The 119419-nt window shown below is 40.8% G+C and overlaps 2 protein-coding genes and 1 pseudogene across 2 annotated transcripts; 2 read left to right on the top strand and 1 right to left on the bottom strand.

The window, feature by feature from the left end:
• Positions 1-29186: 29186 nt before the first annotated feature.
• TMEM35A (transmembrane protein 35A) lies at positions 29187-39129 on the top strand. The gene is made up of 2 exons (XM_056124154.1): positions 29187-29467; positions 38257-39129. Exons 1-2 carry the CDS (start codon positions 29348-29350, stop codon positions 38647-38649), a joined length of 513 nt encoding a protein of 170 aa, XP_055980129.1. The 5' UTR covers positions 29187-29347; the 3' UTR covers positions 38650-39129.
• A 5012-nt stretch (positions 39130-44141) lies between these two features.
• On the top strand, positions 44142-119050 carry CENPI (centromere protein I). Its single transcript, XM_056124196.1, has 14 exons — positions 44142-44355; positions 45647-45784; positions 55955-56073; positions 56462-56569; positions 70447-70495; positions 70778-70824; positions 76826-76915; positions 77228-77356; positions 77605-77772; positions 77917-78037; positions 107342-107433; positions 109037-109154; positions 109240-109304; positions 118955-119050. The coding sequence occupies exons 1-14, from the start codon at positions 44142-44144 to the stop codon at positions 119048-119050; spliced, it is 1554 nt and encodes a 517-aa protein (XP_055980171.1).
• On the bottom strand, positions 117830-118310 carry LOC130032671 (ubiquitin-like; annotated as a pseudogene).
• Positions 119051-119419: the final 369 nt, after the last annotated feature.

The raw sequence follows: 119419 nt of genomic DNA, 5'->3' as shown, positions 1-119419 counted from the left end.
AGGGGAGATGCATGTCGAAAGTAGACTATGGACTGAACATGTTTGCCACTCAATGCCTCTTTTGCAGACCACAACACCCAAAAGGAGAGAGAGAACACAGGGGATTGCCCTGCCACAGAGACGGGGGGATGGGGGGATGGGGGTGGGAGGGATATTATCCATGGTGGTGGAAAATGGGCACTGGTGGAGGGATGGGTATCTGATCATTGTATAATTGAAACCAAAGCACAAAAAATTGTAAATCTACAACTTTAAAAAAAATAAAATATAATAAAGGGGAAAAAAAAAAAAAAAAAAAAAAAAAAAAAAAAAAGTCCCCAAATAGCCAAAAAAAAAAAAAAAAAAAAAAAAAAAAAAAAAAAAAAAAAAAAATCAATGAAACCAAGAGCTGGTTCTTTGAGAAAATTAACAAGATCGATAAGCCTCTAGCAAAACTCACAAAGGAAGGGAGAGAGAAAACCATAATAAACCGAATCAGAAATGAAAAGGGGGTCATTACAACAGAAACTACAGAAATTCAGAGGATCCTCAGGGAGTACTTTGAGAAGCTTTATGCCACGGAACATCAAAACCTCGAGGAAATGGATAAATTCCTAAACTCCTACAGACTCCCAAGGCTGAACCAAGAAGACCTGGAATACCTGAACAGACCTATCATCATCAAGGAAATTGAAATGGTAATAAAAAGTCTCCCCAAGCACAAAAGTCCTGGCCCGGATAGATTCACTAGTGAATTCTTCCAAATCTTTAAAGAGGACTTACTCCCAATGCTCTTTAAGCTTTTCCACGAAATTGAAATATCAAAAACACTTCCGAACAGTTTCTACGAAGCAAATATCACACTGATACAAAAAGCAGACAGAGATACCACAAAGAAAGAGAATTACAGGCCGATATCCCTGATGAACACAGATGCAAAGATCCTCAACAAACTACTAGCAAATAGAATCCAACTACTCATCAAAAAGATCATACACCATGACCAAGTAGGATTCATCCCAGGGATGCAAGGATGGTTTAACATTCAAAACTGAATCAACATAATCCATCATATCAACAAAAGAAAAGATAAAAAGCATATGATAATATCAATAGATGCAGAGAAAGCATTTGACAAGATCCAGCACCCCTTTATGATGAAAACTCTAGCCAAAATGGGTATAGAGGGGACCTTCCTCAACATAATTAAAGCCATCTACCACAAGCCTACAGCAAGCATCATCCTCAATGGGGAAAAACTGAGAGTCTTCCCTCTAAGATCAGGGACGAGACAGGGATGCCCACTCTCTCCACTGCTGTTCAATATAGTACTGGAAGTACTTGCAATAGCGATTAGGCAAGAAAAAGATATTAAGGGCATTCAGGTAGGAAAGGAAGAAATCAAGCTCTCACTATTCGCAGATATTATGATACTCTACTTAGAGAACCCAATAACCTCCACCAAAAAACTCCTAGAAACAATAGACTCGTATAGTAAAGTTGCAGGTTATAAAATCAATACCCAAAAGTCCATGGCTTTCCTATACGCAAACAGTGAGAGAGAAGAAAGCAACATGAAAAAAGCAATCCCGTTCACAATTGTGCACCAGAAAATCAAGTACCTAGGAATCAGCTTAACTAAGGAAGTAAAGGACCTGTACAAAGAAAACTACAAAACGCTACTTCAGGAAATAAAAGAGGACATGAGGAAATGGAAAGATATCCCCTGCTCATGGGTCGGGAGACTTAACATTGTCAAAATGGCAATACTACCGAAAGCATTGTATAAATTCAATGCAATCCCTATAAGGATACCCATGACATTCTTCAAAGAAATGAAGCAAACACTCCTGAAATTTATATGGAACAATAAGCCCCCACGAATAGCTAAAGCAATTCTTGGGGAAAAAAATGGAAGTAATCAACCTCCCTAACTTTAAACTGTACTAAAAAGCAGTAATAATAAAAACAGCATGGTACTGGAACAAAGGCAGAACTGCAGACCAATGGAACAGGGTTGAATACACTGACATCTCCCCTCAATCATATGATCATCTAATCTTTGATAAAGGTGCAAGTAATGTGAAGTGGAGTAAGGAAAGCCTCTTTAATAAATTGTGTTGGCATCACTGGACGGCTACATGCAAAAAAATAGGCTCAGAACTCTGCCTAACACCATGTACAAAAGTAAGATCAAAATGGATTAAAGACCTCAACATCAGACCAGAAACCATAAGGTACATTGAAGATAAAGTTGGCAAAACCCTCCATGACATTGAAGTTAATGGTATCTTCAAAGATGCCACGCCACTGGCTGAGCAAGTGAAAACAGAGATAGATAAATGGGACTATCTTAAACTAAGAAGCTTCTGCACCTCCAAAGAAACAGTGACCAAAATACAAAGACAGTCTACAGAATGGGAAAGGATATTCACCGAATACACATCTGACAAGGGGTTGATATCCAGGATATACAAAATATTGGTTAAACTCCACAAGAAGAAAACATCCAACCCCATCCAAAAATGGGGCAATGAAATGAACAGAAACTTTCTCAAAGAAGAAATCCGAATGGCAAAAAAGCACATGAGAAAATGCTCTACATCATTAATCATCAGGGAGATGCAGATCAAAACCACAATGAGATACCATCTCACACCTCAGAGACTGGCCCACATTCAAAAGAACAAAAGCAACCGATGGTGGCACGAATGTGGCGAGAAAGGGACACTCCTTCACTGTTGGTGGGAATGTCGACTGGTTCAGCCCTTCTGGAAAACAGTATGGACGATTCTCAAAAAATTAGAAATTGAGCTCCCATTTGACCCAGCAATACCACTCCTGGGAATATATCCCAGAGAGGCAAAAATATATAGTCGAGGTGACATCTGCACTTGTTTGTTCATTGCAGCACTCTTTACAATAGCCAGAAACTGGAAGAAAGCTGAATGCCCAAGAACAGATGACTGGTTAAAGAAACTTTGGTACATCTACACAATGGAGTACTATGTAGCTCTTAGAAAAGATGAAGTCATGAAATTTACATACAAGTGATACATCATGGAAAGTATCATGCTAAGCGAAATGAGTCAGAAAGAGAGGGATAGACATAGAAAGATTGCATTCATCTGGGGGATATAAAGTAATAAAATATGAGAATAATACCCAAGAATAGCTGAGATCAGCACCAGGAGGATTACTCCATAGCTTAGTGGCCAGTCGGGCATTCTAGAGGAAAGGGCAGCTCAGATATAGAAGGGAACACCAAATAAAGGGTGTTTGGAGGATCCTCCCAGGAGGGGAGATGCATGTCGAAAGTGGACTATGGACTGAACATGTTTGCCACTCAATGCCTCTTTTGCAGACCACAACACCCAAAAGGAGAGAGAAAACACAGGGGATTGCCCTGCCACAGAGGCAGGGGGGGATGGGGGGATGGGGGTGGGGGGGATACTATCCATGGTGGTGGAAAATGGGCACTGGTGGAGGATGGGTATCTGATCATTGTATAATCAAACCCAAGCACAAAAAATTGTAAATCTACAACTGTACCTCATGGTGTTTCACTAATAAAAAAAATAAATAAGGATATTGTATACAGCATAAAAAAAAGAATCAAAATAATGCCTGACATTTCCATACTCTCAATATTGTTCTACCTCTCAGTAATTTTTACAGTAACTCTCCTAACTCATTTACATTTGCAAGAGGGGGTAAATATGCCATATAGAAAAGGTTAGACTCTGATAGAAAAGTTAATAAATGGACAAGTCATAGGTGATAAGTAATATCAAATTCTTTAAAATCACTTCTAATAACCACGTTCTTCATGTGTGATTTCCTTGCATCCAGATAAATACGCAAATTATGATCTTGAGATTGTGACATCTGACAGAAGGACAAGAATCACAATTTCACAACGCACAATAAAGAGTGTTGCTAGTTCCAGGAAAGTAGCCTTGGGGGCAAAAGAAGAAAGAAAATGTGAGAAAACTAAATGGATGCATAGATTTGAATGTTTGTAAAGGAGATGGGGGCTGTAGCATGAAAATTTGAATGAGCTTATAAATACGTTTAAGACTCAAAAGGAGGCAGGCCTGACTAGATGAGAGAATGGTGCAGAAGTTATTGAAGATCTGGGCGATTAGGTTAATAGGTCCCAGGAAAATAATGAAGGGCCTGAAGTGCTAGGATGAGGAATTTGAGCTAGTTCCCTTAACAATAGGCAGTTAATGAGTTTTTTATGAGACATTTCTAGAAGCATACTCTCAGGGCAGTAAGTAGGATATATCTGAGTGTAATGATCTGGATGCTGAGGGAGCCTGCCACGGTTCTAAACTTCTGTACTAATGCAGGTTACACTGAGTTCTTCAAGTGTTTCTCAAGATGTGATCAGGAACTGTAATGATAATCAGCTGTAATGATAATCAGCTGGGAGATTGTAACAAATTCAGGCTCAAAACCACAGTTATTTGGTTGAATTCTCAAAAGGCTAGGGCTCAGAAATATCTGGGTTTTTAACAAGCAATCTAGGTGATGCCCATTAAAATTTGAGTCCTACTATATACGTTATCTAAAATTCCAAATTAGGGGCTGGAGCAATAGCACAGCGAGTAGGGCGTTTGCCTTGCATGCAGCCGACCCAGGTTTGATTCCCAGCATCCCATATGGTCCCCCGAGCACCACCAGGAGTGATTCCTGAGTGCAAAGCCAGGAGTAACCCCTGAGCATCGCCGGGTGTGACCCATAAAGCAAAAATAAAATAAAATAAAATTCCAAATTAATTAATTGAAGGTTAAAAAGAATCAAGTCATAGGGCCAGGGATAGGACTCAGATGTAGAGCATCTGAGCCTGCCTTGCATGTGTGATGCCCAGAAATTCAAAAAAATAACAAGTCAATAAAGACCTTCAATAAACCATATGGTTAATTTGGCATAGAAAGACATTCTAAAGTGAAAAACAAAAGGAAAAAACAACCTTTATATTTACTTTTCTACATAAAACCTTAATAATGCCTTAAAAAGTTAATAATTTATGTGGAAAATTTTAATTAGTTAAATATTATAAAATACAGAAAAACACACAACTATGGCAAGAGTCGTTATATTTTTTGTACAAAAAGCTTGTACAGATGAATAAGAAAAAAACACAATCACCTCAACAAAGACCTTGACAAAACAAAAGAGTGGAGAGATAAATTCACAGGAAAGGAAATATAGTTGATCCAAACATGTTCGGGGGGTCAGAGAGATTCTATAGCAGGTAAAGCATTTGCCTTACACAAAACCAACCCAAGTTCAACCTCCAGCATGTAGTATAGTCCTCAGAGCCTTGCCAGGATGATCACTGAGTAAAGCTGTATATGACCCCGAAACCAAAAACAAACATGTTTTGTTCTACCTCACTACTAATGGAAGAATATGCAAAATACACCAACTAGATAATTTACTGTTGACAGTGGCAGGCAGAGGACACAATGGGGCTTCTGAAGTATTGATAATATTTTATTTCTTCATCATGGTGCTTGTTATAAAGGTGTTTTTACTTTGTTAAAGTTTAGCAATCTCTACACTCTTTTTTAATTAATTTTTAGTGAGTCACCATGAGATAGTTACAAAGATTTTATGATCTGGTTTCAGTCATACAATGTTCCAAAGCCCATCCCTTCACCAGTGTACATTTCCCACCATTAGTATCCCCAGTATCCCTCCTGTCAACACCCCATCCCAGACTGCTTGTATTTTTATATTAATTTAAAATTTTATTGAATCACCGTGAGATAGAGCATTCCAAAGCTGTTGATGATTGAGTTTTAGTCATACAGTGTTCCAACACCCATCCCTCCACCAGTGTAATTTCACAGCAATAATTTCCCCACTTTCCCTCCCACACCCCTAACCCACCCCCAACCCACCCTATCTTTATGGCAGGCAACTCTCTTCTCTCTCACTTTCTTTCTCTCTCATTTTAGGCATTATGATTTGCAATTTAGATGCTGAAGGGTTATCATGTATATACTTTTACTTACTTTCAACACTCAGTTCTTTTCCATAATGATAATTTCCAACTAATTTTGTCATAATGGACCCTCCTCTATGTTAACTATCCTCCACCCTCCAAACCCTTGTTATAATTTCCAACCATTGACCAGTCCTCCTGGCTTGTTTTCCCTGACCTTGGAGAATTAGTTTTATACTATTTTTATATCCCACAAATCAGTGCAGTCATTCTATATCTATTTCTCTCATTCTGACTCATTTCACTCAGCATGATATTCTCCAAGTCTATTAATTTATAGGCAAATTTCATGAACAATTTTTCCCAACAGCTGTGTGGTATCCCATTGTGTAGATGTACCATAGTTTCTTTATCCAGTTGTCTTTCCTAGGACACTCAGGTTGTTTTCAGATTCTGGCTATTGTTAATAGTCTCAACTTTTATTTCTCTTTTTCTGTCTACTTTTGGGCATTATGGTTTACAATACAGACACTGAGAGACAATCATGTTTGGTCCTTTACCAACTTTCAGCACACATCTCTCATCCAGAGAAATCCCTTCCAACCATCATTGTCATAATGGTCCCTTTTTTATCCCAACTGCCCTCTCTTAGAGCCCTTAAGGCAGGCTTCCAACCATGAACCAATCCTTCTGGCCCTTGTTTTTACTGTCCTTGGGTGTTAGTCTCATACTATGTTTTTTATATTCCACAGATAAGTGCAGTCATTCTAGGTATGTCCCTTTCCTGACGTATTTCACTCAGCATGATACTCTCCAAGTTCATCCTTTTATAAGTGAACTTCATAACTTTAGTTTTTTTCTAGCAGCTGTATAGTATTCCATTGTGTAGATGTACCATAGTTTCTTTAACCAGTCCTCTGTTCTCCTTCACTGGGGTTGTTTCCAGATTCTGGCTATTGTGAACAGTGTTGAATGAATATACAAATGCAGATGTCATTTCTGCTGTGTGTTTTTGCACCTTGCAGGTATATTCCCAGAAGTTTTATACCCTGCAGGTATATTCCAAGAAGTAGTATTGGTAGGTCACATGGAAGCTCAATTTTTAGTTTTTTGAGGAATTCAAGTTCTACACTCTTGCTTTTTTTCATTTTTCTTATACTTTTTATACACTTAAATAAAAATACAACTTAAAAATCATCTCTGAAAGGTTTCAATGATGTGAAAATGTATGTAGAAGTCACTTAAGAGAGAGGGCTGGAGAAATATTAGTGTGTAGGAAGCTCACCTGGCATGCAGCCAACTAAGCTTTGCTCTCCAGCACCACATATTGTCCCTCAAGCATACCCAGGACTGATTCCTGAGCACCACCAGAAGTGTCCTAAAAGTCAAAATAATTTAAAAATTAAAACCAAAAGAATCACTCAAGAAAAAGTGAAGGCAAGATAAATAACCATGTATGCCAAGGTGTCAAAAATCAGATGGGCTGGTCACGTAATGAGATTTAGAGACAACCGCTGGACTAGAGCCGTTACCAACTGGATTCTACGGGATGTCAAAAGGCCGCGTGGCCACCCACCTACCAGATGGTCAGACTTCTTCATCAAGATCATGAACGATCGGTTTGAGGCTCTTTGTGTTCCTAGAACAAACAGACGCCATTGGGCTACACTAGCACGCGAGAGGGACAAATGGAGACGTTACTGGCGCCCGCTCGATTAACGGGAAGTCAAGTGATCAAGTGATCAAGTATGCACCTTAGATGTGTATGTATCTTAGATGTGTAAAAATAAGTGCACTGGATAAAATATACTGTTATCAGTGGTACCTTTATTTAGTGGACTCGGGGTGATTCGTTTGCTTCTTTTCCTTTTTAAAAAACTGCCTAACTCCATGTACAAAAGTAAGATCTAAGTGGATTAAAGACCTCAACATCAGACCGGAATCTATAAGATACATTGAGGAAAATTTTGGCAAAACCCTTCATGACATAGAAGCTAATAGTGTCTTCAAAGATGTCACACCGCTGGCCAAGCAAGTGAAAACAGAGATAGATAAATGGGACTATCTTAAAGTAAGAAGCTTCTGCACCTCAAAAGAAACAGTGACCAAAATACAAAGACAGTCAACTGAATGGGAAAGGATATTCGCCAACTACACATCTGATAAGGGGTTAATTTCAAGGATATACAAAATACTGGTTCAACTCCACAAAAAGAAAACATTCAACCCCATCAAAAAATGGGGAGATGAAATGAATAGAAACTTTGACAAAGAAGAAATCCGAATGGCTAAAAGACACATGAGAAAATGTTCCACGTCATTAATCATCAGGGAGATGCAGATCAAAACCACAATGAGGTATCACCTCACACCACAGAGACTGGCCCAATCCACAAGAACAAAAGCAACCGGTGCTGGCGCGGATGTGGTGAGAAAGGGACATTCCTTCACTGTTGGTGGGAATGCCGACTGGTTCAGCCCTTCTGGAAAACAGTATGGATGATTCTCAAAAAACTAGAAATTGAGCTCCCATTTGACCCAGCAATACCACTCCTGGGAATATATCCCAGAGAGGCAAAAAAGTATAGCCGAAGTGACATCTGCAATTGTCTGTTTATTGCAGCACTCTTTACAATAGCCAGAATCTGGAAAAACCCTGAGTGCCCGAGAACAGATGACTGGTTGAAGAAACTCTGGCACATTTACACAATGGAGTACTATGTAGCTGTTAGAAAAGATGAAGTCATGAAGTTTACATACAAGTGGTACTACATGGAAAGTATCATGTTAAGCGAAATGATTCAGAAAGAAAGGGATAGACATAGAAAGATTGCATTCATCTGGGGAACATAAAGTAACAAAATAGGAAACTAACACCCAAGTATGGCAGAGATTAGTACCAGGAATTTTACTCAATAACCCGGAGGACAACCACACATGTTAGGGGAAGGGGAAGCTCAGAAAGAGAAGGGAACACCAAATAAAGGGTGTTGGGAGGATCCGCCCATGATGGGAGAGCATGCTGAGGGTAGACTGTCGACCAAGCATGATTGCCACTCAATGCCTCTTTTGCCGACCATGGCACTCAAAAGGAGAGAGAGGGAAATGCCCTGCCACAGAGGCAGGGTGGGATAGGGGCTGGGGGGGGAAGGGGATGCTGGGATCTGTGGTGGTGGGAAATGCGCACTGGTGGAGGGATGGGTGTTTGATCATTGTATAATCGAAATCCAAGCACAAAAATGTGTATGTCTACAACTGTACCTCATGGTGCCTCACTATTAAAAAATAAATAAATATAAAAAAACTGAATGTACATTAAATTAATAAAGGAAAAATAAAATATTAGAGTTAAAAAGTGAATGTATGAATCTTGGTGAATTCCCCATTATTCAGACTATGAAACTGAGGACAAGATTTTATCAGTTCTGGTGGAAGACTCTTAAGAACTAATACAATGTGCATTTATGAGACTGATTTACAAACTAAATGCCAATGAGAAATACATGACTGTTTTTCTTGCTTCCTACCTATGGTCATACAGACCAACTATTAATGCACACAGGAAGCCAAACTAGTTTTCACAAGAATGTCATTTGCAACATGAACGCATGGGTTTTTAGACATGCTTTTTTGTTGGGTGGTTTGTATCAAGTCACCAGACCATCATTCCTGTTATTAGAATAGTGTTTCTTAAACACTGACTCGCCAATGATTTTTTTCCATTATCTTGCTAACTAGTTACCAGAATCGCCTGCCATTACAACATTACCTGAATACTATCCTTTCTACATGTCACTGTTTCCAAGGTAACAGCTCATCTCACATAAATTACATTCTAGGTTGGTAGGTCCCAGGTGAGATACTGGGAAGCATCTAATCTCATCTGCAGTATATCTACAAATTATATTTACAAGAACTCACTTCAGGGAAGAGTTACAGATGTCTAGTTTCATCTACTGTGAGACTTTTTTGAAAAATATTTTTCAGTTGAAGAATCTACATTTGCTTGATTTATGCATCTAATTTTTTCAAAATAGATCTCAGGTTTGGAAATAGACATTACTTAGGGTCCTTCAGTTTTTTGATAAACATCAAAGATTTTTGAGCAAAATACTTAAGAAAATAACATTCCCACTGTAGAAATAGGAGAGTAAGAAAGGTATTCTGTAGAGAAAGAGTTAACATAAGAGGAAAGGTTTTTATGTTGTATGTGGGAGGAATTGCCCTGGAAACTGTCACCAAACTACCTAGCTATCTTTATGTTCTTGTTTCTAGGGTAACATAGATATTTACTACCTTACATTAACATAGATAATGGTGATGTTCATTTTTTTATTTAATAAAGTTTCAAATCTGGTTTTCTTATAGTGTTGAAATGTGAAATTCCATGTTGATATCATTTCAACACTGGTACCTCATCAAGCAGAGTTAGATATCTGGAGAAACAGCAAAGAGACATTTATACCAGGTCCTGCTCCACTTTGGAACTCCATCAATATGTGAATCTTGGTTTCATATATGGAGCTCAACACCAGGACACAAGTGCCACAACTACCTACAGGCTATACTTTCAAACCTCTACAAAGCACCACCCTCAGAAAATCCTCAATAAAGACACTGTTTTCTACTTTATCTTATGATTAATTTTTCTTAAGAATCATTATTGGGATGAATTGAATGGTAACATCGGAGTGTTTTAAAGATATACCATAAAATATGATTTTATGTTCTATGATTCTGTGATGATACTGATAGATGAAATACTTTCTGTCCTATCCCTACTGTGTCAAGATATATCTTTTAGGTTTATAATCCTATAATCAGGACTTTTCCTAAAGGAATCTAGTGACATAGTAAACAAGTGATTATTCGGATTTTATGATAATTACTATATTATTATGGTATGCAGCATTTAGTGAACCATTAATCTTTCTTTGCACTGTGCTCAGTGTTTTATGTGAATTGTTCCATGTAGTTACTTATTTAACAGATAAGAAAATAGGTAACTATATTTTTACAGATGAAGCAATTGAGACTCACAGAGGGAACAAAAACTTGCCCACTGTCATATAGTGAATAAGTGGGTGGAAACAGTTTGTTGTACTCACTTCTCTGGGGTTTTTTTGTCTTTTAACTAGATCTCAAAGTTAAGGTAACACCAAAGTTCTCTGCAGTGTTCAGTAGAACACAGATCACAGGGTACCATCTACAGAATATATGACTCAGTATGTCTAGGAATACTTGGAATTTGCATTTATAGCAAGTTCCCAAGTGAAGTTGATGTTACTAGAGCATAAGATCTGTCTCAGATCAAGGATATAAGAGTCCAAGGTTGCAATGAAACACAATGGATTTCTGCTCTCCTTATTAACTCAGTGCTTAAGGATTCAAGGATTGTTCTGATCTATGGAATCTGCACTCTACATTCACCTTCACAAGAGGACTAAAGACTAAGAGTGTGTATCTGTGTGTGTGTCTGTGTGTGTCTGTGTGTGCTGGGTCAGGTTTGAGGTGGGGAGCACTATATGCTATGCTCAATAAACACTATTTCTAGAAAGACTTGGATGTATCCTGAACAAAGCTCAATTTCTAAGTTACTCCTGAGAGCTACAACAAAACAATTTCATATAATGTATGGTCTTGGTTCAGTTTTGAAAGTAACTCAGAAAGATAAAGTAGAAGAGCAGTATTTGCTACCTTGTTGGTTGGAATTTTGATATAAGTGACAGTCATTCCATTGCTGTGGAGGGTCCCCATTAGCAATACCTGTGAAGCAGAGGAAAGAGCCATTACGATACAAGCTTTCTTCAAGGCTTTTCACACCTACCTTATATTATAAAGAATATCTGTTGCTGATGATAGAAGCACAGGTTGAATATACCACTCGCCCCACCATAACCTTGTTTCTATTTTCACTTTTCATTCTTTCCCCACCCAGTAGCTTGTATTTTCCTGAGAGACAGCTGAGGTAGTTGAGTTTTGAGACAACAAAGCAGAATGCAGTGTTCATGAATGTGGCAGCCACATATTAGAATCACTTGAAAAAAATTTTTTAACTTAAAACCAGAGCCAGGATCCAGCTCCTCAGATCAATTAAATTATAATAATTGCAGATGGGCCCTACTTAATGCAATAAAAACTAATTTCTAGAAACAAATTAGAATTTCTGATTCTAGCCAATGCTAAGAATCAATCTATAATGACCAAAGCGTAGTCTCTTCCATTTGAGGGGTCATATATCCAGTTCTATTAATTTTGAGATGGTCTAACTTCTTTGAGGCTTAACTTCCCCCATCTGTAAATAATAATAGATCCCAGTAGACTTGTTTCAAACCATTGAACATTGAAAAGATTTCTGTACACAATGCTCTGAAATTATACAATTCCTATCCCAGAATGATAGCTAGCTAGGTGATGAAAAGTGATAAAATTTAGGAATCCCTCTTCAAGCTATTGAGCAAGTCAAGAGAGTATAACCTTGTTGTACGGATGTGGCGAGAAAGGGACCCTCCTTCACTGCTCATGGGAATGCCGACTGGTTCAGCCCTTTTGGAAAACAGTATGGTCGATTCTCAAAAAATTAGAAATTGAGCTCATTTGACCCAGCAATACCACTCCTGGGAATATATCCCAGACAGGCAAAAAAAGTATAGTTGAAGTGACATCTGCACTTGTTTGTTCATTGCAGCACTCTTTACAATAGCCAGAATCTGGAAAAAAACCTGAGTGCCCGAGAACAGATGACTGGTTAAAGAAACTTTGGTACATCTACACAATGGAGTACTATGTAGCTGTTAGAAAAGATGAAGTCATGAAATTTACATACAAGTGCTACTACATGGAAAGTATCATGTTAAGCGAAATGAGTCCGAAAAAGAGGGAAAGAAATAGAAAGATTGCATTCATCTGGGGAACATAGGTAACAAAATAGGAGACTAACACCCAAGAATAGCCAAGATAAGTACCAGGAGGTTCACTCTGTGGCTTGGAGGCCAGTCGCACATGCTAGGGGAAAAGGCAGCTCAGGTAGAAAAGGGAGCACCAAATAAAGGTGTTGGGAGGATCCTCTCAGGATGGGAGATGCATGCTGAAAGTAGACTATAGACCGAACATGATTGCCACTCAATGCAAATCACAGCACCCAAAAGGAGAGAAAGAACAAAATGGAATTTCCTTCCACAGAGGCAGAGTGGGATGGGGGGATGAGGGGTTGGGAGGAATACTGGGATCAGTGGTGGTGGAAAATGGGCACTGGTGGAGGGATGGGTCATTGTATAATTGAAACCCAAGCACAAAAATTTGTAACTCTACAACTGTACCACATGGTGTTTCACTAATAAAAATTTTTAAAAAGAGAGTATAACCTTACAGGCAATATAGGTGTTATACCACTCTGCCTTAGTTTTAATGATCTTCCTTTCAAGATCTCTTGATAAGGCAAACAAACACACTGAACAACCACATCTTCCCAGTATATGAAACAGTAAACCTCTACCATAACAAATGGGATAAAGTATGTTTTATTGGATAAGACACAAACAACAAACTATAAACAAAGCAATACTATAAGGCACCAGTTCACTACAGCCAGACACAGCTCCTGAGTACTGCCAGATGTGGCCCAAGCAATCCCCTTCTGAAAAAAGAAGACTATTTCACAAAATACCTGAAGAAAATTAATATACCATTTGGAATTCTAAGGTCACACTTTAAGAACAACCAAATGACAGATTGCACTCTAACACATGGCCTCATTAATATTTACCCTTAAATTTTTGGAGTATTAAGGGATTACAATACAAAAAATAATCTGAAACTTCATGTTTCTAACTTTATACACTTATGTTAATTCTTCACAGCCAGTTAGTCTGTGATCTCTGGCAAAGCCATCACTCAAAGTTACCACCTCTTATGCAGTTAAGGCATAACCTAGAAAATATCCTAATAGTAGGATATAAAAAATGAAACAGATCAAGGACAGATTTCTGGCACCAGAAAGATAGTGCAGAGGACTGGAGCACTTGCTTTGCATGCAGAAAATCTGGGTTCAATCTTCAGCACCACAGGGTCTCCTGAGGACACAAGCACCTCTGGGAGTGACCTGAAAGCACTGCAAAGTGTGACCCCAAAAATAAAAACAGCATAATTTCTTATACCCTAAATTATAGAAATAGACCCACCTTTTCTTAGGACCCAGGTATTTTTGCAAGTTCAAGTACAAGTTAAAGTTTAAAAATTCAGGGGCCCAAGAAGTGGTTTAGTGGTAGAATACATGTCTTGTGGACAGTTTGAGCCAGCAACACAACCTCACATCCTCAAGCATGGTGCTCAGTGCACACAATACAAGTGTGTGATCTTCAGACACCAAAGCAAGTATGACCTCCAACCTTGCAACAACAATAAAAAATTTAAAATCCAGTAGTCAACTTCATTTCCAGAGTTTAAAAGATCTTTCTCAAACCAACAGCTAACTTTATGATAAGTTATAATATAGAGGTTAGTAAAACATAGTAGTTAAATGGAATTTTAAAATTTCAGAGCAACCTGGTTTTCAAATTAACTCCAGCTCAGGAAAGTACAAGCATAACACTTTGAGCAAGTTACTTAATTGAAGTCTAATAATACTAATACCTACATTACAATTGTTGTAAGAAGTAAATGCGAGAGGCTGGAGCGATAGGACAGAGGGTAGGGCATTTGCCATGCACATGGCTAACCTGGGTTCAATTCCCAATATCCCATATGGTCCCCCGGGTACCGCCAGGAGTGATTCCTGAGTGCAGAGCCAGGAGTAATCCCTGTGAATCACTGGGTGTAATCCAAAAAGCAAAAAAAGAGAAGTAAATGAGGTGTTTTATATATGTGTCTATATTTATGTATGTATAAAACACTATAACACTTCCCATGACAGATGACAGCTTGATACTTGGTAATCCCTCAATAGATGATAGATCTCTTCTAACTAAAAGCATTCTTACAATGGTAGAAGACAAGGTTAAGCTTTTCTATATAAAACTACTTAAAAAATAACCAACCACCAAACTTATACATGGAGACGAGAGGCGCCTACTCTACAATTTATGATGAAAACATTCCTCATATTTTAAATATAAAACATAAATTAATTAAAGAAGACATGAGCACTTATTTTATTCTATATCCATGCTCAGTGAGGTACAGCACATAACCTTAAACATGTTTTGTTTTACTTTTTAAAAAATTTGTCGCACACAGTGCACACAGGCTAACTCTCTGGTCTTATGACTAATGTCATTCAAAGGTAAGCAGAACACTTCATATGTTTTGTCCTGTGTATGGAATAAAAGTAAAATACATCTAAAGAATATGAATGTTATGCTAATAATTATGCAATGAGAACTTGAGCAGCAGAATTGCTAAGTAAAAGACAAATTAACTTGTCAAGCCTTTCCTCTCTCAATAGCAATAGTTTCTTCCATAACAGTGATTGTTTCCCAGTAGCAATAAGCATTGGTTTTCTTGCTTCTCTTTGTGTTCCAATTCATGGTTCTTTGACATATGCTAAGTGGGCCACTATTTATACTCTTGCTCTAAGCCTGTTAGAAGCTAACTTTTAGTTAACATAGTAAGTTGTGAAAAACAAACGAAGTATAACTATTGAAAGGAAGAAAAAATCATTATTATTTTCAATTGATTCTGCACTCTATTCAGAGAACCCCCAAAGGAATTCATTGAAACACTTAAAGGTTTAACAAGAGATTTTAGAGAGTTCCACAAGGTGGCTGATACCAATAAACTGTTTTCCTATAAGCCAGCAACAATCACTTAAAACATAAAATAGAGAGGACATTCATTCATGATTACAAAAATAGCATAAAATCTCCAGGAATATCTTTTTAAACTTTCATTTAAAAATAAAAATAAAATTGTGTATCTCTTAGCAGTTATGATTTGAAGGAATGGATATTGATGCCACGTTTCAGTATGACAAAGTTGTTTTGTAGACTATCTACTTTGAAAATTAATTAATATTAAATGCTATACAATCAAAACTCAAAGGAACTTTACTTTAATCATTGATTATAAATTGCACCTGGAAAGTATAAATAGGACCAGGGATGTGGTTAATAGTAAGACATATACCTTGCGTGCTTGCGGCTATGCGGGGTGAGGATTAGGAGAAAGAGGAGGAAGAAGAGGAGTAAGGAGGAGGAAGAGAAGAAGCAGAAGCAGAAGCAGAAGAGAAGCAGAAGCAGAAGAAGAAGAAGAAGAAGAAGAAGAAGAAGAAGAAGAAGAAGAAGAAGAAGAAAAGAAGTAGAGGAAGAAGAGAAAGAAGGAAAAGAAGGAGAAAAAGAAGACAGCAAAAACAAAAAGAAAAAGAAGAAGAACAACAACAACGAAGACGATGACAACAACAACAACAACAAGAACAAGAACCAGAAGAAGACAAGAATGTCACAAACAAGAAGAACAAGAAGATATGAAGAAGAAGAAGAAGAAGAAGAAGAAGAAGAAGGAGAAGGAGAAGGAGAAGGAGAAGGAGAAGGAGAAGGAGAAGGAGAAGGAGAAGGAGGAGAAAAAGAAGACAACAAAAAGAAGATGAACAACAAGAAGCAGAAGACAAGAATGACAAAAACAAGAACAAGAAGAGAAGAAGAAGAAGAAGAAGAAGAAGAAGAAGAAGAAGAAGAAGAAGAAGAAGAAGAAGAAGAAGACAAGAAGAATGGGGAAGAAGAGGAAGAAGAAGGAAAAGAAGGAGAAAAAGAAGACAGCAAAAACAAGAAGAAGAAGAAGAAGAACAACAACAACAACAACAACAACAAGAACCAGAAGAAGACAAGAACGACAAAAACAAGAACAAGAGAGATTAACAAGAAGAAGAAGAAGAGGAAGAAAAGGAAGGAGAAGGAGGAGGAGGAGGAGAATAAGAATAAGAAAACAAAAACAAGAAGAGGAACAACCGGAAGAAGAGGAACAACAAGAAGATGAGGAACAAGAAGAAACAAAAGAAGACAAGAACGACAAAAACAAGAACGAGAAGAAGAAGAAGAAGAAGAAGAAGAAGAAGAAGAAGAAGAAGAAGAAGAAGAAGAAGAAGAAGAAGAAGAAGAGGAGGAGGAGGAGGAGGAGGAGGAGGAGGAGGAGGAAGAGGAAGAGGAAGAAGAAGAGGAAGAAGAAGAACAGGAAGAAGAAGAAAGACGTCTTCAGAAATGATTAATAATGATGGTTGGCTTAACTTATGGTAAGTGGGCTATTATTTATACTCTTGCCCTAGTCCAGTAAGAAGCTGACCTATAGTTAACATAGTAAGTTGTGAAAAACAAATGGAGTATAACTATTGTAGAGAAGACTTACAAGATGTTAAGATCTATGTGTGTAATACTCTAACCTGTACACTATAGCGATATCATAAGAATAAATAAAAAAAGGGGGAAGAAAGACGATACAAGGAGTAGGGTGCTTGCGGTGTATGTGGCTCACTCCTCAGTACAGCAAATGTTACCCTGATCAACTCTAGGATTTATTTCTTAGCAGGGACAGAAGTAAGCCCTGACCATAGTCAGATGTAATCCCCAAATTAAACAGATTAAACAAACAAATGCTATAGAACAAAAGAGCCTAAAACTGACCTAGTAAAGATAACCTCTAATTTAGGACTGGGTTGTAGCTAAGCACATACTTTGCATGTGTGAGGCCCCGGATTTAGTCCCTGGATCCACTAAATAAGTAAAGAAGCAAATAACAGAACCTGATATGCAATAAAGGATCATGAACCAATGAGAACAGAATTAGTCAGCAGTACTTAATGTAAAAGAAAAAGTAAAAGCATGAAACTACTTAAAGAAATGCCTGGAGGAGGCTAGATGCATTCACTACTGAATTCTTTTAAATCTTTAAAGAGGACCTAAAGAGAACCCAGTCCTTTTCAAACATTTCCAGGAAATTGAAGAAGCAGAAGCACTCCCAAACAGTTCTAAGAGACAAATATCACCCTAACCAAAGAAGACACAGACTCCACACAAAATAAAATTACAGACATATATTCCTGATGAACACAGACACAAAGATCCTCAATAAAATACTAGCAAATAGAATCCAACAACTCATCAAAAGATCATACACCATGACCAAGTAGGACTCATCCCGGGTATAAAAGGATGGTTTAATATTCGCCAGTCAATCAACATAATACATCATATCATTAAAAGAAAAAATAAAAGCAACAGATGCACAAAACCTTTTGACAAGATCCAGGACCCATTCATGATAAAAACCCTCAACAGAACTGGAGTCAATGGAACTTTCCTCAATATAGCCAAGTCACCAACCACAGGCCTACAGGAAGCATTATGATCAATGGGGGAAAACTAAAAGCCTTCTCTTTAAGATCAGGGACAAGAGAAGGCTGCCCACTCTAGCCACTTCTATTCAGTTTAGTACTGGAAGTACTTGCCATAACAGTGAGAAAAAAAGATATTAAGCGCATCCAGATAGGAAAGGAAGAAACCAAGCTCTCACTATTTGCAGATGGCATGATACTATACTCAGAGAACCCTACAGTCTCTACCAAAAAGATCCTAGAAACAACAGATTTGTAGAGGAGAGTAGCAGGTTACAAAATCAATACCCAGAAGTCCATGCCTTTCCTATACGCAAATTATGAAAGAGAAGAAAGTGATATTTAAAAAACAATCCCGTTCACAATTGTACCTCAGAAAATCAAGTGCCCCAGAATGACCATAGCTAAGGAGGTGTAAAAGACCTGTACAAAGCAAACTATAAAACACCACTTTAAGAAATAAAATAGGACACAAGTAGATGGAAACACACCTCCTGCTCATGGATTGGGAGAATTAACCTTTTCAAAATGGTAATACTCCCCAAAGCGTAATATAGATACAATACAGTCCCTATAAGGATACCCATGATATTTTTCAAAGAAATAGATCAAACATTCCTTAAATTTATATGGAACAATAAACCCCATGAATAACTAAACCAATTCTTGGGAGAAAGAAGATGGGAGGCATCGTCTTCCCAAACTTCAAACTCTACAACAAAGAAGTAGTAATTAAAACAGCATGGTATTGAAATAAAGACAGACACACAGACGAATGAAATAGAGTTGAACATCCTGGCACAGACCCTCAAATATATGATCACTTAATCTTTGATAAGGGAGCAAGATGTATGAAGTGGAGCAAGGAAAGCCTCTTTAACAAGAGGTAAAGGGAAAACTGGACAGCTACATGTAAAAATATGAACTCTGACGTCTGTCTAACACCACGCACAAAAGTCAGATCAAAATGGGTTAGGGACCTCAACATCAGACCTGAATCTATAAGGTACACCGAAGAAAATGTTGGCAAATCCCTTCATGACATTGAAGCCAAAGGTATCTTCAAAGCTGAAACACCATTGACCAAGCAAGTGGAAGCAGAGACAAACAAATGAAGCAAATGGAACTATCTTAAACTAAGAGGCTTCTGCACTTTAAAAGAAACAGTGATCATGATACAAAGACAGCCTGTGGAATGGGAAAAACTATTCACCCAATAATCTCATAAGAAGTTATTATCAAAGATATACAAGGCACTGGTCGAACTTTAAAAGAAGAAAAAAATATCCAACCCCATCAAAAAATTGGGAGAAGAAATAAACAGAAATTTCCTTAAAGAAGAAATTTGAATGGCTAAAAAACACATGAAAAAACGCTCTACATCACTAATCATCGGGGAGATTTAAATCAAAATAACAATGAGATACCATCTCACACCACAGAGACTGGCACACATCCAAATGAACAAGAACAACCAGTGCTGGCATGGATACAAGGAGACATGGACTCTCATTCATTGCTGGTAGGTATGCTGACTGATCTAGCCTTTTTGGGAAACAATATGGACATTCTTCAAAATACTAGGAATTAAGCTCCCATTTGACCCAGCAATACCACTTTGGGAATATGACCTCGGGTTCGAAAAACACATGGCAGAAATACCATCTGCACTCCTATCTATGTTCATTGCAGCACTGTTCACAGTAGACAGAATCTGAAAACAACCTGAATGCTCAAGAACAGACAACTGGATAAAGAAACTATGGTACAGGGCTGGAGCGATAGCATAACAGGTAGGGGATTTGCCTTGCACGAGGTCAACCAGGGTTCAATTCCCAGTATTCCATGTGATCCCCGTGCAGTTCCAAAGAATTCCTGAGTGCATGAACCAGGAGTAACACCTGTTTATCCCTGGGTGTAACTCAAAAAGAAAAAAAAAAGAAACTATGGTACATCTACACAATGGAATACTACACAGCTGTTAGGAAAAATTAGGTCATGAAATTGGCCTATAAATGGGTGGACATGTAAGGATGGGAGATGTGTGCTGAAAATGGGTAAAGGACCAAACATGATTGTCTCTCAGTATCTGTCTCTCTCTCTCTGTGTGTCTACTTTTGGCCATTATTGTTTGCAATACAGGTACTGAGAGAAAAAAAAGGCCAGGAGGACTTATCAATGGTTAGAATCACAACAAGAGTGTGGGGGGTGGAGGGTAGTTAAAATAGAGGAGGGTCCATTATAACAACATTAATTGAAAATGATCACTCTGGACAAGAACTGAGTGTTGAAAGTAGGTAAAGGGATATACATGATAACCCTTCAGCATCTGTGTTGCAAGCCATAGTGCCTAAAATGAGAGAGAAAGAGAATGAGAGAGAGAGGAGAGTTGCCTGCTATAGAGACAGGGAGGTTTGGGAGGTAGTTTGGGGGAGGAGGGAAAGTGGGGAAACTGTTGCTGGGAAATTACACTGGTGGAGGGATGGGTGTTGGTACATTGTATGACTAAAACCCAATCATGAACAGTTTTGGAATGCTCTATCTCACGGTGATTCAATACAATTTAAAATCTGAAGGAAAGAAGAAATGCCTGGAGGAATAATAATGCTGTGGCTTACAACTTTGCAAGCTTGTGATCATGAATTCAGAAGCTGGTGTTCCATATGCCAGGTGTGATCCTGGCAACTCTGCTGTTTGAGTGCGCGTGAGCATGCATGAACGCGCTCACACACATACACAAACAAACACAACTTTAAGGAAATATAGGCAACTCTTTAATCTTGAGATTGAGAAGTGCTTTTTAAGAACAACAGCAGGGGGTGATGGGAGGGAACCTAGGGATTCCGGTGCTGGGATAATGTACACTGTTGGAGTGATGGGCATTGGAATATTGTTTGACTGAAATTCAATCATGAATGGTTTTGTAATGCTCTAAAAATAATTTAAAAAATTTAAAAGGAATTACAGCAATAGAAAAATCATAGAAATATTGTTATATTTGATTCCATAAAATTTACTGGCAAACAAAATGTTGGAAAAATAATTAAAATGTGACCAATACCAGCATGATATAAAGTGCTCTTGCCAATTCATCAAAAAAGAAAAATATACAAAGTAACAATGGAAAATGAAGATAAACTGGATATATATCTGACCAATAAATACATGAAAAATTGTTCTAATACACTGATAATGAAATATGAAATTTGTCCTTTCCCTTTGTTGCTATTACTGATGTATTGGGAAATGAGCTTGTGCTGTCTGGGAGTTACAGACTTGATTGCATTGTATTAGGCTTGCATATACTTAATCGTGGCACTCATACATTCTGTTGTAGTGTGTGTGTGTGTGTGTGTGTGTGTGTGTGCGCGCGCGCGCGCACGCCGCGGGGGAGGGGGAAGAATCTTCACACTTGTGGTGGCCCCAGGGATCCTACAGTCTAGACATGTGGGAGAGTATTGTGGGAGGCATCAAAGCATGGTCTCAGGAATGCAGCTCTACCCCTGAGTCACTTCTGTAGATCCTGCAGGAAAATTTTTTGATGAACAAAATTTTTGAAGATGAAAAATTCTGAAATTCTCAAAGCAGATATAATGAGATGACTATAATTGCCTATGTTACTAATGGAAGGATAAATTTGGAAGGATAACAATAACTAATGGAAGGATAACAACATGCTTCTCAGAAAGCATGTTTTCTGAGAAGCATGTTGTTATTGTGGATTAAGACTACATAAGTATTCATATTTTTAAATGAATTAAAGACTGGAGTGATACTACAATGAATAGAGTGTTTGCCTTGCACGCGCCAGACTGGGTTTATTCCCTGGTATCCTGTATGGTACCCTGAGCCCTGCCAAAAGTGATTCCTGGGGTCAAAACCAGGAGCAAGCAGTGAGCACATCTGGGTGTAGCCCCAAAGCAAACAAAAAACAAATTAAAGAAGCAGCAGCTAAGCAAACTAAGAAACAATATAGATTTTATATAGGATGCTTAAATAGGCAAGGATACTAGTCTTGATTTGGGCAACTTTTTCACTCCTGGCTCAGTTTAATTACAGATGCTTATATAGGACATATTAATAGGCAAGAATACTGGTCTTAATTTGGGCAACTTCTTCACTCTTTGCTGTTTCTTTATTCATAAAATATAAATATAAATTGGGGGGTCAAGGAGTTGTGCTACACACCTGTGGCTCATGGATGACTCGTCTGGCACTCAGTGGATGGTATGCTATTCCAGAGTTAGAATTAGTGTTGCCCACAAGGAAGGCGAGCACCTAGTGCCTGTACTATTTCTATACCTTTGAAATGGAGAAAAAATTGCGGTGCAGAAGCTTCTTAGTTTAATATAGTCCCATTTGTTTATCTGTTTCCACTTAGTTGGTCAGTGGTATGTCATCTTTGAAGATACCTTTAGCCTCAGTATTGTGGAGGGTTTTGCCGACCTTGTATTCAATGTACCTTATGGATTCTGGTCTGATGTTGAGGTCTTTAATCCATTTTTAGCTGACTTTTGTGCATGGTGTTAAGTCGAGGTCTAAGCCCTTTTTTTTTGCATGTGGTTTTCCAATTATGCCAGCACCATTTGTTAAAGATACTTTCTTTGCTTCACTTCATATTTCTTGCTCCCGTATCAAAGATTAGATGTTCATATATTTGGGATTGTATATAGGATAGTTCACCCTGTTCCATTGGTCTGAAGCTCTGCTTTTTCCAGTAACATGCTGTTTTAATTGTTACCGCTTTGTAGTAGAATTTGAGGTTGGGGAGGGGTGATGACTCCCATCGTCTTTTTTCCAGTAATTGCTTTAGCTATTCGTGGGCTTTAGTTGTTCCATATGAATTTCAGGAGTGCTTGATCCATTTCTTTGAAGAATTTCACGGGTATCCTTATAAGGATCACATTGAATCTGTATAGTGCTTTGGGGAGTATTGCCATTTTGACGATGTTAATTCTTCCTATTCATGAGCAGGGGATATGTTTCCATTTCCTCGTGTCCTCCTTTATTTCATGGAGTAGCATTTTATAGTTTCTTTGTAGAGGTACTTTACCTCCTTAGTTAGTCTGATTCCAAGGTACTTGATTTTCTGGGGCACGATTGTGAACGGGATTGCCTTTTTCATATCTCTTTCCTCTGTCTCATTATTTGCATATAAGATACAGTGAACAAAATACAAAGATAATCTACAGAATGGGAAAGAATATTCACCCAATACCCATCTGATAAGGGGTTGATATCAAGGATATACAAGGCACTGGTTGAACTCTGCAAGAAGAAAACATCCAACCCCATCAAAAAATGGGGGAATGAAATGAAGAGAAACTTTCTCAAGGAAGAAATGTGAATGGCAAAAAGGCACATGAAAAAATGCTCTTCATGACTAACCATCAGGGAGATGCAGATCAAAACAACTATGAGATACCACCTCACACCACAGAGACTGGCACACATCCAAAAGAACAAAAGCAACTAGTGTTGGCGTGAATGTGGGGAGAAAGGGACCCTACTACACTGCTGGTTGGAAAGCCAACTGGTTCAGTCCTTTGGAAAACAGTATGGACAATTCTCAAAAAATTAGAAATTGAGCTCCCATTTGACCCAGCAATACCATTCCTGGGAATATATACCGAGAGGCAAAAAGTATAGTCGAAATGACATCTGCACTTGTATGTTCATTGCAGCACTGTTTACAATAGCCAGAATATGGAAAAAACCCGAGGGCCCAAGAACAGATGACTAGTTAAAGAAACTTTGGTACATCTACACAATGGAATACTATGCAGCTGTTAGAAAAGATAAATCATGACCCTTGCATAATAAGTCGATCAACATGAAAAGTATCATACTAAGTGATATGAGTCAAAAAGAGAGAGACAGACATAGAAAGATTGCACTCATCTGTGGAATATAAAGTAACAGAATGGTAGACTAGCACCCAAGTATAACAGAGATAAGTACCAGGAGGTTTGCTCCATGGTTTGGAAGCTGGCCTCACATGCTAGAGGAAAAGGCAGCTCAGATAGAGAAGGGAACACCAGGTAAAATGTATTTGGAGGCCTGCTTGGGATGGGAGATGTGCGCTGAAAGTAGACTATAGATTAAAAACATGGCCACTTGATACCTCTATTGCAAACCACAATAACCAAAAGGAGAGAGAGAACAAAAGGGAATGCTCTGCCACAGAGGTGGGATGGGGCGTGGGAGGTTGGGGTAGTGGGGTGGGAGGGATACAGGGATCACCGGTGGTGGAGAATGGGCATTGGTGGAGGGATGGGTACTCGATCATTGTATGACTGAAACACAAGCAAAAAAGTTTGTAAGTCTGTAACTGTACCTCATGTTGTTTCACCAATAAAATTTTTTTAAATAGAGAAAATTAATAGTAATGATCTCCCAACACACGCAAGTCCCTTGGAATGTCTTCTGGCCTCATCTAACTGATAAGCAAATTTTAGCAATTACAATTATAATACATATAAAAGTTCATAATGTTGACTCATTAACCTTCTAGAAATTTCTATTAAAGAAAAAACATAAGAGCATTAATATCTAGCATTAAGAAACAAGTTAAATAAATTATAGCATTTTCAAATGATGCTAAATTATTACATAATCATTTTAAAATCTTTGAAGATAATAACATGGTAAATGTTATTATCATGGTAACAGGTTGTGCTATAACTGACTTTATAGTGTGATCAAATTTTGAAAAGTAAATTTATATTTTGGCATTTAAAATTTAAATTTGGGGGCTAGGGAGAGATAGTACAGCAGGAAAGGTGCTTACCTTGCATGTAGCTGACCTGGGTTGGATCTCAGCATCTCATATGGCCTCCTGAGCACCATGAGGAGTAATTCCTGAGTGCAAATCCAGGAATAGCCCCTGAGCATTGCCAGCTGTGGCCAAAACCAGAAAAGAATTTTATTTATATGTACTTTGAAGTTGTAGTTTCACAGATCACACAGATCACAGATCATCCTGTTATTTGTCGATTGCCTCGAGCAGGCCCCAGTAACGTCTCCTTCATCCTAGCCCTGAGATTATATTCAAGGCTCTTTAGGAGAATGAGACCCATCATTGTTACTGGTATTTGGCATATTGGGTACGCCACGGGGAGTTTGCCAGACTCTGCCGTGTGGGCAGGCTACATTCGGTAGCCTGCCAGTTTGTCAAAGTAGAAATGAGATGTCATAATAAGATGTCGCGCGGCCGCAAATGCAGCCGCGCGGTTCCGGGAGCTGGTTTTTATAGTCTCTGAGTCTTGGCCGCTGATGGGATTACACGGCGCCAGGGGGCCAGGCGTTGTAGTTTATTTACCAAATACTTTTTAGAGCTTCGATTCTCCTTTGAACAAATTATAGTCACTTGAAATGATCAACATCTATTTCTATATTGCAATGGAATATGTTAATGTGTGCAATATTTTCTCAATTATTAGAATACTAATTTAAACACATTCTTTGTACACAGAAGAATTTATGAAAATTCTAATTTTAATTAACTCTAATCTAATATTTTTTAATCAAAATATTAATGAAAATAACACATGGCTATTTTTCCTAATATGATTAACTAACAAGTCTCACAATGGAGATGTTACTGGGCCCGCTTGAGAAAATCGATGAACAATGGGAGGACAGTGAGAGTGACAGTGATTCATTACTTTATATTACATATTTTTAATGATTATACACTCTTCATTATCATGTATTTTGGAAGGAACATAGTATATATATCGTTAATGTCATATATATTTATATATGTGTGTTTATAAATATATTATGATCAATTGCTTAACTATTTTACCTATCTTCCATATACGCTCATTTTACTGCTATATTCAATGTAGAAATTTGGAAAACACATTTTAGAATTAACCACTTCATTTTGGTTTACTATTTACATTCTATTTTATGTATAAGGAAAATTCGCCCCCCACCCCGCAACAAGTCCTGCTGTGCTTACAGCAAGCCCACTGGAAGCAGGGTCTATGCTTCATTTGTATATTCCTACAGTACTTAATTTACTTTTAGTATATTGTAGACTACTCAGCAATTTACTAGTTGAATTGTAAAAAAAAAGTAAAGGCCCTCCTGTTGATCATCGATTTGCTCGAGTGGGCCCAGTAACGTCTCCATTGGAGACTTTGTTGTTACTGTGTCTGGCATATCGAATACATCACAGGGAGCTTGCCAGGCTCTGCCGTACAGGCGAGATACTCTCGGTAGCTTGCCGGGCTCTCCGAGAGGGGCGGAGGAATCGAACTCGGGTCGGCCATGTTGGCTGCATGCATGAAATAATCCAAATTCTTCCATCATAAGTTGCAAATTATATCTACTACTTAAGATAATAGATATCTACTCCCATGGTAATTTGCACGAAAACTCATCAATTATTCTCCCAACAGATATATTTTTAAAAATTTTTTATTAATGAATCACCGTGGGGTACAGTTACAAACTTACGAACTTTCATGTTTGCATTACAGTCATACAATGATCGTATACCCATCCGTCCACTAGTGCCTATTCTCCCCCACCAATTTTCCCAGCATCCCTCCCACCACCCCCACCCCGCCTCAGGGGCAGGGCATTCCCTTTTATTCTCTCTCCTTTTGGGTGCTGTGGTTTGCAGTAGAGGTACTGAGCAGCCATCGTGTTTGGTCTATAGTCTACTTTTGGCATGCATCTTTCAAGCCGGATGGGTCCTCCCAACATCCTTTACTTGGTGTTCCCTTCTCTCTCTGAGCTACCTTTTCCCACAGCATGTGAGGCCGGTTTCCAAGCCATGGAGCAGACCTCCTGTCCTTATCTCTGCTACTCATGGGTGTTAGTCTGCCATTCTGTTACTTTAAATTCCACAGATGAGTGCAATCTTTCTATGCCTGTCCCTCTCTTTCTGACTCATTTCACTTAACATGATACTTTCCATGTTGATCCACCTATATGCAAAGGTCATGACTTGATCTTTTCTAACAGCTGCATAGTATTCCATTGTGTAGTTGTACCAAAGTTCCTTTAGCCTGTCATCTTTTCTGGGGCCCTCGGGTTTTTTTCCCCAGATTTTGCCTATTGTAAACAATGCAGCAGTGAACAGACCAGTGCAGATGTCATTTCGACTATACTTTTTTGCCTCTCTGGTGGTATTGCTGGATCAAATGGGAGCTCAATTTCTAATTTTTTGAGAAGCGTCCATACTGTTTTCCAAAAGAGCTGAACCAGTTGGCATTCCCACCAGCAGTGAAGGAGAGTCCCTTTCTCCCCACATTCATGCCAACACTGGTTGCTTTTGTTCTTTCGGATGTGGGCCAGTATCTTGTTTTAGGTACTTCAAATGATATATAAAAGTTGTTCCTATTTCTAAGTGTTTGTAATCTAAGGGAATTCTGGCGTGGATTAAGAAGGTTTTTAAAAAGTGAGATGATAACTGTATCCACTGAAGCATGACTTTAAGTAGATACAATATTGGGTAATCTACTTATATGGAATTATTTTTTGTTTTGTTTTGGGAACACATCTACCTGTTCTCACGGATTACTCCTGGTGGTTCTCAGGGGACCATGTGTAGTGCCTGGGTTCAAACCTGGGTTGGCCGCATGCAAGGCAAGTGCTTTACTCTTTGTACCATCTGCTCTGGTCCCACACAAATTCCTTCCTTCTTCTCTCTCTCTCTCTCTCTCTCTCTTTCTCTCTCTCTCATCACCTTTAGATACACAATTACAAAGTTGTTTATGACTGGGTTTTAGAAATACAATATTCCAGCACCTGTCCCTTCACCAGTGTACATTTTCAACTACCAATTTCCCCAGTTCCCTCTTTTCACTCCCCCAGCCTGCCTCTATATCAGACATCTTTCTCCCTCACCCTCTCACTCTCACTCTCCTCCCTTTGACTAGCTCTCGCTCTCTTTTTCCTTTTGAGAACTGTGGTTAGCAATACAGGTACTGAAAGGTTTCATGAATTCTTATAACACAACTTTGAGTGAGATTTTCAACTGCATTATTCAAGTGTGGAGATGAAAGTTTAGATAAATTATCCAGTGTTTCAAAGTTCACAGATTTAGTGGCAGAGCTGGGATTTAAAACCTGGAACTTCTGGGGCTCACCCCAAAGATTGTTTTCACTCCCAAAATAAACAGTTCCCCAAAAAAGTGTGTCCACTATACTATCTTTCAATTTATTTATTTAAATCACCTTGAAATTACAATTACCATGCTTTTTTCTTCATCTTCCTCCTCCTCTTCTCTTTCTCTTCTTCCTCCTCTTCCTCTTCCCCATCCTCCTCTTCTTCCTCTCTCTTCCTCCTCCTCCTCATTACCTCTTCCTCTTCCTCCTCCTCCATCTCTTCTTCTTATTATTATTTTTCTTTCTCCTCCTTCTCCTCTTCCACCTTCTCCTCCTCCTCCTTCTCCTCCTCCTACTCCTACTCCTCCTCCTCCTCCTCCTCCTCCTCCTCCTCCTCCTCCTCTTCTGTCTCCTCCGCCTCCTCCTCTCTTTTTAGACATTATGGTTTGCAATGCAGCATACCATCTCAATTGCCCATAAAGTTTTAGTTTTTCCTTGAATGTTACCAACTACTTAAACCAGCAACTATAGAGTACAAAGGTTTTTATGGAGGGAAAGAAAAGAGGAGAGACTGAAGTGGAGAGCAGGGAGTTCATACTAAACTAAAGGATTTTGGAGATGGAAAGTGCACCTGCTAAGAATTTTTGAAAAAAAGGTCTTCCCTCATTTCTCACTTTAGAGCTGTTCAGAAACAGAACTCTAAACGCCGTCTACATTCTCCCACTGTCCCACAATTAAAACAACTTTTCCTGCTCATTTAACTTAGATACTGGGTTTGGGGCCAGTGAGGAGCAAGGGTAGGGCATTAGGACCCAGCGATTGTTGTAGTGAGAGAGGTTGAATCTCGATCTCTCAATTTTTCTCTCTAGCTCCCTCCTCTCCCTTTGTCATTCTAGCTGCTGGCTGCCTCCGCAGCGTCCTTCTCCCTTCTCTTATCCCTCTTTCTTCTTCTGCACTATTTGCTTGCGACTCAGACAGAGTGCGCAAAGCAGAAGGATTACTTGGGACCTGCCTTGGTGACCCATGGCATCCCCCAGAACCGTAACTGTCGTGGTCCTCTCTGTGGCCCTGGGACTCTTCTTTGTTTTCATGGGAACTATCAAGTTGACCCCCAGACTCAGCAAGGATGCCTACACTGAGATGGTAAGTGAATCCGTCGAGTGATGAGGAGCGCATCCCGCAAGGGACTGCAAGTACCTCTCCCCTTCTTTCCTCTCAGCCCACAGTCCCGTACCTTTAACCCTTACCCCACCCGGACTTTCCCTTCGCACCAACAACTTTGCGGCTCTGAAGGAGCAGCTGGGCAAGAAAAATTTTGTTTGTGGTTTATGCCGGGAATAACTGTTTGGGAGCGCAAAATGCCAGTTGGGGGAGGGGTTACTAGTGAGTACCCCAAGGGCCATCCGCCAGGTAACCCAGAAGGCTGATACCTGCGCGACACCTGTCATTGGCAGGAACCCTTTCCACTTGCTTATGAGCACAAGGAAAGTCTGGGCAACCAGTCCGAAAGTCTGATTGTTTCCCATGGAGCTAAGAGTTTAGCAAACTGGAGAGTTTATTTTGGGGAGAACAAAGACGAAAAGAGCTGAGGGAGGTCGGACCTCTACAATGAGCAGTTTTAAAGGGTGGGAAAGATATTCCTCATCTCAGGTAGAGACTTCCCCCAGAAGACTGAGGCTTGCTCAGTCTCCTTGGGACAAAGCAGTACTTGCCCAAATAAAGGTCACCTAGCGCTTGCTATCTCCTCCTAATGGAGAGCTGGGTGTTTTGTTTTGTTTTATTTATTTTGTAGGCTAATCTGCCATAACAGCAAGGTCTCCCTTTTCTCTCTCAAGAAATTGTCTGTAATCCCCACCTTCCCTCCTGTTGATGCTAGAGCCAAGCCCTCTGCAGGTTTTTTCCTCTGCAGAATTGGAATCAATGAAGGTGACTGGCCAAAATATCTCTGCAACCTGGGGGCTGGGCTGCTCTTCCCATGGGTGTGAAGAGGATTTGCTCTTATGCTGTAGAGTACTAGATGTCTGGATGTTTCTAGCACTTTCTGTCTCTTGTCTCCTCTCCTCTCTTTACCTTTTCACACCTCCCCCCTCTACCCCAGCTGAAGGAACCTACTTCTCACCACCTTTGCCAGACGCTAGTTATAGGAGGTAGCACATTTCTGGGCTTTCAAGGTCAAGAAGGAAAGGAGCTTAGGGAAATATGAAGAAGGGAGAGAGGAAATAGACAAGAGAGACTCCAAGTAGGGCTGAGGCAAGGAGAAATTAATTTATACATGTTGACAAGAATCGATAGCTCTTCTGAGGGCACTGCAGACCCTTCCAGAGTACCTCAAAATGAGTTGTAAATGGATGGAGATGGCAAATTTTAGTTGCTTAGAAAATGTTTTTGGAAGCTCTGATTACTGTTTCAGGGTTTGAGCTGGTGTTTTCCATGTCTCTCACACCACAGAATAACCCTGGGGTGGAGGAGGGTGGCTGGGCTTCAAGGACCAGGTTCAGTGATAAATCCTAACATGTTTCTCCTTGTCCCATTCCTCTTCCCAGACTATATGATCAGATAGAATTAAAATCGGGTCAAAATGAGTATATGAGGCAGCTTGCATTAAGGATGGGAGAGGAGGTGGGGTAGCAAAAACCACCAAAGGGTTTGAAAAGGTTAGAGGCAGAGGAACTAGATGGAGGGAAAATCCTACCAAATTTTTGTCTTGGTGACAACAGTTTTGTGTTAGATTATAAATTAATGAATGCATTTTTGCTTTTATTTTTGCATACAAAAATTTGTACATATATACATATTAAATTTTTAGATTTCTCTTTCCTTAAGGACATAGTACCTTTTTTAAAATATGTTCCCACCCCTAGAGCCTGTGCAGTTGCATTAGAAGCCCCCAAGCTACACCCTAAGTAGTGTTAGACTCTGCAGGCAATCCAACTAAGATGGAGTCACTGGGAAGCTTCCTACCAGCTAGGTCGCAGAATATAGGAAGGACTAGCCAAAGTGGGATTATAGTAGGCTTCTTCCTAGGGAATAAACTGTCTACTGCAGTCCAGTTAAAGACAGATGAAACAAATAGAAATATTTCATGTCATACAAAGGGACATATTTAAATAGTGAAATCTGGATAGCAGCCCAGTCCCCACTCTGTGTGTGTGTGTGTGTGTGTGTGTGTGTGTGTGTGTAGCACAATTTTATGCTTCTGTGGTCAGGGGTAGCAAGAAGAAATGGAAGAACTCTTATCTAGCTAGGAGGCAGACTACGCAGTAGTATGTAGCTTCAGAAGAATTTCAGACTGCCCTTTTCCTGGGTCTTCTCTATTTAGCACTGGAATAATGCTGGAGATCTGGCAGGGACCACTGCCAAGGGCCTAGGCTGGTCCAGCTTAATTTTTAAACTCAGCAAATGGGGAAAATTTAATTCTAGTACAAATAATGGATGGGTGAATGAATGAGTCATTATAGAATTGTCTTGTCTGGTTACCACTCTTCAGATTTTTCTGATGAGCTCATGCTTATACAGTTCAGCAGCCATTTCTTGTGTCTCAGAAGGGGATTACGGCCTTTCAGGACCCCTACCTCAGTTGGGATGACTAATTGCCTGGGATTTTCTTTTCCATTTAGAAACGATTTCTTTGCATTGATAGTGTTTGTCACGTATTGACTACAGAGGTTTTCCTTATATGATACCAAAGTGCTGTTGCTATCATTGTTTTAAGATAATTTGTTCTTTAAAGCATCTGTGAAGTTGATTCATTTCAGTTTTGTTCTTATTTTGCAATGGATAAACTGAAGCAGTGCAAGTTTATTAAAAACTTAACCAAAATTGTAGAATGAGTTTTTGTTGGAACAGAGATTTTAAAAAACCAAGTCCGTGACTCAATACTTTTAGCAGAGGAGATAATATTATTACAATTGCTTTGGGGATGGTGTCAGAACAACTGAATCTTGATAAAATCTAGTATATTCTTGTGCTTTCTTAGTTGTATAAGTTAAACTGCTTCTATTCAGTTTGTGAGATTTCATTTTACTTTGAAACCAATATTTCAAACTTAGATTTCTTTTTTTACTTTTCTATCAATTATTTTTTCTAAAACCAATATTTTTATACACAGAAACTTTCCCTTCCATGGGAAATCCCTATGGTTTATACCAAAAAAGCAAACAAATAATTATGAAATTCTTTCTTCTCTCTACTAGAGAATCCAGGAAAGGTTAACAGAAAGACTACAGGCTTTGAGTCATGTGTTGATTTGGGTTAGAGTTTGCCATTTTCAGTGTCTCAGTTTTTTCCAACTGTAAAGTGTAGATAACAGCACCTGCCTTATAGGTTGCTGTAAATATTAACACATAAAAGTTGTAGGTACAATGTTTGTGTAGTGTCAGTGAGGTGATGACAATTGATTCTGTTTTACACAATGATTCCATGACTCATTTGAATGGTAATTTGAAGGCATTGAAATCAGGCATTTCAACAGTGCAGTGCTATTTTCATGTGCCCTGGTGAAGAGACACAAAAACCTCCACACTTGTGCTGGGTAATGCCTAGTGGATCCCATGCAGGAACAGAATTTTGGTCACAATGTTGTTATAGAGTACTCTAGATCCCCACGTGAATTTAACATGATGTCCTACTCTCTTGCCTAAATGTATTCATTAACTCACTAGAAATTTGGAGACAGCACTAATATATTCTGTTCAGCAGTTTCCTATGCAGTGACAGGGAACATATGTATGGTTGATTTGCATACTTCTGGTATCCAGTTCATGTAAGCAGTGACTCCAGCCTGTAAGCACAAGCAGCACATAGGCAATTCATTATAATAGCTAACCAAGGAATTTTGGCCCTGCATATGATAGGGACGGTATTTCTTTGCATTACTTCATAGAATATGTCAATTTGACTGATTTATTTATCTATATTAAATAGCCTCCTTTTTTGTGTAACCCTCAGAAAGCACTCCAGATATTGGGTAGTTTACTCACTGTCCACAGGTCATTTTAATGTTTCAAAATCACTGCTATTAATTACTTACCAGCACATGCTAAGTAATTCATTGATGTTTAGACTGCCCTCTAAGGTAACTGCAGAGAGAAAACTGATTTATCCCAGAGAGGAAACTGATACAAAAGCATAATTGGTTAGCTCACATAGCTAGTCATCTCAACTTAACATACATTGGAGCTTATACAAGAAAGCTTGTAATTTCTCAGTGGTCAACATTTGTATTTGTTTCAGAGGGGCATTTCCTTGACAGAAATCAGTGTAATAATGGTATAGGTGTCCAATTTGGTAAGTGGAACCAGGTTTTCCAGCTTTCTCTTTAGGTAAGCAGTGGAATGAAGAAATGCTTAAAGGGTGTTTATTCGGGTGGGTATTTGAAAATGAACATCTGATTGTGGTTTTTTTATTCAAGAAATGATCTATGATTGATATGTAATTTTAATGTACAAAATTAAGAAAATTATACACGATTTAGTAAATTTTGCAACAATTATGTATGCTTTATCAACAAGAACAACAATCAGGTGAAACTTTCAGCCGAAATATTTTTTATTGGTGCCTCTTCTGCTTTCATGTAATTTTTCTCTATGTTTTTATTGAACAGTCATAACTATAACATACACATTGACACAGGTACATGGGGAATTTTCAGGACACTATTGTGAAATCAGCACCCATGTTTTATAAAACAGAACGTGGTCATCACTCCAGAAACTGTCCTCATGAGTTCTTCCAATTACTATCTCCCCAAATATAATTCTTTTTTAAAAAGTGCACAGGGATAATGGGATTTATTTATTTATTTATTTATTTATTTGCTTTTTGGGGTCACACCCGGCAATGCACAGGGGTTACTCCTGGCTCTGCGTTCAGGAATTACCCCCTGGCGGTGCTCAGGGGACCATATGGGATGCTGGGAATCAAACCCAGGTCGGCCGCGTGCCAGGCAAACGCCATACCCGCTGTGCTATTGCTCCAGCCCCCCAAATATAATTCTTATTTTGTTGTAGTTTTCCCCCCACACCAAGGTGCTCAGGGTTTACTCCAAGCTCTGCTGTCTGACAGGGTTTGGGATTCCATATGCAATGCCAGGGATCGAACCACATTTAGCCATGTGCAAGGCAAGCACCCTACCCCCTGTACTATCACTCTGGCACTCCAAGAATATTTTTTCCTTGACTTCTCACAATGTAAGTTAGCTTTCCCTGGTTTTGTATTTTATATAAATTAAATTATATATTAACCAAATAATTTTTGGATCAAATTGGCATAAATACAGAATTCATACATGAAACGAACTACTTTCCATCCATTTCCAGATTGTGTTTGTACCTGGCTTAGGTCAGTTATTTATTGTAATGAAATTAGTATTATTAGACAGTCTTGAGCTGCTTTAGTTTAAAATAATATTCTATGAGATCATGGGCCCTGAGGTGTTGTGAAGAAAGAAATGACAAGAAATAAAACGTTATATGACTAAAGAAAACTCCCTATGCTTTTGACTCATTTATGAATCATATCTCCTTATACTGTAAGATAGAACCTGTTTGAATCATTGTTACTACCATTAAAACAATTATTGAGGCTTGCTAATTAACTTGTAATTGTGTGGTTTATTAATGATAAAATGTATTTGGTGATATGATTCTTTGACTAAATATTCAAAGAGTTCATTTAGTTTACAAGAGAGGAAACTGAGGAACAATAAAATGCTTAGTAATTTTCTCCACGCAATTTAGAGGTAAAGCTAAAATTGAAATTTTGCTTTAGAACCACAGCCTAGGGGCTAGAGGGATACCCAAAGGGCTGAACACATACTTTGCCTGTGGGAGAACAGAGCTAGGCATGGTCACAGATGTCCAGATGTGCACCCCCCATTCTGCCACACACACACACACACACACACAAACACACACAAAATAGAAGTACAGCCTAAGAGTATTGCTGGATAATTGACTCTGCTGAAGGAATTTTAAATATTTGACTAGCCTTCTCTTCCATGCTTTCATCCCTGTGTGGAAATTATGGTTATAGTGCCTGGGTCACTGAAATGGAAAAGAAGCATCAACATGAATTATAAGTGTCTTTTTTGAGAGTGTGTCAGTCAACTCTCTTTATTATTACTATCAGCACAATTAGTCTTTAGAGATCTAGTTATCATAGATTCAATGTTTTTAAAAATGAGGCCAAACATTAATGTAGTGGCAATAGCAGGATTTAAAATTTTTTTGATGTCTTACCTTATTCTATAGGGAAAAGAATAAAAGGCATCCTATTAATGACAAACCCCATCCAAGCTTAATCCCATCTCTAACAAATGAAACATTACCTGTATTGGATCCTAAAGAAAAGAATGCTGTTTGTACCTACTCAGCTTTGAACTAAGGATTTGATGAAAAGTTTAATTCATAATCCAAGTTCCTCTTGAGAAAAGGAAGAGGTAACAGCTATACAAAATTATTTACATCTGTAGTTTAAGAGGTTAGGTAAAAAATGAAAACAGTGTGGGGCTGAAGAGATACCCCAGCAGGTAAGGCACTTGCCTTGCACTCAGACCATGCATGTGAGTTTGATCCCCAGCACTGCCAGGTGTGGTCCTAAAACAAACAAACAAACAAACAAAAAGTAATATGGAATTACACCAAATGGAGAGAAAAAGAAGATTCACAATTTTAAAATTTTAATTGCGGTAACCTGTTTCCAATAGTGTTACCATTTATGTTTTTGTTGTACAAACCTATTATATCTCCATCACCACTGAAATGCCGAAGATCTGTCAATACTGTCCTTATGGCACTTCTAGTCTTCCCCCGGTGTTTTTTTCTCTCATTGCCTGTTAATCTCAGTTCTGTAGTCAAAGTCCAAGGATTTGTTATTATTTAATACTTTCCATTAATTTTCTTGACTTATTTCTTTGCACACCATATCACTTTGACTTATTTTACTGAACAAGATACCCCCTAGTTCTGTTCACATTACAACAAATGACAAGATTTTGTCTTTTCTTGCAGCGGAATGGTACTTCATTGTGTATACAACATTCCACTGTGTATACAACTTACTTATCCTCTAATCTGTCACTGGGCATTTGACTTGCTTCTATATATTGGCTATTGTAACTAGTGATACGATGAACACAGGTGTGCACATATATTTTAGAATTAATGTTTTCTGTTGTTTGGATAGGTGACAAGGAGTGAAATTTCTGGACACGTGGACACTCTGTTGTTAATTTGTTGAGTGATCTCAATACTGTTTTCCACAGAAGCTGAACCAGAGGAAAGTTATGCCAACAATAAATGAGGATACCCTTTTCAGCACATCCCTGCCAACACTGGTTGTTTCCAGTTTGTTTTTATTTTTCAATGGATGCCATTTCCACTGATGTGAAGGGATAATGCATTGTCTTTTATTAGCAATTTCCTGTTGCTCAGTTATAATAAACACTTCATACACTTATTGGCCATTTGTACATACCTTTGTGATTCTTAATTCATAGGATACTCAATTCTTAGAGCCTCTTGGGAGACTTCGTATTACTAATTAGAGAGTATTTACTTGAAAAGGTTAAAGAATCCTCTTGGGTCTAGATTTTATTTTACTACTGTCACCCTGCTACCTTCATCAGAGCACAGAGAAAAACAGTACATGTGGTACCTAAATTAATGTGAGGGGAAACAGGCAGGATTCTCCCCAACCACCAAGGGTGCCCTGACCCATGGACATGTTCTGTTCCAGGTGGATCTGTTCAGTTTAGCCCAGGATTTTATTCTGTGTACTGTTTAACCTCTCCCTTAATTTTCTCTTGGAAAATCTCCGAATAACACAAGAGAAGAAGAACAGCAAATACTAATATTTTCTTATGTACCTAGGATCAGGGCAATGACTAGGGTGAAGTAATTTTTAATAAAGGCAGGATTTAATGGGGCAAGGATGAGAAATAGGTGACTAAGGCAGAGTCATGCACACGCAGAGTCAGACACAGCCTTTACTTAAATTTTTGCTATCGTATTGGTCACAGATATTACAGTCCTTGACCAATGCGTGTTTTGGATGCCCTTTAAAATTTTTTATCCTTGGGCTAGAGAGATTGCTCAACAGATTGGAGTGTTTTCATATGAAACTCTGCACACAGGAGGCACAGGTTTGATCCTCAGCACCTCATGGTCCCCCAAGCACTGCTATAAGCCTCCAAGTAACCATCTAACACCAGACTAGGAATAGCCTCTGAACACATCAAGTTATAGCCCACCCCCACCCCACCTCCCACCCCCTGCCAAAAAATTTCCTACCAAAAGTGAACCACTACTTAAACTTTGTGACCAAGGCAAATAGCACCACTCACTTCATCTTAGTCTTTGTTTTGCTCAGGAAAATGAGGGAAAGAGATATCAAATAATTTTCCCATAAGTGCCCAGATAGAAAGTGTCAGAGATGGAAATTGGAGTCGTCTGTTTGAATCCAGACCCAACATTTTTTCACAAAACTTCTGTCTCTTAACTGTTCTTTTAATTACTTGTTGTTTTTAAAACTGTTCTAAAAGAGAATTATCTCCTGTTAATCTGTGAAATAAAGGTGCATTCATTTCTCCAGAAGTCATAGAAATGACCTAATATATGTTCTAAACTTACATAGAGCATATGAAGACTATTCTAAGTACCAGATATTTCAAGAAGTCAAGTTGATTTGCTGCCTAGTTCGTTTTTGTTTCTTTGCTTGCTTTTGAAAATGCATTGCAGTACTCAGGGCTTACTCTTGGCTCTGTGTTCAGGAGTGACTCCTGGTAGTGCCTGGAGAACACAGTAAAAAAATGGGACATCCTTGCCTAGTTTGATAAGACAATAGTGGAAAAGCAGAACCTCGCTTTTGTTTTGTTCATTCTCATGCAAAAGTCATGGTTAATTATATGATTTCCTTATATTATTTCACTCTAGAAACGTGCTTACAAGAGCTATGTTAGAGCTCTTCCTGTGCTAAGGAAGATGGGAATCAACTCCATTCTCCTCCGCAAAACCTTCGGTACCCTTGAAGTGGCCTGTGGCATCGTCATGACCCTTGTGCCTGGGCGTCCCAAAGACGTGGCCAACTTCATCCTACTCTTGCTGGTGTTGGCTATGCTCTTCTTCCATCAGCTGGTCGGTGATCCTTTCAAGCGCTATGCCCATGCCCTGGTGTTTGGAATCCTGCTTACCTGTCGCCTGATGATTGCTCGTAAACCTGAAGAACCACCTTCGGAGAGGAAGCCCCCACAGGGGAAAGCTGGCAAAGCTGAGGATCAGCCCGACTTGTATGAGAAGGCCCCCCAGGGAAAAATGAAGTTGTCATAGTAATGCAGAAGTGCAAAGAAAGTGCGAAAAGTGGACCCTCCAGACAGTTGCCTCTATGATATCCAGGAAGATGTCAGTGTGTATTTTTCAATTGATGTATTTATCTTGGGGGAAAAGGGAAAATGTAACTTGCAAGTTAATGGCACTTTGGCTTGTGTATACCTATACTCTGAAATGACCATCTCACTTACACCTACACATGCACCAACTTTAATCACTTTGGAGCAACTCGCATCTTGCTGCATGTACATGTATATGGCTAACTATTGAAGTGTTTTTGTAAGATGGACTCCAGCAAGGATGTGATTCTGAGATTATACATGGGAAAATGTATTTATTGTATGTGTGTTTGTGCCCATGTTCACATAACACACATGCACATGTGGAGTGAAAGGCTCTGATTTGAACTAATTCTGCATAGATATCCTTCCCTTCCTTAGCAAAGGCAGAATAAAATAAATGTTCTGTAAAGAGAATCTTCTTCCTTCTGGAATAAAGCAAGTAATATATTCATGTAGGGTGAAGAAGTCATTCAACAGATTAGGCTGAAAACTAAAACATACCACTTTAGAAAACAGTTCCTTCAGTTGATATCCTAAATTACATATAAAATGGATTAGACTCAAATTTAACAGTTGTTTGAATTTTAAAAATTTTACAGTGAATTAAAAAAACAAACAATAGCTATTATAATTACCTATTGATTGCATAGATGATCTAGATGATCTGTGTAATCAATAGATGACATAATTTTTCAAGTGGTGAAATGGGAAGTTTCACTTTGCCTTTGTCCAAACCCAACCTACTAAGATTTGGCAATTGTTTCACTTTTGAGGTTGAGGGAGTAGGTATTAATCTGATAGAAATCTGTGAATCAAACTCTATTTCTCTTAAATTATCTAAAATTTGGCAGAGGAGTTATAGTCAGTGTTTTCTTCACAAACAGATTCACTACTCCTAATTTACTGTTACTGAACTTTATTAATCTAAGCAAAGAAACAAGATACCCCCAGGGTTGTCTCCTCTACACTTATTTTTTTCTTGTGGATGGAGTTTAAGTGAGGGAAGGACATTTGAGATGGGTCCGTTGGATTGAGCAGTATGGAAATTGCTTTCTTCATTGCATACTGCTTTTTCTTCTTGTTAGATATGCTTTACCGGTTTTAACGTTATTGTGTCAGGGATGGGGAAAAGGGTGGGGGGGTTAAATGTGTGTGGGGAGTACAAATTATTGTATTTTCTTCAATGTCATTGTTGTTAACTGATATTTGCTGTGTTATTTATGTCATTCTTTCAAAATAAAGATTTTTGAAATTTGGAGGAAACCACACAAATAATGAAAATTTGGAAGCAAGAGGACATATTGAGGGATTCAGACTCTTTCTGAGTAGCTAAAAGGGAAGAAAGACAAGGAAGGGATATGACCACTTAATGTAGTAATGAGGCTACTGATTTCTAGCATTACTAAAGTTCACTCACACTTCTGGGATGCCAACACATATGACAGAAAAAAGCCATGGAATTAGGATCTCAGTGCAATTTCCAGAGTTTGGGAGCTCTTCATTAGGTAATACCAAAGGAAGGTGGGAAAATAACTTCAGAAAACATTGCAGGCATATTAAGCAAAGGTGAAGCTTAATCTCAGTACATAGATCTATCTCCAAAGTGGTGCAAGTTCCATGTCACACAATTTGTCACATTAGGCAAGTCACTTCACCACTAATTACAGTTTCATCATTTATCAAAAAGGGTGCTATATAGGAAGCTCAATAGCCAATACGGCGCTATTGGGAAGGACGAGTAAGGAGAGGCTGCTAAAATCTCAGGGCTGGGAGAAACGAAGGCATTACTGGAGCCTGCGTGAGCAAATTGATGAACAACAGGATGACAGTGATAGTGATCAAAAAGGGTAGATGAAGATTAAAAATCCTCTGCAATGTACATTTGAATTCATGAAATAATTAAAAGTACAAAAAGACATTTTGATTTTAATAAAGAGCAGTTATCATAGAAAGTATGCAGCACTCAATTATCAAGTTAAAGTAATCTAAAAATCACATAGGATATAGGATATAACATTCTGCTGGAATATTTCCCAATGGCATTAACTTAGATTGTCCATTTATCCTTCACATTGCAAAGCTTTCACCTACAGTTTTGCCATTTTCATATTTTAAAGTTATAACCTCGAAAAATTAGTGAGAGCTGTTAAGTTTGTATCTTTTCTCTCTGATCTCTGTTCTAGTAATTGATTAAAGTAGGAACTAAGTAAAGCTCAGATCTCAGACTAAGCCCTTGCCAATGTTTTAGCATACTGAACTTACTTGCCTTTTCAAAAAATAATCACTCAGCAACCCCCTGGAAATGGACTTTCTTTGTTTAAGCAAACAAATAGAAAGCTCCCCTCCCCCTATTGCACTGTGGGCTCCTATCTCCTCCTCCACCAATATTTCCTGCGGGCTCCCTCCATCTTTGAGAAACACTGTTACAGCCACCAAGTTAAGGTCCGTGGATTCCTTCAAAGTTAGGCATCTAAACATAATGCTTGGTCGGCTATCTGCAAGCCATCACATCTGTCTGAGGACGCGTTTCTAGGAAAGTGCAAGTTCTGAGGGGCGCTTCTCGATAAAAAATAGGGCTGAGCCCAGTACTCAGAGCTGTCGCTTCCTTATCTGCGCTGGGAGAAAGTGAAAGCTTCAGACTGCGTCAGTCTTTGGCCCCTCTTGGGAGAGGCAGCTATCACCGAGAAGTTTGCAGTTCACCATTTTTCTACGAAGTCCTGACACGTGGAACCAATCCGCGTCCAAGGATCGCTGTAACTGATTCAATCCAAAAATCGAGACGCTAATTGTCCCGCTTTCTGCACTCCGACGGAAGGGAGCCCTGGTAGAGTCAGAGGAAGCCTGCCCAATCAGAAGGTTCCAACAACAATGGTCCACGGGGCGGGGCGGTGGAGCCCGGCGGCTCCCGGGGTTTAGCGTCAGCGCGCGCGCGCTCCCGGCGCCCGTAGGTGTAACCCAACCAATTAGGCGTCAGCAGAACTCGTCGTTCCGTTAAGCCGACGGCTGGGCCTTCTGGAGGCGCATGCGCGGGGCGGAGCCCGCGTATTTGAATCGGGAAGCGCCGTTCAGACTTCGGAAACTTCGGAAACTTCGGGACCGAACCCCCTTTTTTTCGGTGAGGTACTTTTAAATACCGCGCGAAAGGTGGGGGGACCCGATGTTACAGCGGAATCACTTTTATTTCCGAGCAGGTTTGTTCTCAAGTTCTGATTGGGATCGGGTTTTTCCCCCAAGTCCGGGGATCCGCCTAACCTTCACGGCCGCCTTTGCTCGCGAGGGCTTTTTTAGAAAGGGGGATCTTGGAAAGGGTCTGGTGGTTCTGTCCGATAGGCTTAAACGCCCCTAAAGTGCCTTTCTTTTGTAGAACTACTTGAAACTTGGAACTTCGCCCTGGATTGAACGTATATTCTGATTTCCTTCTCTGACCCCAAGCCGTTACAGGCAGTTGGGATTGGGCATAACAGTCACTCTGACCGTTCTCTTAGTTTTCTCCCATTTAAAGCCAAAAACGTGAAAATTGTGCCGGGTCCTCCTATTTCCTTTTCCCTACATAAGATTTTTTTTTTCTGGGCGGGCCACTTACCTAAGGTGCTTGTTGGGGAAACCACCAGTGGAGAAATTCTGGACCCCCGAAAACAAAGGATTCCCTTCAGCCAGTTTTTTTTTTCTCACGGCCTTACGTAATTTAATTCCAAAACGTATTTCACGAAAGCAGTCATTTTCTATTTCTACAGTTGTACCTTAGGTCAAGGTTAGACTATAGTCGTTTCACTTTCAGACTTCAGCAAGACATTTTTCTCCGGTTTGTTTACATTATCTGAGCCCGTTTCCATTTCCCACACGACAGCAAAAAAGGCCTTGAAACATAAATGATGCTATTTCACCTTACTCTGGTCTGCATGTTTCCAAAGAATCTAGTTCAAGGGCTCCTGTCTGATAACATTTCCCACTATCATCTCCCTCTTCCATACCACTGTTCCATCACATTGGTGATGTTGTCGTTTCTCTGCAAGTCTTGCTCTTCCCTCTCCATTAACAATTCTTTCACAGATCTTCAAGTACTGGATTCCTTCGTGGCATTCATACACACACATCTTAGTTGAAAGGTTCCCAGAGAGGTTTTTAAGCCAGTGTGGCTTGTCATCCCCATCTCATTTCTGTCACATCCTTGTGTATTAAATTCATTGTTTATTATTTGCTTTATTTTTGTTTGGGGACCACACCCTTCAGTGCTCAGTGGTACTTCTGGCTCTGTGCTGAGGGATCACTCCTGCCAGGCTCTGGGGACCACATGGAATACTGTGGATTGAACCCAGGTGGGCCGTGTGCAAGGCAAATGCCCTACCCTCTTTACCATCGATTTGTCCCCTATTTATGTTTTTATTGACTCCCAAATTCCATCCCTATGAGCTTTATGAGAGCAGAAGGTTTGGCTGCTCTTATTTTATCCCTGGTAACTAGAACTGTGGTTGGCATATAGATGATCGCTAGGAATTATTTACTGAACATATATAATTTTATTAATAGGTGTTGTTTATGTCCTGATAATCCGTAGTGTGGCCACTTTTTTCACTTTTGAACAAAGCAGCTTAACTTAGTACTAATAGCAAAAGAGTGTACAAACAAAATAAAAGAGCTGTAAAGAAAAAATAGTAGTGGAGAAACTAATATGGAGTTCATGAGCTCAATTTGGTTTTGGAATTGTTTATATGGCAGGCATTTTAAGAAAATTTGCTATCTTGTTTTTACTGTTTTTTTTTTCTCACAAGAAAGAGAGTTCAGCTGGCGAATGTGATCTTGGATAACTTTCTCAATTCCAATTTAGGTAAAGGGTATCTGAGAAATTTTTTTCCAATAGGTTTTGTTTCCTGTTTGTTTTTTTTTATTTGTTTTGGGGGGGCCACACCTGGCAGTGCTCAGGGCTTACTCCTGGCTCTGTACCCAGGGTTCACTGGGGTGCCAGGGATCAAACCCAGGTCAGCTGCATGCAAGTTAAGCACCTTATATCTCTGTCCCTTTTTTTTAAAAAAAAATTATTAGTGAAACACCATGAGGTACAGTTGTAGACTTACAATTTTTTGTACTTGGGTTTCAGTTATACAATGATCGAGTACCCATCCCTCCACTAGTGCCCATTCTCCACCACTGATGATCCCAGTATCCCTCCCACCTCCCAATCCCCCCATCCCACCCCTCCTCTGTGGCAGGGCATTCCCTTTTGTTATTTCTCTCCTTTTGGGTGTTGTGGTTTGCAAAAGAGGCATTGTATCTCTGGGCCTTTTTAATTGAGTGTTTGTTATATGCTAGATAGTGAGTACTGAATGTTGGGAATATAGGTAAGTATGCTACCTGTCTTTGTGGAGTGAAAAGAAACTAGTTGGCTGATTAATGGTACCTTGATACTTGTTTCTGTATAGAACATATGCAGTAATGTCATTACAAAGGAAAATTAAGACGACTCGGGCACGAGACAGGACTTCACAATTTTGTTATCAGAATAATCTCTTGACCTCTAAAGTAAAAGAAGAACAAAATGACTCAAAGGACATTTCAGAACATGAACAAAGCGGATCAGATGATTCTGAACAAACTGAGGAGCAAATAGAAGAGGACTTTCAAATAGCAGTGAAATACTTTGAGAAAGGTAAGACATGATTATCTTTATGAGACTTCTGTTTCTATAAACATTCTAGATGTTTTTTTCTTAACATTTTCAAGGGAAAACATTTTTGTTCATTTACACATTTGTTTCATAGACTTTGGGTGGGGGCTTCCAACTGGTTCTCAGGATGTCTGGGGTTCACCTGGTGATTTCTTAGTCAGCCAGACCAGGGTTCAATGCAAGGGCTCGAGGAGATGCTGCTGCTCTGAGCCCTGTTGTGTGTGAGGTACCTGGACCACCCCAGTGGTGCTGAGGGTCTCCAGGGCCATACTCAGCAGTGCCTCCAGGACCTGCACTCACTGATGCTTGGGGGACCATTCCCCATCTGACCTGGAGAATTGAACCCAGGTCAGATGCATTCTAGGTATGCACTATTGAAATATTTCCTTGGCTCCTATTTAACAGGCATTTATTAAGCAGTTATTACATATTAGGATGATAGCTATTAGGTATATAACAAAGCAGAGTGTTTTTCAAACTATTGTGTATTGGTAGTACCCGAGAATCTTTTAAAAATGATGCCTGGAATCAACTCTTGGACGTTCAGATTTTATTTCCACTTGAACATCTGGATTTTTAATGGCTCTTTTGGTAATCCCAGCGTGTGGTAAAATTTGGGACTTACGGCTCTAGTACTTTTTTCCCCTATTTTTTAAATGGAAATTTCCTTGATTTCTTAACAGAGAGGCATAGGGCCCCTCTGTGGGTCCTCAGGATATTCCAAGGGCGTCACAGGTGATAAAATTGCATAAATGGGAGGCCGAGACGTGTTTAGAAGGGGAGTTAGAGATTGGCAGAATGTTGAGAAACACTGATTTATAGTGTATCAGTTGCAATTGCACAGTGTTTTACTCCCATATCTATGTAGATAGCATTGTCATGACCACCAAAAGTTTAGCTTGTGTCCACCATCATACAGTTAATTCCCTTTATCTGTTTTATCCACTCCCTCTATTCCCTTTCCTTTATAACTACCATTCTGTAGTCAGACTCTAAGATCTATTGCCCTAATATTTAAACAGTTTATGTGAAGTCCAAGTTAAGTGCTTTTAGTTAGTTTAGGGAAGAAATGCTGGGGCATTGGTTCACTTTTAATCATGATTGAGGTGCTATTAAATATTTTAGAATTCTGAAGACATTTAAGAACTTTTAGGAAGACTTTTTTACATATTTGTGTGCAAAAATATGTAAAATGTTTTAAGTATGGCAACTTGCAGTTGCCTTACTTAAGATTGAATGAATTTTGAAAACTCGTTTAATTGTGTCTTTTTAGACCCCATGGAGAATAAATGGAACAGAGACAGAATTTTGGGAAAACACTTGAAATCTCTGGAAAATATGGCTCAGAAGAATGGTTTGCCTCCAGAAGAAATGGGCATTCTATTAAATGTGGTACTCAGTGGCAAATTTGGTATGTCAAGGGTGTACATTTATCATCAATTTGTTATTAGATTTGTCTTCCTCTTACTGAATTAGATTGTTCATCGGAATTAGTCACAGTTCTTTATTTTTACGTTCTCATTAAATCAACCTAGTACGAAGATAAAAATGGACATTTCTTATGTTCAAACTGCCTTTTTGGTCAAAAGTTTCCCTGAGCACCAGAGATATAATATGGAGTTAAACTTGATTTATACACGGCCAACCCCAGTTCAATTCCTGGCACCAGATATAATTCCCTGAGCACTGCCAGGAGTGGTTTCTGAGCTCAGAACCAGGAGTAAACTCTGAGCATAGCTGGGTGTGGCCCAAAAAAACAAAAAATGACCTGTGAATATGCTTAAAATGGGTAGTTACTATATATTTTTATAAATGAAATGTGTAGACTCTTGACAACAAGTACATGAAAGTTATTTTCAGTGTTCCTCTTAAACACTGTAGATAAGTATGTAAGTGATAGGCACCTAAAGCAATCACTTGACTTATTTCATTGCCTTTAGACTCACTCTTCTATGACAAGTCCATATATATGCTGTCTCCATTCCAGTGTCCTTAAAAGAGAAGATGCCTCTTTCCATTTTCTTTTGTAAAATGTCATTATTTTTTGATAGGGGTTACACGCTGTGGTGTTGGGGAAGGGTCCCGGTGTAGGCCTAATGATTTGGTTCTGGAGTCACCAGGAATGATGACAACACTGCATGTAGCCTATGGTACTGAGAGGCTGTGCTGTACAAGGAACTGGGCTCACCTCACCTGCTAGTCATATACTATTACTTGAGCTATCTCTCCAGCCCAAGTTTCCCTTCCTTTCCTGTTCTGAGGTTATGTAGAATAGGACTCCTTAGGCTTTTTCCACTCTTGACCCCTTTTCTCTTGAGAATTCATTTTGGATTCATTTCACTGTTTATTTTATCTTACTGTTTGGTTTGGGGGCCACACCTGGTGATTCTCAGGGGTTACTCCTGGCATTGCATTCAGGAATTACTGAGGAGACCATATGGGATGCCAGGGATCAAACCTAGGTCAGCCGTCAAGTCAAGTGCTGCACCCACTGTATTATGTCTTCTTCCCCTCACAGTTGATTTTAAATTAATTTTTGTCATAGCATGCTCAGAGACCTTTGTTGCCAAATTTTTGTGACCCTTACATTCAGTTACATGACCCATGGGTAAACAACCCACACATGGTTTAAGAAGGTAGAATTAGAGAGAGAGGGAGAGAAAGAGTGAGTGAGTGAGTGAGAGAGTGAGAGAGAGAGAGAAAGAGAGAAAGAACACGTGTGTATGTATGTGTGTGTAGGGGAAAGTGAATTTTTTAAATTATCATTTTTTAAATTTTATTTTGTTTTCCCCTTACACATTATATAAACACTGCGGTATACAAAATTGTTCATAATGATTTGCTACAGGCATTCAATATTCCAACACCAATCCTATCATCGTTATACCTTCCCTCCACCATTCTCTCCAATTTTCCCAATCAACCCTAAGCCTGCCCTCATAGCAAGCCTGGTGAACTGTTTAGAAAAAGCATGTGACCAGTATTCTTTTTCACTTCAGAATAATCTTTTAGTCTCATTCAGATTCATACATGGAAGGAGTTTTGTTTTTCATTTTGATTTTGGAACAAACATGGCTGTGTTCAGGGCTTGCTCCTGTCTCTGTGCTCAGGGATCACTCCTGGTATGGCCAGAAGACCATATGGAGTGCTGGGGATGGTGCACAAGGCAAGTGCCGTGCCTGCTGTACTATCAGGCTGCACATACTTGAAGGGGATTTTAGATTTCCGAAATCTTTATAGAAGTGAGGAAAACTGAAACTCAGAATGGGCACAGAGACTTGTTGAATGTCAAATCTAAAACTAGGGAACTCAGATTTCCTAACTCTACTTTCAGTGTTTGTACTGTACACTGCTACCGAGTTTTCTACTTTTTAATAGGAAAGTTTTGAACAGCTGTTTTGTTAAAATATTTTTCTTTTCCCTTTCTTCGTTGCTATTATTGCAGTGACTGGGGTTGAACTTATGCCCAATTGTGGTGCTTGTACCCTTTGTTGTTGTGCTTGCTGATAGTAACACATCTGGTCATCACACATTTTACCACAATGGTACCAGGGACCACCTGCATAGTGCTTGCTCACAAGCTTGATGGGTGTAGCACTGTTAAGCTGAAGTGCTGGGGTGCATTCTTGTTGTAGTGCTCACTGGGATTGATATACTAGTTCATGTGCTTGCCAGGCATCATACTGCTGTCCATGTTACTCATATATTTTGTTATGGGATTCACAATCATTAGTTATGGCGGTTATACACACCTGGTTGTGGTAGTTTGAAGATTGTGAATTCATTTTTCATTGTTTTGTTTTATTTAGTGCTGGAGTGATAGCACACAGGTAGGGCGTTTGCCTTGCATGCGGCCGACATGGCCAACCCGAGTTTGATTCCTCCACCCCTCTCAGAGAGCCCACCAAGCTACTGAGAGTATGTTACCTATATGGCAAAGCCTAGCAAGCTACCCATGATGCCAAACACAGTAACAACAAGTCTCATAATGGAGACGTTACTGGGCCCGCTCGAGCAAATCAATGAACAACGGGAGGAACAGTGCTACAGTGCTACAGTGTTTTATTTAATTATTATGTTTTGGCCTTGGAACCACACCTGGTGGTGTTCACAGGACCATGTTGGATGCCAGAGATTGAATCTGGGTTGCCACATGCAAGGCCCTCCCTACTCTTCAAGACCTGAAGGTTATTTTTGCTGGTTTTTGTTTCGGTTATATTTTTTGCTTTTTGGGTCACACCTGGTGGTGTTCCAGGGTTACTCCTGGCTCTGCACTCAGGAATTACTCCTGGTGGTGCTCAGGGGACCATATTGGATGCCAGGGATTGAACCCTGGTCATCCAGGTGTAAAGCAAATGCCCTACCCACTGTACTATCACCTGGCCCCTATTTTTGCTGCTTTTTGCCAGTTCGTTTGCTTTGGTTATTTATATTCCATATATTTCCCAACTTTACTTAACGGCCACGTCAAGTTTTGTCCATGTTGTTGGAAAAGCACAATTTCATTTTTTAATGGCAGAGTAGTAATCGATTGAGCATATTTACCACAGCTTAGTTTGACTCCAAGTTTTGACTGATGTAATAGTGCTACTACAGAGGACAAATATCTTTTCAAATAGTGTTTTTGTATCCTTCAGATAATTGTCTAGGCATGATATTGCTGTATCATATTTTTTTTCATTTTAATAATTTTTTGGTTTGGTTTAGATTTGGGGACTATAACTACAATGCTTGGGGATCACTCCCTGAAGTGCTTAGGTGACCATGGTGATAGGAATAAAATCTGGGCCTTCCTTATACAAAGCATGTGCTCTAACCCTTTGAATTATCAATGTGACCTTCATTTTTTTAATTTTTAGAGAATCTTCATACTGTTTTCCATATAGGCTGTGCTAATTTAGATACTACCAACAGTGTACAAGTCTTTTCCTCCACAACCCTGCTAACACTTTTTGTTTCCAGTCTTATATTGTAGTTTTGAGGTGGTATCTCATTGTAGTTTTGGTTTGCATTTCCCTAATAATAAGTGCTATTGAGCATATTTTCATGATTCTGTCTTCAGAGAAGTGTCCATTCAGGTCTTTTGCCCATGTTTTGATTGGGCTATTTTTCCTTTGTTGTTAAGTTTGTATGCATTCTTTGTATATTTGAGATGTCAAATCCTTCTCAGGTATCACGATCACGACCATCCTGTTCATCGATTGCCTCGAGCAGGCCCCAGTAACGTCTCCTTCATCCTAGCCCTGAGATTTTAAAAAGTGCCATATTCAAGGCTCTTTCAGGATTAGGAGAATGAGACCCATCATTGTTACTGGTATTTGGCATGTTGGGTACGCCACGGGTAGTTTGCCAGACTCTGCCGTGTGGGCAGGTTACATTCAGTAGCCTGCCAGATTGTCCAAAGTAAGAATGAGATAATAAGATGTCTTCTGGGAGCTGAGTTTTATAGTCTCTGGGTCTTGGCCATTGATAGGATTACATGGCGCCAGGGGGCCAGTTGGTGGGTGTGATCCCGCCTACTGGAAGATGGAGGATCTGGGTGGAGGATGCTCAGCCCCGATCTGAGTAGGCTTGGAGATCTCAGCCCCGGGACCTGCATGCCTTTGTTCCTCTGTCAGTACCTTCATGCGTGTGGAGAGTGGTCTCAGCATGGTTGTGGCTGGTTCTGGAGGTTTTCGGCTGCCGGAACTCTGCTCGGGGCAGGGAGGGAAACTCAACCCGCCCCCCTCCACGGGGCCCCAGCGAGGACAGCCAGGCATGGGGGCAGGAGACTCTGCCTTCTCAGGTATATATCTGCAGATACCTCTTCCCAACCTGTCGTTTTTTGTTTGGTTTTGTGCACTCTTGTGGTAGATGCCCAAGACATGGAATTGCTGAATTTTATAGAACTTTAATTCTTATTTTTTTGACATCTCCAGCGATGTTTTTTATTTTATTTAATTAATTTATTTATTGCTTTTTGGGTACCACCTGGCGATACACAGAGGTTACTCCTGACTTTGCACTCAGGAATTTCTCCTGGTGGTGCTTGGGGGACCACATGGGATGCAGGGAGTTGAACCTGGGTTGGCTGTGTGCAAGGCAAACATCCTACCCTCTGTACTATTGTTCTGGTCTCACCCCTCATGCTGTTTTTAGGAAACTCCAATACTGTTTTCCACTGAAGCTGAACTAGACAATATTCCCACCAATAGTGGATGTGGGTTTCTTCCCTCCCTCACTGCCCAGCACTGATTTTTTCTGTTCAGTTTGGTGTGCCTGTCTCACTGGTGTGAGGTGATTACCTCATTGGTATTGTTGTGTTTGGTTTTGGTTTTCGGACCACACACAGCAGTGTTCAGTGATTACTCCTAGCTTTACATTCATGGATCACTCCTGGTATTTTCAGGAGTCCATATGGGGTGCCACGGCTTGAACCTGGGATGGCCACATGCAGAGCAAGCGCCTTATCTGCTATATGATTTTTCTTCCCCCTTCGCTGTTTATATAAATATCGACTATCTGTATATCTTCTTTGAAGTTGTATCTGTTCAGTTTTCCCATTTCTGCTTGGATTTGTTTGTGTTTTCATTGTTGAACTTGACAAGTGCTTGTATATCTTGGAGGTTAGCCCTTTGTCAGATGTTTGGTCAATGAATATTTTCTCCCAGTCCATAGGATCCTTTTCTTTTTGTTGTTGTTGTTTGTTTTAGTGGAACCATATCCCTGCTCCAGTGTTCAGGGCTGACTCCTGGCTGTGATCCCAGGAATTGCTCCTGGTGGTTCTCGGGGACCACATGGGATGCGTGATATGAATGCTGGAACCCAGGTTTGTTGTGTGCAAGGCAGGTACCCTACTCTGTATTCTCTCTCTAGGCTCAGTATTTTTTGGGGGGGCGGCAATACCATTGGTGTTTAGGGCTCACTCCTGGCTCTGTCCTCAGGGATCACTCCTGTGGACTTGGGGGAAGATATGGGGTGCTGGGGATCGAACCTGGGACAGCCTTGTGAAAGACAAGTGCCCTACCCTCTGTACTATCACTCTAGTCCCCAATCCTTTTATTCTAGTCATTGTTTATTTTGCAGTGCAGACTTCTTAATTTTGTACAATCCTGTTTGTTTATTTTTGTTTCTGTTTGTTTAACCAGTGGCACTGAGTTATTGAGCATGCCTTTAATGGTTCATAGCATATAGAGTTATACCTATATTTTCCTCTATATCGTTTATAGATTCTGGTATAATATCACTGTAGCACTGTCCTCCCGTTGTACATCGATTTGCTCAAGCTGGCACCAGTAACGTTTCCATTGTGAAATGTGTTATTGTTTTCTTTAGCATATCTAATATGTCATGAGTAACTTGCTAGACTTTGCCGTGCGGGTGGAATACTCTCAGTATCTTGCCGGGCTCTCCAAGAGGGGCGGAGGAATTGAACCCAGGTCGGCTGCGTGCAAGGCAAATAATATCAAGATCTTTAATCCACTTTTCGTTTTTCTTGTCTCTCATTTTTTTATGCCACATCTCGCTATGCTTAGGGCTTACTCCTGGCTCTGAGCTGAGGAATCACTATTGGCTATCTTGGGGAGGGGGGAATAGAGTGCCAGGGATTGAACCTGGGTCAAATGCATGCAAGGCAAGCATCTTACTTCCTATACTATCTTTCTGGTCCCCCCGTAATCCATTTTTTTTCTTTTTTGGGGTCATACCCAGTGATGCTCAGTGGTTACTCCTGGATCTACACTCAGGAATTACTCCTGGCAGTGCTGGGGAGACCATATGTACTGGGGATTGAAACCGGGTCAGCCACGTGCAAGGCAAATGCTCTACACTCTGTACTATCGCTCTGGGCCCCTGTAATCCATTTTGAAGTAATTTGTGTGTATTGTGTGAGACAGGTATCTGAATTCATTTATTTGCCTGTGACTAACCAGTTTTTCAAATGTCATATTTTGAAGAGTTTTTTTCTTATTCCTTTTCATGCTTCTAGATCCTTTATCGAAGGTTAGCTGATCATCCATATACCTAAGGGTCTGTCTCTGGGTCCTCAATTCTAATTCATTGATCTGCGTCTTCCTTTATTCCTATAGCACACACTTTTTTTTCAGTAGCTTTGTAGTATAATCAAAGTTGGGCTACGAAAAGCCTCCCATCTTCATGTTTCCCAGAATTGTGTTGGCTATTTGTGGAGTTTTAAATTTTAACTGCATTTGGTTCATTTATGTCCTTTAAAAATGTCATGGGTGGGGGTTGGAGAGATAGTACAGTAGCTAAGGTGGCTGCTTTCAACTCAGCCAACCTGGGTTTGATTCATGGCACTGCATATGGTTGACCCCCGTGCCCTGCCAGGAGTGATCCCTTAGTGCAGAGCCAGGAATAAGCGCCAAACATAGCCAGATATTGCCCAAAACAAAAACCAGAAATAAAAACAAAATGTTATGGGGATACTGAAGATAATATAGGAGTTAAGACATTTGCCTTGCATGCCACCAATCCTGTTTTCCGATCACTGGCACCACCTATGGTCCTCTGAGCATCACCAGGAGTGACTCCTGAGCACAGAGTCAGGAATAGCCCCTAAGCACTGCTAGATGTGCACCCCTCCCAAATAGAAAGTCATGGGAATTTGTGGGGAGGGACATCAAATTTGTGCTCAGGAGATCCAGGAGTCTTGTCAGAGTTTCTCAGCCAACTAGGTCAGTGGGTCAATACAAGGGCCTAAGGATGCTGTGCTGCTTTCACCTTGTGGTGATGGGGATAGCCATGCTGCCGTGGCAGTGCTAGGGGCCTCCAGGGCTGCACCAGCAGTGCTGGGGGCATTGCATTGAATCTATATAGTATTTTGCATAGTGTGGTCCTTTTTAGTAATGCTAATCCTTCTAAACCATGAATAGTGGATGTGTTTCTTTTTTCTTTTTTTTGTGCTTTTTGGGTCACACCTGGCGATGCTCAGGAGTTACTCCTGGCTATGCACTCAGGAATTACTCCTGGGGGTGCTCGGGGGACCGTATGGGATGCTAGGAATTGAACACAGGTTGGCCGTGTGCAAGGCAAATGCCCTACCTGCTGTGCTATTGCTCCAGCCCCAGATGTGTTTCTTTTTCATTGCATCTTCTGTTTCTTTAATTGCTACCATTTTTTGGAGTTTGGGTCACACCCAGCTGTGCTGTGACTTACTCCTAGCTCTGCTCTCAGGCATCATGCCTGGTGGACTCAGGGAACCATATGGGGTGCTGGGACTTATACCTGAATCAGCTGTGTGCAAGGCAAGTGCCTTACACTATCCTATCCCTACGACCCCTTCTTTTCAAGTAACCTGCCTTTTTCTTTATATAGTCTTTTTCTTTGTTTTTTGATTTTTCAGCCATATCCAGTGATGCTCATGGGTTGTTCCTGGTTCTGCACTCAGGAATTACTCCTGGAGGTGCTAGATGCCTCCAGTTGATAACATTGTATTGAATACTGGAAAATTGCCCAAAGGCTAGATTTTAGGTGCATGTCAAAGAAAAAATGAAAATTATGTGAAGTGAAAATTTGTTAATTAGCTTGAAAGTAATCACTTTAAGATATATCAAATGATTATTTTATGTATCTTTAGATATTTAAAAATTTGGATTTTTTTTGGTTTTTGGGCCATACCAGTAGTGCTCAGGGCTTACTCCTGGTTCTGCGCTCAGGAATCACTCTTTTTTTTTTTTAAATTTTTTTATTTTTTTATTTTTTTCCCCTTTATTTTATTTTACAGTTGTAGATTTACAATTTTTTGTGCTTTGGTTTCAATTATACAATGATCAGATACCCATCCCTCCACCAGTGCCCATTTTCCACCACCATGGATAATATCCCTCCCACCCCCATCCCCCCATCCCCCCTGTCTCTGTGGCAGGGCAATCCCCTGTGTTCTCTCTCTCCTTTTGGGTGTTGTGGTCTGCAAAAGAGGCATTGAGTGGCAAACATGTTCAGTCCATAGTCTACTTTCGACATGCATCTCCCCTCCTGGGAGGATCCTCCAAACATCCTTTATTTGGTGCTCCCTTCTCTATCTGAACTGCCCTTTCCTCTAGGATACCCGGCTGGCCTCTAAGTTATGGAGTAATCCTTCAGGAATCACTCTTGGCAGGGCCTGGCAGACCATACGGGGTGCCTTGGATTGAAACCGGTTTGGCAACATGCAAGGCAAGAGCCACTGTACTCTCTCTCCAGCCCTACAATTTTTGTTTTAGGAATAAGGAAAACAGAAATCCTCAAAATACATGTAAATAAGATGTTTCTGAGAATGTTTCTTTTAGAAGTTGAGAATAGTGTTATTTCAGTGAATGAATATGATCACTGTGCTATAATTCATATAAAACAGTATTTAAAGATATGTATAAAATGTTTTTAAAAATGCTACTTTCAAGAGACATTGACAACTGTTATTATAGTAAATGAATATCATTGCCACTCTGTAACTCATGTAAAATAGTCCTTAAATATACGTGTATCAAAGGTGTTTCTCAGAATTCTGCTTTGTGACTTCTAAGTGAATGATTAAGATCACACTGTAATGCCAATAAAATACTGTGTAAATACAGCAAAAGGAAATCAATGAGATACATATTTAATTCTTGAAGTATAAATAAGCAGGGGTTGATACAGGGTATATGTAAAAGCTGTTCTTTGCGACATCACTTCTACAACCAGATGAAAGAGTGTCATGAGAATGGGAATATGAGAAAAAGATTAGACTAGTATAGAATATTACTGCCAGCTAATTCCTGGAAGAACTGTTCCATCTTCCACCCTCTTTTTTGGAGTGGGGGAATGGAATATATAAATGTTTATCCTTACTTATGGAGTCTATGCAAGTTGTCTGTAAATAGCTATAAATAAATTACAATCTGTTCTGCCATTGAAAATAATAACAGGGCCAGGGAGGTAGCGCAAAGAGTTGGAGCACATGTCTTGTATTCTCAGGGTCCCAAGTTTGATTCACGGCCTTACATGCTCACCCTCCTGGGATTGTCATGTTTGGCCATTTTGCTCTTGAGCACTGCTGGGGAGTTCCCCATAAAATAATAAAAAGTAATACTAATAACAAAATAAACAATTCCTGAAATGTCCAGTGAAAGATTTATGCATATAAGGCATGTGCTTTACTATTGAGACACATTTATAGCCCAAACGGTCTTTTTGGGGGGGAGGGACAGTTCATATACCATATTATTTACCCTTTCAAAGCATATGTATTAGGATTTTTCATAGCACGTTCATTATGTGTAAGTATCACAGCTACTTCCCAAATTATTTTTATCTCTTGTATTAAAATTATTGTAGCAATGAACTTGCTTTGTAGTCTATATTTGAAATTAAAGGTACATTTCTGACTTTTTTTTCTTGCAGTGTGGGATCAAGCTGTGGGGTTCACACAGGCAAGGCATGTATGTCCTCTGCCGCTGTGCCACATCCCTAGTTGTTGAACTATATTTTATAATGATAGTGTTACTGCTCATTGCTTTCCTTTTTACTTTTAGTAGAAGGTGAGGTATCTAAGGCCCAAGAGTAAATAATAGGGGACCACTGAGATATTAAAATGTAGTTTACTTTAGTGTTTATCTTGTTTCAGGGACTTCCACAAATACTCGGATATTTAAGTGCTTGATTCCTGCAACCCTAATATCAGAAGATTCTGTGGTTAAGGCTGTCTCCTGGCTTTGTGTTGGGAAATGTTCTGGTAGCACCAAGGTAATCTTTTAAAACATTTTGATGATGAGTCCTTTAGAACCACTTAAGGGCTGGCAAAGAAGAGCCACTTAGGAAATAATGGCAGTGGCCTTTTTTGCAAAGCCTGTAGTTTTGGAACAATACAGCTTGATGCAAGGACCGTGGAACAGACGTATTTTTACCAAGAAATAAAATCTATTATGCTATTTTGTGCTAGAGTCTTCTAAAGCAGCCTTGAGAGAGACAGAGAGAGACAGAGAGAGAGACAGAGAGAGAGAGAGAGTTTGTGGTTTGTGTATGTGTGTGTGTGTGTGTGTGTGTGTGTGTGTGTGTGTGTGGTGAGGGGCAGGGAGGATTAAGCTCTCCTACACCAGTTATATTTCTCTAAAGATTTTTTTTCTCTTGTTAGGTACTTTTTTATCGTTGGTTGGTTACAATGTTTGACTTCATTGATCACAAGGAGCAAATTAACTTGCTCTATGGCTTCTTTTTTGCTTCATTGCAGGATGATAAACTAGTAAGTAAAAATTGAACATCACTATGGATTGGTCAAATGATATGTTCTTGTATATGATGTGCAATAATGTGTTTTAAAGTTCCACATAACATATCTGTACATATTTCTATTAAAATATATATCAAATACAGAAAAAAGTAAGAAAGATGAGATAATATCCTGGCACCTGTCTCTCAGGTTGACAAAAAACTAATAGCAAAAACCAAATAGCACATTTGGTTTTATATCTCTTAAGGAAATGAAATATAGTTTCCTTAAAATTTGAGTTTTTGCTTATCTAGAGCAATGATTGCCTTCTTTTTCCTTTAAGTTTTAAAAATTATACTTCAGTATGTTCTCAAGTTTTGTTAATTTTTATTCCTTCTTAATTTTCCACCTTTCACTGTTTATTGTGATGCTGATGAGGGGAGTGTCACACACTTGGTTGTGCTTGATAGGGGTTGTATACGTTAATTGGTGTGCTTGCCAGGAGATGCACACTTTGTCGTAGTACTTACCAGTTGTTGCACACTTCAGTTGTGGCACTCATACACATCTGGTGCCCAGAGATCATACACTTTGTTGTTGTGCTAGAGATTACACTTGGTATGTGGAGATCAAATCTTTAGGGCAGGCACTCTACCACTGAGATATCCTTGGGCCCCATATTTTCTGTTTTAAGCCACGTCAGCAGGGTCCTTTGGGTACCTTGCTCTACATGTTCTTAATTAACAGCAAAAAAAGTTTCATCAGAATTATTAAAGAGAGGATTGCTCTTCAGAAGAGGACAGTGAACTGACTTTGATTAAATAAAATAATTACTCATATTAAAAGCATTAATAATCCTGAGAAATCAATCTATTACCCATTTGGAAGATATACATGAACCATCAGTCATTTCCAGATTATTCATGTAACCAAATTCCTTTTGCCTTTGGGAGAGGAATTCATCTGTTTTAATTTTATTTTAAGAGTTAATACTTCTAGGGCACAGGGGAGAGTATAGCAGTTAGGGCATATGCCTAGCATGCATCTAGTCTGGATTTGATTTCTGGTGCAACATGGTCCCCTGAACATCACTGGCTATATCCCTGTAGACCCCTGAGCACTGCTGGATATGGTCCTGCAGGCATCCAGCACTACCAATATGGCCTGGATATCCCTGGCACTACAGCGCCTGAGTAATACTGCATCCTTGGCCTTGCTTTAGGTGCTGGCCTGGTTGGCTGAGAATCTGTGGTGGGGTCCCTGGGACACAAAATTGGAGCACTGAGCACAAAAGGGGAACCCTTGTATTGATACTTTTACTTTATTCATTGCATCCTTTTTATAGTACATGGTAGATATTCTGAAAAATTTAAAGGTTAGCAAAACATCTCTGTGTTTCGGGGATTTATAATCCAGTCGGGGCTTTAAGGAAAGCACATACAGTTATATAACAAGTCAGCAATTAAAATAATTGGACTGGGGTATTAAAATGATGGAACTCAGTGGTAGAGCATTTGCCTTGAATGTGTATGACCCTAGGTTTGATTGCTGGCATTCTGAGAAAAAGAATGATCAAAAGCGGTGTGTAATCATACTGTGATACTTCTAGGAAGGAAGAGAACACTGTAATCACTCTAATCACAGAGTGATTGGAAAAAGCATCATAAAGCCTGAGGTTGTTGAGCTAAGCCTTGAAATTGAATAGGATTTGAGATTTGATGGGAGAAAATGATGTTCGATAGAACAAAAGTTATGAGATGCGTAAATTATATTAAAGTAGACCTTGAGTAGAACAGACTTCCTTATTTAGAACTGTTTGAGTAGTGGTGGGTGGTAAAACTATAAAATCTGGATGAGGAAGGATTGTCGAGATTTTTAAATATGATGCTGAAGAGTTGATCCCGTATTCAGTGGGGGAGATTCACTGAAAATTTGGGGCAGGCATTTTTAAGTAGCACTGTAGGAAATCTGATTCCTGCAGATGATAGATTTAGAAGAGAAGCAAGCTAGCGCCAGCAAGACTCATTAAACTGATGTGCTAATCTGTATGTAACATGAGGTTCTAGACTATCAGTTCTCAGATATGTTTTTTAGACCCTAGGGACCTTCCAGAGATGCTTTAGTAGATGAGGGGAAGCAAATTAATTTTCCTTTTTGGTGTGTGTGTGTGTCAGCGTGGGGGGCGTTTGAGCCACAGCTGGCAGTGCTTGGGCTTACTCTCAGCTCTGCACTTAGGGATCAGTCCTGTCAGGCTTTGGAGACCATATGGGGTGCCAGATATTGAACCTGGATCACCCGCTTATAAGGCACATGTCCCCCATTATAGTATCACCCCGGCCCCCTCAAATTAATTTTCATAGAAATATCAAGGTATTATCTGCTCTCTGCACTGTATTGATATATGCACGTTGGAGAGCAATGGTGGAAAAAACTGCTGGCACCTGTATTCAGCTTAGGTCAGTGGCACCAAATTGTACTAGTGGCTCTTGCATTGTCACGGCAGCAGTTAAAACCCCAAAATACGAGTTTCACGTAAGAATGTCTCAGGGGCCGGAGAGATAGGACAGTAGGTAGGGCATTTGCCTTGCATGTGGTTGACTTGGGTTCAGTCCCCAGTACCCCATATGGTCCCTCAAGCCCCACCAGGAGTGATCCCTGATTGCTGAGCCAGGAGTAAGCCCTGAGCACTGTCAGGTGTGGACCAACAGCAGCAAAAAGTGTTTCAGAGGAAGTGATAAAATGTAATTGGTTAACTTGATTAAATTTTGGACTGTGAGATAATCCTTAATATTTTGTGTGATGAAATGGAAAGTACAAACAAAACCCTGCTCCATATTTAAAGTTCAGTTGCTGATCCGAGGAAAAGCTGAGGAAAAGCACTGTGTGGTTCAGCTGTGAGCTAAACTAGTTGCCTTCGTTTTTTAAATATAGAAAATCAATTTTACTGGAAAGATTAACTGCTGCAATTAACTGTGGTTATTCACATTTGGGTAATTGGCAGTTTTCTCAAAAATGAGGAAAGCAGATCTGTCATTTCAGACTGGCTGTGTTTGTTGTCAGTGATGAATTTTTAACTGTTAAGCAAAAAAGTACAAGTTCAAAAATTTGTATCTGCCACTGTGACCTGGACAAGTTCCCAGTATGTAAATAATTTTCTGATGAGATTTGTAATAGTATTTATGGATATGAGTTTTAGATATTATATGTTGAAAAATAACAGTATTTGGAAACGTGTATAATTAGGCAAACCAATATTTTCCAGATGACCAAGCATGATGTTATAAAATCATGCATGGGTAAAAGGTTCTTTCAAAGTACAAGATGTATTAATGAATTTTAATGGAGCAGATTACAAAGAGAGTTCATGAATAAGGTTTCAGATTCCATATTGCAGCTAAGATAGCACAGCTTACCGAGTTTTTCTATAGTATCAAAAGCTAAATTGTGGTTCTTTTCTTTTCTTCTCGTTTCTTTTTAATAACAACATTTCCTGAAAGAGTTATTAAAAAATTCCTCTTTTCAACCACATATCTGTGAGGCCAGATTTTTCTTGTGTACTTCAGTGAAGACTATGTCTCTAACAAATTTAATGCATAAGTAATTCTCTATCCTATTAAGCCGGAAACATTTAAGACATTTGTAGAAAGAAAAGGCTGTGTCACTCTAGTCATTCTTAATTGAGGATATATAGTTATTTTCTTTTTTTTTTCTTTTGCTTTGCTTTTTGGGTCACACCCGGGAATGCACAGGGGTTACTCCTGGCTCTGTGCTTAGGAATTACCCCTGGTGGTGCTCAGGGGGCCATATGGGATGCTGGGAATCGAACCCGGGTTGGCCGCGTGCAAGGCAAACGCCCTACCCGCTGTGCTATTGCTCCAGCCCCTATATAGTTATATTCTAATGAAATATGTCATTTTTGTGTTGCCAGGGATCAAACCCAGAGTTAGTTTTAAACATGAAAAGCAAGTGCTCTACTGCTGAGCTATATCCTTGGCCACCTATAACACATATCCCAACTTGCCATGGATTTATTATTTTCTAATGAATTAGAAGTATTTTTAAAGTTCTCCATTTTAATTCCTCATTACAGTGACTATCGATAGATAATATTGTAGACCACTGTTTCTCAACCACCATAATCTTCCACCCCACCTTGGGGCCCAGGATATTAAAAGGGGGGCACAGGTGAAAATTACATTAATCAGGATACATGGCATGAGTCTAGGGTTCGATGGGGGAGGGAACAGGAAGAAAACAAGCTCTCAACGGGGCCATGATCAGAAAAAACATTAAGAAGTTCTGGCCTAAATAAGCAGAAGCTCTCTTCTAATTTTTAAGATTTTGGGGGGCCTTGAAACCAAAAAGTTTGAGAATTTTTGTCCTAGGTATGTGCTTTGGCAGAGGAGAGGAAAAAAACAAGAGGAAAAGTAAGGGAAATTGCCAAGGTAAAATTAATATGACTTGGTATCAAAATTGGATCAAGTGACGTCAGGAGATAAAGATCTGAGTTTATAAATCTACTTCAGAATGATGATATCTTTGATAGTGAAAGGAAATTTGTGAGAAGATATATATTTGGATTTTGATGTACGGACTTTGCACATTCTGTAGAAATTCATTCAATAATATTAACTACATACTAAACCAGGTATTGAGCTGTTATGAGGAATTCTCTGGGAGTTTGAAAGTCTTTTTATTCTTAAATCAACATTCCAGATATTTATTAAATATCTACTAATTTATTTTCCAATGTGGTTCAGTATGGTTCCCCCATATGACTGGTGAACACAGGAAATGTGGCAATACCAAATTGAAGTGTGCATTGACTATAAAATATACATCAAAAAAAATGTGGTTTAACCTGTTTAAACTTCTTAAAAACCTGATAAGGCATGCACTATTATTATCCCTTGTTTTGCTTTATTTGTTTGTTTTATTTTGGGTTTGGTATACCTGGTAATGCTCAGGAGCTATTTATGCAGTGCTCAGGGTACTGTGTCATGCCTTGGCTTAAATCCAGGACTCCTGCATGTAAAGCCTATATACTCCATACCTTTTGGAACCATTTCCCTGCCCCCATCCCTGTTTTAGAGATGAGGAATCTCAGGTACAAATAAGTCTGTAACTCAGGGTCACATGACTAGAGCCAGGATTCATGGAAAGTGGCATCATATAATTCTCAGATTTACCAGTGAGCCATGGAATATTTTAGAAACTTTGCCAAAGTAAACTACCTAGCAAAGGGGCTGGAGAGATAGTAGAGATAGTATAGAGGATACTACACTTGTCTTGCATGTGGCTCACACAGCTTCATACCTAGCACCCCATATGTCCCCGTGAGTACCACCACAAGTGATCCCTGAGTGCATAGCCAGTAGTAAGTCCTGAGCACCGCAAGATGTGGCCCCCAAACAAAAAACAAAAAACGCAACAAGCTGCCTACTAAAGAAACTGAACTTTGAAGATCATATAGAGTAGGGGGAAAGATAAGTGTAAGTATGATACATACTGTGTAGTAACCACAGGATTATATAAGGATATAAAGGAGATATGAAAATAAGCATGGAGAACAAAATTAAAGTCATAGGAATTAATTTTCAACCAGGAAGAGAGATGCTTCTCTTGACAATCAGAACGAAAGGGTTGGTGTTTATGTTAAAACATCTGTTGATTAGTAGGCAACGTGAGAGGGATTTAAAATTCCTGCCCAGTGGTCTTGATAGTTTTGTTTAAATTTTTTATTCAAGTAGGAGCAAAGGTTTTCTGCTGAGGGTTAGTAAGGGAAGATAGACTATTATGTGTGAAAAGAGAATATAAATTTTAAAATTGCTCCTGATGGAAATGAAAATAGAACTGATTAGAAACAGATGATTTGAAGGCCCAGTTAAGGTTGATTAGAAAGCATGAAATTGTGATATTACTAATATGCAATCATGGGTGTTTTCTCTGGGACTGGGTAAGGAGGAGAGTGACTGAATTGATGTCAGGAAAAGAAAGTGAAGGCAGATGAGGGCATATTTGGTATGTTCACAGCTAAGGTTTGTGGTGCTCTGGTGACATTCAAGATTCAGACAGAAAGCTGAATCTTGTTAGGAAGTTGTACCCGTTGGAATTTAAGATTTCACCAGAGGATGGCTGCATGTGGTGGCAAGATTCAGGAGCAACTATGCAGTGAGTTGTTGAAGTAGAATGAGGGAATAATGATTATTGGAATTGAGATATTCAGTATCCACCCGAGTTTATTTTTGTAGCTGCCCACTTATTACTAAGTGAGTTATATTGATAATCTTTTTCTGTAAGTCAGCTTTACAAGTTTTGCCTTAAAGTTCCATCACATTTTGCTTTACATACTTTGAATTTATTTTTGTTTATCTTTTGTTTGGAGCCACACCGGCAGTGCTCACAGTTTACTCCTGACTCTGTGCTCAGGGATCATTTCTGACTGGCTTAGGGGACCATTTGTGGTTCTGGGGATTGAACTTAGCCACATGCAAAGGCAGGTACCCTTCCTGCTGTACTATCATTCCAGCCCCTGCTTCAGGTTTATTATCCGATGTATACACAGCTATAGTTTTCATATAATCCTGGTGAGTCAACCTTTTATTATAGAGTAACCCTTTGTTTTAGAAATACATTTTGATTTTTGTCAGTTTTGTCGATATTGACATTGCTACTCTTATTTTAGCTTGTAGTATGTTGCTGTATTTCCATATTGGGGCCACATCTGGAGGTGCTCAGGGCTTACTCCTGGCTCTGCACTCAGGGATTACTCCCGGTGGCCTCAGGACCATATGGGGTGCCAGGGATCAAATCTGGGTTAGCCGTGTGCAAGGTAAGCATCCTCACCCACTGTACTATTGCTTCAGCTCCTGAAAAAATATTTTTATGGCATTTCATATGGTATCCTGAGTACCTCCAGGAGTAATTCTTGAGCACAGAGCCAGAGTAACCCAAGCCTCTCCACTGTGGCCTAGGAATTTTTTAAAAAAGCCTTTTTTTTTCATTTAGTATCTTTTGGTGATAAAAACTGTTTAAACATGTTTTTATTATGCCCTTGTTCTTGAAATTTCATCTTGCTGACAGTCAAATATCTCAGGACACTGACAATATTATTGCACTAGTCCTTTTCTGTAGAAAAAAAAAGCTTGGGGCTTGGGTGAGTCAAGCTTCTGGGTGGCCAGTTTCTGCCAGGACACTATCTCAGCTTTGCTTTCCATGTTGCCTGAAATTCTCCTGCAAAACGCAGTGTGTGTGGCCAGGCTTGGAAAGGGGTGAGAAGTGCCCTTGAATACGGTACATATGGAAAGGGTTCTGTCTTTTAAGCCCAAATCTGTGTACTATTGGATTCATCTCTAAAGTGAAGTATTTTTATAGTGATTCTTATGGCATGGGAGAAGAAATAATTCTAGAATATAGAATTATTTTTTGTTAGGAACAAAATCGGTAGCACAGTGGGTAGAGCGTTTGCCTTGCATGCGGCCGACACGGCCAACCTGAGTTCGATTCCTCCGTCCCTCTTGGAGAGCCTGGCAAGCTACTGAGAGCATTTCACCCACACGGCAAAGCCTGGCAAGCTACCCGTGGTGTATTCGATATGCCAAACACAGTAACAACAAGTTTCATAATGGAGATGTTACTGGGCCCGCTCAAGCAAATCAATGAACAGTGGAAGGACAGTGCTACAGTGACGGTGCTTTTCTGTAGCTGTTGGATCAGTCTAATCATAATCTTCCATTTCTTTTCTCTCTGGCAACTTTTAAAAAAATCTTTATTGAAATATAAGTCATAAGCCAAACACAGTAACAACAAAGTCTCCAATGGAGACGTTACTGGGCCCGCTCGAGCAAATAGACGATCAACGGGAGGGCCTTTACCTTTACCTTTACTATACCATCTAATCAAAGTACATGATTCATGGTGATAATCTTATACTATGTATACATATTTTCAGCTATGAACCTATTCAGATTTTGTTTTGGGGGCCATGCCAGGCAGTGTTTGGGGCTTACTCATGGCTTTGTATTCAGGGATCACTCCTTGAGGGGCTTGGCGGGGTAATATGTGGTGCTGGGAATCAGACCCGGTCAGCTGCTGTCAAGGCAAGTGCCTTTCCCGCTATACTATCTCTCCAGCCCCCACTTTGAGTTCTTTTGGATAAATACGTAGTGGTTGAATTGCTGTATCATTTAGTAATTCTAGGTTTAGCATTTCAAGAAACCATCAAACCATTTTCCACACTGATATAGAACAGTTCCATTTTCATTATGTAGAACTTTTTATACTCCCATTAGAAGTGTATGAGAGTTCCATTTTCATTATATCATTGGCAACACTTTTTATTTATCTAGCTACTTGGTGTTTTTTTATGCTAGGACTTGAACCTTACATAAGCTGCAAGGCAAATGCTCTACAACTCAGCCATATTCCTGACCCCGATTGCTTTTTAAATTATAGGCATCTTGGGTATATGAAATGTTATTTCATTGTGGTTTTGATCTGTTTTTCTCTAATGATTAGTGATATTGAACATCTTTTTGTGTGCTTGTTAGCCATTAGTATATTTTCTTTGGGGAAATGTCTGTTCAAATCCTTTACTAAGGGGACTGAAGTGATAGTTCAGTGGGTAAGGAATTTGCCTTGCATGCGGCTGACCTAGGTTTGATCCCCAGTACTCCATATTGTCTCCCGATCCCTGAGGACAGCAGGATGTCACCCAACAACAAAAACAACAACACCCCCCAAAAAAACAACAAAGTCCCTTTGCTCAGATTTTAATTCGGCTGTCTTTTTATTCTTGGGGTATAGGCATTTTCTTATGTTTAGAGATAAAGTCATATGTATATATGTATATATATATATATACATACATATATATACACACATACACACACACTTTGTCTGAGAGGTACATCTAGCTGAAATTGCTTTAAATTGATCTTTTCATTTCAGGTTTTCTAGGTTATACTACTTGTGTAAATTCTAAACTATGCAGGATTCATAGGGCAAGTTTGTGTTTAAGTTTCTTGGTAGAGGCTTTATTTTCCTTTCACCCAACCCCAGCAGGCAAGTTGTTCTTCAGAGCAACAGAATTTGTTTTTGTTTCATAGCCATGTAGTTAGGGCATACCTCTTAGGGGAAGTCCCAATATTCTAGTAGTTTCCCTTATGTGTTCTACACTTTAGATAATCCCTAAGCTTTTATCATCTGCCTAGATTGCCCTTATCTTTCTGTGAGACTATTAAAGCCAGAAGTTCAACATTTTAATGTTTGGGAGAAAGCTTATTATATATTCAGTATTCCCACTTAAGTGTTGTTTTAGGAAACTACAGATTCTTTTGTTTCATGTCAGCTTATAAATATACTTAAACAGTTGGATACAATATAAAAAACATCCCTAGTTGGCAAAAAAAGCAAGTAAGATCACTCCAGGGTATCTTAAATATATAGTATTTCTTCAATTTCTAATCAAGTCGTTGGAAACAACACCAGTAAGATAAAAAGTCAATGTGATTTGTTGATACAGACATTAAAGTTTAGCATGATACTGCAATTAGGAATAGAAGAGAAGCTGAGTTAGATTCCTAAGTTCTCAGTGAATTTTGAGAAGTTGCTGCAAAAGTAGTAAATAGGGTGAAGGTAAGTTAGAGATTATGTGGTTGGGTGAACTAAGGCTCAGAAGAAATCTTTTTTTTTCTATAAAGGAAGAAGGAAGTGTCTCTTTTTTATTGTTACTTATTTTTGTTTTTATTTTTTATTTTTTTTAACAGTTGTAGACTTAAAATTTTTGTGCTTGGGTTTCAATTATACAATGATCAAATAACTATCCATTCACCAGTGCCCATTTCCTACCACCACGGATCCAAGTATCCCTCCCACCCCCCATCCCCCCATCCCACCCTGCCTCTATGGCAGGGCATACCCGTTTGCTCCCTCTCTCTCCTTTTGGGTGTTGTGGTTTGCAAAAGAGGCATTGAGTGGCAATCATGTTTGGTATATAGTCTACTTTCAGCTTGCTTCTCCCATCCTGAGAGGATCCTCCCAACACCCTTTATTTGGTGCTCCCTTCTCTGTCTGAGCTCCCTTTTCCCCTAGCATGTGTAGCTGTCCTCCAAGCCATGGAGCATACCTCCTGGTACTAATCTCGGCCATTCTTGGGTGTTAGTCTCCTATTTTGTTACTTTATGTTCCCCAGATGAATGCAGTCTTTCTATGTCTATTCCTCTCTTTCTGACTCATTTTGCTTAACATGATACTTTCCTTGTAGTACCACTAATATGTAAATTTCATGACTTCATCTTTTCTAACCGCTGCATAGTACTCCATTGTGAAAATGTACCAAAGTTTCTTTAACCAGTCATCTGTTCTCGGGCACTCAGGTTTTTTCCATATTCTGGCTATGGTAAAGAGTGTTGCAATGAACAAACAAGTGCAGATGTCACTTCGACTATACTTTTTTGCCTCTCTTGGATATATTCCCAGGAGTGTTATTGCTGGTTCAAATGGGAGCTCAGTTTCTAATTTTTTTTTTTTTTTTTTGCTTTTTGGGTCATACCTGGTGATGCACAGGGGTTACTCCTGGCTCTGCACTCAGGAGTTACTCCTGGCGGTGCTCAGGGGACCATATGGGATGCTGGAAATCAAACCTGGGTCGGATGGTGCAAGGCAAACGCCCTTCCCGCTGTGCTATCTCTCCAGCCCCTCAATTTCTAATTTTTTGAGAAACGTCCATACTGTTTTCCAAAAGGGCTGAAACAGTCGGCATTCCCACCAGCAGTGAACAAATCCGAATGGCTAAAAGGCACATGAGAAAATGCTCTACATCATTAATCATCAGGGAGATACAGATCAAAACCACAATGAGATATCATTTCACACCACAGAGACTGGCCCACATCCACAAGAACAAAAGCAACCGGTGCTGGTGCGGATGTGGCGAGAAAGAGACCCTCCTTCACTGGTGGTGGGAAGAAGTGTCTCTTGACCTTAAAGTCTAGAGAAAAAGTAAAGACTGTGCATCCCTCCTGTTGCCTTGTGGTACACAGGAGTGGTTGAATGAATAGTCAGTGATTGAATTTCCCTTAGCTTTTACTTCTCTCTTAATATCATATTGTTTCTCTATATAAATGGTGTAAATTGTAGTATAAGTGATTTTTACATTTAAGTATATTTATAAAGTATACTTATAAAGAATTGAGAATAATAACACTTGTACTCCATTTTACTATAATCGCTCAATAGACTGAGTTTTTCCAGGCAAGGACTGAGCTTTTATAACCCAAGTATTTAGTCATGGTATTCATGACATACAAACCTCGAACTTCCAGGACTTGGGGAGATAGCTCAGGTGCCAGACCCTGAGCTGAGCTTAGTCACTATATACCACTGAGCTTGCCCCAATTGCCCTGGAACACTGCCAGGCCTGAATAATGCAGCATTGCTAGGACTGCCCTTCTCACAGTGCCTCTCTCTGTGGTCCCTAAAAAATCAATTACTTGAGAGTAGACCTTTTTGTTTGCTTTATTTATCGCTCAATAAGTATTTGTTTCATAAGTGAATGAACAAATAGGAGCTACTCATAAATGTTTGTTAAACCAGTTGCAGGGCTGGAGCAGTAGCACAGCGGTAGGGCATTTGCCTTGTACGCAGCCAACATGGCAGACCCGAGTTCGATTCCTCCGCCCCTCTCGGAGAGCCCGACAAGCTACCGAGAGTATCTCGCCCACACAGCAGAGCCTGGCAAGCTACCCGTGATGTATTCGATATGCCAAACACAGTAACAACAATATCTCCAATGGAGACGTTACTGGGCCCGCTCGAGCAAATCGAGCAAATCAGTTGCAAATATTTGTTGAACTGGAGTAGTTTTCATGATACTGATTAGAAAGTTGCTTCCTCAGTTGGCAGGAAGAGTAGGGGCCCTTCCTTTTTAAAATTTTTTTCTATCATTTGAAAACAAATATACAAGAGAATCTTGTGAACATACTTCCAGGAAGAAAAGCAATATGGAAAATATGGAATGCTACACTTCATTTGATTTTAGAGGTGCTGAGGATTGGACTGAAGATTGCTGACCTTTATTTAGACTTTAAGGTTTAGAGTTTTTACTACTAAAATGCAGTTTTTTAAAAGAAAACAAATTGCCTACTTCCATTAAATAATTGACATTTCAGTTTTCTGGCATGTAGAATAAGAGTTGAGGAACTTTTTCCTAATGCGGTAGTTGGTTAATACTTAAATTTAAGGGTCAAGGCCATAGCTTTTGTCACAATGATTCAGCTTGGATGTAGCTAGAAGGCAACCATACACCATCTTTAAATCAGGATGTCAGTGACCCATGGAACAGTAAATATAAAAACAGATGGACCATAGTTTGCTGACTCCTAATCTAGAAAAAACTTCAACAAGTGAACATTCAAAATGGGACCCTAATTCACTAATTATTTTTCAGTGTGTGCAATTTGCAGCTGAGAACTCAATAGTTAATTAAATTGTTATAGCCAATTCATTAGGTTATTAAGATAATTAAAATGATAATTTTTGAGATCAAATGACATGAAGAAGTGCTTTTAAGTGAGAAATTTGGAAAAAAGCTTTAAAATTGTATCTTTTTGGAGGTAAGATGGATGCTGATAATCAAATGCAGGGCTTAATACAAGCAAAATACGTTCCCTCTACTGAGCTTATATCCCTATCTCCCTAAGTTTGTATCTTTTATTTTGTGTGTGTGTGTGTGTGTGTGTGTGTGGTAGGGGTTGCACATCTGACTGTGCTCAGGACTTATGCCTAGCTTTGTGCTCAGGGATCATTCCAGGCAGTACATGGGAGACCATATATACTGCCAGGGATAGAACAGAGCTTGAGCACATACAAGGCCAGGGCCTTCACCTTTTTCTATCTTTCTGGCCTCTGAGTTTGTAGGAACACATGAAGGAATACATAAAATTTTGTTATGTAGGAGATCTGATAGGCAAATCTTTTTTTTTCCTAAGTGCAGTATTTTTTTAATTGAAACACTGTGAGAGCAGTTACAAAGTTTTCGGTTTAAGTCTTGGTCATACAGTGAAAAAACACCCGACCCTTCACCAGTGCACATTTTCCACCACCAAAAACCACAGTCTCCCCTGCATCCCAAGCCCTCCCCTTACCTGTGTGGCAGATGATTTCCGTGTTACTCTCTCTCATACTTTGGGTTTTTTTTTTTTTGCTTTTTGGGTCACACCCAGCTATGCACAGGGGTTCCTCCTGGCTCTGCACTCAGGAATTACTCCTGGCGGTGCTTAGGGGACCATATGGGATGCTGGGAATGGAACCCAGGTCAGCCGCGTGCAAGGAAAATGCCCTACCCGCTGTGCTATCACTCCAGCCCCCCTCTACTTTGATTACATTCAGTATTTCGACACCAAACCTACCATTATTATTTGGGATTTTACCCCAACACTCAGATCTGCCAAAAAGGCAACATTAGACAATTTGTTTTCTATTGCTACTTATGAATTGCATGTGATGACGCACAGCCACTATTGTGGAATTTTGGAATTCTAAAGTTTCATAATTAAATCTGGAGGGATTTCTGCCAAAAGCCGCTGTGTTCTGAGCTTTGTTTCTGAGTCTCTGGGATCATGGCCCATAAGCAGCTCAATCAGTAGCCAGAGGAGGGCTCATTCGTGGGCAGCAACTCGGGGTCTCCTAAGTGCAGTATTTTTATATTAAAAATAATTTTTAAATGGCATTCAAACTAAAAATATTGTTTATAAATCCCTACTGTATTGCATGAAAAGGAGAAACTTTGTGAAACTGTTGTTCTGAAATCCTGAAGCATTTTTGCTTAAGGAGTAAAAGATAGATTATGGGTCAAATTGCTGTTAAAAATATGTCACTCATTTTTTTAAAAAAAAATTTTATTTTAACAGTGCCCTTATGTCTGCCATTTGTTATATTTACTTACCAAAAAGGAGAATGGTGAGTATTTTCATTCTAGTTGTATTTTCTTCATTCTATGGAGTTAGTATTTGTATTATCCTTTATGAAATATAAATAACTATTAACATTAGTATAATGAGATATTACTTTGTAATTGCTGCTTTTAGCACTTTTATCTAAGACCATCTTGCTTAATGGCTTAACTGAATAGAATATTTTTATTGATGTGTTATCCAAGAAGGCTATATTAATTATGAACGATATGGTTTCCTTTTATTCTGAATCAGATGCATAATACTTTTTTTTACAAACCTTTCTTAGTTAAACCATTTCGTGTGCGAAAAGTGCTTGATCTGCAGGCCAAAATGGTGAGTACTTTAAAAACTGACTAATGTATTATGTGCTATATATTGAACTATGCTTTTGGAAATGGAAAGTCAATGGGGACATAATCTTTAAGATTGTAACATGAATTTAGCCTATACAAGAAATGTCAGCAAAATTTTTAAAAAATGAGAATTGGCTCAGGGTCAAGGAGGAGTATTCACCAACTGAGGAGAAATTTTAAGTGATGAATAGCATTTAAATAGGTTAAGATGGGATAGAAGGGTACTCCTGGTAGAGAGAAAAATGAGCAAAGACATGTAGATGTTACATAGCAGAAATTGTTACGGGATCTGGGTTTTTATAGCTGGAAAGTGAGTGTAGGGGAATGGTAAAACTGAGGGTGCATGTGATATAGGAAAGTATTCTTTTCTGGTTTCTTAAACTTCAGTATATTCCCTGACTCTCATATCTTATAGCTCTCTGTTAGTTTACCTAAGTGTGTGAAGCTTTGAGTTTAAAACATATGAAGGTATAGTGCCTTTAACTGCTTAAGCCTACAAAATCTTGCAAAAGGCTTTCAAATTTATGAAAATACAAACATGTGTGCACATTTCATGCTTCACAATTGTGAGATTTCTTGTTAGTGCAGTTCAATGCTTGTTCTTTTTTATAGTTTCCTGTTTTGATTCCCTGGATACAATATGTTCTCTGAGCAAATTGAAGATATTAATGATAATGCTTTTGCCCAAATTGAGTTCTTTTTCATATTATTAAGAACTTGTACATTTTCCACATAACAATAAAACATCAGCACTATAATTCTTAGAATAATCAAGATTGTGCTTATTTTTATTAATGAAAACAATAGTGTATGTTCTAGTTTAAAAATAACTAAAGTCGAGACTGGAGCAACAGTACAGTGGCTAGGATGCTTGATTTGCATGCAGCCAACCTGAGTTCAAGGCTTGGCATCCTATATGGTTCTCTGAGCTCCACCAGAGAAATTCCTGAGTACAGAGCCAGGAGTGATCCCTGAGTACTGCTGGGTGTTGCCCGAAAACTAAGGAAATGTATGGTGGAGGGAGATAGCTCAAACAATTGAAGTGCTTGCTTTGCCTACAGGAGGTCCTGAGTAGATCCCTGGCACCAAAATTTACTCCAAGTACCATTTGGAGTAGCCTCTGAGCACCATACAGGAATAGCCCCTGAGCACTGTGGTTAGTGGCCTCCAACAAAGCAAAACAAAGAGTAATTTAGTACGTAATGGTCAAAATTTTAAAACTCAGTCATTACTTGTGTGACTTCATTATTAATATTTTATATAGTGTGTTATCAGACTGGGCTGGAGCAATAGCACAGCAGGTAGGGCGTTTGCCTTGCATGCGGCTGACCCGGATTCAATTCCTCCGACCCTCTGGGAGAGCCTGGCAAGCTACCAAGAGTATCCCGCTCGCACAGCAGAGCCTGGCAAGCTCCCCGTGGTATATTTGACATGCCAAAAATAGTAACAAGTCTCACAATGGAGACGTTACGAGTGCCCGCTGGAGCAAATCGATGAATAATGGGAGGACAGTGACAGTAACAGTTCTCAAACCATTCTGTTATCAACATCCATTTATAAAGAACATTAAGAACATTGTTTTGCTTAGCAATATTTTGGTGAATTTTGGCCAAGTCTGACAATATCAAAGCAAAAAGACCTACAGCAACCATGCTGACATATATAACCAAACATGTGTAATAGTACTAGGCAATTCAGCCCATGCAAGAAAATACATTGACTTCATTTATGATACCTGCAGAGACCTGTATCCTTTCTATATCTCTCTATTCTGTTGAAGGACTTAAAATGCATATATGTATATTTTTTCTCGTGCTCCATTGTCCTTTATTTAAAAAGACATGTTCAGGGTCAGAAGGATAGTACAGTGAGTAGGGCATTTGCCTTGCATGCAGCCAATCCGGATTCAATCCCGGGCATCCCATGGTCCCTTGAATCCGCCAGGAGATTCCTTAGCACAGAGCCAGGAGTAACCCCTGAGCACCACTGGGTGTTGCCCAAACCCCACCCCACTGGTGTTGCCCAAACCCCACCCCACCCTCAAAAAACCAAGAAAAAAAACAAACAAGTTTAAAGATAAGAATTCATATGAAGACTTTCAAGACAGCAAAACAAATCATTGGAGCTCTTCTAAGCAAGGGTCCAAATGGCTATAGACATTGCACAACCTAACGATGGCTGACTCTGTGGGGGGATATTTTAATAGGTTGTTGATTTTTTTAAGATGGATGTGAATGCTTCAGAAAGTAGAAAAGATTGAGAAAAATGAGCACAGTTACAGCTGACCTCTTTACAAAATGCCTATCTTTTTCTGGTGGCTAGTATGAATGGTGGGAGGTGGCGCAGCTCTATGGTTTATGTACCATTTATATCCTGTTGCTCCAGCCTTGTGCTATCGCTCCAGTGATAGCACAGCGGTAGGGAGTTTGCCTTGCGCCCGGCCAGCCTGGCCGAGTCGGGTTCAATTCCTCCGTCCCTCTTGGAGAGCCCGGCAAGCTACCAAGAGTATCTCGCCTGCACGGCAAAGCCTGGCAAGCTCCCCATGACATATTCTATATGCCAAACACAGTAACAAGTCTCACAACGGAGACATTACTGGGCCCACTTGAGCAAATTGATGAACAACGGGAGGACAGTGCTACAGTGCTATATCCTGTTGAGAGCACTCTTTGGCATAGGAGAAGGGAGGCAGGGCTCATTTTTAGGCTTATTGAGTATGATTTATTGAATTCTCCTGTGTGGCTCTGTTACGAATTGTTTCCCTCCCTGTTCCATGCTTTGTTTTTGTTTCCTCATGGTTTCTTTAGTTTGCTTCTTTCTTGTGGTGGAGGCTTTTCTCAAATATTTGGTAAACCTTGTTTGCTCATAGTTTATAATAAAGCTCTAAAATGGTGTTTGGAAATTTGTGTGTGTGAGTTGGACTTGTTCATTATAGAATCTTATTTATCATTGGGAAACTCCCCCTGTTACTATGCCACTTTGTAGGAAGGAATTATGTCTCCTGTTCAAGAGTTTTGTTAGTCTGACTTCTCCAGAGAAGCAACCAATAAGATGTGTGTTATATATGTTTTCATATAAGTAATAGATTAACTTGATTGAACATTGGCAAGTTCAAAAGATAAAGATGCAGTATAGTTCAGCAGGCTAGAGACTCAGAAGAGCTGATATTTCACCTACGTGCCAAGGCAAGGCACTCTGCTGGAAAATTCACTATAGCTGGGGTTATGTCATCTTTTTGTTTTCTATAGGCCCTCAACTGGTTGAGTCCCATTTTATATTATAGAGGGTAACCTGCTTTGCTTGAAGTCTATCTATTTAAATATGAATCTCTCCAAGACACCCTCACAGAATCACCAAGACTAATTATCTGAACATTCCATGACCCAGACAAGGTGAAACATAAAATAACCATACTAGGGATGTAGTACTGCACTGTAGCCCTGTCCTCCTGTTGTTCATAGATTTGCTCGAGCGGGCACCAGTAACGTCTCCATTGTGAGACTTCTTGTCACTGGTGTTGGCATATCAAATACGCCACGGGGAGCTTGCCAGGTTCTGCCGTGCGGGCGGGATACTCTCAATGGCTTGCCAGGCTCTCCGAGAGGGATGGAGGAATCAAACCTGGGTCGGCCCCTTGCAAGGCAAACACTCTACCTTCTGTGCTATCTCTGCAGCCCATCAAAGGGATGTTAACCTGCATATTAGCATTCTACAATATGGAAAGGAGTGAGGAAAGGTCCTTCAGCTCTGCCTGTAGTCTGAGTCCAGCATCATCTTCAGAATGGAAGCCTAGTATTTGCCAATCCAGTTAAGGAATTTTGGGTTCTAACTGCTTCTTATGTAGGTTTTCAACCAATATTCCTGTTTGCTGCCTTTTAAAAAAAATTTTATTAGTGAAACACCATGAAGTACAGTTGTAGACTTACAAATTTTTGTGCTTGGGTTTCAGTTATACAATGATCGAGTACCCATTCCTCCACCAGTGCCCATTCTCCACCACCAATGATCCCAGTATCCCTCCCACCCCCTCATCACCCCCATTCCACCCCGCCTCTGTGTCAGGACATTCCCTTTTGTTCTCTCTCTCCTTTTGGGTGCTGTGGTTTGCAAAAGTCATTGAGTGGCAATCATGTTCTGTCTATAGTCTACTTTCTTGCTGCCTTTTTTGTACCCCACTTTTCAGAGATATCCTGTTTCTCAAATTCCCCAGCTTTTGTAGGCGTTCTTAAGTATGAATCTGCTTCTCTTGAGACCTTACCTTTGTTTTGTTTTCTCTGTTGTACTAAGTTGGCTGCTATGGGTTTGTCCATCTTCATTCCAAAATGATGTTGACATCTCTCTTTTGTCCTTCAGCTGTTTTCTCTTTGAACTTATGCTTTATGTCTTTTTACTCCTTTACTTTTTAGTACAGCCTTGGATGACTCAGTTAAGCATGTTTATTCAACACCATGTTTCGCTAGAAGTTTCCCCCTGTAAAAAAGGAATATGAGCTTTTGGTGGTGAGGCCTTTTGAACAGTATCCAGGGGGCCTGAGGGCACATCTTTATTTGGCCAAACAGACAGGGCTTTTCAATGCTAGGGCTCAAGGATGTAGTATTGTTCAGGCTCTGCAATGCCAGAGAACAATAGGGCCACACCTGGTGGTGCTTGGAGATCCCCAGGGCTATATCTGATAGTTCTGGTTTGTGTGTAGAGTGTAGAAGAATGTTGCTTTTACAAAAAAGTGGGTTCTGTTAGCTTGAAAATTTATTCCGAAGCTCTCAGCTCCCCAATTTTTGTAGTAATTTTGCATATCAGTACCATAAACTCACACTATTGTAACTTCCTAAACTATAATAAAATATCCAAATAATAGAAAATATTGTGATATTTAACGTATTACAATTACAGAGACCAGGAGCTATTTCAACATAAAGTGGGTTTTTGGTTTTTCACAATGCTGTTACAAAATAAGAATACTGTATTTCTAAGCCCCATTTTATGCCTTCCTTCCTTTATATATAGTAGTTGATTCAATGACATTGTAATAAATAACTTACTTAGATCCTTGGAATTCATTTTAGGGATATGATTTTTCTAGATAATCTGATGTAGCAAGCATAGTTACCCAGCAGTAATGGTCTTTGTAATTGTGTGTTTGTTTCTGGTGCCACACTCAGAAGTGCTCAGAGCTTACTCCTGGCTCTTTCTACCTAGTGGTGCTTGAGGTACAAAATGTAGTGCCTGGGATTGAACCTGCGTCAGCTGTGTGCAAGGGAAGTGGCCTACCTGTTGAACTATTGCTTCAGCTCCTTTTTATGAAATTAATGTTCTGGTTAAGGTTTGTTTCAGTTATGTTAAGCTGCTTAACTGCTACATATTGTTAAATTTACTTGTCAATTTTCTAGGAAGTATAATAGTAACATATTTATATTTCCTTTGCTGTTTTCTTGAATTCCCTTTTCTGTCTTTTTACCTTGTTGTCTAAATTAAGAATGTGTAAAATACGAGTCCTGAGTATGCTACCAGTGAAAGTAAACTCATGCTAACCTTATGATTACCCTAAGCCATTGGAGAGAAGAAAGGAGAAACTAACAGGAAGAAATTAAATAGGAAAAAAGATCTTCAAAGAAAAGACCACAGATTGGGGGAGTGTTGTTATATGATAGTTGACTTATCTCCTGGTTTTATTTGGCATCTTCCTACAGCTATAGGATATAAAATGCTTAGAGTTCAGTTACATGTATATTTTGGATGGGATGTTGGATAACACCTGGTGTTATCAGTGCTCAGTGACTGTTCCTGGCTCTGTGCTCAGAACTGACCCCTGGTGGTGCTCAGAGGATTGTAGGAGGTTCTGGGGATTGAACTAAGGTTGGCTGCTTGCAAGGCACATACCTTATCTTTTGCATTAACTCTCTGGCTCCTGGATGTGTAATCTATGTATTTTATGATCACTTCTTTACTGGTCATTGAATCTGGAAACTCTTATTGAATTTCAGGGTATGAAGCCTCATCTCCAGGCTTTGTTGTCACTGTATAAGTACTTTTCTCCTGCTTTGGTTTCTGTGTCTGTGCCTATAAGGAAGAAGGTAAGGGATTAAGGAGCAGTAAGTCATATTGAGAGTGGAATGTTATTTTTTATAACATTAACATCAGTTTAAACAACAGTTTTTAGCTCTTTTTAAGGTCTAGTATGACACTTTCTGGAAAGTTCTTAGACATTGGTACTGTTCTGATTCCTTGGATGTATTTAATAGATTCCTAATGAGAAAAAAAACTAAATGGTTTTATATGGGTAGAAAGTACTTCATAATTAATATGTTTTTTGTTAAGAGTTTTAGACTTTATACTGCTCTCTGGTTTATGGATATCTAGTCACTGTACTTTATCAAAACTTATAGATATATTTTAAGAATTCAGAAAATCTTTGGAAGACAGCTCTACTTGATGTGAGGCAAAGGAATCAGAGACCTTCCCCAGAACCTCTAAATTTGTTATTGGGTTCATCTAATGTCCTTCCAAAACAAAGAGTAAGTACTTAAAACACAGACACCACACGAAGCTTTTACTTTTATTAATTCAAAAACTAATCATTCAGATGCTGGAAGAGAATATAGATATTTAAATATATTTTAATTGCCCAGACATCTATGCAAACCATATTCAAACTCCAAACCACATTCAAACTGCATTTATTGAACTACTTCCACAACTGCTTTTACATTCATGGTTTATAGTATATTTCATACATTGACAGTTTCATTATTGGTTTCTTTAGAAAAGGAAATCTCACTCATTTATACCACAGCAAAATTGCAGTAGCTGCAGTGATGAATATGGGAAAAAAAGCATGAGTCTTTCTAAACATCTTGGTAGCAAAGAACCAGTTAGAATAGAACAACTAAGAAGCTTCCCACAACTCTTACAGAACATCCATTGCTTAGAGGTATGTGACTGGGTTTACTTATATTTGCCTTTTTCCTTTGCTCTTCATGACCCTTATTTTGTTGTATATTTTTTCAGTGTTTTCCTTATTGGTCTGACATACTTTTCATATACTTACTGTTGACTGATTTTTCTGTCTTTGCAGCTGCCATCTCATATGGGTGCAGCGCTGAAGAACTCTCTGCTTCTTCACTATATTAATTGTGCCAGAGATGAGTCAATCTTACTGAGGTTCTATTATTGGTTGAGTCAAACACTGCAAGAAGGTAAAAATTAATGCTTAAATGTTGAATGAATGAGGAAGGAACATTTAATTTACAAAAGGGTTTCTTTGATTAGGATGTCAAGTCTAGAATAATCTTTCGTCTGATGTAATTGTTTCTCCCTTAATCATATATTTAGGGCCTGAGTACTTCCTTTGTAATTTTAAGGGGCAATCAAGAAAGGAAGTAAGTTGTTTAGGAAACACTGTTGGATGGCCAACAAAACTCATTTAGTGGCTCTGCTTTGATGACTATCATAAATCAAGTTCTGTTCATCCTTGTTTGTCAGGAAGTTTGCCATTTAAGCCCCCATAATCATCAAATTAATGCCCACCAAATTTAGAGGAGGCTACTTGATGAGCTAGACGGCCAAGTTATTATTTTTAAGTGGAAACAAAATTGACTTTTTAAATGAGTTTGAACTGCCCCAGTCTCTGTGCAGATTTTAAAAAACTTAGGCACTTTGCTTTGCAATACTGTGAATGGTAATTTTCCGGAACACAGTGTCGCTATATCACACCCAGAATGCTACAGGTCCTCCATCACAATCTGCTGGTCCCTTCTCTTCTTCCCCCACCCCTCGGCAAGGCAAACTCAGTTGCATAGATCAACTCTCAGGGTTTGTTCTCATTGACCGTTGCCCCCCTACTTTGTTTCTTTATACACCACATAAGAGAGAGATCATCCTGTTTTTGTTTTCCCTTTAATTCACTTTGCTCAGCATGACACATTCCAGTTCTATTCAAGCAGCAGCAAACTGCAGGATTTCATCTTTTTTTAATAGGTATCTACTCCCCAGGTTTTGGCAGGGTTGTTTGTTTTATTTGTTGTTGAATTTTGTGAGTGTTTTATTTATCTTAAAGTTTGGCTTTTTGTCAGACATACGGTATGCAGTATTTTCTTCCATTAATTAAGATGTCTTTTTGTTTCGATGATAATTTATTTTGCTGTGCAGAAGCTTTTTATTTTGATGTTGCTCAGGAGACTCTCAACACTTCTCAGCCAGACAGCCTAGTGGTTCACTGCAAGGGCCTGAGGATGCTTGGGCCCAGCAATGCTTGTGGGCCTCAGGGCCACACCTTCTCAGAGGCCTCTAGAGCTGCACTCATTGATTCTCAGGGGATCATGTGTTGCCATTTATGAAACCAGAGTTGGATGCATAAAAAGCATGTGCTTCAATCCCTGTACTGTCTCCAGCCTGCCATTTATTTATGGTTATGTTTTCTTGGCCAATGGAATCATTGAAAATATCTCTGAGACAGTGTCATAGAGAGTTATACCTTTGTTTTCCTCCAGGTATTTTATAAATTTGGGTATAATATCAAGGTCTTAATTCATTTTGAGTTAACTTTTTGATGATGTGAAGTAGAGATCTTGTCTGATTTTTTTTTTTTGTGGGAGTAGGGGGTATGTGGCTGGTAAGTTTTCACAATACCATTTGCTTTACTTAATGCGCTTAGCTCCTTTCTCAAGATTAACTGTCTGTGTATCTTAGGCTCTCAATTCTGTGACATTAATCTGGAAGTCTGCCTTTATTTTAGTACTACATGCTTTTGATTACTGTAGTGTTACAGTACAATATGAAGTTGAGGAGAGAAACACTTCCCATCTTTTTCCCCAGAATTGATTCCTGACTTTATTACTTGGGGAGCTTTATGATACTCCTTATAAGTTTTAGAATATTTCATACAGATCTTTATAAAATATCAGGGGGTGTTTTGTGGAGACTGCATTGAGTTTGTATAGTGTTTTGAATATTATGGCCATTTCAACACATATTAACCCTCCAAAACCAAAACCAAAACCATGAGTAAGGAATGTATTTTTGTGCACTTGTATTTTCTATTTTTTTAACTACCTAGGCAGTGATTAGTGCTTAAGGATTCTAGAGCCCCTCTTGGTGATTCTCAGCCAACTAGGCATGTGGTGCTGGGGATTGAACCTGGTCAGCTGACATGCAAGGCATTTGCCTTAATATCTGTGCTATCTGTGAGGCCCAATGTCTTGTTTCTCTTAAGTTCTAGCTTATTTTTAATTTGGGGGGATATAAAATGATATAAAATTTATTGAGGAAGGATACTAATTCTTAGAATAATATGGAATAAGACAGGTTCATAAGTCTTTTATATTTTTAAAAAGTGATATATAGATTTCTCTGTATAAGTCAGCTTCCTTGTTGAATCCCAGGTATTTGACTTTTTTAGACAAAATTGTGCATGGGATTTAAAATACATATTTTACTAAAACACTTTGATATACAAAGTTATTCATAATATGGTTGTTTCAGTCATAAAGTGTTGCAACACCCATCCAGCCACCACTCTGACCTTCCCTCCACCAATGTCTCGAGTTACCCTCCCAAACCCTGAACCTGCCTTTCTACCTTCCAAGTACTAACCAGACACGACCCTCCTTAGCTTCTGAAATCAGACGAGACCTGGCGTGTTCAGAGTGGTATGGTCGTAGACCCAACCTGCCATTCTGGTAGGCATTTTATACCTCCTTTTCGCATTACATTCTCCAAAATGGAGTGGCCACTTCCTTCCACTAATGTCATATTGCACCCTTTTCTGATGCCTTTGAGCTTTAGCTACCCCCCCCCCACTATGTTTCTTTATACCCTGCATATGAGTGAGATTATTCTGTGTCTGTTCCTTCCTCTGGCTAACTTCATTCAACATACTTTTCAGATCATAGCAGCAAATTGTTTGACTTCATCTTTTCTTTTTTTTTTCTTATGTCCTTTTTTATTTCTTTTTTTTAATTAGTGAAACACCATGAGGTACAGTTGTAGATTTACAATTTTTTGTGCTTGGGTTTCGATTATACAATGATCAGATAACCATCCATCCACCAATGCCCATTTTCCACCACCATGGATAATATCCCCCCCACCCCCATCCCCCCTGCCTCTGTGGGAGGGCAATCACCTGTGTTCTCTCTCTCCTTTTGGGTGTTGTGGTCTGCAAAAGAGGCATTGAGTGGCAAACATGTTCAGTCCATAGTCCACTTTCGACATGCATCTCCCCTCCTGGGAGGATGCTCCAAACACCCTTTATTTGGTGCTCCCTTCTCTATCTGAGCTGCCCTTTCCTCTAGAATGCCCGGCTGGCCACTATGCTATGGAGTAATCCTCCTGGTGCTAATCTCAGCTATTCTTGGGTTTTAATCTCATATTTTGTTACTTTATGTCCCCCAGATGAATGCAATCTTTCTATGTCTATCCCTCTCTTTCTGACTCATTTCGCTTAGCATGATACTTTCCATGTTGTGCCAATTGTATGTAAATTTCATGATTTCATCTTTTCTAACAGCTACATAGTATTCCATTGTGTAGATGTACCAAAGTTTCTTTAACCAGTCATCTGTTCTTGGGCATTCGGGTTTCTTCCAGTTTCTGGCTATTGTAAAGAGTGCTGCAATGAACAAACAAGTGCAGATGTCACTTCGACTATACATTTTTGCCTCTCTGGGATATATTCCCAGGAGTGGTATTGCTGGGTCAAATGGGAGCTCAATTTCTAATTTTTTGAGAATCGTCCATACTGTTTTCCAGAAGGGCTGAACCAGTCGACATTCCCACCAACAGTGAAGGAGTGTCCCTTTCTCGCCACATCCGCGCCAGCATCGGTTGCTTTTGTGCTTTTGAATGTGGACCAATCTCTGAGGTGTGAGATGGTATCTCATTGTGGTTTTGATCTGCATCTCCCTGATGATTAATGATGTAGAGCATTTTCTCATATGCTTTTTTGCCATTTGGATTTCTTCTTTGAGAAAGTTTCTGTTCATTTCATTGCCCCATTTTTGGATGGGGTTGGATGTTTTCTTCTTGTGGAGTTTAACCAGTATTTTGTATATCCTGGATATCAACCCCTTGTCAGATGTGTATTCGGTGAATATCCTTTCCCATTCTGTAGACTGTCTTTGTATTTTGGTCACTGTTTCTTTGGAGGTGCAGAAGCTTCTTAGTTTAAGATAGTCCCATTTATCTATCTCGGTTTTCACTTGCTCGATCAGTGGCGTGGCATCTTTGAAAATACCATTAGCTTCAATGTCATGGAGGGTTTTGCCAACTTTGTCTTCAATGTACCTTATGGATGCCAGTCTGATGTTGAGGTCTTTAATCCATTTTGATCTTACTTTTGTACATGGTGTTATGCAGAGTTCTAAGCCCATTTTTTTGCATGTAGCCATCCAGTGATGCCAGCACAATTTGTTAAAGAGGCTTTCCTTACTCCACTTCACATTACTTGCATCTTTATCAAAGATTAGATGATCATATGATTGAGGGGAGATGTCAGTGTATTCAACCCTGTTCCATTGGTCTGCAGTTCTGCCTTTATTACAGTACCATGCTGTTTTAATTATTACTGCTTTGTAGTACAGTTTGAAGTTCGGGAGGTTGATTCCTCCCATTTTCTTTTTCCCAAGAATTGCTTTAGCTATTCGTGGGGGCTTATTGTTCCATATAAATTTCAGGAGTGTTTGCTCCATTTCTTTGAAGAATGTAATGGGTATCCTTATAGGGATTGCATTGAATTTATACAATGCTTTCGGTAGTATTGCCATTTTGACAACGTTAAGTCTCCCGACCCATGAGCAGGGGATATCTTTCCATTTCCTCATGTCCTCTTTTATTTCCTGAAGTAGCGTTTTGTAGTTTTCTTTGTACAGGTCCTTTACTTCCTTAGTTAAGCTGATTCCTAGGTACTTGATTTTCTGGGGCACAATTGTGAACGGGATTGTTTTTTTCATGTTGCTTTCTTCTCTCTCACTGTTTGCGTATAGGAAAGCCACGGACTTTTGGGTATTGATTTTATAGCCTGCAACTTTGCTATACAAGTTTATTGTTTCTAGGAGTTTCTTGGTAGAGGTTTTAGGGTTCTCTAAGTATAGTATATCATCTGAGAATAGTGAGAGCTTGATTTCTAACTTTCCTACCTGGATGCCCTTAATATCTTTTTCTTGCCTAATCGCTATTGCAAGTACTTCCAGTACTATATTGAACAGCAGTGGAGATAGTGGGCATCCTTGTCTCGTCCCTGATCTTAGAGGGAAGGCTCTCAGTTTTTCCCCATTGAGGATGATGCTTGCTGTAGGCTTGTGGTAGATGGCTTTAATTATGTTGCGGAAGGTCCCCTCTATACCCATTTTGGCTAGGGTTTTCATCATAAAGGGGTCCTGGATCTTGTCAAATGCTTTCTCTGCATCTATTGATGTAATCATATGCTTTTTATCTTTTCTTTTGTTGATATGAAGGATTATGTTGATTGATTTCCGAATGTTAAACCATCCTTGCATCCCTGGGATGACTCCTACTTGGTCATGGTGTATGATCTTTTTGATGAGTAGTTGGATTCTATTTGCTAGTAGTTTGTTGAGGATCTTTGCATCTGTGTTCATCAGGGATATCGGTCTGTAATTCTCTTTCTTTGAGGTATGTCTGTCTGCTTTTGGTATCAGTGTGATATTTGCTTCGTAGAAACTGTTCGGAAGTGTTTTTGATATTTCAATTTCGTGGAAAAGCTTAAAGAGGATTGGGAGTAAGTCCTCTTTAAAGATTTGGACGAATTCACTAGTGAATCCATCCGGGCCAGGACTTTTGTTCTTGGGGATTCTTTTTATTACCGTTTCAATTTCCTTGATGGTGATAGGTCTGTTAAGGTATTCCAGGTCTTCTTAGTTCATACTTGGGAGTCTATAGGCATGTAGGAATTTATCCATTTCCTCGAGGTTTTGATGTTCCATGGCATAAAGCTTCTCAAAGTACTCCCTGAGGATCCTTTGAATTTCTGTAGTTTCTGTTGTAATGACCCTCTTTTCATTTCTGATTCGGTTTATTAGGGTTTTCTCTCTCCCTTTCTTTGTGAGTTTTGCTAGAGGCTTATCGATCTTGTTAATTTTCTCGAAGAACCAGCTCTTGGTTACATTGATCTTTCGGATTGTTATTTGGGTTTCCATCTAGTTAATCTCTGCTCTGAGTTTTATTATTTCCTTTCTCCTGTTCGGGTTGTGCTCCTTTTTTTGGTCCTTCTCCAAGCTCTTAAGCTGTGAGGTTAGGTTACTTATGTGTGCTCGCTCCTCCTTCCTGAGGAATGCTTGTAGAGCTATAAACATTCCTCTTAACACAGCTTTTGCTGTGTCCCATAAGTTTTGGTAACTCGTGTTCTCATTTTCATTCGTTTCTAGGAATCTTTTGATTTCCTCTTTGATTTCCTGTCTAAGCCACTCGTTGTTCAATACTGCACTGTTTAGTTTCCAGGTGTTTGATTTAGTTTTCTGTTTTTGTGTGTGATTTACTTCTAGTTTCAGCGCATTATGGTCTGAGAAGATTGTTGATACAGTCTCTATCTTCTTAATTTTATGGAGGCATGTTTTGTGGCTCAGCATATGGTCTATCTTGGAGAATGTTCCATGTACGCATGAGAAGAATGTGTATTCAGCTTTTTTTGGATGAAGTGTCCTGTATATATCTACTAAGTCCCTTTCTTCCATTGTTTCCCTCAGATGAAGTATGTCCTTGCTAAGCTTGAGTCTGGTTGATCTATCGAGAGGTGACAAAGCGGTGTTGAAGTCTCCCACTAGTATTGTGTTGCTCTTGATATCTTTTTCCAAATCTATGAGTAGTTGTTTTAAGTGCTTTGCTGGTCTCTCATTAGGTGCATATACATTTATTATTGTAAGTTCTTCCTGTTGTACAGATCCTTTGATCAATAACAAATGACCTTCACTGTCTCTTATGACCTTCTTCACTCTGAAATCGATGTGGTCTGATATTAGGATGGCTACCCCAGCTTTTTTATGGGAGCTGTTCGCCTGTAGGATTGTTTTCCAGCCTTTGACTCTGAGTCTGTGTTTGCTTTGACTATTGAGATGTGTTTCTTGCAGGCAGCAGAATGTTGGGTTCAATTTTCTAATCCATCCTGCCACTCTATGTCTTTTAATTGGTACATTTAGCCCATTGACATTGAGAGAGATTATTGTTATGGGATTTTGTCCCATTGTTCTGTTGAAATTTGGTGTATTTTTTTTTTTACATGTCAGTGCAATTCTTGGATTTTCTTCTTAAATTTTTAAAAAATTGTAGCATGCCTTTTTTTTTTTTAAGTTTTTTTTTTTCCCCTTTATTTTATTTTATTTTTTTAAAGTTGTAGATTTACAATTTTTTGTGCTTTGGTTTCAATTATACAATGATCAGATACCCATCCCTCCACCAGTGCCCATTTTCCACCACCATGGATAATATCCCTCCCACCCCCATCCCCCCATCCCCCCGTCTCTGTGGCAGGGCAATCCCCTGTGTTCTCTCTCTCCTTTTGGGTGTTGTGGTCTGCAAAAGAGGCATTGAGTGGCAAACATGTTCAGTCCATAGTCTACTTTCGACATGCATCTCCCCTCCTGGGAGGATCCTCCAAACATCCTTTATTTGGTGCTCCCTTCTCTATCTGAATAGCCCTTTCCTCTAGGATACCCGGCTGGCCTCTAAGTTATGGAGTAATCCTCCTGGTGCTGATCTCAGCTATTCTTGGGTATTAATCTCATACTTTGTTACTTTATATCCCCCAGATGAATGCAATCTTTCTATGTCTATCCCTCTCTTTCTGACTCATTTCGCTTAGCATGATACTTTCCATATTGTACCACTTGTATGTAAAGTTCATGACTTCATCTTTTCTAAGAGCTACATAGTACTCCATTGTGTAGATGTACCAAAGTTTCTTTAACCAGTCATCTGTTCTTGGGCATTCAGGTTTCTTCCAGTGTCTGGCTATTGTAAAGAGGGCTGCAATGAACAAACAAGTGCAGATGTCACTTCGACTATACATTTTTGCCTCTCTGGGATATATTCCCAGGAGTGGTATTGCTGGGTCAAATGGGAGCTCAATTTCTAATTTTTTGAGAATCGTCCATACTGTTTTCCAGAAGGGCTGAACCAGTCGGCATTCCCACCAACAGTGAAGGAGTGTCCCTTTCTCGCCACAACCACGCCAGCATCGGTTGCTTTTGTTCTTTTGAATGTGGGCCAGTCTCTGAGGTGTGAGATGGTATCTCATTGTGGTTTTGATCTGCATCTCCCTGATGATTAATGATGTAGAGCATTTTCTCATGTGCTTTTTTGCCATTCGGATTTCTTCTTTGAGAAAGTTTCTGTTCATTTCATTGCCCCATTTTTGGATGGGGTTGGATGTTTTCTTCTTGTGGAGTTTAACCAGTATTTTGTATATCCTGGATATCAACCCCTTTTCAGATGTGTATTCGGTGAATATCCTTTCCCATTCTGTAGACTGTCTTTGTATTTTGGTCACTGTTTCTTTGGAGGTGCAGAAGCTTCTTAGTTTAAGATAGTCCCATTTGTCTATCTCTGTTTTCACTTGCTCGGCCAGTGGCGTGGCATCTTTGAAGATACCATTAGCTTCAATGTCATGGAGGGTTTTGCCAACTTTAACTTCAATGTACCTTATGTTTTCTGGTCTGATGTTGAGGTCTTTAATCCATTTTGATCTTACTTTTGTACATGGTGTTAGGCAGAGTTCTGAGCCTATTTTTTTGCATGTAGCCGTCCAGTGATGCCAACACAATTTATTAAAGAGGCTTTCCTTACTCCACTTCACATTACTTGCACCTTTATCAAAGATTAGATGAGCATATGATTGAGGAGAGATGTCAGTGTATTCAACCCTGTTCCATTGGTCTGCAGTTCTGCCTTTGTTCCAGTACCATGCTGTTTTAATTATTACTGCTTTGTAGTACAGTTTGAAGTTCGGGAGGTTGATTCCTCCCATTTTCTTTTTCCCAAGAATTGCTTTAGCTATTCGTGGGGGCTTATTGTTCCATATAAATTTCAAGAGTGTTTGCTCCATTTCTTTGAAGAATGTCATGGGTATCCTTATAGGGATTGCATTGAATTTATACAATGCTTTCGGTAGTATTGCCATTTTGACAATGTTAAGTCTCCCGACCCATGAGCAGGGGATATCTTTCCATTTCCTCATGTCCTCTTTTATTTCCTGAAGTAGCGTTTTGTAGTTTTCTTTGTACAGGTCCTTTACTTCCTTAGTTAAGCTGATTCCTAGGTACTTGATTTTCTGGGGCACAATTGTGAATGGGATTGTTTTTTTCATGTTGCTTTCTTCTCTCTCACTGTTTGCGTATAGGAAAGCCATGGACTTTTGGGTATTGATTTTATAACCTGCAACTTTACTATACGAGTCTATTGTTTCTAAGAGTTTTTTGGTGGAAGTTATTGGGTTCTCTAAGTAGAGTATCATATCATCTGCGAATAGTGAGAGCTTGATTTCTTCCTTTTCTACCTGAATGCCCTTAATATCTTTTTCCTGCCTAATCGCTATTGCAAGTACTTCCAGTACTATATTGAACAGCAGTGAAGAGAGTGGGCATCCCTGTCTCGTCCCTGATCTTAGAGGGAAGGCTCTCAGTTTTTCCCCATTGAGGATGATGCTTGCTGTAGGCTTGTGGTAGATGGCTTTAATTATGTTGAGGAAGGTCCCCTCTATACCCATTTTGGCTAGGGTTTTCATCATAAAGGGGTGCTGGATCTTATCAAATGCTTTCTCTGCATCTATTGATATGATCATATGCTTTTTATCTTTTCTTTTGTTGATATGGTGGATTATGTTGATTGATTTCCGAATGTTGAACCATCCTTGCATCCCTGGGATGAATCCTACTTGGTCATGGTGTATGATCTTTTTGATGAGTAGTTGGATTCTATTTGCTAGTAGTTTGTTGAGGATCTTTGCATCTGTGTTCATCAGGGATATCGGCCTGTAATTCTCTTTCTTTGTGGTATCTCTGTCTGCTTTTGGTATCAGTGTGATATTTGCTTCGTAGAAACTGTTTGGAAGTGTTTTTGATATTTCAATTTCGTGGAAAAGCTTAAAGAGTATTGGGAGACTCTCTGGAAAGAAAGATGGCGGCCGCACGGGAGCCTTGTGGAAAGCGGGTTTGAGCCGGGCTCGGGGAAGCGGCGGGGACCTCATGGGAAGGGGGGCTTTGTGGGCCGTCCCCCACGCCCCACCGAGGTCGCCGGCTGCCCCCCACGAGCGGCTCTCCGGCACGGCCACGGCCCCGGAGGCACAAGGACTTAGCACAGAGAACCAGCCGCTTGGAGCAGAAAAGCAAATGGACTTGTGTTGATGCGCGCCACCAAGCCTGCCCGGAGGGGGAAGGGCGTTGACCGGCCCGCCCGCTCCTCTCTGGAAAGAAAGATGGCGGCCGCACGGGAGCCTTGTGGAAAGCGGGTTTGAGCCGGGCTCGGGGAAGCGGCGGGGACCTCATGGGAAGGGGGGCTTTGTGGGCCGTCCCCCACGCCCCACCGAGGTCGCCGGCTGCCCCCCACGAGCGGCTCTCCGGCACGGCCACGGCCCCGGAGGCACAAGGACTTAGCACAGAGAACCAGCCGCTTGGAGCAGAAAAGCAAATGGACTTGTGTTGATGCGCGCCACCAAGCCTGCCCGGAGGGGGAAGGGCGTTGACCGGCCCGCCCGCTCCTCTCTGGAAAGAAAGATGGCGGCCGCACGGGAGCCTTGTGGAAAGCGGGTTTGAGCCGGGCTCGGGGAAGCGGCGGGGACCTCATGGGAAGGGGGGCTTTGTGGGCCGTCCCCCACGCCCCACCGAGGTCGCCGGCTGCCCCCCACGAGCGGCTCTCCGGCACGGCCACGGCCCCGGAGGCACAAGGACTTAGCACAGAGAACCAGCCGCTTGGAGCAGAAAAGCAAATGGACTTGTGTTGATGCGCGCCACCAAGCCTGCCCGGAGGGGGAAGGGCGTTGACCGGCCCGCCCGCTCCTCTCTGGAAAGAAAGATGGCGGCCGCACGGGAGCCTTGTGGAAAGCGGGTTTGAGCCGGGCTCGGGGAAGCGGCGGGGACCTCATGGGAAGGGGGGCTTTGTGGGCCGTCCCCCACGCCCCACCGAGGTCGCCGGCTGCCCCCCACGAGCGGCTCTCCGGCACGGCCACGGCCCCGGAGGCACAAGGACTTAGCACAGAGAACCAGCCGCTTGGAGCAGAAAAGCAAATGGACTTGTGTTGATGCGCGCCACCAAGCCTGCCCGGAGGGGGAAGGGCGTTGACCGGCCCGCCCGCTCCTCTCTGGAAAGAAAGATGGCGGCCGCACGGGAGCCTTGTGGAAAGCGGGTTTGAGCCGGGCTCGGGGAAGCGGCGGGGACCTCATGGGAAGGGGGGCTTTGTGGGCCGTCCCCCACGCCCCACCGAGGTCGCCGGCTGCCCCCCACGAGCGGCTCTCCGGCACGGCCACGGCCCCGGAGGCACAAGGACTTAGCACAGAGAACCAGCCGCTTGGAGCAGAAAAGCAAATGGACTTGTGTTGATGCGCGCCACCAAGCCTGCCCGGAGGGGGAAGGGCGTTGACCGGCCCGCCCGCTCCTCTCTGGAAAGAAAGATGGCGGCCGCACGGGAGCCTTGTGGAAAGCGGGTTTGAGCCGGGCTCGGGGAAGCGGCGGGGACCTCATGGGAAGGGGGGCTTTGTGGGCCGTCCCCCACGCCCCACCGAGGTCGCCGGCTGCCCCCCACGAGCGGCTCTCCGGCACGGCCACGGCCCCGGAGGCACAAGGACTTAGCACAGAGAACCAGCCGCTTGGAGCAGAAAAGCAAATGGACTTGTGTTGATGCGCGCCACCAAGCCTGCCCGGAGGGGGAAGGGCGTTGACCGGCCCGCCCGCTCCTCTCTGGAAAGAAAGATGGCGGCCGCACGGGAGCCTTGTGGAAAGCGGGTTTGAGCCGGGCTCGGGGAAGCGGCGGGGACCTCATGGGAAGGGGGGCTTTGTGGGCCGTCCCCCACGCCCCACCGAGGTCGCCGGCTGCCCCCCACGAGCGGCTCTCCGGCACGGCCACGGCCCCGGAGGCACAAGGACTTAGCACAGAGAACCAGCCGCTTGGAGCAGAAAAGCAAATGGACTTGTGTTGATGCGCGCCACCAAGCCTGCCCGGAGGGGGAAGGGCGTTGACCGGCCCGCCCGCTCCTCTCTGGAAAGAAAGATGGCGGCCGCACGGGAGCCTTGTGGAAAGCGGGTTTGAGCCGGGCTCGGGGAAGCGGCGGGGACCTCATGGGAAGGGGGGCTTTGTGGGCCGTCCCCCACGCCCCACCGAGGTCGCCGGCTGCCCCCCACGAGCGGCTCTCCGGCACGGCCACGGCCCCGGAGGCACAAGGACTTAGCACAGAGAACCAGCCGCTTGGAGCAGAAAAGCAAATGGACTTGTGTTGATGCGCGCCACCAAGCCTGCCCGGAGGGGGAAGGGCGTTGACCGGCCCGCCCGCTCCTCTCTGGAAAGAAAGATGGCGGCCGCACGGGAGCCTTGTGGAAAGCGGGTTTGAGCCGGGCTCGGGGAAGCGGCGGGGACCTCATGGGAAGGGGGGCTTTGTGGGCCGTCCCCCACGCCCCACCGAGGTCGCCGGCTGCCCCCCACGAGCGGCTCTCCGGCACGGCCACGGCCCCGGAGGCACAAGGACTTAGCACAGAGAACCAGCCGCTTGGAGCAGAAAAGCAAATGGACTTGTGTTGATGCGCGCCACCAAGCCTGCCCGGAGGGGGAAGGGCGTTGACCGGCCCGCCCGCTCCTCTCTGGAAAGAAAGATGGCGGCCGCACGGGAGCCTTGTGGAAAGCGGGTTTGAGCCGGGCTCGGGGAAGCGGCGGGGACCTCATGGGAAGGGGGGCTTTGTGGGCCGTCCCCCACGCCCCACCGAGGTCGCCGGCTGCCCCCCACGAGCGGCTCTCCGGCACGGCCACGGCCCCGGAGGCACAAGGACTTAGCACAGAGAACCAGCCGCTTGGAGCAGAAAAGCAAATGGACTTGTGTTGATGCGCGCCACCAAGCCTGCCCGGAGGGGGAAGGGCGTTGACCGGCCCGCCCGCTCCTCTCTGGAAAGAAAGATGGCGGCCGCACGGGAGCCTTGTGGAAAGCGGGTTTGAGCCGGGCTCGGGGAAGCGGCGGGGACCTCATGGGAAGGGGGGCTTTGTGGGCCGTCCCCCACGCCCCACCGAGGTCGCCGGCTGCCCCCCACGAGCGGCTCTCCGGCACGGCCACGGCCCCGGAGGCACAAGGACTTAGCACAGAGAACCAGCCGCTTGGAGCAGAAAAGCAAATGGACTTGTGTTGATGCGCGCCACCAAGCCTGCCCGGAGGGGGAAGGGCGTTGACCGGCCCGCCCGCTCCTCTCTGGAAAGAAAGATGGCGGCCGCACGGGAGCCTTGTGGAAAGCGGGTTTGAGCCGGGCTCGGGGAAGCGGCGGGGACCTCATGGGAAGGGGGGCTTTGTGGGCCGTCCCCCACGCCCCACCGAGGTCGCCGGCTGCCCCCCACGAGCGGCTCTCCGGCACGGCCACGGCCCCGGAGGCACAAGGACTTAGCACAGAGAACCAGCCGCTTGGAGCAGAAAAGCAAATGGACTTGTGTTGATGCGCGCCACCAAGCCTGCCCGGAGGGGGAAGGGCGTTGACCGGCCCGCCCGCTCCTCTCTGGAAAGAAAGATGGCGGCCGCACGGGAGCCTTGTGGAAAGCGGGTTTGAGCCGGGCTCGGGGAAGCGGCGGGGACCTCATGGGAAGGGGGGCTTTGTGGGCCGTCCCCCACGCCCCACCGAGGTCGCCGGCTGCCCCCCACGAGCGGCTCTCCGGCACGGCCACGGCCCCGGAGGCACAAGGACTTAGCACAGAGAACCAGCCGCTTGGAGCAGAAAAGCAAATGGACTTGTGTTGATGCGCGCCACCAAGCCTGCCCGGAGGGGGAAGGGCGTTGACCGGCCCGCCCGCTCCTCTCTGGAAAGAAAGATGGCGGCCGCACGGGAGCCTTGTGGAAAGCGGGTTTGAGCCGGGCTCGGGGAAGCGGCGGGGACCTCATGGGAAGGGGGGCTTTGTGGGCCGTCCCCCACGCCCCACCGAGGTCGCCGGCTGCCCCCCACGAGCGGCTCTCCGGCACGGCCACGGCCCCGGAGGCACAAGGACTTAGCACAGAGAACCAGCCGCTTGGAGCAGAAAAGCAAATGGACTTGTGTTGATGCGCGCCACCAAGCCTGCCCGGAGGGGGAAGGGCGTTGACCGGCCCGCCCGCTCCTCTCTGGAAAGAAAGATGGCGGCCGCACGGGAGCCTTGTGGAAAGCGGGTTTGAGCCGGGCTCGGGGAAGCGGCGGGGACCTCATGGGAAGGGGGGCTTTGTGGGCCGTCCCCCACGCCCCACCGAGGTCGCCGGCTGCCCCCCACGAGCGGCTCTCCGGCACGGCCACGGCCCCGGAGGCACAAGGACTTAGCACAGAGAACCAGCCGCTTGGAGCAGAAAAGCAAATGGACTTGTGTTGATGCGCGCCACCAAGCCTGCCCGGAGGGGGAAGGGCGTTGACCGGCCCGCCCGCTCCTCTCTGGAAAGAAAGATGGCGGCCGCACGGGAGCCTTGTGGAAAGCGGGTTTGAGCCGGGCTCGGGGAAGCGGCGGGGACCTCATGGGAAGGGGGGCTTTGTGGGCCGTCCCCCACGCCCCACCGAGGTCGCCGGCTGCCCCCCACGAGCGGCTCTCCGGCACGGCCACGACTCCAGGGCACAGAAATCAATCTCTTAACTAGGTAACTTTTAATAGAAATTCTTCCAGGGTCAATAAGTAAAATAGCAGAAATTCAAAACCGCGCGGCCGCTATCGCGGCCGCGCGACATCATTTTATTCTTAAACCAAGTTCTAGAAAGCAAATCATTTCACAACGCTGTTTCAGCATGTCTGATGGGGGGGGGGGTGGGTCGTAAACTCTAAACAATAATTGTGCATCTTCTATCGAAATAATCTATCTAGTCAAAGTAGATAGAGTATTAACTAGAACTCATCTGCCTCATAAGAATTGGGAGGGGTGGGAGGTGGGGGTCTATTGGGGTTCGGGGTTAAAAATGAGTATTGGTAAAGGGAAATGTGTTCGGTATCTACATGACTGAGACCTAAACCCGAAAGCTCTGTAACTTTTCCCACAGTGATTCAATAAATAAATAAATTATAAAAAAAAAAAAAAGAGTATTGGGAGTAAGTCCTCTTTAAAGATTTGGAAGAATTCACTAGTGAATCCATCCGGGCCAGGACTTTTGTGCTTGGGGAGACTTTTTATTACCATTTCAATTTCCTTGATGGTGATAGGTCTGTTCAGGTATTCCAGGTCTTCTTGGTTCAGCCTTGGGAGTCTGTAGGAGTCTAGGAATTTATCCATTTCCTCGAGGTTTTGATGTTCCGTGGCATAAAGCTTCTCAAAGTACTCCCTGAGGATCCTCTGAATTTCTGTGGTTTCTGTTGTAATGACCCCCTTTTCATTTCTGATTCGGTTTATTAGGGTTTTCTCTCTCCCTTTCTTTGTGAGTTTTGCTAGAGGCTTATCGATCTTGTTAATTTTCTCAAAGAACCAGCTCTTGGTTTCATTGATCTTTCGGATTGTTTTTTGGGTTTCCATCTAGTTAATCTCTGCTCTGAGTTTTATTATTTCCTTTCTCCTGTTCGGGTTGTGCTCCTTTTTTTGGTCCTTCTCCAAGCTCTTAAGCTGTGAGGTTAGGTTACTTATGTGTGCTCGCTCCTCCTTCCTGAGGAATGCTTGTAGAGCTATAAACTTTCCTCTTAACACAGCCTTTGCTGTGTCCCATAAGTTTTGGTAACTCGTGTTCTCATTTTCATTCGTTTCTAGGAATCTTTTGATTTCCTCTTTGATTTCCTGTCTAATCCACTCGTTGTTCAATAGTGCACTGTTTAATTTCCAGGTGTTTGATTTAGTTTTCTGTTTTTGTGTGTGATTTACTTCTAATTTCAGCGCATTATGGTCTGAGAAGATTGTTGATACAATCTCTACCTTCTTAATTTTATGGAGGCATGTTTTGTGGCTCAGCATGTGGTCTATCTTGGAGAATGTTCCATGTACGCTTGAGAAGAATGTGTATTCAGCTTTTTGTGGATGAAGTGTCCTGTATATATCTACTAAGTCCCTTTCTTCCATTGTTTCCCTCAAATGAAGTATGTCCTTGCTAAGCTTGAGTCTGGTTGATCTATCAAGAGGTGACAAAGCAGTGTTGAAGTCTCCCACTAGTATTGTGTTGCTATTGATGTCTTTTTCCAAATCTATGAGTAGTTGTTTTAAGTACTTTGCTGGTCTCTCATTAGGTGCATATACATTTATTATTGTAAGTTCTTCCTGTTGTACAGATCCTCTGATCAATAAGTAATGGCCTTCACTGTCTCTTATGACCTTCCTCACTCTGAAATCAATGTGGTCTGATATAAGGATGGCTACCCCAGCTTTTTTATGGGAGCTGTTTGCCTGTAGGATTGTTTTCCAGCCTTTGACTCTGAGTCTGTGTTTGCTTTGACTATTGAGATGCGTTTCTTGCAGGCAGCAGAATGTTGGGTTCAATTTTCTAATCCATCCTGCCACTCTATGTCTTTTAATTGGTGCGTTTAGCCCATTGACATTGAGAGAGATTATTGTTATGGGATTTTGTCCCATTGTTATGTTAAAATTGGGTGTATTTGAGGAGCCTTTCTTGCCTTAAAGTAGCCCATTTAGTTGTTCTTGTAACCATGGTTTTGAGTCTATGAAGTTCCTGAGCTGTTGTTTGTCTGTGAAACTGTGTGTTGTTCCTTCTATTATGAATGAGAGTCTCGCTGGGTAAAGTATTTTTGGGGAGGCATTTATTTCATTGATTTTTTTCACTATGTCCCACCACTGTTTTCGGGCCATGAGGGTTTCATCAGAAAAATCAGCTGTGAATTTTAAGGATGCTCCTTTGTAAGAGATTTCTTTCTTCGATCTTGCTGCTTTCAGAATTTTGTCTCTGTCTAAGGTTTTGGTCATTTTGTTCAGAATGTGTCTTGGGGTATTTTTATTCGGATTTCTTCTAGCTGGTACCCTTCGGGCCTCCTGAATGTGGTCACAAGTTTTTTTCAGCTCTGGAAACGTTGTAGCAATGATGTCTTTGACAGTTTCTTCTTCATCAAGGTTTTCTTTCTGTCCCTCTGGGACTCCAATAATTCTTATGTTATCCCTCTTGGCTTCGTCACGATCTTCTCTTGTCATCTGTTTCCGAATTGTGAGTCTCTTTTCCATTTTCTGCTCTTTCCTGGAGAGTCTCTGAACTTGATCTTCAATCTCACTGATTCTGTTCTCAGCAGCTCTTACTCTGCTCCTGAGGCCTTCCACTGAGTTTTTCAGTTCGCCTACCAGATTTTTCAGATCTGTCATTTCCGATTGCATTTTCCTCATTTCTGCCTTCAAATTCTATTGTCTTCTATTGGCATTGCTTTCCATTGTTTCTTTTAGTTCCCTAAGCATCCTAAGTAGCTCCCTTCTGAATTCCTTGTCAGAGAGGTTGTCTAACACTACAGTACTGTTGGTGTCATCTGGGCTAGACTCTTCAATAAGAAAGTTTGGTGGGCTTTTGCGTTGCTTTACCATTGTGATAAGTGTGGTTTCGTCCTTCACGTTCACTGTTACTAATCTGCTTGATATGCAGTGTGATTTAAGATAGGCTAATGAGTTATTGGCTACTGTGTTTCTAGTGGCAGAGCTAAACTAGAGAAGTTTCCATCTAAGAAGGTAGCTTATGGTTCCTATGGCATATGTAGTGGGAAAATATTTCGCGGCCGCATTAGCGGCCGCGGCTCTGGAAAGAGTCCCTGGCACTGGGCAGTAGTTGGGAACATCTCCTGGTTGGAATGAGTAGCCGTTCAGCTTTGTTGCCCAGAGCTGGGCCTCCGTGCCCATCCCGCCAAATCAGGGGAGAAAACCGGCTTTCTAGGAGATGGAGCTAGCTGCGCATGCCCAGACAGGGTCCCAGGCCCTTGGGGGCGGGCTGTACCTGGTTGGAATAGAAGCCGTTCAGCTTTGTTGCCCAGAGCTGGGCCTCCGTGCCTGTCCCGCGCAGATCAGGGGAGAAAAAACGACTTCATCTTTTCTTACTCCTTTGCTTACATGTACCATAGTTTCTTTATCCATTCGTCTGTTCTTGGACATTTGGGTTTTTCCCATATTTTTCTGTTGTGAATTCTGTTGCAATAAACATAAGAGTGCAGGTGTCTTTTGTGCATCGTGTTGACCCTTTGGCTATATTGCAAGAAGTGTAATTGCTGGGTTATATGGAAGCTGAATTCTGATGAGTTTTTTTGCTTGTTTGTTTGAGGAATGTCTATATTGTTTTCCCAAAAGGCTGAGCCAATCACCATTCTCACAGCAGTGAATGAGCATTCCTTCCCCCCGCCTCCCATATATGCCAATACTGGTTGCTGTTGTGTGCCAGTCTATCTAGAATGAGGCGGTAGTTCATTGTTCTTTTGATTTACATTTTTCTGATTATTAGTGATGCAGAGCATTTTTTGGGGGTCACACCTGGCTATGCACAGCGGTTACTCCTGGCTCTGCAATCAGGAATTACTCCTGGCGGTTCTCAGGGGACCTTATGGAATGCTGGGACTCGAACCTGGGTAGGGCGCGTGCAAGGCATATGCCCTATCTGCTGTGCTATTGCTCCAGTCCCAATGCAGAGCATTTTTAATGTGCCTTTTGGCCATTTGTATTTGTTGTTTATCCATGGAGCTCCATATCATTCCTTCAAATCTGAATGAAAGTCTGGCTGCATAAAGTATTCTTTGTGAGGCATTCATTACACTAACTTTTAAAGCTATATTCCACCATTGTGTTTGGGTCTGCAGGGTCTTATTTGATAAATCTGCTGTGAATGTTAAGGATGCTCCTTTGTACGTAATTCCCTCCTTTGATCTTGCTGATTTCAAAATTCTATCTTTGGCTTTGGCTTATGTCATTCTGACTAGGATGAGTATTGGTGTATTTGTATTTATGTCTCTTAGCTGAAACCTGTTGGGCCTCAAGTCTGGTTGTATGCACTTTTCAACCCTGGAAATTTCTCAGTGATGATTTCATTGACTTTTGCTTCTTCATCACAGTTGTTTCCCTGGTTCTCTGGGACACTGATAATTATGTTGTTCCTCTTGAATTCATCCCAAAGTTTTCTCATCTGCTATTAATTTATTTTGAGGCTTTTTTCCTATATTCTGTTGTTGTCTAGAGGTTTTATGCATCTCGACGCTCACTGATTTTGTCTTCTGCTGCTACTCTGCTGCTGTTGACACTTCCCATTGAGCTTTTTATTTCACCTACCTGATTATGTAAGTCTTGTCATTTCTGATTTTAGTGATTTTTTTCATTTTTCTGATTTTTCCTCACACTTTTCTGTGTTTTCTTGACTGTACTAGTGGTCTCCGAGCTCACTAAACATTTGACTGGTGTAGGTTGTCTGGAGCATTGTTAAGATTTCAATGGCTGCTGATGTGATTCATAATATGGTACTGGTGTGCGACTGGATGTTTGGCTGTATGTACCAAATCCATCCATCAAAGTTTGATTTTCTTGGTAAAAAGCAGGTTATTATATATATGTATATATATATATATATGTTTTAATCACCGTGAATTATACAGAGTTACAAAGTCATTCATTAAGGCGCGCGAGCGATAGCACAGCGGGTAGGGCGTTCGCCTTAAAAGCGGCCAACATGGCCGACCCGAGTTCGATTCCTCCGCCCCTCTCGGAGAGCCCGGCAAGCTACCGAGAGTATTCGATATGCCAAACACAGTAACAACAAAGTCTCCAATGGAGACGTTACTGGGCCCGCTCGAGCAAATTGACGATCAACGGGAGGGCCTTTACCTTTTACCTTATCCTAAAGAACGTCTTTTTAAAAATTTTTTTTATTAGTGAATCACCGTGAGGTGCAGTTACAGACTTACAAACTTTTGATTTTTGTTTTTTTTTATATTTATTTATTGAATCACTGTGGGAAAAGTTACAAAGTTTTAAGTCTCGGTCATGCAATGATCAAACACCTTTCCCTTCACCAGTACTTATTTTTTACCACCAAGAAACCCAATATACCCTCCCTCCCACCCCTCCCAATGCCTGTGAGGCAGATGAATTCTGCTTAACTCTCTTATCTACTTTGATTACATTCATTATTTCAACAAAAGATGCACCATTATTGTTTAGAGTTTAAACCTAACAATCAGAACAGCTGAAAAGGCATTGTGAAATAATTTGTTTTCTACAGCTGGTTATGAGAACCATATGGATTTTCGATTTCTGATATTTTGCCTATTAAGTCTGGAGGAATTTCTGCCAAGAGCCAGATAATTATGAGATTGGTTTCTGTGGCTCTGGAACCATGACTGTGCCGAAGAGCTCCTCGTGGGGGGTAACTTGTAGGGCATTAAGGACAAGCCAGGAACGCCCCCCTTCCCATGAGGTTGCAGTTGCTCCATCACCGCCGGCTCATACCTGGCTTTCCTATAAGCTCCTAGGCAGCTGCCATCTTGCTGCCTGGGGGGGAAGAGGCGGAAGGGAGCGACACACCTTTCCTCCCGGGGAGGCATGGTACTGTGGATTAACGCATAGTCCATTCACTTTTCTGCCAAAAGCTGCCGGGCTTTGCATTAAGTCCTTGTGCCTCTGGAGCCATGGCCGTGGCAGAGAACCACTCGTGGGGGGCAACTCATGACCTCGGTAGGACATGAAGTACGAGCAGACTTACAAACTTTTGTGCTTGTGCCTCAGTCATACAATGATTGAGTACCCATCCCTCCACCAGTACCCATTTTCCACCACCAATGGTCCCAGAATCTCTCCCACCACCCCCACCCCGTCCCCTCTACCCCATCCCGCTTCTGTGGCAGGGCATTCCCTTTTGCTCTCTCTTTCTCCTTTTGCATGTTGTGGCTTGCAATAGAGGTACCAAGTGGCCATCATGTTCGGTCCATAGTCCACTTTCAGACCTATCTTCCATCCCGAGTGGGCCCTCTTGGCACCCTTTACTTGGTAGTTCCTTCTCTATCTGAGCTGCCTTTTCCCCCAGCATGTGAGGCCAGCTTATAAGCTATGGAGTAATCCTCCTGGTACTTATCTCTTCTATTCTTGGGTGTTAGTCTCCCATTCTGGTACTTATCTCTTCTATTCTTGGGTGTTAGTCTCCCATTCTGTTACTTTATATTCCAAAAATGAGTACAGTCTTTCTATGTCTGTCCCTCTCTGACTCATTTCACTTAACATGATACTTTCCACGTTGATCCACTTATATGCAAATTTCATGACTTCATCTTTTCTGACAGCTGCATAGTATTCCATTGTATAGATGTACCAAAGTTTCTTTAACCAGTCATCTGTTCTCTGGCACTTGGGTTACAAAGTTATTCATTATTAAGTTTCAGGCATACAATATTCAAACACCAATCCCTTCACTAGTGTCCACTTCCCTTTCTGAGTGTCCCAGTTTCTCCTCTGACCCCTCCCCATTGTCCTAGTGTTCCCTTCCCTAATTTATTCTCCCTACGTCCAAACCACTGGCAGCCTTCCTGCTGAAGAACAATTCTGTTCTTCACTTCTGTTGCCTTTTGGACTTTGTTATTTCATTACATAGTTTCTTTATATCCCACATATGAGAGATCATTATATGTTCTACACTCTCTCTCTTCATTCTACATGGTTCTCTCCAGTTCTATCCACATAGCAGCAAATTTCATGACTATCAAAGTTTTCCTGACAGATGGGGCAAGATGACATTCAGGGTCTTTGCTAAGGTTGCTAAATGGCTGTGCCTGTGGCTAAAATACCTTACTTATTCTTTTGAAGAAAAATAAGTTCTTGTTTAAGGATGAAACACCACTGACCTAAGCAAGTGGAAACAAACATAAACAAATAGGGCTACATTAAACTAAGAAGCTTCTGCACCTCAAAGGAAACAGTGAGCAAAATACAGAGAGAAGCCATGGAATGGGAAAGAATATTTACCCAATACCCATCTGAAAAGGAGTTAATATCCAGGCTATAAAAGACACTAGTAGAATTGTACAAGAAATAAACCTCCAACCCCATCAAAATACGGGAAGAAGAAATGAACAGAAGCTTCCTCAAAAAAGAAATACAAATGCCAAAAGGCACATGAAAAAATGCTTTACATTGCTAATCATGAGGGAGATGCAAATCAGAACAACCATGAGATAATATCTCACACCACAGAGAGGGACACACATCCAAAACAACAAGAAAAACCAGTGCTAGTTGTTTAGAAAACATATGACTGGCTAGAGAAACTTTGTTCTATCTACACAATGGAATATTATGCAACTGTTAGAAAAGATGAAATCATGAAATTTCCTTATAAGTAGATGGTAATGGAGAGTATCATGCTAGGTGAAATAAGTCAGAAAGAGAGGGGCAGACAGAATGGCTGCATTCATTTGTGGAATATAAAATGTCATAATATGAGACTAACACCCAAAGATAGTAGAGACAAGGGCCAGGAAGATTACTCCATGGTTGGAAGCCTGCTTCATGAGCTGGGAAGAAGGCAGCTGAGATAGAGAAAGAATCACTAAGTTATTGATGGTTGGAGGGATCATTCAGAATGGGAGATGTGTGCTGAAAGTAGCTAAAGGACCAAACATGATGGTCTCTCAGTATCTATATTGCAAACCATAAAGCCCGTAAGTAGAGAGAGAACAAGAGGGAAACTGTCTGCCACAGAGCCTGGGTGTGGTGTATGATGAGGGGTGGAGGGATACTGGGGAAATTGGTGGTGGAAAATATACCCTGGTGGAGGAAGGGTATTTGATCATTGTATGACTGAAACTCAAACATAAAAGCTTTGTAAGTGTTGCTCACGATGATTCAATTAAAAAAATCCTCAATATATCACTTCACACCAGAGAGACTGGCCTACATCCAAAAGAACAAAAGCAACCGGTGCTGGCGCGGATGTGGTGAGAAAGGGACCCTCCTTCACTGCTGGTGGGAATGCCGACTGGTTCAGCCCTTTTGGAAAACAGTATGGACAATTCTCAAAAAAATTAGAAATTGAGCTCCCATTTGACCAGCAATACCATTCCTGGGAATATATCCAAGAGAGGCAAAAAAAGTATAGTCAAAGTGACATCTGCACTTGTTTGTTCATTGCAGCACTCTTTACAATAGCCAGAATCTGGACAAAACCTGAGTGCCCGAGAACAGATGACCGGTTAAAGAAACTTTGGTACATTTACACAATGGAGTACTATGTAGCAGTTAGAAAAGAGAGTCATGAAATTTACATACAAGGGTACTACCTGGAAAGTATCATGTAAAGCGAAATGAGTCAGAAAGAGAGGGATAGACATAGAAAGATTGCATTCATCTGGGGAACATAAAGTAACAAAATAGGAGACTTAACAGCCAAGAGTGGCCGAGATTAGTACCAGGAGGTTTGCTCCATGGCTTGAAGGCCAGCCACACACGCTAGGGGAAAAGGGAGCTCAGAGAGAGAAGGGAGCACCAAATAAAGGGCGTTGGGAGTATCCTCCCAGGATGGGAGAAACATGCTGAAAGTAGACTATAGACCAAACATGATTGCCACTCAATGCCTCTTTTGCAAACCACAACACCCAGAAGGAGAGAGAGAATAAGAGCGAATGCCCTGCCACAGAGGCAGGGTGGGATGGGTGGGCTGGGGGTTGGGAGGGATACTCGGACCTGTGGAGGTGGAAAATGGGCACTGGTGGAGGGATGGGTATTTGATCATCGTATAATTGAAACCCAAGCACAAAAATTTGTAAGTCTACAACTGTACCTCATGGTGTTTCACTAATAAAAACTAAAAAATCCTCAACAAGAACAACAAAAAATAAGTTCTTGGGTTCATTGATCTTTTGTTTTTTTTTTAAATTTTCTCTGATACTGATTCTGTGTTCTGGAGCTATAGCACAGCACGTAGGGTGTTTGCCTTACACGCAGCCAACCTGCTGACCCAGGTTCGATTCCTCCGCCCTCTTGGAGAGCCCGGCAAGCTACTGAGGGTATCTCGCACTCATGGCAAAGCCTGGCTAGGTACCCGTGATGTATTCAATATGCCAAACACAGTAACAAGTGTCACAATGGAGATGTTACTGGGCCCGCTCCAGCAAATCGATGAACAACGGGAGGACAGTGACAGTAACAGTGATTGATTCTGTGCCAGGTTTTATGATCCCCACCCCTGCCTGCTTACTTTAGGCTCCCTTTGTTGATCTTTTTTAGTAACTTAAGATGAATACTTAGGTTATTATTTGGGACCCTTACTCTTTCTTGATGAACATTTCGTTGCTATGAACTCCCTCTTTTTTTTTCCCTTTATTTTATTTTATTTTTTTTTACAGTTGTAGATTTACAGTTTTTTGTGCTTTGGTTTCAATTATACAATGATCAGATACCCATCCCTCCACCAGTGCCCATTTTCCACCACCATGGATAATATCCCTCCCACCCCCATCCCCCCATCCCCCCTGTCTCTGTGGCAGGGCAATCCCCTGTGTTCTCTCTCTCGTTTTGGGTGTTGTGGTCTGCAAAAGAGGCATTGAGTGGCAAACATGTTCAGTCCATAGTCTACTTTCGACATGCATCTCCCCTCCTGGGAGGATCCTCCAAACATCCTTTATTTGGTGCTCCCTTCTCTATCTGAACTGCCCTTTCCTCTAGGATACCCGGCTGGCCTCTAAGTTATGGAGTAATCCTGCTGGTGCTGATCTCAGCTATTCTTGGGTATTAATCTCATACTTTGGCTATGAACTCCCTCTTACAATAGCTTTGACTGTATCCCGCATGTTCTGGTATTGTTCTGGTTTCTTTTAATTTCCTCTTTGACCCACTGATTGTTCAGTAGTAGATTGTTTAGTTTCCAAGTGTTTGTGTTTTTTGTTAATTTTTAGCTTTCTGATTTTGTTTACTTTCCACTTTCAAGGCATTGTGTTCTGAGGAGAATCTTTATGTGATTTGTGACTTGATGTGATGGAGACCTGTTTTGTATCCCAGATTGTAATCTATCTTGGAGAATGTCCCATGTGCATTGGGGAACAATGCACAGTTGGTGTTTTGGAAATGGAGCACTTTGCCTATGTCTTATTAGTTCCAACTCTTCCATGTCTTCCTCTAAAGCCAATGTTTCATTACTGATTATTTTGGCCTTGTTTGATGTATCCTGTGGTAAGAGGTGGGTGTTCAAGTCTCTTCCTATTATTATGTTGCTGATCATATCTTTTCTCAGCTTTATTATTAGCTCCTTTATAAATTTTGATTGTCTTTCAGTAGGTGCATACAAGATATTGAGTACTCAGTCATCTTGATGTATAGATCCCTTGATCACTGAGTTATCTCCATCCATACCCCTTATAACTTTTATTTTTTTCTTTGAACCCATGTTTATTGTGACTGTTTGGGTAATGTATTTGTGTAAGCAGAAGGTAGTTGGTTGGGTTCAGTTTTCTATTCCTTCAAGCCAATCTCTGCCTTTTGATTGGTGGCTTTAGGCCACTGCCTTTAAGTGAGATTATTGAAATTAAGCGGTAGTATTAGCATCATTTTGAATGGATTATAAATACTAATGAAGTTTGTCTCTTTTTTTAAGGAACCTATTTCATGATTCCTGAAAAGCTGGTCTAGTGGCCATGAGCTTCTTGAGCTATTGTTTGTAAAGTTCTGTGGCATTCTTTCAAAGTGCAGTGGTAGCCCAGCTGGATGGAGTATTCTTCTTGATGGGTTTATTTCATCCAACTTCTTTGTTCTGGCCTGTAGAAGTTAATTTGATAGATCTGCTGCACATCTTATTTTCCTTCCCATGTAAGTTTCTTCTTTGGTCTTGCTGCTCTGTGGATTCTATCTGTACCTTTGGTATTTACCATTTTAATTATATTGCGTTTTAGAGTTCTTCATTCAGTTTTATTTTATTTGGTACTCTCAATCTTCCGATTGGGAGATTTTTCAACTAAAATTTCTTTGACAGGTCTTTTCCCATTCATTCCTTTCCCTTGGGGACTCCTATAAATTCCCTGGAACTTGTCCCATAATTCTCTGATACTACGTTCCTTTCTTTTCACTCTTTTTCCCTTCTTTGTTGATGGCTTTCTGTAGTTTATCTTCCAGCACACTGTTTCGCTCTTTGGCTTCCATCACTTTGCTGCTATTGCCTTCGAGTGAGTATTTTAGTTTACCTACCATGCTCTTCCGTTTGGTGACTTCTGATTGCTGCTTTATCCTCTCTTCCCCCCTCTCTGTTGAAGGTTTCTTCTGTTGTTGACTCAAGGTCATTAAATAACTTTACCAGTGACCCTTTCTTACCGTTTTATTTTTTTTTTTTTGTTTTTTCGCCCATGCCTTCTTGTGGCCAGAGCTTAGTCCTACCTCTGTTGTCAGGGAATGCTCCTCATGGTGCTCAAGGGACCATATCTGGTTGTTGGAGATCTAACCAGGATAAGCTGTGTGCAAGTAAGCACCCTGACTCCTGCACTAACTCTCCAACCTCTTTATTTTAATTGTGGAGTTTTTTTTTTGTGAAGAGGGGGTTTGGGCCATGCCTTTTGTTCAGTGGCTGCTTCTGATTCTGTGCTCAGGGATCACTCATGACTGCTTAGGGGACCATATACAGTGGTGAGAATCACACTAGGGCCAACTGCATGTAAAACAAGCACCGTATCTTGGGCCCCATTATTGCCCAAGTCATGATCTGAAAGATGGTAAAGTTCTTGGGTGCTCAAGGATTTTGCTAGGCTTTGTGTCTCCCCTTTAGTTTTGGCAGGCTTCTCTGCTTCTTCAGAGTCTGCTATGCTGTGAGGGATAAGGTGAGGGTTTGCTTTTGTGCAGGCTTGGTTACAATCTGAGGTTAACAGTCACCATTCCCCATGTGCAGCTGAGTTTACGATAGATCCAGCTGAGACTTTACAGTACAAACCCACACTCTCCCTATCTTAATAGTTTCCAGTGTCTTACCCTGTCCCTGTTGCTTCAAACCTTGAGTTTGGGCCTAAGCACAACACAGAACCAGCCTTCTTTTTTTTCCTGAACCCAGACTTCTCTGAGCCTGAGTGAGTGGCTGTACTTACCCATGTGCACCATGGGGGAAGTGACATTCTTTATTGTTAACACTGCAGGGTTTCTTTGCCTGTCACCTCAGCCTGGAATATTGGCATGTAGCCTTTCCTGCCTCATGGATACATGCTCTCCATGTATTTGCTGGCTGTGTCCCTGTCCAACCTCAGAAAAGCCCCCTTTCAGATTTTGTGCAGGTGAAAAGATATTAGGCTTTAGGTGAATTTTCAGCATACTGCCTCTTTCCCTGAATGCCTGATCAATCCCTTCGTCAGCTTCACCCCTTCCCTAACTGTGCCTGGATCCTATGCTTTACTTTTCGTTGAAGGAGGTTTAATGGCATACATACTAGTTCCAGGGAAGGTATTTATTTAGGGGGCTGTGGCACAGGTAACAGATAGCTCTCTCCTTTGTTCCTGTCTGAAGAAGGGCTGATGTTGCCCTCAGTTAGGCACGAAACAGGGAAGGGCTGGTTTTGGGCCCACTCCTCAAAGTAGCACAGATGGTTGGATGGTATAAGTGCTACTCTGAGATGTTTGTGTAGGGGCAGTTTGACACTCATCCAACTGCAGGTGGACAGGTGGTACCCATACCCAACACCTGTGTTTGGCTTTGTTTAGCAAAAGTCACATTGCCAAATCACCTAATCTGTCTGCCACTTTACCACCCTGGCTTGTTTTTAACTCACTTTTCAAGCTCCCTGTCATACCCCAACCCTGTTTTCAGCCAGTGCTTGGCACCAGTTAGCTTGATACCTTGCCCTGGGAAAAGTGTAGGTTGAGGAAATCTCTCCATGCTTTGCCTCTCCCTCCTTGACAATATGGACTGTAACTGTGATTTTGGTGGCTTTCTGTCCGCTTTTCATGGCCAGAGAAGTTTGCTGGTCACTCTTGCCTACTCTAAGTGGGATCCTTTGCAAACTTCTGCGTTCAGTTCTATGTTTTCTTTCTTTTCTGCAGTTTGTGAATTGGAGATCTCTCTTTTCACTGCCAACTTCACCCTCTTGACCATAACTTTCTTCTATGTGTAGACTTAAAAAATAAATAACACTTTGCCCTTAATATCCATATGTTCCGTGGGTTCAACAGTGGATGTCGGTTGGATGAATCGATGGATGTGAACCCACTAATTTTGTGGACTGACAGTAAAAGCCTTGAACTAGCAAAGAATTAGGAATCCACAGGGGTCCCAAAAGCAGTCCCCGATCTCACCCTGACACATATTCTCATATACCGAAGAATTATTGTAGTCAAGGTTTTGGAGAATCAATGTTATTATGTGGATTTCTGACTTAATTTTTTTAAATGAGGTTATTTTTGGGGGGACACACCTGGTGGTGCCCAGGGCTTACTCCTGACTCTGTGCTCAGTGGTCACTCCTGGCACTGTTTGGGGGGGTCATGTGTGCACCAGATTGGTTGTGTACAAGGCAAGTGCCCTGCCTGCTGTACTATTACTACAGCCCAAAATTAAAAATAAATTTAATGGGTTTCTCTCTGGTGACGAAAGTGCTCTTGTCTGTCAGCTTTAATATTCTTCCTCTACTACCATATATATGGGAGTGAATTTATCATTAAAAGATTTTTTATAGAATTAAGGAGAATTCAGTGAAAGGAGACTTTCATCCAGGCCACAGTAAACCTGATCATTTCATTTCTCAAAGGAGGTTTATTTCTTTGGAGATACTGTTTGTATTTATTAGATTGTTTCTAGGCTGATTTATTTCTTCTCAGTGTTCCTATAGGATATGATACAATTTATTAGATTTTTATTCTTCTCAAGTTACTCCCAGCTTATATATTTATAGTCTCTTGGTTTACTATGTAACATAAAGCTACTCAGATTCATAATATGTGAATTTTACCCTGTATTTTTTTTTGCTCTGAACTCAGGAATTATTCCTGGCAGTGCTCTGGGGACCATATGGGATGCCAGGGATTGAACCCAAGTCAGCCTCGTACAAGGCAAACCCCTTATTTACTATACTATCACTCTGGCCCCTACACTGTATTTTTTCACTTTTCCACTGTTGCCTCCACATAAAAATTATAGTCTACAGGAGGCAGAGTGATAGTACAGTGAGTAGGTTGTTCGTCTTGCATGAGCCAACCTGGGTTCGATCCCAGGCACCCCACCTGAACCCCCGAACACTGCCAGGAGTCACCCTGAGCACAGAGTTAGGTGTAAGCCCTGAGCACTGCCAACATTTTTTCCTCCGCAAAAAAGTTACAATCTACAGTATGAGTTGCTAGCACACATGAGAACCATAGCTTGTTTATATTTGTCATTTATTCATCACTTTAGGGTAATGGTAATTATTCTTTGTGTAGTTCTTTTACTGTCGTACACCAAGGTGCTTATGTTTAATATTATATTTAATACTCTGTTCTAGCATGTCTTTCGTACAAGGTGAATAATTATGGAAATGAAAAAGAGTTTACCGACTTCCTGGACACTATCCTCAAGGCAGAATGCTTCCTTCAAGTAAGATTCCACTCAATTTCCTACACACTTTATCACTTTAATGAACATTAATTCAGATATCCATTGAAAACCTTTTTCTTTAGCTCTTTTATCTTCTGGCAGGAATATTTATTCAGGAACTCATTACAAATACACCTGAGTTGAAATCATTTTTATCTTTATATTATTGGATTTGAAAAAAGAATTTGTAAAATTTTGCAAATAAGAGAGGAGAAAACAGATAACTTTTGTGGTGCTGGTAATCAAATTCAGGGCCTCACACATGCAAGACAACTATCTACAACTGAACCATAGCCCCAACCCAAAACATATAATTAAAGAGAATAGACTCAATCATGGAATTGAATGCATTAAATTACTTGAATTTGCCAGTAAAGAGATCTTGCAGGGTCACTACTTATATTCTTATACTCAGCAAACATTTTTGAATGATCAGTATATTTCAGCTATTTAATAACTTGTTCTGGGTAACTTTGAGTTGTATTTTAAATTGCAGTTCAGGTATGTGCACTGTAAAAAGCCCTTATGACTAGTGTGGGTTGAATATTTGATCTCTGCTCTGAGATAAGCCCAAATTTCTTTGAGTTTATCTGTATCATGGCATTTCCAGTTTGTTTCCTACGTGTTATGAGCTTCCAGTAGTCTTGTCTACTGAAACCTTAGATGAGCCTATTGGAAACTTATCTAAATTTTTTTCATGTATAGGTGTTCAGCTTGGTACCTAGTATACAGTAAATGCTCAAGAAATTGATGTGTAATACCATGGAATTGTATATAGGGAGTGGATGATGGTTGTGATGATAAAGGGACGAATTAAGTTCACTTTTAGGTTTCCTGTTTGGGAGGATGCTAATGACATTCAATGAGAAACAGAATATAAGTTTGGAAGGAAATATATATCTCACTTAAAAGTTGCCTGTGGGATGTCTAAGAGGTGATATCCAGTAGATGGTTAGATAATGAGACTAGACCTCAGACATGAAATTTAGGATAGAGAACCAGATGCTTCATAAGATGGTGTTGCTTTTACCTACATTCTGAATGAGATTATCCAGAGTACATTTCATGTAAAAGTCTAGAATAGAGCCCATATGCACACTAGTATTTAAGGGTCAGGATGATAAATAGGTAATCCTGAATGCTCACTTTGGTGGAAATATATCTGGCCTCTTAATTATTAAATATTCAGCTTAAATATTCAGGCCTCTCCGTATGGAGCCATCCAGAGTTTGGGATTTTTGTCTATGAACTCCAATGAAATGCCAGCCTTATTGTATGACATTGTTCATATTTTATTGATTCTAAAGCTGCAAAATAATACAATCATCATTTATCTGTCAGAAAAATTCTACAGCATGAATGCTTACCTTCTTTCCAACTGATCAAATTTTATGGTATTTGAAAACTGTTTATAAAGGTGGTAATGTATCCAGATATGAATAAACTAATTCTATTTTTTATGAGGAAATATGACATGCAACACAAAGATCATAGAAAATAGTCTTAAGTATAAAACAATTGTAATACAAAATAAACTGGTTGTTTAGAGTATAATTATGACCAAAGAGTTCGCTATAAGGTTTGCTGTTTACTTATGTTCCAGGAAGGGTTTTGTTCTTGTGAAACTTTCCTGTATAAGAACCTGCCTCTCTGGGATGGTCTCTATTGTCAATCACAGTTCCTTCAACTTATAAGCTGGACTCCTTTCAGTAACTTCTCTGGTATGTAGTATGAAAATTTCAAGTCATTTGATTCAGTATAATATTAACTAAAAATTTTGAATAATCTTTTATTCTTAAATCCTAGAGCTGAAACCACTTATTTTTGACCATCTAGCACAGATCTTCTTTACATCATCCATTTGTGTCAAGGTAAAAATAAGACTTTCATACTTAAATTAAGTTTTATTCAATAATTAGTAGTGTAGGATTCCATGGTCACTTTAACTCAGTAGACATGGATTTTTGAGATGCTTCAGCACTCACAGTCAATGCATAAAATTTTTTGTTTGTAAGGTTTTCTTGAAATATTCCCAAAGTGTTTCCACTTAAACTATGATGCTAAAGTCAATGAGCAAGTAACAATCGAGTGTTTATAAAAATAAACAGAAATAGGAATCATACATAGTTTGCTTGTTGTGGTTTATATTTTTGTAGATACACTTATGATTTCACAAGTATCTTTTGAGAACCCCTGTGTGCTAAACATCTTTGGTACTGGGAATGCTTACTGAACAAAGCAAACAAAATTCACTATGATACCCATTTTACTTACAGCGTACTCTTTTTTATTAATAAAATTATTCTTATCTCTTATAGTAAAATTAGGTGTTAATCTTATGGGAAAATCACTGTGACTTCTAGAAATTCTTTCTGAGTCTTTCTTTGCTTTCTTATAGAATGGTTAGAAATTCTGGGATTTTTTTCCCCTTTCTTATAGAATGGTTATTCCTATTCTAAGAGTAATATGGAAAATGTTTATTTTATATTATTTTCACCTTAAAGCATTCACTTTTGGCCACATGGACAATATATATATATGTGTGTGTGTTTTTTGTAATCAAATGGCACTTCATTAATTACCTATCACTTCCCAGTTCATTTCTATTATTTGTAACTTACTGCCTGACCAATAATGTTTTTACACCACTTCTCCCCAGCTAACAAAATTTCAAGCATCTCATTTTGCAACTTTTTTTGATTCTCTCCCAGTCTTACAATTGGGTTATTCTTTTTGTTTTTGTCTTTGGGTGACACCTAGCTGTACTTAGGGCTTACTCCTGGCTCTATGCTCAAGAATCACTCCTAGTAGTGCTCAGGGGACCATATGTGGTGGTGCCAGGGATTGATGTTGGGTCATCAGTGCGCAAAGCAAGCACCCTACCAGCTATACTATATCTCCAACCCACAATTTGATTATTGTTTGTTGCTTCTCATTTCATCAATCTAACAACGGGAGGGCCTTTACCTTTACCTAAAGTCATGTGAAATGGCTGTTTTTGTAGATTAGAAATATTTAATGATTGCCAGTTTCATACGGTCCAGCATAATAAGTACATATAATTGATGCATATATGTTTATATTTGAGAGTGGGGAGAGGAAGGGAAACAAACAGTAGGAACCCAGGGTAGCACTATAGCACTGTCCTCCGGTTGTTCATTGATTTGCTCAAGCGGGCACCAGTAATGTCTCCATTGTGAGACTTGTTGTTACTGTTTTTGCCATATCGAATATGCCACAGGGAGCTTGCCAGGCTCTGCCATGCGAACAGAATACTCCCAGTAGCTTGCCGGGCTCTCCAAGAGGGACAGAGGAATCGAACCCAGGTTGGCCACATGCAAGGCAAATGCCCTGTCCGGTGTGCTATTGTTCCAGCCTAACAACCCAGGGTAATACATAAAATTTAATACTTAATTGAAAAGGAGGACCATCTACAAAAGAACTCTTTCGGGAGGTATGGAAAGAACTAGGAGAAAATTACTGTCGAGGAAACACAAAGAATACACGTGATGAAGAGTGAGGGAATATTGTTGCCAGGAATATGTTTATTTTGAATTCATATTACAAAGGTGTTGGCTAACTTTGTGAGCTGTTTTTAATGAAATATGGAGGTAGAACTAGGTTGTGGATGTTAAGGAATCAATGAAAAGTGAAGACCAGATGGTATAGACATCTGTTTCTAAAGAGCTTGTCTAAAAAGAAGAAGGAGAGATAAAGAGTGAGATAGGTATTGTGAGACATTGAATCAAGAAAAGTTTGTGCTTTTTGTTTTTTACTTTTGTCCTCAGAATAAGTAAAACCTTAGCTTGTTCATAGATAGAATGGAAGGAGCCAGTTGAGAAGGAGAGGTTATAATGTAGGGAAGATGGAGGAAAATTGATGGAACGTGGTTTCAGAAGAAACATGAAGATAGGAAGACTGGTTAGAGGGGTTTGCTTGAATGGATGCTGAAGGATGAAGAGGTTTTACATACCCTCTAAGATTGGGAAGAAATCTGTTACAGATAAGATAGATGGATATGTAGGTGTGCCGTTGGAAGAAAAGGTAAAACACTGACTTTTTTTCTTTTTCTTAAAAGTAAAAAAAAATATAGGGGCTGGAGCAATAGCACAGCGGGTAGGACATTTGCCTTGTACGCAGCTGACCTGGGTTCAGTTCCCAGCATCTCATATGGTCCCCTGAGCACCGTCAGCAGTAATTCCTGAGTGCATGATCCAGGAATAACCCCTGTGCCATGCCGGGTGTGACCCAAAAAATAAAAAATAAATAAAATATTGAATTACTGAATCACAAAAGTTATTCAGGATAGAGTTTTAAGTGACTATTGACTATTCTGACACCAATCTCTTACCCAGTATCTACAAATACTTCTCTCCACCAATGTCCCCAGTTTCTCTCCTGCTCCCCGGGCTGCCTCAATATAGGACGGGAAATATTTTCTTTCCTTTTCCGTTTAGGCACTGTGGTTTACACAACTCTAACTAATAGGATATCATGAATGTCATTTTGCCTCATTTCAGCACTCAGTCCTTGCCCAGAGTGACCACTTCCCTCTGTCATTACCATAGTGGTCCTTTCCTCACCTATCTCCCTTCCGCCCTCCCCCAAGAGCAAGTTTCCTACTGTGGACCAGTTCTCCTGCTCTCATTTCTATTGCCTTTGGGTGAAATGAGTCAGAGGGAGAGGGGCAGACACAGTATGAAATTCTTTTTCTCAGGTTTCTTGTTTTAATTTATTTTAATTTCCCCTCTGTTCTCACCGGGGCCCCTTGGAAAAGGGTGGGTTGAGTTTCCCTCCCCACCCCGAACAGAGCCCCGGCAACTGAAGACCTCCGGTTCCAGCCACAACCATGCTTAAGACCACTCTCCACACGTTCGGACGAGCCTCACGCATGAAGGAACTGCCAGAGGAACTCAGGTGTGAGGGACCCGGGGTGTAGATCTCCAAGCCTGCTCGGATTGGGACTGGGTCCTCCTCTACCCAGATCCTCCATCTTCCAGTATGTAGGTGTTACACCCACCAACTGTCCCTGGCGCCATGTAATCCCATCGATGTCCAAGACCCAGAGACTATAAAATCCTACTCCTAGAAGCACGCAGCCACATTTGCGGCCGCGTGACATCTTATCATTTAGTTCTTATTCTGGAGAACCTGGCAGGCCACCAGAAGTATCCTGCTCACACAGCAGAGTCTGGCAAACTCCCAGTGGTATATTCAATATGCCAAAAAACAGTAACAATGATGGGTCTCTTTCTCTTGACCCTGAAAGAGCCTCGGATCTGGCACTTTTTAAAATCTCAGGGCTAGGACAAAGGAGACGTTACTGGGGCCTGCTCAAGGCAATCGATGAACAACAGGATGACAGTGATACAGTGATTAATTTCCCCTCTCTCCATTATTGTTGATATTGCTGTAATGGGTAGTGGTTGCACACACACCTGGCGGTGATGCTTGTATGTACATTTTTGGCTTCGGTGCTTGCTGAGGATTGAACATTAGGCTGTGTGGTTACTTGCACACTTAGCTTTGACATTCACCAAGTTTTGCATATATTAGTTGCAGTGCTTGCAACTAAATGCTTATTGGAGACCACTCTCTTCAAGTTGAGCCATGTAAATTATGATTGTAGTGCTCACTGAGGGAGGATAGCTGTGGTGCTCACACTTGTGCCGCTCTTCAGAAGTTGTACTTTCTTTTCTGGCTGTGGTGTTTACATTCTTTTTTAAATTGCAGTGCTTACCAGGATTTACACCCCTTTGTGGTACTTAGCCATACCTTGCAGGGGTCATCTGGATTTCCTTGTAGTGCCAGGGATCACAGACATAAAGCTGCTAGGCTCCAACATCAGAGCTTCCAGGATTGCCCTGAACACATGTAGCAATAGTTACTGTCACTGTCACTGTCCTCCCATTGTTCATCGATTTGCTCGAGCGGGCCCAGTAACGTCTCCATTTTGAGACTTGTTACTGTGTTTGGAATATTGAATATACTCTCAGTAGCTTGCCAGGGTCTCTGAGAGGGACGGAGAATCAAACCCAGTTCAGCCAGGCTGACTGCGCACAAGGTAAACGCCCTACTGCTGTGCTATCTCTCCAGCCCTAGCAATAGTGAAGATTTGAATTTATGACCCTGTGCTTGCAAGGCAGGCATTGTATGCCAGGGTGCTCTTCTTCTAGGCCCAAGAAAATGAGTTTGTGCCTAAAAATATATTTATATGCCTAAAATATTCTCAAACTAGGAAGTTTGCTGTGGAGGATAGAATTGGGAGGGGACTTCAGAAGGGATGGTATGGAAAAAAATGGGATGATCTCAGGATGGTCAGTTAATTAGGGTCACTGAGAAAAGTGGGTAAGAAAGTAAGCTGATTGAAAACTAGTAAGAGGATGATTGTGCTTCATTAGCATTTTTACATCTGTCTTGCCATTAGTGTTAATTAAGTCACATTCAGACATGAGCCACAGCGGTATGTGTGGCATTGATATGTCACAGGCTTTTTAGATGAAATTAGAGACTATAAATTTAGAGTGGCGTCATTATCTATACTTGTGCAATTTTTTTCAATTCAAATGTAGGAGCAGAGAAAGTGAGTTAAGAAAGTCAGACAGTTGTGATTTTCTTGGTTGAATGGAGGGCAAGGGAGTGTGGTCTCATCTGAATAGATAAGGAAAGTAAAGAGAAGACTAAAATGCCTGAAAATTGAGGTTGGAAAGAAAAGAACCAAGGAATTGAATGTTTCTGGTGCTGAAGAGGAAAAAAGTGACTGCATCCCAAGTTGAAGGGCTGAGCAAACTAGAAGAGGAGGAAGTAATATCAAAAAAGTTCTATACATTTTGATAGTGGAGACTCAGTTCAGATTTAATTAAAGGAGTGAAGTTGAAATTCTGGTGAATCTTCTTGGACCACCTAAGTGAGATGTAGATGACACTAAGGTCCTCAATGTCTTCAAATTATACTCTGAGGTTCATAGTAGAGAGGAGCAAAGATGACAAGTAAAAGGTAAACAGTTGGGCAGGAAAAACACCAGCTCTTTTACAGGAGAAAGGAGGAACAAGATAGCCTTTATACTGTATTCAGAAAACTTAAGGGTCAAATTCATAAGAAAAACAGTGACAAAATACCATGTGAAGTGGATCTGGAAGGAAAAGGATAAGTTAGATATTTTGAGGCTAAAAATGATAGGATTTGGTTCATCAAGGACAAGGTAATTTCAGGATTTCCAACCTGAGGCTGTAAAGGGAGCAAAGATATTATGCCTGGAGGGGAAAGAAGTCTAGGGTTTTTGGAATTCCTTTATATAGCTGAGGATTGTCCTATGCAAAGAACAGATCTCTGACTGTAGAAGTCAGGATTAGATATGGGGCTGACTCATATAGGCAGATCCAATCCAACGTAGAATAAAGGATCTTAAGCGACAATATCCATCCCAGTAGTGGATGGAGTTGATCAGCCATGGGTGTAATGACTATCTACCAGGATAGGTATATACAGAAGTTTTAGTTAATGAATTAGTTTGCTTATTTGCAGTGCTGAGTATCAAGCTAGGACCTCATAAACACAGGACAATCTCTCTACCACGGAGTTATCTGCCGAGTCATATCCAGGGACTGATAATATGCTTCTCACCCTTTTTGAAAAACCTATGTCTTCCTCTCATAAACATAGAAAAAAAACTTTGTTTAAAGTAAGGGCCATAGATATTATTCTTATATATATATATATTTGTATATTACAAATGAATGCAGTCATTCTATATCTGTTCCTTTCCTTCTGACTCATTTCACTCAGCATGATACTCTCCATGTCCATCCATTTATAGGCAAATTTCATTGCTTCATTTTTGCTGACAGCTGCGTAATATTCCATTGTGTAGATGTGCTGGAGTTCCTTTATCCATTCATCTGTTCTCGGGCACTCAGGTTGTTTCCAGATTCTGGCTATACTCCAATGAACATAGGCGTGCAGACAGTTTTTCTGCTGTGTGTTTTTGGGGACCTAAGGAATATTCCCAGAAGTGCTATTTCTGGGTCAAAAGGGAGCTCAATTTCTAGTTTTTTGAGAAACTTTCATATTGCTTTCCAAAAAGGCTGAACCAGTCAGCATTCCCACCAACAATGAAGGAGAGTCCCTTTCTCCCCACATCCATGCCAACACCGGTTACTTTTTGTACTATTGGATGTGTGCCAGTCTCTGTAGTGTGAGATGATATCTCATTGTTGTTTTGATCTGCATCTCTCTGATGATTAGTGATGAAGAGAATTTTTTTCATGTGCCTTTTGGCCATTCAAATTTCTTCTTTGAGAAAGTTTTTGTTCATTTCATTGCCCTATTTTCTGATGGGATTGAATGTATTCCTTCTTGTAGAGTTCGACGAATGCCTTGTATATCCTTGATACTAACTCCTTATCAGAGGGCATTGGGTGAATACCCTTTTCCATTCTGTAGGCAGTCTTTGTGTCTTTGTCACTGTTTCTTTTGAGGTGCAGAAGCTTCTTAGTTTAAGATAGTTCCATTTCTTTGTCTCATATTCCACTGGCTTGGGCAGTGGTATTTCATCTTTGAAGATATCTTTAGCTTCAGTGTCGTGGAGGGTTTTGCTGACCATTTCTTCAATGTACCTTATGGATTCTGGACTGATGTTGAGGTCTTTAATCGATTTTGATCGGACTCTCTTGCCTGGTGTTAGGTAGCAGTCTGTGCCCATTTTTTTTTTTTGCATGTAGCTGTCCAGTTTTGCCAGCAACATTTGTTAAAGAGACTTTCCTTCCTCCACTTCACATTTTTTGCTCCCTTATCAAAGATTATATGTTCATTTACTTGAGGGTATATGTAAGGATATTCAACCCTGTTCCACTGGTCTGTGGATCTGCTTTTGTTCCAATACCATGCTGTTTTAATTACCACTTTGTTGTACAGTTTGTGGTTAGGGAAGTTGATGCCTCCCATCTTTTTTTCCCAAGAATTAATTGCTTTAGCTATTTGTGGGGGCTTGTTGTTCCATATGAATTTCAGTTTCTTTGAAGAATATCATGGGTATCCTTATAGGGATTACGTTGACTCTGTATCATGCTTTAGGGAATATTGCCATTTTAACAATATTAATTTTCCCAATCCATGAGCAGGGGATGTGTTTCCATTTCCTCGTGTCCTCTTTTATTTCTTTAAGTAGCATTTTGTAGTCTTTGTACAGTTCCTTTACCTCCTTAGTTAAGCTGATTCCAAGTTACTTGATTTTCTGAGGCATGATTGTGAATGGTATTTTTTCTTTTTGGTATTTTTTATATCACTTTCTTCTCTCTCATTATTTGTGTATAGGAAAGCCATGAACTTTTGGGTATTGGTTTTTATAGCCTGTGACTTTACTATTTAAGTCTATTGTTTCTAGGAGTTTCTTGGTAGAGGCTTTAGCGTTCTCTAAGTATATATAGTAGAAAAATAGTATCCGTGGTCAGGGAAAATAGGGGTTAGATCAATGATTGGGACTAATCACAAATGTGCGTGTGGTGAGGGTAGGTAAGATAGAGACCGGTATGACAATAATAGCTGGGAATGATCAGGATGGACAAGAGCTGAGGGATAAAAGTAGGTAACGAATATTCTGGGTAACCTTTCAGTATCTATATTGCAACCCACAGTACCCAAAAGGAGAGAGAGAGAGAGAGAGAGAGAGAGAGAGAGAGAGAGAGAGAGAGAGAGAGAGAGAGAAGAAAATTGTCTGCCATAGAGGCAGGCAGGGGACGGGGGGGGGTGGTGATGGCAGGGAACCTGGGGACACTGGTGCTGGGAAATGTACTTGGTGGAGGGATGGGTGTTGTAATACTGTATGACTAAAATCCAATTATGAAAAGCTTTGAAAAAATAAATAAATCTTTAAAAAATTAAGATATCATATATTTTACAATAAAAAAGTGAGGGCAAGAGGGCCAGAAGGATAGTACAGTTGGTAGTATGTTTGCCTTGCAAGTGGCCAACCAGGATTTGATTCCCAGAGCCCGTATAATTCCCTGAACCCCTGATCAGAAATGATCCCCGAGTGCAGAGCAGGAATAAGCCCTGAGCACTGCCACTTGTGGCCCCAAAGCAAAACAAAGTGAGGGCTAGATGGGATAGAAACATATGGATTTGGAATTAAAGATCAGTCTTTTAAAAATACATTACAGTAATACATAATAGTATTTTAGTGTTAAATTTCCTGGTTAGGGAGCTGGAAGATAGTTTTAGAAGACACCAATGTTACTTCTAACTTACTTATTTTATGACTTGAATTCTAGGTGTCAAGTTTAAAAAGTATTTATTTCTGTGTTCATGAGGTAGCAATAAGTACCCTATCAGTAGAGATATTTAGATGTAGCCAGGTCATTATTTAATTAATTCATTAATTAATTTTTTGCTGCTCTAGTCAATCAAATGGGAACTTTATTGAGGCAGCAGGACCCCAATAAGGCAGCCCTGGGGTGCGGATTGTGAGGGACTTTCCTTGGTTGAGCCTCTTCTTGGGGTGCAGGTTGTTGGTGTGCCCGCACTTCTTCCTGTGGCAGTTGACGTCGCAGGGGTGCAGATGGGTGTAGCACTTTGGGCAGAGCATCTTCTCACAGTTATACTTATGGGCCAGCTGGGTTAATGATGCCCCCACATAGACACAGCACCAGATGTAGGGTGGACTCTTTCTGGATATTGTAGTTCGAGAGCGTGGGGCCATCCTCTAGCTGTTTGCCCGCAAAACTCAGACACTGCTTGTTGGGCAGGATGCCCTCCTTGTCCTGGAATTTGGCTTTGACATTCTCAGTTGTGTCACTGGGCTCCACCTGGAGGGTGATGGTCTTGCCCATCAGGGTCTTCACAAAGATCTACATCTCTGTGTCTTCCGCTCGGCTGCCTCGTTCCAGGCCATTGTTTATTAAGGTGTTTAAGAAACCTCTCCTAGATTAGGTTTTGAGATAATATGTATTATATTAAATTTAGATATGATGATTCATTCTCATAATTGCTCTGGGCATACTTCTATAAAGATTATATTTTTGTGCATGTGAATAGGACTGAACAATAAAGGCAAGGAAAAACTAGAATTGTTTTCCATGCTCACAGAAGAGAAGATAAATTTTATGACCATCAAAGGAATAAATTATAGTTGTAGGCACAAGGTAAAAAGGGTGGTAAACTCGTATCTGTGACAGCTTCAAAGAATCTCTGGGGGAAGACATTAAGGAGTGGGTGTTGAGTATTTAGTGATGTATTGGATGTTAAAAATGAGTCTAATTTAGAGAAACAAAAATCCTCCTGGACTGAGCTGAAGGCTGAGCTGCATGTAGTTGTGTGTATGTTGGAGAGAAAATAACAAAATAAATGTGTCTTTGCATTCATCTATCTTAGTGTCTGGTGTGTTTAGAGCATTGGCTATTGGGTTCTGAGTTGTGTGCCATCATCTCCACAACCTCTTCTGTCTCTAATCTTGTGACTTAGTGTGTTCTCAATGATTCTGTGTATCTGAATGGTTTTGAAAATACCTCTTCTTTGCCTCCCTCAGTGTAGTATTCTTCAAAGTCTGAAAGAGCTACTACAGAATTGGCTGTTATGGCTTTCTATGGACATCCACACGAAACTTACGAGCAGTCCTCTGTGAGTATCTTATAATTTTCTCTAAGAGTGAGATGTTTATATATGGAGTTTGGCGTGCGACTTTATTGCTTCATGTAAATGCTTAGTGGTACTTTCCTGGAAAATAAAATATTACTTTTTACTCTTCCCTACAATGTTGTGAGGTTTTAGTCTCCAGTGACTTGCAAGAGTTAGTATAGCAAAACATTGAAAAATTGATTCTAGAACTCTGAAGCTTTGATCTTGCCTTCAGTTTAACTGACATAATAAAATGTATTCTTATATGTGAAGTCAGTTTGATGATAGGAAAAGCTGTCATTTTACTGTACAGTTTTGTGTTTGTTTTTCTGATATATTTTGGTTATATAAATTAATTTATTTTCATGTTTATTTT

The sequence above is a fragment of the Sorex fumeus genome, unplaced genomic scaffold (assembly GCF_029834395.1).
Source record: "Sorex fumeus unplaced genomic scaffold, SorFum_2.1 ptg000050l, whole genome shotgun sequence".
NCBI lineage: Eukaryota > Metazoa > Chordata > Mammalia > Eulipotyphla > Soricidae > Sorex > Sorex fumeus.
Note: the sequence above shows the minus strand (reverse complement) of the source record. Positions and strands in the feature narration are given on the sequence as shown.

Excerpts from the sequence above, each read along its gene's own strand:
- TMEM35A (XM_056124154.1), top strand. The coding sequence starts at position 29,348 with ATGGCATCCCCCAGAACCGTAACTGTCGTGGTCCTCTCTGTGGCCCTG. Across the intron at positions 29,468-38,256 it reads AGGATGCCTACACTGAGATG|AAACGTGCTTACAAGAGCTA; the intron begins GTAAGTGAATCC and ends ATTTCACTCTAG.
- CENPI (XM_056124196.1), top strand. The coding sequence starts at position 44,142 with ATGTCATTACAAAGGAAAATTAAGACGACTCGGGCACGAGACAGGACT. Across the intron at positions 44,356-45,646 it reads AGTGAAATACTTTGAGAAAG|ACCCCATGGAGAATAAATGG; the intron begins GTAAGACATGAT and ends GTGTCTTTTTAG. Across the intron at positions 45,785-55,954 it reads GGTACTCAGTGGCAAATTTG|GGACTTCCACAAATACTCGG; the intron begins GTATGTCAAGGG and ends ATCTTGTTTCAG.